The 119276-nt window shown below is 40.2% G+C and overlaps 3 protein-coding genes across 3 annotated transcripts; 2 read left to right on the top strand and 1 right to left on the bottom strand.

Annotated features, from left to right (window-relative positions):
* The first annotated feature begins 1074 nt into the window (after positions 1 to 1074).
* Positions 1075 to 8593, top strand: LOC137278180 (cornifelin homolog A-like). Its single transcript, XM_067810372.1, has 5 exons — positions 1075 to 1146; positions 5548 to 5607; positions 6183 to 6330; positions 6760 to 6899; positions 7044 to 8593. Exons 2-5 carry the CDS (start codon positions 5557 to 5559, stop codon positions 7143 to 7145), a joined length of 441 nt encoding a protein of 146 aa, XP_067666473.1. The 5' UTR covers positions 1075 to 1146; positions 5548 to 5556; the 3' UTR covers positions 7146 to 8593.
* Positions 8594 to 12111: 3518 nt separating this feature from the next.
* On the top strand, positions 12112 to 102648 carry LOC137278177 (DNA mismatch repair protein Msh6-like). Its single transcript, XM_067810370.1, has 35 exons — positions 12112 to 12381; positions 19997 to 20165; positions 29832 to 30046; positions 30930 to 31018; positions 40534 to 40639; positions 43604 to 43722; positions 55254 to 55433; positions 63838 to 63914; positions 64079 to 64166; positions 64370 to 64429; positions 64572 to 64646; positions 65191 to 65326; positions 68197 to 68342; positions 68437 to 68505; positions 69024 to 69095; positions 69210 to 69417; positions 69621 to 69690; positions 74898 to 75021; positions 75154 to 75262; positions 75925 to 76087; positions 76258 to 76338; positions 81425 to 81520; positions 85149 to 85242; positions 85661 to 85715; positions 86202 to 86302; positions 86888 to 87117; positions 87602 to 87734; positions 89802 to 89900; positions 91910 to 92029; positions 97027 to 97114; positions 98108 to 98197; positions 98487 to 98641; positions 99506 to 99640; positions 101099 to 101166; positions 101482 to 102648. The coding sequence occupies exons 1-35, from the start codon at positions 12213 to 12215 to the stop codon at positions 101540 to 101542; spliced, it is 4050 nt and encodes a 1349-aa protein (XP_067666471.1). The 5' UTR covers positions 12112 to 12212; the 3' UTR covers positions 101543 to 102648.
* On the bottom strand, positions 102609 to 116375 carry LOC137278178 (uncharacterized). The gene is made up of 3 exons (XM_067810371.1): positions 116127 to 116375; positions 109582 to 109681; positions 102609 to 108286 (listed from the first exon to the last, which is right to left on the bottom strand). The coding sequence occupies exons 1-3, from the start codon at positions 116267 to 116269 to the stop codon at positions 108155 to 108157; spliced, it is 375 nt and encodes a 124-aa protein (XP_067666472.1). The 5' UTR covers positions 116270 to 116375; the 3' UTR covers positions 102609 to 108154.
* Positions 116376 to 119276: the final 2901 nt, after the last annotated feature.

Below are 119276 nucleotides of genomic sequence, written 5' to 3'. Positions count from 1 at the left end.
TACATTATGTTTTGGATACTTTTACTGTATTTGCTTAGATTCCATTACAATATGCTCTTATTCATGAATCGATCTTAAAGGTTTTAGAACGACGACCTCTCCGAAAATACCTCGATTTGGAATCCTTACTCAAAGATCAGGTAGTAGTAGTAGTAGTAGTAGTAGTAGTAGTAGTAGTAGTAGTAGTAGTAGAAGATGCTATTTAACTATTCATAGATAGGAGAATATAGTGAAAACAAAGTTTACGGATGTAGAAGTACATTGTTCACCCCTCTATAATCTAATGTATTTTCTTCTGGATATGAGGGGTAGCCCCCGTCTGAGGCTATACGAACTGCAGTTGCAATTGGCTGGGTATACCAGTTGTCACTCTTGAGTCCTTCACCACGTTCTCAACCACTGGTATTTCTCTACTGGGATGCACCTATATGTTGAAAAGACACCGTATTACTGAAATAATAACGTGTATGAACACTTTTAATCTTGGGACTTGCGTGTATTTTGCTCAAAGCGAATTTTTCAACATCATCAACCAGAAAGTATTTTTTCACTGACCGCCTAATATATCGGACAGGATACGTGAATTTGCTATTAGTCGAATACATTTCTGGGGTTTTAATAGTTCTTTCGCCACGGCAGGTTTCATTTCACTTCACTGGATTATAAAGCTGATTTCCTGTGGGCATAGACTTATAATTTGTTTGCTTTACCGATCATATGACCAAAACAGAATAACGACAGTCAAAACAAGCCTGTATTAATGACTTTGATGGTATGATTTGTCGAGTATGATTAAGCGTCCTCGTCCAGAACGTTGGCCACGTACAGAAATAATGAAATTATTGTCACATGGTGCAGCCTCTGCCTTGTTCTCTAACACGTGGTTTTGCTGCAGTACAGATATGAATCCAATAGTTAGACTGTCTTTGTAAAACTAGACTCTTAGTAGATGACAGTGTGAGGTATTCATTAAGAATCATGACGAACGATTTAAGTGAGCAACAGCTTTAGCTTGTGATACCTACATGACACATGCAATCAAACCGGTTTGGGATATTCCGGATTCAGTGGTGCAATATACCGCTTTCAGAAATAACACAGATCACGTGACCTAGCATAATAAAGACTTGCACGGCAGCAAGAAAGGTGGGTATTTTTACCTGATAGTTTGATTAGTAAAAGCGTGGATGATTGTCATAGTAGGTTTACATTGTGATGAGGACCCTGTTACTTATAAGAGTTTCTGAATTTACGCCTGACAAAATGGTATTCAGCAGCTTTCCCGCGAAATGACCACAAGAGTGCTCCAATGTTTCTGACGAGAAGACGACGGGCATGGCTTGCGCGCTCTATATACTGCAAGCCTACTCGTCGACCGGGTCTTCTCGACTTGTTGTGTATAGTTGTAGACGTGCGCCCTGCGACGAACAGCAATTCCTCGCTACGGCCGATTGCACTTCAATGGAAGTTAAGCTTCCTCCATCCAACAGTCTGCAGTACTGTGTTGTGACTGTCAGGTGAAGATGGTGGCAATAGACAGACAGGTTATAAGCAGACATACATGTTTACAGGAAATAAATCAATAGCTTGTTTGTCTGTCATCGAAGTGGAAGGCTATGCAAGCTCCGTGGCAGACTTGCTCACGACACTCTCACCCTCGTGTGCGAGACTGATTAAAACCACATTTATCACCGTGTTTAGTAGAAGTAATAACACTTCAAATGAAAACTAACCACACGCAGGTATCCAGACATAACAGAATGTTTCATTTTGGGGGATATTGCTCTGAAAATTAACCCCATGAGGCTTAGCTTTCAACATTATTATGAATGTTTTTCATTAGTTCGTTTTTTTTGTAACGCCGCAATCAGCATTTTGCTTTTAGAAATTGTAATAAAAGGCGGCATTGGAACATGAAACAAAAGTTAATAAGTAGATCACTTCATTGCAATACATTCCAGATTATTAGAGGTGCTTGACACAGATGTCCATTAGTAGGGGCATTACTAGGATACAAAACGGAGTTGACTTGTTTTCGGTGCTTACAATGTCAGCCAGGGGAATTGTTTTCTAAAGTAATGTCCAGCATCGAGTAGCCTGATATATTAAACCTGCTCGCGCTTGGAAACTCGTTATCAATAAATGTAACATGTTTCCAATTTTCTCGACGAAGAAAGAAAAACGTAATCTGACGCCCAAGCCCGGTGGACAGAAGAATGAAGGAATGTGACGAGTAGCATCCTACATTTCATTCAATATGATGGTATAGTTAGACACCACTGACTACAGGGATATGTATATGTACTTAGTTTCGAACAATTGAATAGGACAGTTGAGAAAAGAAGACGCAAATTTGTAAGTAGGCAAGGTACATGGCACTACCTTGTGTGTGAATTCATTCTGATATATAGTGAACAACTAAACTAACCGTATTTTACTGTTACGGAATACTTTTCAGTCTGAGTCGGGTATTTTTATCGCCGATACGTAGCAGGTGAACATTACCATTATATACCTCCTGGTAAGTCAACTGCTTGCGTGCAACAGCTTGTTGATCACCAGATAAAGACTCCTCTTACATAGAGGCAACCTTGCAACCAGTATATTATATTGTGTTCACATAGCTGTCTTCCTGAAATGTGAAGTTGAATGTGTCGATTCTATGCAACACGTATTTTGTTAGTGACACTCAACGAAACCTATCAGTGTTTACATGCACGTTGTCGTGACTGAAAGTCAACACTGACGTCTGTATATGTCTTCATGCAGTTTTGGCTGGTGTTGGGTGTGCTGTGAGTATATATCTTCCTGTAGTTTTGACTGATTTGAAGCTATGCCGTCAGGACCTGCTTATGTGTGATATGATACTGATATGTTATTGAGTTGTAAATCAACACTACGAGAAAGAGCCCATGTCGCGGAGATATATTCTGGTATAGGTGGAAATATATACCATGCAAATGTGTCCTTACTTAAAGACGTTCAGTTATGTGTCAGATTAAATGGAATCAGCACAGGATACTTTAGCGTAAAGTGTGGGATTTTTGCTATCTACAATTTTATTTGATGATAAACGAATAAGTGTTTAGCGTATGCTGAAGACAGTGAGCTTCTGGCAGAAGAGTACAGTGGCTTGAATATGCCTTCAGATAGACTGAACGGGTGGTGTACATTTAACAAGAAGACTGTCAATCCTACGAAATCCAAAACAGTTCACTTTAGACGTCCTTCGGTCGGAAAACGCAAGTTAGTTTCAAGTGCGGGGGCATAAATCTAAAGCTTGTTGAGTGCTCTAGCTACCTGTGACTTTTATGAACTGAACACTTTGAGTGTTATTGCGTATGGGTAAAGCTGTGGCTAGTTCGGCGGATAGAGAGCTGGGTCAGCAAACCTCTAAATGGAAGAGTCTTGGGTGAATGCTGCATGGGACTTATACAATGTACGATGCCATGGTGTGGTCCACTACTGACTATTGTGCGACAATATGGGGAACATTTAACATTCCACCAGTAAACAAAGTGCCTAGCCGTGCAATGAAGTTCTTTTTAGGTGTGTACCAGGCGATATGGTCTGGATATTCCAGGCTGTACGTCAATGGAAAAGTGTGATTTTACAGGAAGATGAGCGAAATATATTAAGGTAGACTGCGTTTATAGGTTTTTAATTGGGCAGAAGAGATGGTTCGACGTACTTGGAATCTCCCGATACATAACAGGATACACAGTATGGACTTAAAACACTTCATGCCAATTGGAAATCCGTTTCATATCATCCATATCTAATCAGAGGTCACTAACTAACTAGTAAGAGGTTACTAACTGACTGAAATGAACATATTTTACTGCAAAAACGTTCATAGTGAGAAAAAAATAATTTAATGAAATGGAGCCCTGAGACTTTCTTCATTTTCAGAAGCTATGGAAATCTAGACTTGCCACATTTTCTAGACTTGCGTGGGCTTTCTTAGATAAATATACTTCAGGGTCTGTACGACAGACTACCTCCCTGGGACACTTCGTCGTGCGCTAGCCCTCTTCAGATATGGAGTTGCCCCTCAACACGTGTGGAGACTGGGCGTTACAACTACCTCTGGCTGAGCGAGTGTGTTTTAATTGTGTGAATTGTGTTGAAGATGGTTGTCATGTTTTATTATATTGCCCTATTTACGCTTATGTTAGGGAAGTTCTCTTTACTAAATGTAGTAGTAGTATTTGTGATGATTTTTATCTCTGGAGCGCCTGCGATACGGTCAGCTTTGTAGTGTCTAATTCAGATATTGTATTTTAGTCCGCCAAAACCTGCAAGTTTATTTTAGAAAGAAGCAGGGTATTTTATACAGTAATGTGTGAAACACTTTGTGTATACGGTTTTGTGTAACTCTTTTTGTGTCTGTGGTAATCCTATATGGGTTGCTCGTCAACGAATTTGTGTAATCTATATTTTTGTTGCACTGTACGAGGTACCTGATAACTATCTGGCATCTGCCATGATAAGCCACACCTCTTGTATGTTGTAGGTATCATATTTCTTTGAAAGTAGTGTAAAGTGGCGGAAAGGCTTACCAACATGCTTGAGGGATCCGTGTTCTGCCCTGTCATGATAACTGAACAGCAAGCCATGTTTACACAGTAATGAAAGCCCATTCTTTCAGTTTGTTTTACAATCAATAAGTAAGGGTAATGCAGGAGAATAATAAGAACTGTTTACTCAGTGTCACGCTGACGAGGTTTTGAACATGAAAACAAAACACCGTTTAAGAGCGAAAGGAAAAAAACCAAAACATATCGTGCTGTGACGCTCACTGACACAATTGTGAGATAAAAAAGGAAAACGTATACATTTATTTCATTTATCTGTTCCCGTTTCGTCTATACCGGAATGATGGAGACTATTGTTTCCAGCGCGCTTTGCCATAAAGAAGTTTGTCATTTATAGTTTAAACTGGTGACACATGCGTCTCTTCTCCTGACTGTCACAACCGTCCTTAGGTAAAACAATGCATCTGACGTACAGCCTCAGGCTGTGTTTATAAGGGGTACATGTGTGCGTCTATCCTTTGAACCAGGGAGCCTATATAGAGATTGTTGATTATCCCTGCTTGAACACACTATTTTTTCACTACCTATCAAAACAAAGGGGAAAAGCTATTTTCTGACTTTGAAAGACAATAGGCTTGATTAAAGCGCGTTTGTTGCTACGCCGAGGTTGGTCAGCTGTGATTGGTCAGTGAAGTCGAGATTTAGTACTAAAATCGGCAGCTTGTGGGGTCAACACCAGAATCTAATATTCATAATCTACATCGTGGTCAACAAAATTACGTGTCGCTGACGGTCTCTGTTTGGACTGATACACGGTAAGCTGTGTAAGGTATATTAAGGTCCCTGATTCACTGTCTGCTAGGATCCATGTCATTGAAGGTAGGTTCGTTTAAAGTGGGTATCTGTAAACGGTGACAGTTGTCCTCAGTACCCTTACGACTGGACCGCTTCTAACAGTTCTTCATTTGGATTGTAGGAAATTGTAATTGTTTCATTATATTTTATTCAGAAAACAACAATGGAGCAGCCAGTTGCCTCCCCTGGGCAAGTGACCGTCACTACATCTCAGGTGAACGTCGCACATAAGACACTTCTCGCATAAACTCATTCCTTATATACGAGATGGTTTTGGGAAGAATGGTTGCACATAATGAATTAATTTGTATACAAATTGATATAATCGTATTTTCTCTTGATACTTCCTCAGAGAAGTTCTACAAAGGAATGGAAATACTGAACCACTCATAAAGATGAGGGGCACGCGATGTCTGACAAGGAAATTTTACATGCTAGTTCAACAATCCAGATCTACGTATTATGTTCTCTTCCAGGCTCAGTTAAACATGTATTCGGATTCAGTCACAAATATACCCCTGCACCCTCACGTCCCTAGCACGAACACGGTAGAATTCAGTGGACTAAGTTGTTTATTGGCGGCTTCACTCGGCATTAGTGTATTTAAACAAACCTCTCACTGGCCTTTCCATACACACCTTCTGCCAATAGGAGTAATATGCATTTATGCATGTCCTTACTCGCCTGTCTCCGTATTGTCTTATAAATAATACGGCTTGTAACTATGATTTGTTCTGTATATGTGTAATATGTTTTTTACTGTTTGATTGTACTGTCCGCTACATCCAGCCTGTTCAAGGCGGGTACCCAATTGGGCCCCCTCCCCCCGTCAACCAGACCACGGTGATAGTCCAGCAGCCCGGCGCAATGATGAGAGACATTGGACCGCGAGTCTGGAGCTCCGACCTGTGCTCATGTTTTGATGACATCGGCTCATGTGAGTCACACCTGTGATGTGTGTTGTGTTGTGTGGTGACATAAATTTTACCATTTGAAGCCACAGAAGACAGTCGTATTTGCTTAATAATTCGATCGCTACCGCGTAATCATATTAATCCATGTTCAGTGACGTAAGATCCACCTAAGATCACGCTGGTTTATGCTGACACTTACTAGATTTTTAATAAATCCTAAATCTGCTTTGGTTCGTTAGTCTGTCTAGCAGTCCCTGAAACACATTATTTTGCCTTATGCCAAGGCTTCTCTGCAAAGCTAAAGCCTGAAATGAAGCAAGTCTAGATTTCCGCGGGTTCATGATCTCTGGTCTCCCGGGGCTCCTTTTCGATTAAAATGGGTTTGTTTGTTACTATCAATATTATATATATTGAGAGACTAAGCCTTAGTCCAATGGGTCGTCTGCTTACAGGTCTGCTTGGGGCTGTGTGTCCTTTAGCCTTGGCCTGTCAGGTCTCCGGGCAGTTGGGAGAGTCTGCCTGTGTCCCATGCTGTGTACCCGGGGCACTCATCGTCTTGAGAACCAAGCTTCGGATCGAGCAGAACATACAGGTTTGTTATTGTGACCATGCATTTGATTTGTTTGTTCATCAGATTTTGCGAAATATCATCTCCTCTTAAAAACAAAGTTCGTGTAGCAATTCGTGTAAAGGCACTTGTGTAGTCTCGTTGAAGCAAGCTAATCTCTTTCTACAGGGAACTGTGATGGACGATTGTTGCATGACAACCTTCTGCGGCCCATGTGCGTTGTGTCAGATGTCACGTGAGATTGACTACATCCGGAACATGCAACAGTGAGGTCAAGATCAAGTTTCCAAGATAGAACACATCCCACACATGGGCATGTGGCAAAATGGCTACCCAAGGTTTTAATGAACAAGATATATTTTAAATAATGTTTTACTTATCAGTCGCATGTCACCCTTTCAACTCTGACCTGAGTTGCCAGTGAAAGAACGGGTGTGAATGGAAGCAGTTAATAGTGTGGGGAAGAAATGGTGTCAGAAAGTCATGTCAGTACTTTATTGTCATGATTATTAAGGTGACGTGGACTCGAAATTTTGTGCGACAGATCTGATTAATAACGTGGCAATTTCTAACTTTAATATTAGATGAGGCAGATTTTGTGATGTTTCCTTACTGTAAATAGATATTTCTCAATGGGGGAACTGAAGCATTACATTTCATCCAAGAATGTTGACGCAAATGTTATACCAAGACGATAAGGCAAATTTGACAAAAACATTTATCACTTTCTATTACTCATACATATTTTATGTTGTACAACATGTTGGGACATATTTGGAGATCCATTAGCAATTCTCGACTCCCTAACCAGTTGCGTACTTTGCACGGTGTCTTGGACTGATGCCTTAGTCATGTTGATTGTGTAATCTTGTATATACAATGAGTTGTGTCTGTACCATGCATTGAGTAGATTTTTCAATGTCATCAACCTGAAATTATTTTTTCACTGACCGCCCGTCTCACATATCTAACAGGATACGAAAATTCCCTATTAGTCAAATACATTTCTGGGGTTTCAATAGTTCTTTCGTCACGTCAGGATTAATTTTACTTCTTTTGATTACAAAGCTGATTTTTTCTGTGGACTCGTAATTGTTTGTGACAGATCTGATAAATAACGTGGCCATGGGCCATTTTAAAGTTTAATATTAGATGAGGTAGATTTTGTGATGTTTTATTTCTATAGATAGATATTTCTCATAAGGGGGAACATAGATATTGAAGAATTACATTTTATCCAAGAATGTTGACACAAATATCAAATCAAGACATAAAAGCTATTTTCACTAAAACATTAATCACTTTCTATCATTCATATACATTTTATGTTGTGCAACATGTTTGCAGATCCATGAGCAGTTCTCTGTCCCACCGAAACCAGTTCTCATGTCTTTTATAAAACGCTTTCCTTGGTGTCTTGGACTGACGCCTTAGCCATTTTGGTTGTGTTGTCTTGTACATTGAGTTGTGTCTGTACCTTGCATTGTTGAGCAAATGTGTTTCGCAACTGCATGCCACAAAGCAGTAAGTAACGTGACCTTTCGGAGATGCCTTTGTGTAGATCTGTTTCTGGAATACAAGAACTGCGCACGAATTATTACACGTTGACATGTGGGCCCAGGTGACTGGAACACTGTTGTTTCTTCAGGGATGCAGAAGGTATCCTTATACATGTGTTTTATGGCTATTTTTTATTAATAAAATTTATATTAACGACACGTCTGGTATTGTGTTTTGAAACATATGCAGGTGCGATGGACATCGCTGTGACCTGCTCAGAATGTCCACAAACGGTATGATGGCTCACCCATCTGTGGTGGCTTCGTGATTGTGACCCATCCACATGTTGAAAAACTATTTTCTGTGCCAGTGTACTAATTATGATCTTTTGTTTGCGAGTACGAATACACACATATATACAATTCAACACACACACACACACACACGTATGTATGAAAAGTCCATGTTATTATTAACATGGCAATGAGGCCGATCAAGGATGGTAGTACCTGGACTCACTGTCATGGTTTGTTCGTGAGAATAAGATATTTTATGAGCAAGCAAATAATTACTGTATTACTCCGAGCAGCGTCGTATTGATGAATCCATAAGCGTTACCAAGCAAGTGATGCCCCGAGTATGTGTATATACTCTGTAGGGAGACATATATATATATATAGAGAGAGAGAGAGACACGAAGTGGTGTTTCAATGGCAGCTTTCAGAAGGTATTTAAGTCCAGTTGTCCATTTATCAAGCACTACGTCAACTTTACGTGACACATGTCCATGTTCCAGCGTCTCTGTGATTACTTCACCGAAACCTTCACCCGTATAGATGGCTCAGGACAATAGAGAGTGATCAGATATCACACTTGGATCAATCACCACCACCCGTGTAGGATATATTGACAAATTCACATGCACGCTCTACCCCGAACTCCTGATAAGTGGAAATGTTCATAGGTAACGAGGCTGTCGTCATTCACATAGCGACCCAGTTTCGGCAAAACAAAATACACCTCTCACACTTAATGAGGACATCACATAAACATTCGCCATATTGACTTTTGGCAGGGCCAGCGATAGTTCTCTGTGGAATACTATCCAGAACTTCAATAACACATGCCTTGTCTTTTTAACCGCACCTACTGTTCAAATGTTCAACCGCTTACTTACACTGCTTGAACATACAAACAAAAGGAAATGGGTTCGCAAATGAGAAACTAAATGTTGCTGAATATGTAATCAGTGTTTCAGGAAATGCACACAGCCGATACAGCGATTCTATTGTAAGTTCCAACTTCATAGTTCACTTCAGGCGGTTCCATTGTACGTTTTAAATACATACTAGTAGTTCACTTCAGGCGATTCAAATGTAAGTTCCAAATACATTGTTCACTTCGGGCGATTCCATTTTAAGTTGAAAATATATAGTTCACTTCATTCGGTTCCACTGCATGTTCCAAATACATAGTTCACTTCAGGCGACTCCATTGTTAAGTTCCAAATACGTCCGTACATAGTTGTCTTCAGGCTCTATTCACGTGTGAGAACGGGGCACCGTGTGTTTTATTAACGTGTTAAAATAATGCCAGGTGAGTATACTTTATTAAACATGTTACAAGATCAAACCATGGCGCTTATCCTGTTCCAAGACCTCACCATGACGCTCACCTGGATCCAAGATCTCATCATGACGATCAGTTTGTGCCAAGATCTCACCTAGGCGCTTAGCGGGCCCTAAGAACGCACCATGGGTCTCAGCTGGATCCAAGATCACATCATGCAACTCAGCGTGTTCTTAGACCAACCATGGTGCTCAGCGTGTTCCAAGATCTCACCATGACACTAAGTGTGATCCAAGGTCTCATCATGGCGCTCAGCTAGATCCAAGAACTCACCCTGGTGCTCAACTGGATCCAAGATCTCACGTTCCAAGATCTCATCATGATGCTCAGATGGATCCAAGATCTCACCCTTTCATTGGGATCCAAGATCATGGCCCACAGCGGGATCCAAGATCTCACCATGGCAGTCAGCGGGATCGAAGACCTCATCGTGGCGCTCAGCGGAACCCAAGAACTCACCATGATGCTCAGCTGGATCCAAGAGGTCACCATGCCGCTGAACCTGTTTCAAGATCTCTCCACGGCTTTCAGCTAGACCCATGATCTCACCATACCGCTCAGATTAGCTCGCGAATACAGAGTTTGACTGTGTTTCTAAATATTTCATAAGCTTGCTGGCTTTATACACAAGAATGGATGTCTTGCAAAAGTGATCCTCAGTGGCAAACTACTGCTTTTCAACAGTTCAAAATCTTCACGTTGTGTCTTTCAGGAAAAAAATCATGTTGGAGGTGTTCTTGGTTGTTGTGCAGTACTGTACTTGTGGTTGGTGTTCCTAGGTTTTTTGTTGTACTCTCAATTGTTATTTGGTTGGTATTCTGTACACTCTTGTTGGTGGTGTTCTTGGTTGCTCTATAGTTTTCTCAGAAGGGTGGTGCTCTTGGTTGCTCTATGTTTCTCTCAGAGGGGTGGTGTTCTTGGTTGTTGTATGGTACTCTCTGATACGTTCTTGGTTGTTCTATGTTGTGGGCGTTGTTCTTGTTTGTCCCATGGTATTCTCAGATGAGCGATGTTCTTGGTTGCTCTATGGTAATCTTGGATGGGTGGTGGTCTTGGTTGCTGTATGGTACTGTCAGACGTGTGGTGTTCTTGGTTGTATGGTGCTCTCAGATGTGTGATGGTCTTGGTTGCTCTATGGTAATCTCAGATGCGTGATGTTCTTGGCATCCTCGATATCTCCACTATAGTGGAGACTTATCGGAACGTATACCCTGGAGATATCGAGGATGTGGTCTTGGTTGCTCTATGGTAATGTCAGATGGGTGATGTTATTTGTTGATCTATGGTACTCTCAAATGGTGATATTCTTGGTTGCTCCATTGTACTATCAGATGAGTGATATTCTTGGTTGCTCTATTGTACTCTCGGATGGGTGGTGTTCTTGGTTGCTCTATGTGGTACTCTTAGACGGGTTATGTTCTTGATTGCTGTGTGGTACTCTCAGATAGGTGATATTCATGACTGCTCTATTCCTCTCTCAGATGGGTGATATTCTTGTGGTATTTTTAGATGGGTGGTGTTCTTCGCTGTGTTATTGTACTCATAATGAAGGTTTTTGGTTGTTACGAATCTTTCGATAGGTTTTACCATAGGTGTGACTGCGGAGACGTTTTGCATTTCCAGGAGCGAACATTCACAAGGCCTTCGCTTTGCTTTGTCAACACAAACAGACAAACAGTGCTGTGCATAAGGGGTTGGACACAGGAACGACAAAAAAATAGACTGACTGAATCACGTTGTCTTTTTAATTGACAGCGATATCATTTACATCATATATAATTTCTAATTTGTATTTCATTATATTCCATACACATGGACCCCATGTGTTATTTGAGGGTTTAATGACCGTCCCTACTCCTTTTAATATTTAAGCATAAGTTTTAAATATTTTATGTACAAAACTGCTGACACCACCATTTTTCTGGCTGTACTGTATTCATATTTTTATGTTATTCTTATGATAGTATCATAATTAGTAAATTAGGCAGTGTGATTTATTTTGCCTTCATGAATTTTAGGTGGGTATTAGCGTTTGAAACTCATAGCTGGAGTAACGAAGATCGCGATCAACACTATGAGAATAATCTAGTTTCGTTTTTGTTATGATACCTTCATCTTTTAGACATTCCACCGGAAGCGTGTTCTCAAAAACGCGGGAGACGATGTGCGTGGAGTGTTGACATTATATTTTGACGGAAACCTGTTAAAATGTCCATAAAACAATCAAATCTGTTCTCTTTCTTCACAAAAACGCCAAACAAAGCTCCAAATAACGAGACATCAAAGAAAGCTGTGTTGTCACCCCGTCGATCACCGAATTCGTGTAAAGGGAAAACACCTGCAACCAACGGCAAGAAGACTTGTGACACCAACACAGGTATTAGATAAATTAAAAAAATTAAGTGAAAACATTGGTGATGATGTTATGACATAGGTGAAGAAATCAGATGTTTTTGCCTAAGGTTTCAGTCTTAGTTTCAATTAGAAATGACCTTTTCACCACTGTTCACAACAAAACCATGAGGACACAAACAACTAAGCACCATGCCGTCATATGATTCCGTGGTACTTAAGTTTCCGTTATATTTTCTAATGATTTTCTAATTTTCTCACGATCCACGCACTAAATCACCTATCGACTGATTACGTTCAGCAGTAGGTCATCACGGCTGTGAGCGAAATATGTTGAGACATTCATTCATTTTGCATACGTACAGTTATCAACTAAAAAAAAATACCTTTATGTCTAGCTATTTCTTCAAACTGTGGAAGTCTCATAGGGCCATCTTTGCAGTTGTTTTTTTAGTTCCATTTCAAACATTCTGTTGATCAACTCTACATATTTTGTGTACTTGAAATTTACACTGAAGAAATATGACTATTTTGTTACTTCTAAAATTATTGACAGTATAACAACTTATCCACTTTGTTATTACTGTAAACCTACTTTGACACTTCAGGATTGGCTGTTCATAACATGTCAGATTGTGACGTGCTGTGCACCCGTAAGTTGGTATGTAGGGAATACCATGGAAACATGACATCAACAGAGTTTGTGCACAATGGCCGCCTGTGGTCCAATACCGACAACGTTGAACTTCAGAATGACAAAAGTGTTTTATTGACATATATGACATAAAAAGGTAACCTCGCGTAATCAATATTCGCGCACATAACACGTTTCGACATGGTATGCAGGATTAACAAGGCACATGAAATTAAACAATTATACAAACCTCCATCAGCGTAAAATGTTTCTAAAAACACAAGTTCCAGCCTTTGACACTTGGCTTTCGTAGCGGGAAGAAGCCATTATCCGGACGACAGTATGTGGGTCATTTGTGAGCTACGTCATCAATATTCATGATAGCTGATGACAGGACAATCAGTACGGCGCACAGTTTATGCCAACAGCTGATAATGATGTAATGTCTGAAGTTCATGTCTTGCAGTACCGATAACAAGGTTTTAGCAAGGTAATGTTCAGAATCTGTCTACTTTAGGCTATATTCGTAGAAAAATGCTGTAAAACGTTCCAGTAATCTCAGAGAAAATGCAATGAAAGTAGTAAACGTTCCATTAATCCTGAATGAAAAGTTCATAACATGAAAAGTTCACAACATGAGAAACTGATGTGAAAGTTGAATGTTGCCAGTATTTACTAGTGAACATTGACAGTTTCATTGTCTGCAAGGATGGCAAATCATGGCATGGACAGTAAAAAATATCCTTTCTTGAAAGTCTTGTACCTGCACAACAGTACTTGAGGTGAGTCCGGTGGTCACATCCTCTATACATACATTCTCCCCATGAAGTGAAATAGATGGCATCAGAATGTACTTTTTCCGAAGGCACAAATCTGTGACAAACGCAGCATTTATCATCCTCTGTGATCTTGTCAGATGAACTATCAGAAACTGTTGTATGTTTCACCGGATGAGCAGCTTTTGTCTTTTTGATGCTGGAAGGTCCAGGCTGTTGGAGGCCAGATGAAGAAGCTGTTGCTTTTTTCTTTGGTTTAGATGAAGCTGTACTTGTGACGAGGATGTTATGTTGTACAATTTTCTCCCTTGTGGAGTCTTCATTGATAGTCTTTCCTGACACAACTATGCTGATTGTCCTCCTCTTGGTAACCTTGTTAACTTGGCCAACAGCTTCCTCCCAGAACTTGAAGAATGTTGGCGTTGATGTTGATGGAGATGGAGTAATTTCTTGAAGATCTGGAACATCAGAGGTCAGCTGAGTTCCAAGTGCCGCTCTCTTCAAAACCTTTGCCGGAATGAACGCTGATTGGTCAACAACGAGTGGGTCAAATGGATGGATTCCAGATTTCCAGAGAGAACTTCTCAAGTTGTCAGGAGAAAGTACCTTGTCATATGCTTTACATGTGAGATCGCAAACAGAATATCAATCAATACCAGGGCAAGCATTAGCTCGCATAAATTTGTGACACTCGTTGTTGTAGTTCCTTTCAAATGGGCCAAAGCATCCTACATCAAGTGGCTGCAGAACATGTCTTGTGTGTGCAGGGAGGATGAACAGAATAATATTGTGTTCTTTGGCCAAGTCAATGTGTTGAAGGGAAATATGGGACTTGTGACCATCATACAGGATCAGTATCTTGTTTGAATCTCGGCCTTGTACAAACTTGGCAAAATGATGTTCAAGATAGTACCTGAAAACCTGAGTATTGGACCAGCTAGACTCTGTTACAGTTCCATCAGCTCCCTTTTATTGACACACTGACCATTAGTATCCGAATGTCCATCCGCCTAATCATGTAGAATTATAAAGTCCTAGTTTATGTTACTTCAGAGAAATTGCCATTTCCTCGAGAAAAGTGAATCCATAAAATTTGATTACTTGGTCAATGCATTTTCCCAGTACATTGACCCTTCCTAACTTAACTTCAATTGTTCCTTATATTTCTATCAAATATTTTATAAACTTTTTAACTCAAAATGTCTTGGTTATAGCAGTCTTTGAGTAGTTCTGGCCTCATCCTCTTGCCTGGAAATACAAAGTATGGTGGAATTTGGTTGCCAAGAGCGTTGCCACATCCAATAACAGTAACAGTAGTACCCTTGCCAGATACTACGGCTGGTGTTGTTGCAGCAGCTTCTAAAGAAGTTACAGTGGATGGAGACGAATGGTTTTGTTTCAGTCCCTTTTCATCAACATTGTCAGTTCTCTCTGGTGAGTTAAGTAGGTCATATTTACTGAGAAGTTTTTGAAGCTCTTCGACACATTCTGTGACACATTCTTGTGATGTAGCCTTTGCCCACTGTAGCTCCAAATTCCTTGGCTTGCACATCTTCAGTTCAGGCCATCTCTTCATGAAGTTGTAGAACCCCATCAAAGTGAGAAAACGTTCTTCATTACGCTTACCAAGTGCTACAGCATAAGTACTTGCCATGTCCACCACTTCTGCTCTGCTATAGCCATAACCTGAAGCAGCCATAACCTTCAGATGTTCAACAAGGTGCAGTTCCTCTTCTTGGTTGAGCAGCAACAGTATACCAGGCTTGACAACTTCAGGGTTCACATAACCTCTGACTCTGTCACGCAACGTTGCCTCAGGAATACCATCTTTTCCTGCTGCTCCACGGATAGAAGCACCACCTTCAACAACTGAAACATAGGCATTTGTCACTGCTGTTGGTGAGTAAGGCCTGTATCGGCCTCCAAGCCTTGAATGCAAGTCAGGACATGTGCAAATATAACAAAAAGCTTATTTATTTGTAACAAAATTTACTCACACACACACCCCAAAAAAAATCACCATCATTGTTTTGTCTTTTTTAATGTAATCAGTATCTTTTTGGAGAATTTTTCTGAATAAATACGAGCATATTTCCTCAATTAATTACTTAAAACAATTTCCTTTGATCCTACAAAGTCGTTATAGTTGCTATTCATTGGTAACCTTTGATGAAATTTTGCTCTTAAGATGTAAGGAATATGTCTGAATTGGGCTTCCATAATTTTTTTTTCCTGGGCAAGACCCCCACCTACTTGGGTCATGACCTTTTAGCGTCAGTAGTTACTTATACAGACGACCAGTAGATAACTGCTGTCATGAGTGAAAACTATTTTCTGGATCTCATTTTCATCCCGATGTTTTTGGAATTAGTGCAGAAGCATGAAAAGACATATGCTAGATAACTTTTGATAAGAAACTCACCTTAGACACATTTGATTTCCACATTGTGATGGCAGAGACGAGTCAACGACTTCTTGTTTATAAACAAGAAATCTGATGTCACGGTTTTATGTGTACCTACCGCGTGAATCTGGGAATGATAGGTGCGCGAAAATAGATGTCCACGAATTTACATTACGGCAGGATATGTCATGTAACTCTACATTATGTTTACATGACTTGACAACATCAGCGATCATATTCATAGTTGTGAATTACCTATGCCCCATGACGCGAGGATATATTCTTCTGTTGTTCATGGACCTGTTTGTTCAAGCGGTAGCAATGTTGTGGTAGAAATATAAAACAAAACACAAAATTGCTGATAATCCATTAAATTCCATTCAGTACTTAAATGTACTCTTGAGTGTTTCCAGTACTCCTGTATTGAAGTAATGAGTACATACTCCTGATCTTGATAACGTATCTGGAGCCTTGTATTACCCCTCGTAATATACTGAACATCATTGAAAACGCACCACCCCTAAAATTGTGGATTTCTAAGAGCAGAAGTGAGCAATCTATGTAAATTTTACATATTTGTGTAGACCAATGTTTGATAAAGAAAAGAAGCAAAAAACAATCAAGCAAAACAGTGAAGATTTAATGCAGCTGACAATGAAATAAAGATGGGGTCAAAATGGAAAGTCAGTAGCGTGTATGACCCCCGTTAGCAGCAACACAAGCTGTGCAACGTCTCCTCATTGAACGGATAAGTCTCTGAATAAAGTCCTGAGGCACTGCATTCCACTCTTGCTGCAAGGCATTGTCGAGTTCCCCAAGGTTGTTGATCTGCGGACGACGTGCGAGGCGTTGGCCGATGTAATCCCACAAGTGTTCGATGGGTGACAAATCTGGTGACAATGCAGGCCAATGAAGTAGAGGAATGTTGTTGTTAGCCAGATACTGTATCGAAACACGTGCAGTGTGGGCTCGTGCATTGTCATGTTGAAATGTGTGCAGATCTTGATGCTGGTGAAAGAAGGGAACGACGTTGTTCTGAAGAATGTTGTCACGGTAGTAAACGGCATTCACTCTGCCACGACAAACAATCAGAGCGGTTCTGTGGTGATAACTTATCCCTCCCCACACCATAATGCTGCCTCCACCCCACCAATCGGTTTGCACAACACAATCCTGATGATAACGTTCACCCCGTCGACGTCATACCCGTAGACGCCCGTCAGCATTTCGCAAGTGAAAACGCGACTCGTCGGAGAACACCACACCATGCCAACGTCGTAACAACCACACACGATGCTGTTCAGCCCATTGTCGGCGTTCACGGCGATGCCTGTCAGTCAGGATGGGTCCAACGTAAGGGCGTCGACAACGTAACCCTGCCGCACGGAGACGGCGTCGGACGGTGGAAGCGCTGATCAAACCACGTCGACCCTGGACAGCGTTGGCGGTTCTGGCAGCGGGCAAGGTTCGATCCCGAATATGGCGCCGTACAATGTCTCGATCTTGGCGAGGGGTGGTAACACGTGCCTGACCTGGGCGTTGCCGGTCCCTGCTGGTTCCTGTTTGTTGGTATCTGTTAGCAAGCCTCAGAATGGTCGAATGATGACACCCAAATCGTCGTGCAATGTTTCTGCTTGAAGCGCCGACCTGCAACATACCCAAGGCCTGTTCTCGTTCCTCTGGTGACAATCTTGGCATGGCGAAAAAACTTTACTTATGAAAGTACTGCAAAAATGAGAACGGTTTTGTGCCGAAGGTCATTTATACCCCTGAACAGCATGCTTTCTGCATGCAATTTGTGCCCTTCGTGTGTGATGTGCATGAATTTTGTTGTTTTCATGTGATGTGTTCGACCGATCCGTTTTTTACTGTAGAGCGTTATTTACGATCTAGTGTGTTATTCTCAAAATTCCCACCATTAATTTTCCATTTCCAAAAGATTCTATTGCCTTATTTCAAAATTTACAGGTGGTGCGTTTTCAATGATGTTCAGTATATTTTGATATTTATATAGTATATCCAGGGGTACAACTGAAAAGTTGATATTGAGAAATAAGGGTGGAACAGAGTGCTCTTACTATGGTACAGTACATAATGCAGTACAAGGTAGATGGCATATCACTGATAAATAAATTAAACAAATTAACACAACACAGTTTTCATAAGACAGTTATAGTCTGTGTGACTGATCATTGTTCTAAATCATTGTCTGTCTCATGTTTCAGTCAGTTAAACATTTAGAGACTTTCCACATTCCTTGCAGGATTCGAACTTAACACTTTGAGGTACCAAATTTGCCATTCAAGCTACTATTTTGCTACCTGAAACGAAACTCAGTAGCAAAACCTTGCTACCTGGTATTTTTTTTCTTGAAAGTGCCTACATTCATCAATTAGCAGACATTTTCAAAGGACAGATCTACACTTGTGCACTTGCACTCACAGACTTACCCATACTGGTGTTTTTGATTTTCAAAAATGCTCATCATAGCTTTTCTTGGTCCTTATACATTGCAATACTCACATAATTGCGACAGAGAACCAGTCGGCCCAGTGTGCATGTGCTGATATAATGTGTGATTTGGGGTCCATGGATGAACCCTCAAGTTATGAGACCCATACTTTATAGTCAGTTATATGCAACATGGAACAAATGCCAAGTAAATGGTATATTCCTTAGACACAGCAGAACTGGTTTTTTTTGTGTAGTGTGCCAAGTAAAAACTACACACCTTCAGAAGTGCACTAACAAATTTTGTATTTGTAAATAGGTATGTGTATAGGTAACTTGCAATCAATCATCACAAGACATGATAAATCAGTTGTCCTTCCAGTTATTCAGCTATGGCAAAGTAGCTATTAGTACACACATTTTGATCCTAGCTCATGGCGATTCAGTTAGCAAGTCTGAAAAAAGAATTTCTGTTCCATTACCAGAATAATTCATATCTCAGGTAGTTAATTTGATAGAGATAAATATGTTTTGGTATAGGTATTATGCATGTTTTCTATGAAGATATGTAACATACTAGGCGATATGTACAAAAAGCGGACCATTATGAAGATGTAAGAGGAAGTGGTACCATGATGTTACTGTAAAGAATTTTAATGAATGAAGACGGGATTAAATTTAATGAAATGAAATTGAGGAAGATTGTTTTATTATTAATTTTCTGACATATATATGTTTTAGGATGGCAGTGTTTACTGGCGCTATAACTCTGTATGTTGATAATGGTTGATAGGCTTCATTTCCATAGCACAAGTCGCAAACAATTTGATATCTTTCATCAAAACTTGGCAAATACTGGTATGTGAGGCAGATCTTGAAGTAGTGCCTTTTGGTGTTTACAGATATGTAGCATTTATATTTTTCATGATTTCCATGGAAATGATTCGAACGTAGTCTAAGAATACATCAAGTAACTCTCAGATGATATGCTGTTTCAAGTGTGTGGGTCCCAGGGGGATATGTCATCTTCTGGTGACTCTTGACTTATTAGTATCACTACACAAGTTTTTCAGTGAAGAAGATGCTAAGTAATTCATCATTGAATGAATGTCAGTGACAGGCACAACCATTTCAGCAGTGTTTATTCCACTTCAGCATGACAAATAAACTCACGCTGGGAAGAACTTTTCCCCAACGTTCATGAGCCAGGAGGGCTTCTTAACAAAACTGTGGTTGGGTTTGTTTTGTTTTTTTTCAAATTTTGAAACACTTGATCAGTTATCATGACTTTCAGCCACTGGTGATTCTTGATTGGAATGTTGTACCATGTATTCTTACCCGTGGTAATGTATGCTTATCAAATTGTGTTGTGTAGAGTTCCAGCCTGGTGCTGTTGTATGGGCCAAATTGGAGGGGTACCCATGGTGGCCAAGTCTGGTGTGTAATCATCCGACTGAGAAGAAACATACCAAAGGAGGAAAACAAGTCCAGCTGCATGTCCAGTTCTTTGATGACCCTTCGTCTCGGGCCTGGGTCCGTGCAAAGTAAGATGATACTCTTTTATGTCATTCAAATGTTTTGGTGAAAGTATTTATTGTGCAAAGCCATCATTATCCAGTCCATCATCTACCATATGTTACTGTAGATCAGCTGATCTCACAGGTAAGCTGAGGTCCTAACTTAAACCTTAAAATGAGTATAAAACAGTTTGTTCCAGAGGTAAGTTGACCCCCTAAGTTTGCTCATCTTTTCATCTTGATGAGTCATCCGAAGTAGAGGCAAGAATCCCTATTGAATTATGCAAGTTTATCCTCTGATACATATTACTCCAGTCCTGATTGTTTACAGCAATCACTATCATGTTGCGTTTACACATGCCTCAGAATGAAGTGAAGTTGACAGAAAATGGATATGTATACATACTTTGTTATTAGTGACAGGTCAGTTTGTTCTATGCACAAAAACTATCCAAGAATACATCAAAGTGCTGTCACATAACCTTTGTTATCCCCCCAGCATGTAGTGTGAGAGTATATAGTTGACACTCTGTCTGTCTGTCCGTCTGTGCGTCCATCCATCCATAATCATTATCCCCCGCAACGCATTTTTAGGTGGTGGTGAGAGGTCCATGTATATTCACATTTTCTGGACCAGAACTTCAAAACCATTCACTATTTGAAGACACGATTCGATTTAGAAATGCAACATGTCTTAATTGGGTGAAAGTGAAATCCCAAATATGACATACGTTGCATTCACTATTTATTCACCAAATTTGGCACAGAGATGGATCTGGTGGTGTACTGGTGCCTTTTGGTAGTTTTGGATTTCTGATTAGAATATTTTTTGTGTTTCCAAGGCAACAACTTTGACTAAACTGTAAAACCTTTCAATAAAATTTCACCAAACGTGGCACATAGATTAGTCTGGTGGTGTACTGCTGCATTTTGGTAGTTTGGGAATTCTGAATAAAATATTTTCAATCCTCTCATTCCACTTTGCCAAACATTTGACGTCATCATAAGTACTGTGTATACCCGCATATAATGCGACAGCCTCCTTCCCCACCCCCCCTCTACACCCCTTCAAAATCGAGCATAAATGATATGTGTATAATGCGACCACGGATGAAGCACACCAGCGGCACCAATAAAAAAAGTGTTTTGTTTATGCGAAGCCTTGTGGAGCGTATTACTCCAAAATGACCTAGAATGAAGCACATTACCAGCACATCCAATAATTATATGTTTGTCTTCCGTTGTTGTTTTGTCTACGAAGCTTTGTCGAGTGTATATCTCCAAAACAAGTCACTAGGTCACTTGTGCTGTAGGGACCATCTCCAGCAAACAAAATGTAATTTTGTTACTGGTTATGTTTGTCTATTTTGCCGTGTATTTCAGTATAGGCATGTAACATATACTTTTCTGAAGGACCAAAATGACTGCAGTGATAATTTAAGTTAAATATATAATAATATGGAAATTATATGCTAAATAGATAAAAGAAATATGAGATGATCCCGCTTGTGAAACACTGAAGTGTTTGCTAACTGTGAAGGAGTTAATATTTTTAACACGAAGCAGGGAAAACGATGTGTCAAGTTTCTGAACTGCAGCTCTTAGTATATGGCACAATCAGTAACCTATTCTAGTGACTATGTATAAGGAGTGAATTGCCACACCTTTGTGTCCGTGGTAAACAGGATTTCGCGGGAAATTGGTTACAATTAAAGGACCACTAAACTCAATTTTTTGGTACTCTTTTTATCACTGCATATGAAAGACTTCTTGTTAGTCATAAATGAAACACCATTTTTTTAAACAAAAACTTGTGGTTAATTAATACCAAGCGCTCAAAAGGTGCTAAGAAGCCGTCTTCTTCTCTCTCTCTCGCCCGCAAACGAAACCGCAGACAGGTTACGTAACTCTGTCGTCAGAGCCCTATAGTGACGTCATAGAAGGAACGACTTCCAAGTAAATGTATAGAAAATGTGTAGGAAGTTCGTCATTTTTACTGATTTCTCGACGTCACCAAAGACATGCCGAATTGTTGTGTTGCCATCAATTGCTCCTTGGCGTCAGGTGATGGTGTCACTATGCACAGATTTCCACCAGACTCTGTAGTTTGTGCTTAAATTGGTTGTTAGTGTGGGCGTTGTAGAAACCTGTGGTATATACTAAATCGGATGGTTCGCCCCCTACTACGCTTCCATGATAGAAAATGGAGTTCAAGTTTCATCAAGTTATAAAATCAAGACTGCTTACTACACATTGCTGACCAAAAGGATTTTGCATGGGTATAACGCTTTCTTCCTCGGAAACGAGGTTGTGGTCGAAGAGACAATAATATTGTAAGTAATGTTATATTGACCCCTTATATTGACCGATTCCAAGAGTGAAATTGTTATGTTATAAGCAATGTCATGTAAAATCCTAATGTCCATCAATAAAATACATATTTTACTACCAGTGAAAAGTAATTTCGATTTTGTAAGTCGGTGAAAACAAACTTAAATAGCATTCATCCTCAGACAGGGTGCCGCCATTTTTGAAAATCGTGAAGTCAAATCCATTTGAATTAATGAGATTATGTATGGTTTGTTCTCATCAAGTTAGAAAATCAAAACAAAAAATTTGAATCATTACCGAAAGGAGTTTACATGACACAACCTGTAACATACCCTAAGCGAGATTGTGGTTGAAGTGAAAATACTGCGCGATAAGTTTCTTCACTTGCTAAATTTACTTGGTTTGTAACGTTCACTCATCAGTACAGTATGTGGACACTTGTCAATATATGTCTTTATACTTGGTCTCATAATCCTAATTACTTTATAATCATACTTGTATGCATTTTGAAACTTAATAAAAAGAAGCGATCTGCAAATGTATAACAGGAATGTAATATGTAGACATTTCATAGTTTGCCTATATGAATTATAATTTGCATGCATGCCCTAGTGTGTGTCGTCTGCATCATTACACTTAACGACGAAAACAATGATTCTGTTGAAAGCTACAACAACTTATTAAAAACAAAAATGCAAATATTAAAATGAAAGTTAAAGGAGCAATGTCAGGCTATTACCTTGTTCGAGGAATGTATCCATCAATATCCACACAAACAAGTGATACATAATTCATCTGCAGATTTCCCAAGTGATGTGTCTTTTAACTGTTTAATATACGAAAAGGTGATGTATCGTTTCAGGTTTTTCACATTGCTGTATAGTTTCATTGTTTACCCAAGATAGCACACCTGGCAACTCATTGCATAATGTGCGTCATTCTTTTTAAAATGTTATTTAGTTAGCCAATAATGAGCAATCAATCAATGTATTGGCGGTTAATCTTTTGAAAGAAGGGTGTTGTTTTACATAGACACAGACATGACAGAGCATATTCAGTATAGATTCGTAAATGTACATACATAAACCTTTTGACAAATCCCCCATTTAAATCCCCATAAAACTAATTAATCAATCAGCGTGTTATCGTTTAATCCTTTGATCGATCCAGACAAAAGAAATGCCAAATGGGGCCTTTGTTTGGTAATCTAAGTGGCGTTACCACTAATTATACCTGTTATAAATGAGCACCAAGTGAATGATGTCAAATAACGTGTAGGTTTATACCACCTAGCACGGATTACAACCTAGCGACACCAAGTGATTTTGACAGAATTGTCTATGAAAACAAAGGTTGTAACTCAAAAACTGCAAAGCAGGAGACAGAACTAAGTGATAGTCGATTGTGAGAACATATAGCTTTCATTTCAGGTTTCGCGATTTTAGGTTTGTACAAACCTGTAAACGAAATAGTTTAACCCCAGAAATGTAGATGAATACTGCACAGACCCTCATTTCTATACCCACTATTACTTCATGGAGACGCTCCGCTCTGATTGGTTGAAATTTCGTTTGCGGCTGGGAATTGTGCACTGTTGACAAAAAGGTCGATTTAAGGTAATTAAAGATCGAAATGAGCAGTTTTAATGACGGGGTTTCATTTATAACGATGTCAGCAAGTGATTTTGCATTTGTACCCTATTAGAGTATATGCGTCCTTTAAGAAGTGAGGAGAAAACACCTTGACGTGTCTGTAAAGAACAAATTTCGTAGGGAATGGCTGTAAAGAGCGTCCCCCTTGACCCAGACTTGATTTTTCAGTGCTTTTTCACAATTTGTCATTCTTGTCTGTCAGCTGGCTTATAAATCTGGATCGATGGTCATTTCAACTTCATTTGCAGAGAATATACGTAAAAAACAAGGAAACGAGATACAAATGGTCTTTATTTCGGATATTAACTGTTATTTCGGACTAAATGCGAAGTTTTCTGGTGAAGTGCCGCGATGGCTATCAAACGTTGGTTGACTTCGTCACTGGAAACTGAAAGTGAAACAGCTGGAAAAAAGCGTAAATGTTTTACTTACCTTACCATAGGTCTATAGCTTATTACCTCAGGCATCGCTTAGCAGGAGATCTGACAGAGTTGAATTGCTATTCAATCTTGAATGGCTACCACACAAACGATGACTGTCATACGTATCTGGATCTCCCCACTGCACATGCGTGAAGACTCCACAAGAACTTCACTTTTACTTCAAGCATCATCTTGTCTAGACGTGTTTGGGTTGCTATCTATTTTTATCAGCTAATAAAGTTTGACTTACTACACTTTTGCACTGATTCCTTTTACGGGTTCTTGGTGTTGTGGTATGTAATATTTTTCAATCTTTGTGTCGGTTATAGCCTATAAATTCGTTATTTGTACACTTATCGGCTACTTCGTACGAGACACGGTCGTGTGTCTCTTAGTTTCGGTGTTGCCTCTGTAATTTTTACTGGATTGGTTTTATTTATCGGCAGATTGGTGTCTGTTGATATTTCTTCCGCCGTATCTAAGCTTTGTGTTTTATTTTTTTAGTCACTTGGCGCTGTATTCTCGTGTAATATTGCTGCCCTTTTTGGAGAGGCAGCCATTTCACTTGTCAGTTGCAAGCATGCTGCTGCACGTGTGAGTGGAGCAGTCCATTACGTGGTAAGGGATATTTTTTCATTTATCCTTATTGTCATGTTTACATCTTTGTTTAATTACAGTAGTTGTGCATGACACGTCACTTGTGCGTGGTGTGTAAAGGCCTAAAGTCTGGCAAGGATCCCCGCTCTTGGTGTCCGGATTGTGCTAAGGTGTCGTGCACTCTTGATCAGTGTTGCGCAGCGTGTACGGGGTTATCAAGTGCGGAATTTAAGGTTTTTCTGGCGGTGGTCAGGAAGAGGAAGACTCAGAAGTTACGTCACGTTCCCCTGCGCACTTTTCAGGATCCAGATTATCTGTACCTTGTACGCCGGAGTTGATGACTGCACTGGAGATGCCTGGGGTGGTGTCTGATACTTCTGCAAGGGTGAGCCGAAGCTGATGCAGACTTTGCTGTCGTTACTGACGCCAATGCAACCACCCGGATGGGAGGTTGGGTGGACTTGTCAAGGCCAGATGCCCTAGCGCACCCGGAGGTTCAACGGATACTTTGACCTTTACATGTACCTATCCCTTCGATGACATCAGGTTCATCTCGGGAGCAGACGACGCCTCTGACTAGGACTCCTCCGTTGGTCTCGGACTTTACAGAAGCGCCGCTGAGAGAGGAGCGCATCCGGTTACCAACACCGGCACCTGTAGGTGCATCTCAAGCAACAGATACACCGGGATTTGTGAGATCAGTGTCAGGGTTGGGCGCATTGGTGTATGGAGCGCTGAATGGCGCCACTACTGTCACCAGCGGAAGAGAGAGAGCAGGATGAGCAGGTGTGAGAAGATCAAGATCTAGAAGCCCCAGGAGCAGTTCTTCCAGCGGGTCGGTGCCAATCGTTGTCCAGATCTTCGGATCGTCGGGCCAGATCTCTCCACTCCACTCTCTCCGACGCGGTATCCTCCCTGAATGAAGACTTTGCCAAGTTCTCGTTAAATTCTACGATTAGGGCGCCCCGGTCGAAGAAGCAAGACTATAAGGTTCACAGTCTCGACTTTGGGACTCTGGGACAGTGTTAGATGAGGCCATTCAGCGACTATCTTCCACCTCCACTTAAAAGTAAAGGACTCCAGAATGCAAGTGATTGACACGGAACTGCGGCACATCCAGAAGCCAGTCTCGGAGCTAGGTCAGCAACATCAGCGGCGACTGTGGATTTGAAGGAAGCTAACGAGTCCTGGTAGGAGCATTTGTTGTCGTTATTCCTGTGACAGGGCAAGGTGCTTCATGAACTGTTGGGGCATGTCCATACAGCATTAGAGATGACAATGGTGATGCGTAGGAAGGGCTTTTTAGGCGCATGTTCGTGGCAGGAAAAGTTGAAGCGGCGTCTCATAAGAACTCCTTTTTCCTCAGAGGCCCTCTTCGGATATGCTATCCCAGAGGTTTTCAAGGAGCATGCAGAGTTAACTAACACTGAGGTGGTCGTCAGCATTTGAGGCCCTATGGGGAAGCGCACCTATTCAAGACGTTGAGGGTGTTACCTGTCATGACTTTGACCTTCTGTCCCCAGCTGGCGGGAGACTGGGCATCTTTTGGAGGAACTAGTCCATCCTCGAAGATCCTTACGTTACCAGAATTCTGAAGAAGGGCTACAAACTACCGGTCATACAACCTCCACCGTTGACATCCCAGCCGGCATCGACATAAAGGATGCATATCTGCACGGCCCCATCTACCCGGTTCACAGGAAGTTTCTGAGGTTTGTATACGAGGGTCTACATTACCAGTGGCGGGTCTTGCTGTTTGGCATTTCCATGGCCCCGTGGCTATTTACCAGTATCACAACGCCTATCAGTCGATTTCTTCATATCAGGCAGATAGAGTTCGACCCATACATAGACGATTGCCTACTCATCCAGTTCAAACCTCAGTTGCTTCGCAGACAGCTAGACTTTGCCATCCATCTCCAGGAGCAGTTAGGGTGGATAATCAACCGGGAAAAGTCGCAGTTGCATCCCACACAGGAATTGGTGTTTATCGGGAGCCTGCTCCAGACACAGTATGACCATGTTCGGATTCTTCTCGACTGGTGGTAGTAGATTTCCCTGTTTGTAATGAAGGGACTATCGGAGCCGTTGCTTCTCAGGGAGTGGCAGTCTCTGTTGGGCCTACTGACATCGGTGCAGGACTTAGCACGCAGAGGGCGCCTGATGCTATGACCGTTACAGAGGTACCTCCTCCCATACATACAGGCAGACGATGTTACGGTGCTGATATTGCTTCTGGTACATCTGCACCAATACCTGTGTTGGTGGACGAACAATGGTAAGACAACCTCGGGGCTCTGGTCCTACGTAGAAGCAGGTTGGCACATCAACAATCTCGAGCTGGAAGCAGTGATTCTAGTTGTAAGCCACTGGGCGCCGTTACTACGCCACTCCAACCTATTGATTGTTTCAGACAATGCGACTGTCGTATGGCTGATTTTGAGACAGGGGACAACCAGGCCCAAGTCCCTGCTGGATCAGATGTTCCGCTTAGCCAGTTTTCTAGATGCAAACGACATCTAGGCCACAGCTCGTCATATCCCAGGTTGCAGAAACGTCCTAGCTGATGCGCTTTACTGACAAGGGAAGCTGTCCCTGACCGAGTAGATGCTTCACCCGGAGATACTTCGACTCTTATGTCAGGATCTCTTGCGCCCTCTGATAGACCTACTTGCCACGAAGTTCAATGCTCAGCTTCCATTGTACGTGTCACCGACAATAGACCCGGCAGCTTTGGCGGTCAATGCTCTGTCGATTTCTTGTTCAAGATCATTGGCGGGGTGCACAGTTTCCACTCAGTCACTCTATGATGACAAGTGGGCTACATTTGAGAAGTTCTGTGCCCAGAAGTCGCAGGACCCATTGTTAGCGTCACCCTAGAGTTTTTTATGTTATTTGCGGTGTTTCGAGGAAACTCGGGCAGTACCAATGGGACTTACCTGTCAGCAGTAAATTCAGTGTTAGCTGTCAGAGGTAATAGGAAGGTCTCAAAGATCCCATAACTGGTTGCTATGTTGAGGGCGTTCAAGCTGGAGGATCACAAGGTTAAGTTATGGCCGCCTGCGTGGGACCTGAACGTTGTGCTACAGCACTTGAGAGGTCGCCCCAAGGAGCCTCTGAACAGGACATTGTTTGACAACTTAACGAGGAAGATGGTGTGTCTGTTGGCACTAGTTACATCGGCGAGAGTTAGTGAAATTCACATGCTGGGACTGGGGCTGTACACAGGGGCCTTCTCTGGGATTTCTTGGTGAAGAACCAGCTGCCAGGTCAGCCAGACAGGTTATTCACCATCACCCCTCTTACTGCCATCATCGGACCAGATGTTCGCGAAGAACAGTTATCAGAATATATATCAAGAAGTCCTCTCCTTGTTGGGGAACTAGGAAGAGATTGTTCCTGCCTTATTTGATGACTACTAGAGGGGAAGTCACTAGGAACACAGTAGCCTCATGGTTGAGGCAGACCCTCCTGGTGGCTTACGACGCACAGAATCTTCCACACCCGTCATCTAACAATCTGCACGAAATTCGAGCGTTAGCCTCTACAGTGGCCCTGCACAGAAACTGTATAGTTCCTGATGTTATGGCTGGATGCTTATGGCGGTCCTTTACAGTATTTGCTAGCCATTACTTGCGGGACTTGGCAGTCTATGGAGGGGCTGCAGTCTTTCTGACCATTAGTGGTTGCACAGCAACTCGCGCGTCCTTCCACCCTATAAGGTATGATCTTACTTACCTTGGTCTATGGGGATCTTGTATGTAAAAAAAATGAGATTATGTACCATGCCCCTCCAGTGGTTAGTATGTGACTTACTACTAATTTAGATATTTAAATACTTACATTACCATAGGGCGGTTAGTCCCTCCCAATGCTGGAAGCTCCTTCCCACTACAGACTGTTCTGACTGAGAAGTAAAAGTGAAGTTCTCGTGGAGTCTGCGTGCGAGTGCAGTGGGGAGATCCAGATACTTCTGTATCTGGATTGCAAGGTAGCCATTCAAGATTGAATAGCAATTCCACTCTGTCAGATCTACTACTAAGCGAAGCTTGAGGTGATATGCTATAGACCTATGGTAAGGTAAGTATTTAAATACCTGAAATATTTAGATTTTAACAAGATCATGTACCCCAGGTATAATGCAACCCCCCTTCCTGACACACACACACCCCCCCCCCCCCCTAATCAAGGTACGAAAAACTCGCATTATACGCGGGTATATAGACAAACTCAAGACGAGTATTTTACCATTGCCAAACATGCACGCAGAATTTGACAATTTTTTTGCATGAAAAACACAGGTTTTTGCATTACAGCAAAAACTGCAGATGTTATATTTCCTGATCACTGCATCAGAATTCATCTAAGTTCCGTTTTGAAACCTGTAAATAAGCTGATCCACTTCAACAGACTGCTGTTTTAGTGCCTCAAAATCTGGATTATCTATGTTTATATACATTACATATCACTTCAACTACATGCATTGGTGCTTTCCTGAGTACAGGTCAGTGCTTGTAGTGGTTCTGGATCTGGGAGAGATACTTGGCAGATCAATATGTGTAGTTATGTCAACGATGGTTGGAAATCATCAGGCCAAAATAAATGTTAATATGGCCATCATTCTTCTAACTGTACATTCATTGTAAAATGATATGTTATTGTACCTGTAGATGTGAATATATTCTGTTAAGATATGTCAAGGCCTTCAAAGGTTCAGACGACAAGGAGTTCCAGCGAGGAGGTCAGTTCCACTGCCACGATACAGAATGTTATGAGGGAGCACTGAAGGCTGATGCGGCTATGAAGATGGGTGTGGAGGAGCGACTGTCCACTCTGATTGTAGAGCTGCAACCTTCCGACAGTGAGGAAAGTACAGAGGAGGTAGCAGAACCCACTGAGTTTGACCGTAAGTAGTACAGTTTTAAAGGTCACATGCAACCAAAAAATCAAACATAATTAAAACACAGTTATCACTTATTCGTGATATATACAATGCATTGCTGATTAAGAAAAAAAACAAATAGACAAAATTATGAGCTTATAATCGCAAATCAAAAGTGCAATATTTTGTACTTGGGTTTACCTCCCTTGAAATGAAGCAGACGCGATACCGAACCCAGTGCCAGTGGGTGTAACAAAGCCTTTTCATTGGCCACTGGGTCATTTGCTGATATGCATAGCTTTGTATGTGGCTTATAAGCCTGATTGGTGTTAACTGCATGTGGTCAGTGATTGAAGTTGTGCATTGCATATTGTCATTAGCAGGCAGACAGTGCCAGTAAACCATACATTTAGTTTTCTCTGTGACAGAGATTGCTTATCACAATCAATATGTTTTTTTTTTTGTTTATTTATTATGTAACGAGAAGATTGTTTACTTGTTTGTACACTCAACCAAGATTAGACAACTGTTCATGACCTCATACTCTGGTCAGGTATACTGTTTCAAGCTCTGCGAAACTATTCACTTCTCATGTGTTTTGAGCGCAGCGCAGCACAGCTGTTGAAACCACTTTTTCCCCCAGTGCTGGGGGAAGCTTAGTGAATCGTTTGAACTCTGATTTCGCAGGCTTTATTTCAACACATTTTTTTCAACTTTATAGGTTGAATTGGCATTTATGATGATTTGTTTCAGGAAGTGCATACCGAATAGTATCAGAGTCTGCAAAGTTGTGTTTTACGGTGCATGTGACCTGTAAGTGGAATGACTGCCAATAGCAGTGTAAGACAAGTAAGAACTTTGTGGTTAGGTGGATGCTGGAAGTCTAAAGTAAAATAATATATTTCAGCTGATATTTTTGATGCGGAGATGGAGGACAATGAAGCTGACAACAGCAAGGAAAACCATAATGACAGCATGAAGACTGATGACAGCAAGGTAACTGGCATGATATAACTTTACAATATATAACTGAGTTGCCACAACTTTCTGTGGCAAGTTGAGTCCCATGCATGAACCTTGTGATCAAGGGATCAAATCACCTGCCCTACAATTGTTTTCCTGTAAAGAATTTTTGAAACAATCAACCATTTAAGTGTTCTTATCATGACAAGTATCCTCAAGATAGGAATGCTGTGTGTTGCAACACCCACCAAGCATGAAACATGCTAACAAATTCACATTTTGGTGGAAACCCACATTAATCTAACCATGTTGAAGTGGTGATGTATAGGTACTAATTACTGTTGTCCATTACACTGGTAGCTGTCTAAATAGGCACTTGTTGATACTGAAGAAATAATCTGGTTTAGACATTGTGCCAGATTGCATAGCTGAACTACCTGTGACTAGAACTGCACCAGTTTTGTCACTCTCATCAACATTGTTGTATCACATTGTTCTCTCAATTACAGCACACTTACAATAAAAGACAAAGATTTAAGCTCATTTTGATATATTTCATAACATAAACATGATAAATCACGACATCTGAAAAAGAAATAAGACATTTTGGTTTCGTGTCCGCCACACAGCTCAGAATGGGGGAGTTTACTCAGCAATGTTTGTATGTCTGTACGTATGTCCAGTTTCTTGTTAGCGCAACTTTTGTACCTAATTATGAATTCTTTTTCATAGAGATCGTCCTTGGGGTACATATATGTATTTTCTGCTGCCGGAAAATGTCACGTGACAGTTGTATCAATGTTTTAATAAAATATTGTACAATAAACAAAAAGTCTTTTTTTGTTCATTATAGTCCCCTCACCATGTGGAGTCACCCCTCTGCCATGCAGGAGCAGGCAAAGGTAAGCATCCATCATTCCTTCTGCTGTCACCCTTCAGATATGTGTGTGCTGGAAAGTTAAAAAGTTCAACTCTTCTCCTACTCTATGCGTACTGTGAAGATGACTGAGTCTTCTTCAACTGTATGTATGGTTTATTTTTTCATTAATGGAGAAACAGAACAATTATTTAAACCAGGAGTTGACTTTTCTTCTGTGACTATTGTATTTGTGCTGGTTTTCCATTGGGTTGCACACGTGTTGCTTCCCCATGGCAGGAAGTCAGCACCCCAGCGTATTGAAATATTGCGTCTAGTACCAACAAGTTCATGTCGTGGGTATTCACGTAATTTTCAGTGTTTTGTATGTGATACACCCAAAGAAAAAACATGAAAAAAACTTATGTGCTTCTGTGTAGGCCATTATCTTATGCTTGGCATATTAGCTTTTAGGCTTTTACAGCGTGTTCTACTTGTGGGACAAACATCCCTCCACAGGACAAGCACGACAAATGCCTGTGCTGTCTGGAGAACGCGGGCCATGAGGCCGAGGTGTGCGGGTTATGTTTGGGCTTCTTCCCTGGGGCCTGTAAATGGACAGCAGTGGACTTCCGCTTCTATAAGGGGTGGCGGGAGGGGAGCTGACGGAACTTCCTCCGTCTAAGACTAAGAGAGCTAAGCATGATAAGGCTAAAGAATCCAAGTCTACAGCTAGCTGCAAAACTAAGTCTGCCCCTACGCCGCAGTCCTCCTCCTCTCAGTCTGGTTTTTATATGTCACTTGTCCGTTGACGATTCCTGAGGTTCTGGTCTCTGTGCCACCCCTCCCCATGAGAGCGGAGCACTTGGTTTCGTCCAAGCTTCCTCCTGCGTCTCGGGACCGGTGTTCGGATGGTACTGTTTCGGAGACTGGAGTGGAGGGTGCTTTGGGCTCTTCCCTCCCTCCCCGCTGTGGTTCGATCGTCCACTGGGTGGGATGTGGGTCCTCTTTTTGTGAGGATTCCGCCTCTGGCTCGGAGATTGAGGCTATGGACGTCAGGGTGGTTGAGGAGTCCGAGGGAGCTTTCCGCTTTTCCTCGGCCTTGCGGGAGGTGCATCCACGTATCACACAGGCAATGCCCCAGGCCGCAGTCCCAACTAGTCGCCCGACTCTTCTGCGTTCTGCCTGCCGGGTGAGACGTTTGCCCGTAGGCAACTCTGGCAGATGCAGCTCCGCATTCTCCCTTCCTTGGTGATGGATCTCCCCCTTGCTGGTACCCGCCTATGCTTTGATTTAGCAGAGCCTGTTCGGCCCTACCAGCTGGGGGACGCTTTTCTGTTTCTCGTACCGGTTCTGGATGAGTGTGTGTTCTTTTCGGTCGCCCTTGAGGGAGACTCAGCTTCCTCGGGTGCAGCTCTGGCTGCCAAGCAAGGGCATTTAGTTCCACCTTTTGCCAAGTCAGGCGCCCCCCTGCGGCAGGCATACCGGACCTATGAGGAGGTCTATCGGAATGCCATGCAGCAGGTTAGGGTGGTGGTCCATGAAACTTACCTCTCCTCATTAGCGAGGTCAGCCCTGGAGACATGAGATGTTTCCCCGAATGTAGTTCTCTTGCGTCAGCTGTCTGAAGTGGAGGCCACCTGATACATGACTCGTTCAGATCGGCGGCTTCTACAGCTGTGGTTGTCGACGTCTCTTTACTCGATGCTCTCTCTTGACGGGTTCTGGCCCCGCACAAATGGATGCTCGATCGGCGGATATTCAGAGTTATCTCCCCGTTGTACGGATCATGCCAGGTGGATCTGTTTGCGTCTGGTGGGACGAATCAGATACACGTGTTCTGCTCTCGAATACCGGACCAAACTGCATTGGAGTCCGACGCCTTCCTGCTGGATTGGGACAGACGGGACAGGTTCTGTGGGTGCTTCCGCCACTTCCCCTGATTCCCCGGGTCCTCTCCCAGCTGTCCACCCAGCCAGCTCGGCTACTTGTGCTTCTGGCACCGCTTTGGCTGTCACAGAGTTGGTTTTGGTTTCCTGTATTTCTCAGGTTTCTGGCTCAGCCTCCTGTTCTATTACCTTTGCGACCGGACATTCTCACTCAGAACAGTCCGCCACACCCCAATCCAAGGATTCAGTGGGTGGCTTGGCCTCAGTCACTTCTAGCCTCGAGGCACGCAAAATTCCTGCAGCAGTTGCTGACACAATTCTGGCTTCGAGGCGGGATTCAACAAACGTTCAGTATGAGGATAGGTGGTCCTGCTATGCGTGCTGGTGTTCAGATAGGGGTATTGCAGATCCATTTTCTGTGGATTTAGTCCAAGTATTGGTGTTTATGCAAGCTTGTTTGAAAGAAGACCTGGCGGCTTCGCCCATTCGTGGCTACTCTGTACGGTTGGGTTTTTTCCTCTTACGGTGCTCTCTATAGAAATCACAATGTGGGCGGGGTTATGTTTGCACTTTTACAGTGCTCGTGCATCATGCTTAGCTCTGAGGTTGGTATCGGTACGGTTGCTCCCTGTCGGTTCTCTCCATTAATGCCTCTTGCGGAAGGTCATCAGGAGTACACAGGTGAGAATTTTTGCATGAGTTAATTTTAATAATTACTATCGCTATAATTACGTACTGTACCAGAATTCCCTCCTCCCTAGCCTCCGGTCTTTGGGATTCTGAGTTTATGCATATATGTACGTACCCCAAGGACGATTTCTTTAAAAAAGAATTAGACAAACCTGTAGAGGTTTCCAATTCTTTGAAGAGAATTGTCCTTGGGGTAGGCCACCCACCTCCCCACAATTCTGTTCACTGATTTATTCAGCAGAAGGAATGATGATACGGGCTTGGATGCTTACCTGGTTGCCTGTGCATGCACGTCAGAGGGGTGACTCCACATGGTGAGGGGCCATATAATGAACAAAAAACTTTCTGTTTATTGTACAATATTTTATTAAAACATTAATACAACTGTCATGTGACATTTTCCGGCAACAGAAAATGCATATATGTACCCCAAAGACGATTCTTTTCAAAGAATTGGAAACATCTACAGGTTTGTCTAAATTTTTAACTTAGCTTACCGTAGGTCTTATGCATATTACCTCAAGCTTCGCTTAGAAGAGATCAGACAGTGATTTGCTATTCTCTAGAAAGACTACCTCATGTAGGAACAGAAGTGACGAGAGCTCCCTTTCCACGCAAACGTGGACTATCCAAAAAATTCACTTTTACTTCAAGCATCTTAAGAGAATGAGGTCTGATTTTCGCTAAGTTTCACTCCTTACTGATACTTTTTCTCTGTTTAAGTTGTGTTTGGTTTCTGGTAGTTATGTTTTCATAACCTTTTCTCTGTTTTGTGTGGGTGAAGAAGAGAATGCGTAAACTCCACTTACCTGGCTACCTCGTGTTTCTCACTTCGGTGTGGGGTGTCCCCCACATTGCTGGTTGTCTTCGTGCTTTGGTGTCCGGACTGTGCCATGGTATCCATTACTGTTTCTAAGAGGTGCCATCATTGTACTTCTTAATCCATCCCAGACTTTCCTCGTGGCAAAAAGGAAGCGCTTTGGACACGGCGGAAGATATCATCTGGGCTTCATCTCTTGAAACTTGGTCATCGTTGCCACAGACTCCAGATAATCATTCATTTCATTTCCAGTGACGATACAGGTGCCTGTCCTGGGTTCTGTCAAGGGTTCTGTCTCTACGCCTAGCGGTCCGACACCTGAACCTCAACGCTCATTGGATGCCTTTGTGGATCTTTCACAGCCTGATACCCTCTCTCACCCCCAAGTACACTTGAAGAAGAAGGATTCTTTTGCTGACTGCTTTGTCTACACAGCCAGGCACTGTTCCTATGCCAACGCCAGTGCAGATTTCTACATAGTCTGTGAATCCAATGCTGAGGCGTATGGCTCCTCCCATGGATGCAGGTGACTTACTGCATACCTCAGCTCCGATGACGTTGCAAGTGCCATTACCTCGTCGACGTAGACGCTGACACTGATTGCTGGCTACAGGATTCCTAGAATGGTTACTGCTTCTACTGTATGCAGGGAAGAGGATCTACAGCAGCAGCTTCTTGAAGAGCGTGCCCGGCACCTGAATGCTGAACATTCCAGTCGAAGGAGATCTCACTATTTCTCACAGATCTCGATGGCGTTAGAGGAGCTCACGCCGTAGTTGCCGTCGCTGTTCCAGAATGTAGTGTTTGTTGGATAGAGAGAAATGCTCCAGATTTCGCTGATAATGGAGGGGCACAAGTAGAATTTGTGAAGTGTCGTATCCCTTCGCTTCAGTCCTCTTATCGGGTGCAGGATTCAAGGATGGCGATAGATGCAGAGCTTAAGCGGATGTTCAAACCCATCTCAGCTTTAGCATCTGCAACCTCAGCGGCAGCCTGGGATCTAACTTGACCATTTATCTACTTTGTTTCATTGGCAAGGGAAAGTTCTTCATGACTTGTTGGCTTACCTCAGTGCGGCAATGGCTATGTTAATCACTATACAACACTCAGGGTTTCTTTAACTACTGTACAGAGCAGGAGGAATTTAAATGGAAGCTTTCGAGAGCCCCTTTCACATCACACTTTCTCTTTGATGACAAGATTACGGAGGTGTACAGACAACATGCGCACTCACCAACACAGAGATCTGACTATCTGCTTTTGAGGCTTTGGCTACTGCCTTTCATGGCTGGTCGTCATCTAAGGGCAGAGGTAAAAGCTACTACATCATACAGACAGAATCGTTCCAGAGTGCCTTTGGCAGGGAACGTGGTCGTGGCAGGGCTGATGCCGATTGACAACACTGTTTATAGGAGCCTCCTCGTCTGGCAGGGATAGGGGGAAGTGCCACTACTCAGGTTGATGAAGAGGTGAGCCTCTATGCCTGGGACCTCCCGCCCTCAGTCGTACTGGGTCGACCTACTCCTGTAGGCAGGAGGTTGATGATCTTCCGACCGAACTGGACAATCTTGGAAGATCTGTTTATCACCAACATTCTCAAGACATTGAGCTGCCCATTGCCGTGTTGCTACCTCTGACTACAATGCCCCAGTCACACGTGTATACACCAGACCAGCAGTCTCTGCTAGCAGACAGCATCTAAACACTGTTAGACAAGCAGGCTATAGAGACAGTGCTAAGTCCCCGGCAGTCCCCAGGGCTCCAGTCACCCATCTTCCTGGTGCCCAAGAAAGATTCAGGCAAAATGTGCATGATCCACGACATGGCAGCCTTCAACAAACTACATCTTCTTGAGCAGCCTCACTTCCGGATGGTATTCCTGGAACAACCTTAGGCCAAGCTTGCACCCAAGGTCTGGTTGGCCAGCCAGAACCTCCTGGATGCCTGTCTACATGTGCCCATTTATCACTGTCGTAGGAAGTTCCTGAGGTTTGTGTTCAATGGGTCCCACTACCAGTGGAAGGTGCTCGCGTGTGGCATTTAAAATGTGCTGTGAATCTTTAGGTGGTCATGCCACCTACATATTTGGAAACGTTTAATATGATGGTTGATTTAGTCTTTTCTATGGGAGTCATACTTTTACATATCTCAGCATAAGATGTTTATCAATAGATGAGACAGTCAACACACATAAGAAAGCACAGCATCTTTGATGATGGTCATTTGTCATCTGGCTGCACAACCTCATTGCCATCTATAGTCTCATATGTTCTTTTTTTTCAGCATCAGTTTTTCTGCCTGATTTTATAAGTAAATATGCTTTTCTGAATATACTATTACACATCCCACTGAGCCTCCAGTTAGGCTGATGTGGCTTATTTCAACATATGCTATTGACAGTTGTGTAATTTTTAGGATAGAGAGTAATAGACTAAAAACATTTTTTTTCCTATTTCCCACAGGACTAAAGTCACAAAGGGGACTGAGATTTTATGCTGGTGATGACAGATCTCATGATTGGACAGCTGCAGGTCTTGTCAGCTTTCACTATATTCCACTGTCAACAAGCAGTTTAACAGTTTACAAAGTTTAGATAAATGGAATCCTTATAAAGACAGATAGATGGAAAATATGTACACAGGGATCAGTTATTTAGAGGATAAGACCTCCAGATATTGTATGTCATCTCTTGCACCATTAAGTGCAACTTTGAAGTCATTTCATGTGACACTTTTACCATGTTATGTCATTTATATTTGAATAACATGCAGAAAGTGTGATAATCAAGACATTCACTGGTGTTTCAAGTAGAGTCTATGTACAGCCTGATTGTCATTGTCTCCTGCTGTCAGTGACCAATGGACGCAGGACCAATGACTGGTTCTTTGCATTATCTCAGCTTCCCCAACAGGCCCCTTGCTGCTGCTACTTATATCACCCAGAATGGGGCTTTATGCTCTTGCTGCATACTGCCTCATGCACAGGTTGGACTAGACCCTTCTTTAGCTGCCAAATAAGGGTGAGGACTTGTCCTACAGGACTTCTTACCAACAGCATGGTCATATGTATTGCCCAGGATTGCTTTTGGTAATTGTCAGTACCCTGGCCAAGTTCTTTGAAACTGATCTGTTCCAATTTCTTTGAGTCAAATGGCAGATGATTTCTGTCTTCTCCACAACTTGCCATGCAGCTTGGAGCTAATTGCTTGCTGTTGTGGATGGATAAATTACAGGTATTGGGAATATAGATAAGAGTTTTTATTACCCACGTGGTACTTCGTAAAGGTGTTTCATAACAAAGTGTTATGACACATATGTGTCATAACACCTTCGAGTGATTTGATTGGCTAATGCGTGAACTTTGACATTACTGGTACTACTTTCATCACTCATTCCATTCATGATTTTAATTCAAGTTTTCACACCTGAGAGAATGTAAAACGAAAAACACTTCTATGGAATTAGATAAAATTTATTTCATTTATCGTTGTTACTTGCATTATGTTCAATTCTATGATAACTCAAGTTTCTGTAATAAAAACGGAAATAAAACAATCTATAAAAATACGTAAACAAATACGTCTGGTAGACCTCTCATGAGTGTAAACAAATATGGCGTCGCCTGTAAAAGTTTTTGATTTCGTCAAAATTGACGGACAATTGGTAGGAAGAGTTGTGAATGTTATCAAGAGATTGAATGCCTTCTGCGTGTTATGTTGTCGGGACAACACACACAGCATCAAAAGACAAGCGGCGCTCTTGTATGTTTATCACTGCCACTGTCAGTCACATCCATTCGCGTCCTCACGCACAAACATACTGTCACTGGTATGCCTCCCGTGGTTTCTTATGTAGAGGTCAAAAGCACTTCCCAGAATCTGAACACAATAGGCTTGAAATCGTCTTTGTTCGGGGTTGAAGGCTGTGTTTTCAGACCCAATTTTCAGTGGAGTCTTCAACATAAACGTCAAATCTCGACAAGTGGGAATTCCAAGCCGAGATGAGAAGGCGTCACTGGCATCCTGCTCAAAGCGTTGCCAAATTATTTACATTAACTCGTGCTCTGATGAAGAACATTAAGCTCAACTATTTGAGACATACAGTTCCCTGTTATTCACATTCACCTTTGCTGTTGAGTTTGCCGCTCCTAATTAAATGCTTCCTATAATCCTCTTCTTTGTGAACACTTCTCAACATGACGAGTAGCCCGGCAGTGATGGCCGACTGACTGACGTTCAGGCAAGATTTAGGTCACGTAGTCAAGTTCAAAATATTTACACTTCACAAGTGTTTTGATGAATTACATGATTGCTTTTGAAAACAAATCCTCAACTGAAAAGAATTAAATTTTGATTACGACTTGAATCTGTCTTAATTTGTTTATTTTGTTGTGATTAGGCGCCGTATAGGAAACATATTGCCTCTACGCAGCGTACGTTTTCCTGGAGTGAAGAGGTTGACATTCCAATCACCAATATGGTGTATTAATCCGCGTTACATGGTTCTATATAGGAAAGCAAAATATTGCTTTATTTTAACGTTATTTTCACTTTTTAGAACGTGGGTAATAAATAGGATACAAAACTTGATATGAAAGGGGAAACTCGTTTAATATTGTATAAGTATGAGGACACTAATACATATGGTTGGACAGTAGTGTATACGCCACACTTTGTAATATTCAAGCTATGTAGTGTAACCGACTATCCATGATCCTTACAACCCCATCTACACATGGGGATAAGGTGACATGTATCAACCAAGTCAGTGAGCCTGACATCTTCATCCCGTTTGTCACCTCTTTCAACAAGCATGGGTTGCTTAGACCTTACTGGTATGCACAAATAAAACAACAGATTCTCCCTTATGCATTTTGAGAATGTGAAGTCTGTCATACCTTGACTTGTTGCACCATGAAATCAGAAATGTGGGAATAACTATTGTTCTTTTACATTTACCACCAACTCATTTGCTGGGCTTTACAACAACAGTCAGAGTTACACTTTCTGAAGCTCAATGCTTAATGGTTGTTTTACATAATGTTTCCATTGAAGGATACGAAGAAGTCATGAACACAGGAGTTAAATGAAGCAGGAGTTAAAATGAACACTGAAACCAGTTTTTCCTTGTGTTGAATTAAAAAAGAATTAAAGATGACCAAAGAAAACCAAAACATCAACAATTGTAATAAGACATGTGTTCTTAATCAGTTTGACTTTCCGTATGAAGAGAAATCTAAGTTGTCTTAAGATGTTGCCAACCACTGATGAAGCAGACCTGTACATATGTTACAGACAAGTCCAGGGAAGACATCGAGTAAGAAGAGTCGTCCTTCGCGATCAAGTGGAAAGCACAAGAGAAGGCGGCTTATGTTGTCCACAAGTGGAGAAGAGGAGTCAGGTATGTCGTCACATCAGATGGCCACTTGAAGCTGCCTGCATGATGCTTGTAGCATTGGCAGATCTAAATGCGTCAAACATCAAGCAATGTAGCTGGTGTCTTGCCTATACTTGTACAAGCTGATTAGCATAGGAGGTGAGAGATTGTTGTGTAAATCTTGTGAATCCTATGTGTCAGTACAACCTTTGTGAATATGTATTAAGCCTACAGGGGAGACAATTGATCGGTTTGTACAACCTGTCTGAATATGTTTCAAGCCCACAGGGTAGATAATTGATTGCAGAGTACAAGCTGTATTTACCCATTCAACAACATAGCCTGAAAAATTTGCCAAAACGTCCCCAGACACCGTAGGCCGAAAAATCAGCTAGGGAATAGTTGAATCAAAATGATATGTAATTTCAGGAAGCTAGCATATGATTCATTTATCAATCTATCACTCTTCATAATGCCTGTCAACACTTGTTACATTTCAAATGGCTATATATGTTATTGGAAAAAACTATTCTCGCACACATGCGGGTCCACATCAGTGAGTTCTCAGTGAGCAAATGAACAGTGTTTAGAGGGTATAATTACACAAATCAGATAAACTGAAGAATAGAATCAACTACAGTACCCATAAAACGAACATTATAACTTACTATTTCCATCTTTATTGTGCGATCGTGCAATGTAATTCAAGTGACATCTCGGCTTTCGTCTCTTTGAACTTCACACTCGGACATGATGTTTAATGCTGAAATGTATGCATAAAACTTTCTTGCCACGGGTCTTAACCTAGTATGAAGTGTACTCTAAGTTCCAGACCCATGAAGGTCCCGGAGTAGAAGAGGCCTTCAGCAAGACATGCTTGCCATAAAAGGCCACTATGCTTATTGTAAAATGGGACTAGGCACATGTCATCGGTTCCCAGTTGCGCAGATCGATGGCTCATGTTGTTGGTCACAGGATTGTCTGGTCCAGACTCGATTACTTACAGACTGCCGCCATAAGGCTGGAATTGCTTAACTAACCTCACTCACTCACTTTAAGTTCCATAACATACTTATACGTGTTGATTTTTTGTGTAACACGTTCAGAATAGCGTGATTTTATCCAAAACTTTCGTCTGAATCGAAAGGTTTTCGTTTGTGAGGACAGTATCCATTGCTGTTACCTGATTGACTGACTTAGGTCACATGTCTGATTTTGACCAATCACGATCCTTGTTGTAGATTTGCGACGTTGAAGTGTCATTAGAAACCAATCTTTATCCAATAAAATGCAATATTATCCAATATTACAAGTATGAAAATACTTTTGGCATGGGTACAGGGATATTGTTGATGTTCAGAGCTTTTGAACGATACCTGCCATAAAAGGAAACACCTCACGTTATTCATACAAAGCTTTGGTGTTTCTCTCTGTTGTATGGCATTACCAAGTGGAATACCACGTATATCGGGAAATATATACAACCAAACATGTTATTTCAGAGATCTTTTCATAAGAATTATCTGATTGTGTAAAATGAAAATATGAAAGAAAAAGGGATGGGGATATCATGCCATCAGTCCCAGTTTTTGCTTCCTTCGTGGTTTATCTGGATGTGTAGGCCAGCATTTTCATTAAAAGTTAACTTGCTTAAGTTGTAGTCGTATTACATGAGTAATATGGTAAAGAAAAACTTTCAAATTTATAAACAGTAGGGCTAGACCCTTCAAATGATATGTAGTAGTAATAGTGATTTGTGAGCTGATATATTCCTTGATAAACATAAGCTTCATCTATGACCTTAGCGTCATGGCGGTATATGCCTCTGGTTGACTGGTGTTGAAAGGATTAATATGTATCATGCATACAGTGAAAATAATTGATTGCAGTCTAATGACCAAACTTGGCATGTAGATCTGGTGGTTTTCCCATGCCTTATGGTAGTTTTGGAATTCTGAATTAGATATGGCAACAAGTTTGACTTAACTTGGTGGCCATGTTCTTTTCTGGAGCAGAACTCTAAAACCGCTTGTTGTTGCTTCACCAAACATGGCTCATAGATAAGTCATAGTCACAGCGGTAGCGTTTCAACCATATCGTGACTTAAAATGATTATTAATTTGTGATAAATGCGCAAATTCCGGAAACCTGTCAACAAAGGACAGTAAAAGCAGCTAGTATATCACAGTAATAGAAAATAAAACTAGCATATGTCTCTATTATTGGATTTCAGATTAGGACAATACATTATAAAAAATGCTGAGGATCACCAACTACTGACGGTAGACAACCATTCTAGGGACCATGGTGACTTACAGTACTTTGGATACCTGCATGAACCCGAGATAGATTTATACCATCACTTCAGCCATTTGCGATTGTACTGCTATGTAGCCATAATTAAACAACAAATATTCTACGATGAAAAATGTGTGTAGAGCTAAACTGACTTTCAGAGTTTGGGGAATACAGATGGGTAAACCTGCATTAGCAATAATTTGGCATTGTTGGATTGATTTTGTCTAATTTTATTATTAAATTTAAAATCTTGCATCTTTTCTACTAATTTGAAATGAATACCCAGATTGTTAAAAGATGGTGGGTGTCAATAGTTTGGCATGAAATACATGTGGACCCATTTTTTTTTAAACAACTCTTCTTCTAATGATTCAGTCAATCTCAACCTCTGCAAGTGGATGTTTTGTCAGACAACCTAAGCACATTGTAAATCTCCAACTTTTTGCATTTGTATGAAAGAACCTGTATTAGTAACTGTCAACAAAATAAACAGCAGCATGCTTACAGCTTGCAGAGGAAGGGAGCCACTGACCTGTAACAGCAACAAACAAGCAAGACTTTACTCATCTTTGTATGTCTGACATTGTAACCTGCTAGATATGTAATTTTCAACACTAGCACTATTCTGCAGCAAAAATAAGTCAAAATCAAAGTACTGTTGTTTCTTAAGCGATGTCCAACATGTTGCAGGTGATGAGTTCAAACCAGATTCCGGCAGCAGTGATGAAGATGACAGTGGCAGTAGTGGTGAAGATGAGGACAACGTGTCTGAACCAGAAACAGAATCTGATGCTGAATCTCCTGTTAAGGTGAGACATTTATCGGAATCTGCCTATTTTTGGTTGCTGATGGTTTCTTGATCGTAATACAGTAACAATATTGTTTGCAATTTGCTCTGAAACCGCAACATCCTGTGTAACTTCAGGGTTTATGAACCACAGTTTGGGCCATACATGTAGCAGTATTGTGGTCCTTTACTCTGGGTCAAGCATCTCTATCAGTGTTACCAGGTCACGCCAAGAAGTCATGTCAGATGTGGTAGCATGGTCATTAGTTTGTTTGATTGTGTAGAAATGTTCACTTTATTCCTGCAGTTTTTGAGGAGGGGCTTTAGTAGGGGTGAAATGGTATCCCACATTATTAGTAGAAATATGGTATTTTGTCTTCGTTTTGGTATTAAAAAATTTGGTATTTATCCCAACGTCATTTTGTTATTCTTTTTTAACCTTTTCCATTTTTTAAAATGCCTGAAGTCGAATCATTTTGTCAAAATCTATCTAGGTTTATCTCATTGTCTATTTCCTGCTTTATGATCAGATCACATATATCAAACCAAAACTGACTGAAATGAAAGCCAGGTACGGCAATACATACTGTAGGAGCATACTGTTTCACCCCAGGGCTTAAGCAGTGTTTATGAAGGACTGTTAGGAGCAGAACAGATTAATGGTGAAACTGTTAGGAGCAGAACAGATTAATGGTGAAGAATTTCTTTGTAGACCCCTGTCAGACAGGTCACTCCAGTGAACTGGTACTTATTGATTCTTTTTGAGTGTATTTTTTAAAAGAGAACACTAGAGAATTGTAATAATTTGCTGGGTGAAAGATAAAGTCATCAGCAATTTATACCCAAATTTTCAATTCATAAATATCATGTGTATTTGTGTTTAAATCTTGAAAACAAACTCCTGTGACCGTTCAGCCCTTTACATCAAATGTGCCTTGAATCGGCCATATTGCCATAGACAAAGGGCTACAGTAGTACAACACTTACTTTCAAGACCAGTTGACTTTGGGATGCACTCACCACAGTCACACCAAAGAAATCTATTAAAGTATTTTGAAAATGTCTAAATTGATTTGGCACATTATCACTATGACTGAAATGATAAAAATGATTATTCAAACAGTAACTTCTTATCCCTCATAACGTGTTTTGTTAGGAAGTATTGAAATGCGCTCTGTGTGTCCGTGCACGTTTATCTTTTCCAGAGAAGAACTTTAAAAACCATTTAATATTTCTTCAACAACTCACATAGATAGCTCTGCTGGTGTACTGGTGCCTTTTGGTAGTTTGGGAATTGTGAATGCAATATTTTTGGCATTTCCATGGCAGCAAGTTTGGCTTCAACTAAAATCCGTTGTAGTGCTCTTTTCTGGAACGGAACACTGAAAATGTTTCACTTTTCCCTCACCAAATTTGACACAGGGATTGGCCTAGTGGTGTACTGGTGCCTTTTGGTAGTTTGGGTATTCTGAATAAAACATTTTTAGCATTTCCATGGCAACAACTTTGACTTAGACTGAAATTGGTAGTAGTGCTCTTTTCCGGAGCAGAATACTAACCTGTTAACTATTTCTTCAGCAAACATTGCACATAGCTTGATCCAGTGGTGTACTGGTGCCTTTTGGTAATTTTTGAATTCCGATTGAAATATTTTGGCGTTTCCATGACAAAAGTTTGACATCGCCTGAAATTGGTGATTGTGTCCTTTCAGGAGCAGAACTTTTAAAACCTTTCATTGCTCTCCTTCCACTTTTCTATCTACACACCAAAACATTTGGCATAATCATAACATGTAGACATATTAATGAAGGATATTTTGCAGTTGTGGAGGATATGGATGATTTTGTCTTCAGTTTTATGTTACAATCTCACTAGTCTGTTCCCGAGGCTTTCCATGTTGACAAGTGGTCAAGATGGTATACCTGTATAGCCTATTAGAGCTACCTTTGTGTTATGTTCTCAGCATCACTCAAGTGGTCAAGCATGTGTCAAACTATCTCCCTCAAAGATGGTAAAGTAATTTTATTCATGTATAGATTATTTCGTATTAATAGGCATATTACCTTGACACTTGCTTGTAAAGCGTTTGCCAATGAAATATTACTATATGGTTCAGAAATTTTGGGGGGTAGGTATTATGAATGCATAGAAAAGGTACAATCTACAAACTTCAAATCATTTCTAAATGTGGGCAAGTATGCATCAAATAAAGTAATATTGGGTGAATGTGGTAGGTACGCAGTGCAGGTGTTTACTCAAATATGTGTTATAAAGTTTTGGTTAAAATTTTTAAGAATTGAGTCACACCGCCATCCTCAACAGTGTTATTTATTCCTCCAAGAACATTATGAATGTAAACATGCATGGGTTTCATGTATTCTCCACATACGAATATATGTGTTTCCATATGTTTAGATAGTGCAACATGCAGGAAACTTGTGTTTACTTTTACACAAAGAGTCTGTGATACATATTCCAAGGTCTTGCATGACTCACTTTGTCCATGCACATTTTTATCTCCTGTGCTGCTTTGAGAGGGTATTAAATTGGACTCTGTTAGTGTGTCTGTGGACATTTGTCTTCTCCAGAGCATAACTTTCAAATTGTTCAATATTTTTTTAACAAAACTTTGCACACAGTTAGATTTATTGGCCTATTACAGGCAAATAAGTATGGCCCAGTACACAACTGTAACGCTTGCAGGTTGACCCTTTATGGTTTGGCCAGCACTGGCCTGGTTAAGTGTAATACAGTTTTATACTGCAAGTTACAAAATTCAATTTACTGTGTAGAGTCTTTTTTAAAAGCATTTTAAAAGTTTTATTTAGTACTCAATATTTTGACATTTTGTCCAGTATGACATGTTTATCAAACAATGCTAAAAGTGAGGCCATGTCTTGTCACACTTTACCTTTTGGCCTATCTCTCTTGAGCAGATGACACAGTACTGAGATAACCCCCACAATGCTCCAGACAGGAAGTTCATTGTTTGTACTGGGCGACTACTGGTACAGTAATGCCGTGGATTATTTAAGATAACCGCCCGTACATGGCCAAGTAGAGTTTTGAATTTTTTTAGTGTAAGTCTACTGAGACTGAAGTGTTCAGTTAACAGGTTAATATTGTTAATTATGTAAATCGGTATGAATGTATAGTGTTTGCATTTAGGTAGCAAGTGTGAGTGTATGAGTATTAAGTGCATAAAATATTTGTATCAAGGTTGAATGCAAAGTGTGCACGTTTTCAAGTATTTAATGTCAAATTGTGAATGTATTTAAGAAAATATGTAAGAAAGTGTGCATGTACAGTATGGTTCAAAATTATTGAGAATAGCTAAAGCATTTCATATTATTAAACGAGAACAAATCAGATAAAATTGAATGTATTGTGAAAGTGAACTGACCTTTTCATGTTGTGTAGGTAACAATTTAATATTTTATCAAGTCTCCTTGAGCTTCACGGCACAGTCTAAGACGGGTAGGCATACTTCCTATCAGAGAGGTTAGTGTCTCGTGAGTTATGCTGTCCCAGTATCGGACCACTTCTCTCTTCATGTCTTCAATTTTTGTCAACCCCTTTTGATTCACACATTCCTTCAACATCCCCCAAATGTTCTCAATGGGATTTAAGTCAGGACTATATGCAGGAAATGGTAATGCAGTCACATTTTTCTCCTGAAACCACTGCTTGGCATGTTTTGCGGTGTGTTTAGGATCATTATCTTGCTGCAAAATCCAGTCATTTCCTTAAAACACATGTGCACTTGGAAGAAGAAAATTATCTAATATGTTAGTGTAGCGTTGACTTGTCAGATTTCCCTCAAACACACACAGCAGGGTCGTTCCTAATAAGAATATCCCTCCCCATACATGAAACTTTGGGCTGTATTTAGGTCGTCGATACAACGGTGCTGACGCAGACTTTGTCCATATTTTCACATTATTGGGATATACCCATATTGAGCTTTCATCAGTAAAACTCACATTTTCCCAGTCAAAGTTTTCATGTGCCAAACACCACTCAACACGCCTGTCTTTATGTTCTTGTTTCATGAGAGGAGAAGGAATTCCAGTCTTTTTCTCCCATCCAAGATCAATCAAATTTCTTCTAACTGTAGATTTTGATACAACTGTTGATCCCCTTTCTATCATTTCATACCTGATGTTGGAGATGCTTGCCCTTTGCTTTTTAGACGCTAAAATTTTCAGCCGGACGCGATCTGAGAAGTCCAATTTTCTGGGTCTCCCTGCTCCTTTCTGGTGCCCAAAACCCTTTCCCTCTTTAAAATTCTTCCTAATCCTATACACAGTAGAAAGAGGAGTTCCTGTTCTCTCTGCCAATGTATTTACATAATCAATTCCTTGATTACACAACTCAAAAATCAACCTTCTTTTATCTTCAGCAGACATTGTTGACAGTGCTGAGGAAAATGACGTCTGCTACAAATTCAGGGGAGGTAACTCTAATTGTATTATACTCAGTAGGCCAAGATGAGTTACCTCCCTTATACCATTACTTAGTGTTAAGTATCAGTGAATCAGTTGGGGTGTTAGGATAGCTCAAAGTAAGAAGAAAAATTCTCAATAATTATGAACCAGACTATATGTATGAGTTTAAAAGTAAGAATGAGAATTTTGGTTGTGACAGTGTGAAATTATCAGTAATAGATTTATGATTGTTTTACCTGGGCTAAGGCAAGTCATGTAACCCTGGATAGGTGACTGGGAAGCGCATTGGTAACTGAGAAGTACTGGTTGAGACAGATGTGTTGTGAGAGTGTCTCACTCAGTAGATTGAATGAATTTAGAAGGTCAAACAAAGTGGTATGTACTCTAACCTATTCTTATATCTATTTCTTTGGGTAGCAATATGTTAATTTGGTAATTTTAAGTTTCTATGTTTCGCTCTTGAAGGTAACTGGCATTGAATGAATGACAGCCATTTTCTGTATGTTCACTGTGGACTGAAACTTATGATCCTTATCTCAGGCAATCTTTGATCTTTGAACTTCAAACTTTACTTAGAACATATAATTATGGGGAATAAAATCTGGGGAACTGACATTTGTTTTCACAAGGATTTTGGGAAATGAAAACTTGAATCCTGCAGAGACAAAAATGTGCTAATGAAAACATTCCTGTATGCATTATGTATGTAGGAGTTCTCAGAGACGATTACCATGTATTATATGTAAGTGAAATGTGTGCAGATCTCAGAACAAAATACTTACAGTCTCAATACACAAAAATATCCAAACCATAACTTCTGTCGCAATTTTCATGAAACGTGTTTTCCTTATCATGAAGATGTACATATGTTCTTCCTGTCACATGGTATGGTAATGTCGTTACAATCATTTGTACTTTGGGTCTCATGGCCAAAATACTGAAAAGGTGAATTGAATTGAATCAAGTGGTGCCTGTGTTTCCATGAATTCTTTTTCATATTCACTGGAAGTTTCTCTTGCATGATGTAAAATCGGCTCGCATTTGTGTGGTTCAACATCCAGGTATAAAATGACATCAGGAACATCTTTTATTGATTCATAATCCATGTTCACAATCAAGTTGTCAACTATAACCAGAGAAGAAGCCATTAGCAATGGGCACATTTGGTGTTTTGTCATGTGATACCCGCCTCTGCTCGTGATTGTTGGGTGTTTCTGTAATAGGCAGATAATCGTGGGGGCTTTGATTGCGATTTCACAAATGTTTTGTGAAATTTTGATAATAGAAGGTGACTTTTAGGATGCTTTGTTTCATATATCAAAAAACAAAGTTTTTAATTTTAGTTTGTTTAGTTAGTTTTCTCCTTTAAAACTTTGCTGTATGCTGACAAGATAGACTCGACTGATAATAGAAATGGGTTGTTTTTTTCCCCAAGGCAGCAGTCCCAAATTGTTGATAGTTTCCCCATGCAACTTGACAATCAGGTGAGTGGTGAACTGGTGCTCTGCCTTGATTTGGGATACAGAAATAATCAATTTTTCCTTATCCTGAGTCATGCTTATTGCTTATCTCCTCTTCCCTGGCGAAGGTAGTGGAATACCTGAAACCCCTTTAAGTTCCCATCCCAAAGAAGCAGCCGTAAAATACACTCACCCATGTATTTGTAGCCTCCCTTTTTCCCGCTTAAATGGTCAGCTGAGCGACCATGCTTGTCACTCTCTCCTATTGCCCGATGAGGGCGGCTGGAGTTACCTGGAGTCTCCACTATGGCGATAAGTTTTCAACTATTTCAGTCCTTTGACTATATTTACAGTGTTCCCAGAAATTATTGAGAAAATCTTTGTTTTTTCTCTAATGATGCTAAGATTGGAAAAAGGGCTTTCACTATGCACTAAGCATACTAAATAAGGGAGAAAACTCATGAAGGCTTAGAAGGCAGCTCATTACGTCAAGAGTTATCTCCCTTGTCTGAGCAGACAGCTTCCTGTGTTGACATGGCAGAATTTACAGCAAGAGAGAAAAGAAAGCTCATTCTAGATGATTTTGAAAGGGGTGAGGCTGATGCTACAGTGTTAGCTTGTAGACATGGTATTCCTCTGTCTACAGTATACAGAACTTTGAAGAATATTTAAACAGGAACTGGGATAGAGCACAAAGCAGGCGCAGGTCGGCCTAGGAAATTCAGTGTTGTGGATCGCCGAAGACTTGGGCAGATTGTGAGTAGGGGCAAATTGAAAAGTGTTGAGAACATCAGAAATGAAATGATTAGCAGAGGAAGTCCTCAGGTATGCAATGAAACAGTTAGGCAGGAATTACAGAGACTTAATTGGGTGAAAAAACGTTGAATTCCCTTGCCGTTGATGAAAGATGCACAAAAGGAAAAACGTTTAAACTGGTGTCGGGCTCATGAAAATCAAGATTGGGATAATGTTTTCTTTTCGGATGAAAGTTCTGTTTGGCTTTTCCCTAATTGTGTGAAAATTTGGACCAAAGATACTGTCAAACCTATCTACCAGCGATCAAAACATAGCCCAAAGTTTCACATGTGGGGTGGCATATCGGCTCGCGGAGTGACGCCATTGTATGTTTTCACGGGAAACTTGACAAAAGAAAGATACATTGACATTCTAAATGGTCACCTTCTTCCAACAGCACAAACATTGTATGAAGATGATTGGATTTTCCAGCATGATAATGACCCAAAACACACTGCGCGCTACACAAAACAGTGGTTGTCGGGCGAAAATGTTCAAGTTTTAGACTGGCCCAGTTACAGCCCAGACCTAAACCCAATTGAGAATGTGTGGGGAGTCATGAAGGACAGAATAAACCAAAAGTGACTGAGAAATATTGAAGATATGAAGGCCGAGGTGGTCCAATATTGGGATACCCTGTCACACGATTACCTACAAACTTTGATGGGTAGTGTGCCTAGGCGTATTCAGGCATGCATTGCTGAGCGAGGAGGTCTAAAAAAGTACTAAAACAAGACTGAGACTGTAAAAGGATGATGTTTTAACATGTTTATGTAAGTAAAACGCCAGAAGTTAATAAACGTAATGAGTTACATGACGCAACATGATTCTCAATAATTTCTGGGAATACTATATGTTGTATGCGGTATTTGGTTTATGTATATGTATCACAATTTGTTTATTTATGATTATTGTGTGTTGATATAGCACGTATTTCGTCAACCTAGACTTAGTCTCATTGAATGAAATTGTGTAAATTACGCTGTCAGCGGTTGACTCGCTTTTAGTTTCTCTGGTGTGTAAGCCCTTATTTTCCTCCACTTCTTCTTCTATTTGCTGTGAATTTTACAGAAATTTATCTGTTTCAGAATTTATTGTATAAATGTGTTCTTTTCACAGGGGTGCGAGGGACAGGCAGCGTCGACTTTCAGTAGTCATGTCTAATCAGATGATTTAGATTTGGGTAACCGTTTTTACATTAACTGCTGAATTTCATTCCAGTTACCAGTCAGGCGTGTCCCTGGGATTATACCTTGGGACCAGAAAGTTGTCCCCTAGAGCACGGAAGAGTACTTCATCGGGAACGAGGCCGTCACAGCCTAAGAAGTCTAGATCACCAACGTCTCAGAAGACGAAGTCGTCTGCAACAAAGTCGACAACAGAATCAACATTCTTCAATGAAGGAGTTCTGTGGTGATGAGATCGTCCCTCTACAGGAATGACATATCTACGATGAGCCGCTGTTGATGCTACTACACTTCGAGCAATGCAGACTTCATCTGCAGCCTTGGTCATCACAGTAGACTTCTCAACGAGTCAGCCGTCACTGAACTCAGACGCCTTCATGGAACATGAGTCTGGAAAGGTTGCTCCTAGATCAGCCACGACTAAATCATCACCGCTCTGGATCGTCAGACAACGTAGACTTCATCAGCAGCCTCGTTCATCGCAGCAGACATCTCTATGAGGCAGCCGTCACTGCACTCAATGCAGCTTTTCGACGCAGACTCCCTCATCCAACATGAGCTTGAAAAGGTCATGTTAAAGAAGAACGAAGACTACAATCTTCAACTACGTTGACTGCTGCTCCTAGATCAGCCACCAAACTGCATCGTCACTGCGCTGGTTCATTAGCAGCCTCGGTCATCACAGCAGATATCTCTACGAGACAGCCGTGACTCTACTCAAAGCAGCCGTTCGATGCAGAGGCCTTCATGAGCTTGGAGGTCATGTTGAAGGAGAATGAAGACTACAACCTTCAACGACATCGACTGCTGCGCTCTGTGAGCACTCAACTAGATGTGCTCTCACTCCAGAGGATAGAGGAGGAGGATCGTCACCGTCGTCCTTATCATCCCGTCGCAGTCCGTAGGGATTAACGAGGGTGAGTACACTCACAGGTCTACACGTCAATAAAGATCTTCATCAGTCTCCCCAGCTCGTCGAGGTCGCCGTCAGCATCCGTCGTCCCCTTCAGACCTGGACTCACGTAAGAAGGATCATCACCATCCATCGAATGCGTCACACTCATGGAAGGATGAAGACAGATACTACCGATTGTCATCTCCGGAGGAAGCCCTCTTTTCGAACTTGGAAGTCACATCGTTGATCATGAATTGTCTGGACTTAGTCTCACCATCCAAGGACTCCAACTAACCCAACACTTACAGGATGAAGAAGGAACACATGCATCGACGTTTCCGGTGATAGCTCCGATATCTACGATTTTTGAGAAGTTATCTACCGCATGCATGTCAGCATCCAAGTTTCAACAACAACATTCGCCACCTTTCAGCGCTCGTTGCTTCCCTTTTCACCATGTGGAGCCCTCCATCAGAGTACCAGATGTAGACAAGGCATACAAGATCATCAGCAGTCCCCGCAACAATCTTACAAGACAGACGACATTTGGACGGGCTCGATTTAGAGCCGTCAACGAGACTCTCATCTCAAGTTCAGCAATTCTGTGAATTAGGAAGAGTGAGTGATCCTGTCAACTTTCGTCAGTCAGAAGAAGAATCAGCTCAACACCTCATCTCAACTACTGCAGGACTGAATCTGCTTCCTCGACAAGATTGAAGAGGTAGCAAGGATGATCCCCCAAGACTTCAGAGAAGTCATGATGATCAAGTCCATCGACACCTTGACTACGGTACTCAAGCAGACAAGTCAGCGTTACCCTAACAAGTCCAAGTTCTCCAGAGTCCAGAGAACGAGAGATAAGAAGTTTAATACCGGAGCGTCCAGGAGGTAAACAATAGAGATCAGGGTCGGAACGAAGTTCGAAGTTCAAGCCGATGATTAGAACAAGTTATACTCTCTCCTTTATCACTATGTCAGTGATAATGTCTAATCAATCCTACTACTACATCTATGACATCGGTTCCGGAGTTCCGGTTACATGTCCTGACTGGTTTACAACGCTGGGCATCTTGAGACCATACCTGTTGTGGAAGACTCGCCAGTGAATGTTTACGCAGGAACTTCCATATTAGAGCCGGTATTCAACAACCATCTTTAGGTAGACATGTCTCTCCAAGGATGGAGTGCCCATCTAAACAACGAGATTGCAGCAGGATTCTGGAGGAACGAAGGTAGTGCTCTTCACATCAACCATTTGGAGATGAAATTGGTGGTGCATGTTATCCATCATTGATTGACAACACTGAGAGACAAGCTACTGATGAACCAGACGGACAACTCAACAGTAGCCTTCTACATAAACAAGCGTCAACAAGACCTCCATCTCTACTATGCCTGATGTTTCTGCTCTTCGACGTGGTCGACAGTCTGAATCTCAAAATGAAAGTATCTCACATACCAGGAGCCTGCAACATCATAGCAGACGCCTTATCTCGCCCTCTTCGTCATGGGAATTGCTTGCTATCATTTATAATGGAGTGCTGCTTTTGGAAGTCAAACACGGTGTTTGCCAACCATTATCTACGAGACATAGCCACGGAGGACGTCTCTGGCATTCATCAGTTTGGGCCTTTTGTCGTTGCTCAGCATCTAACAGTTCCCCAAAGGCGCTAAGTTCACTTACCCGTTTAATCATGGACTTGTGGAACCCAGAAGCTCTGCGGAGTATAATGGTGGAACGTCCATGCGCACGTCTTAAACAGACTAGCATGAGTGATTATGACCCTGTACTCGTAATGAAGATACTTGTACATGAAGAGGGGTCGCAACTAGTCTTGATTTCAATATCTTGACATTTAGTTGCATCAGAAACTAGCAGGATGCTAGTTACTTTCTTTGTCACCACATTCCAGTCAACGAAGCCTTTTGCTGAAGACAAGTTCAACTGGATGTGATGCCCCCAGAATCTACAATGAATATTAGAAGAGCATAACCGAATTATTGCCCTTACAAGTTCCCGTTTGGGGGGGAATTTATTGGATGTAATTTTGACAGCCAGCAGAATCCAGTGTGGCCTGACCAGTCTAAGTAAACTTAGTCTCAGTGTATTTCGTTATACTCCACCACTCAGTAATGAAAAATACTGAGGATAAGTTTACTTAGACTGTGGCCTGATCCACGACCGTTTCAGTCGGATTCTGTAAGCATGAGTCATGATAAGGAAAAATATGTAATTTTCTGCATAAAACTGATATTTTATACTTATCCTGACTCATGACGAAAGCCCTAACAGCTGCCCCTCACAGGCACGCTGAATTCCTATAATTCTCGTGTCAGCCGATTTACAAGGAGAGGGTAACTAGCATGGTCGATCAGCTGACCGTTTGAGCGGGAAAAGGGGAGGCTACACGCGGGTGAGTGTATTTTATGGCTGCTTCTTTTAGAAGGGAACTTCAAGGGATTTCAGGTATTCCACTACCTTTGCCAGGGAAGAGAAGATAAGCAATAAGCATGACTCAGGATAAGTATAAAATATCAATTTTATTCAGAAAATTACATATTTGTTTTTAATCAGCTGAAAGCATGAAGTGGCACTGAACTGTAAGTTGAGTGTAAGTAGCCAAACTCCATTTTCCTCATGACTGTTGTTTACTATGCGTGTGGAATGTCAGTTATGACCAAATATTCTTCCCTCTTTCTACATGTTCTTTTTGACTAATGATGGCTGGATGCTTTTGATAGATGCAGTGTTAATGTAAATGTTTCAGTGTAGGAAGAGGAAGCGGCCAAGTTCAACTTCAAACCCTAAGCCCAAGTCCTCCAGTCAGCCCAGCATAGGGAACAGGTTTGCAGGGTCCATGTTGTCGGCAGAGAGACGGCACAGCTTCAAACCTGCAGTGTCGGATAAAACCAAGTCAAAACTTGCATCTTTCAATGCACCAGAACAAGTAGGTTGATGTTGTCACGACTCCCGTCAACACAGAACTGAGACTGGCATGTACACATGTCCTTTCTCTATTACCTCTGCTGGTTGTTCAGCACAGACAGAAACCTGTAACAGTTTCTCCTTGACATTGCTTGATTGAAATGTTAGCTCTTATAAACATGATAAAGGGTTGAATGTTCAAAGTCAAACTTTTCAGCGCATCTCTAATTAGAAGAAAACTCTAGCATTTTCAAAAAAATTTGACAAGCTTGTAGTTTAGACTATAGGTTAGATGCGTTGTCTATTACCAAAGTTTATGTCTAAGCCTCTTTGATTGGTATATTGGAAATTAAGCTATCAACAATCTAAGTAACCACTTGAAGTTGAGGCTGAAGCATGTTTTTACACACCACGGATGACACTAAGTGTATTTACACAGTTCATTATGCTGACTCACTCTTTCCTTCTGTCTGCGTCAAGTAAAATGTGGTTAAAACATTGTCTTCCACAAGAGCAGTAAGCACTTCTCACCTGAAACATGCCACCATTTGTACTGACCTCCCATGTGACTAGCTAGTGACTCATTTTTCTCCATCTATGCCCAACTTGGTGGTTGGTGAAGAGATTTCTGTATTTCTAATCCAGACATCCTATCAAAGTTATTAAGAAAATCCCTCATTCTCTCTTTTGACCTCTTCTTCCTTGTCAATTTTCCCCAACCTTCCTCTTGACACGAAAATGGCTGAGTGACAAGTTCAGTTTGGCCTTTTTAGGAGCGATTCCAGTTGGGAAGGAACCAGCCTTAACTGTAGATCCTCTAAGGCTAGATGGCCAGAGATTCTCCTACCAAAGGTGTCAGAAGCTATATGCTCAATTCTAGTCAAGGAAGCAGTAGAGATCATTCATCCAGAAACTGGAATGTTCTTTTCCTATCTTCCTGGTACCAGAAGGATTTGAGCAAAACATTTCGACTAATTTTCAGCATGAAAGGGTTCATCAAGAAGTGTCATCAACCACCAGCGAAGTTGAGATAGCTGAGAAAACGTGAAGTCCATCTTGCAAGCATAAATCTTCAAGATCTGCACATGTCATGATAAGTGAAAATAAGTGGAGGAAAGTTATTATTTGTAACTAATCCTGCACTTCTTACTTCCTGCACTTATTGCTTATGATTCAAAATGTGGTTGTGCCAGATGATTGATGTTGAAAAGCATGGAACTGTGAACACCTTCTGGTATCAGGTAAACATACGTCTGCGGACTTGTCACCTGAAGGTGATTTGAGCCACCTCAGAAAATTGCTTTTCACACCCCTTGCAAGACATGTAGTTTACCAGCTCAACTGTTTTGTATCCTATGAATTTGTGTTTATTGATGATAAACTGGCTTGGGCGTATTTTCCTTCATCCTTTAGAAGATGTAGTTATTACCGTTTTGTTTTGTTTTTTGAAGTACTGTTGCAGTAATGGTGTTTGTGATAGATAGTTTCCTCACTGTTATTGGTCATTTAGCCCTTCAGAACACACGGCTCCGATGTATTCATAGTGACTTGTTCTTGGCTTCGGCTTATATGTTGTACTATAATTGTACTAATTATTAAGCCTTAATTGTGGTCTCCAGTTTTTGTCAGTATTTGATGAGACGTTCTCATTTATGCTGTTGTTCTCCATTACAATTTTACTGTTTCACCATGTGTTCCCCATTACTATTATGATGTTTTTTCACCGTGTGTTCCCCATTACTATTGTGATATTTTTCACCGTGTGTTCCCATTACTATTGTGATGTTTTTCACTGTGTGTTCCCCATTACTATTGTGATGTTTTTCACCGTGTGTTCCCCATTACTATTGTGATGTTTTTTCACCATGTGTTCCCCATTACTATTGTGATGTTTTTCACCGTGTGTTCCTCATTACTATTGTGATGTTTTTTCCTGTGTGTTTGCTGGAATTTTCTGCCCTGTTGCAGATCTATACGGCACACACTGTATTTTTTGTAAGGCAGGGTATCTCATAAGTGCCTTCATTCATACTGTTTGAATTGCACTTTTCTGTTTTTTCCTTGTTTTCACATGAAGTTATGTGCTAGTTGTGCGTGCTTACTTTATCTATCATCTTAGCACCTTTTTTTCCTGTCTATGAAGCACCAGGTCAGACACTGATATTGCTTGTGTCAAGCGTCCAGATACTTGCCACAGCATTGGTGTCCACAAGCTCTAGGGTCTGGCGCTCCATCTCCATTCTCCAGGTTGCTGTGTCCAGCGTTCCCTTGACAGCCTTCTTGCGTCTGACTCCTTGGATGCATGCCTTGCTCAGCAGTGACTGGATGTGTGGACACCCATTCCACACTTGACCTAGTGAGGAGGTCAGCCTGGTACAACACCATCTCTGTAGTTCATCACTACAATACCTATATGTCACCTCTTCCACATTTACTACGATCTTGCCTTTCAAGTGCCAGTGCCCCTGTCGCAACACTTGCATGGTGCACCTACCTTATCCAGCGCCTGTATGGAGTCTGTAATATAAGTTATCACATGGTGTCGAGGGAAATGATAAAACCCTGTATTTCCCGAGACACAATGTGATAACGCATTTATCTAGCTGAATGTTTTCACTAAATCAAAACAAAACAACACGCATCGAATCGACTTGCTGCCATGTTGACACCACCTGATCATTTGACCTCCGTGCACTGCACATTACTAAAGGCTTGTTGATGTTGTCAACGAGGCGTAGCAGGAGGATATGACTTTCGCAGCGTGAGTATGAAAGTCGTATAATCCCACTTGCGGATCGTGATGAATATACATGGTATTTTATCAGAGTCACGTGGACCAATCAAAACTCGACATTCTTACATGAGGCTAGATAAGCATACTTATTCCCTCCATCACCTGTCATGCTTTTCTACCAGATCCTGAGTCTACAGCGGCTCTACTGGATCTAGCGCCTATTGCATCATAGTGAGTTGCCTGTAACACCATACTCACTCCTGAGTCTGTATGAGATTCATCACCTATATGATGCCTCCACTATATCCAGTGCCACTGGTATTAAATGTACTATGTTAGCTCCTCCCACGTCTTCAAGAGTTTGGCAGCTGTTGGATGTTTCACTGTCTCCAGTGGCCTCTACATCTGCAGATGGACACTTCTTGCCCTTGAAGACTTCAACTTCTGACTGGCGTGGCCTTTACACAATCCCTTGTCTTGAATTTATCAGTAGGGATGAGAAAATTAAGTGCGTGACAGTGTTTCTTCATCCAGTGCATCTTAAAAGGCGTTAGACTCAAGGGATGACAGCCCTTGATTTAGGACTCTCATGGATGCTTCATTATATCTGAAACTCACTGTCTCTCAAGACCTGACAGAGTTGAATCCATCCTGGATCGTCACTTCTCTTCTGTGATGGCTTGGTAGCAGATGGTCCTCAGTGTCCTTGACGAACACTTACAGTCAGATCACCCCAACACACGTTTTATTTGAGGTCAGGTATTGTTCTCCCCTTTTCCGATTGGGATTAAGTGTTTCAGAGGAATCTATGTCACCACTCCTAGTCCTTGACTAGATAATGAGATCAAGGACATCTATTGACCTGTGTATCTCACAGGGAGATAGCTTGACAGCCTCCCAGCAAGTCAAATATCCCTCATCACATGAAGCCAGTACCTACTAAAGCCTGCAAGTCACTCAACAACAAGAGTTGATATGACCATAATTGCATCCCCTTCAAGGGATCCACACAACTGGACATTCGTCTGCCTTTGTCTCATCCAAACACCCATACATTGGTTACGAGTGCATTCTAACATACTTGGTTATTTCTTTGGGGTCAGTATGTCATAACGTTTAGGTTTACCTTTGACCGGGAGTACCTGCTTAGCGCAGCAACAATGATAAATTGGTGAATTCACGTGTGCAGTCCACCATACTACATAATCTGCAGTAGCCTATTTTCATCTTTATACTAGCTGGGTTGATTAGCTGAGTTTATTTGTCAACGGGGACACTTTGTAGCTTGTATCATCACACACTCTGACGTACACGTGAAGCCTTTTTCAAGCAGACTAGATCCTCATTAGGAATCCTCGCCACCGCTGCATGGTACACTCATCCCATGTGTGCTGTCTGCACAGATATTCATCCGGGAATGACAGTTAGACATTCGTCAACATGTTGGTCTCCTACCTCACTTAAAGGTCACATGCAACCAAAAAATCAAACATAATTAAAACACATTTATCACTTATTCATGACATATAATATACATTGCTGCTGTAAAAAAAACACAAATAAACACAATTATAAGCATACGATCGCAATTCAAAAGTGTAATATTTTGTACTTTTGTACCCCCGAAACGAAGTCCTCGGGAGACCGAACCCAGTCATAGCGGGTGGATATGCACTCAAGTGTAACGACGACTTCCGATTGGCTGTTTCATTTGCTGATATGCTGAGGGTTCATTGTGTGTACAGTAAGATGATCTGTTTAATGGGCATTTTAGAAGTATAGCCAGTCACAAGAAAGTAAGATTCTTTATGGATAACAACTTCTTTTTGTGTACTTGATGCGTCATTTCAGTATGGATTCATGTACTGTTGTCAAACAGAATCATATACACGAAAAGAAGTCGTTATCCATGAAGAATGTATATAGAGATGTTGGGTTTGGAAAAAAGATGTTCTCTGAATTTGCGCTCGATCCAATAAAAAATCACGTCAGTAGAGATGGTAAACTACTGCGTGGCTGGAATCTGTCATTCGTCCAAGTACAAAGCAGGACTTGAAACTGACAAGAGTTGGCACCAGTTTCCGTCAGATCCACTCATCCGAAAAAAATGAATGTAGTTTGTTTGCAACCCACAGTCATAAAAACATGTCATGTGTATCACACGTGCCTAATTACATAATGTGGCAGACACGGGATTCAGCATCCTCGATATCTCCAGGGTATACGTTCCGAAAAGTCTCCACTATACCCTAGACGCATCTACGAGTCAGCCCGATAATTTTATTACCTCCCTTTACTGGCTCCGCTTTCTCACAGTAGCCAATCAGAATGGTCGCCGTTATAACCGAACTTGCCAGTGTCAACAAAGGTAGCAGTTGCAACTGCGAAGGTTTGCTCGCCGTGCGACTCACAATTGGGGAAATCATACAGGCAACTTTATAGGTCCGAAACCTTTTTAAAAACATATGCAAGAAATCCATCTACCTCTTTCAGAGAATCTACGCATGGTTTGTTTGCCAGGTTTAATCGGTTAGAGAATTTAAAAAGCGAAAGTGAGTTGTGATTGGTTCGTTCAACTTCCCGGCGTAGACGCCTGACTGGATAAAAAGCCAGCCAAGGGAGGTAATAAATTTATCAGGCTGAGCCGTAGATGCATCCAGGGTATAGTGGAGACTTTTCGGAACGTATACCCTGGAGATATCGAGGATGGGGATTCAGGTGCACAAGTCATAAATCAACTTATTTTCTTTATGTTGTATAGTCTGATAGGTGTTAAGTTCAAATTGCACGTGGTCAATGATTGAAGCTGTGTATTGCATGTTGTCTTTTGCAGACAGGCAGACAGACATAGGTGTGAATAAACCAGATGCTGAGCTTTCTGTGTAACAGAGGCTGCTTACCATAATCAACAAGTTGTTTTACGTAACGAGTAGATTATTTACTTGTTTGTGTACACAACCAAGATTAGACTAGTGCTCACGACCTCAGACGCTGGGCATGCATACTGTTTCAAGCTCCTCGAACCTATTCACTGCGCATGCGTTATGGACGCAGCACAGCACAGCTGTTGAAACCAGTTTTCCCTCCAGCACTGGGGGGAATTTAGTGAAACGTTTGAACTCCGATTTCGCAGGCTTTTTTTTCATCGCGTTTTTTTTTTTTCAACTTTGTAGGTTGAATTGGCATTTTTTATGATTTGTTTTGGTAAGTGCATACCGAAATACCATAATTTCTCTAAGTGGTCCCACCCATGGATGTCATAGGTGGGGTCACCTTCCAAACAACCTACGTTTTACTCGTCACCTCCATGCAGAAGTTCTGTATGTTTCCCTGTGTCTGCTCTGGCTTAAATTTTCTTGGGATCAGTTGGACCCCTTCACTTTAAAATTAGGGGTCCAAAAAAAAAATTAACAACACAGTGGTTGTAAAGATTGTCATTCAGCACTTAGGAGACAACTGTAGACATGTTCTGTCTCAGAGATGTAGCTTGAATAGCAGAATTGTGGTCATCAGCCTTCATGTGCCTGACCAGAGTGGAATGCCTATAATTATGGCAGCCAACAGTAAATGCATTGGTCTTGCTTTCAGAAATACAAACATGGCAAGTCATGCCAATTGATCTCTCAAATCTTGACCAGTTGTACGCTATAAGCCAGCCACTTTGAAATCGCTTTTCAACTTTTTGTTACTTTTGCAAAGGCTCATTTTCTGTGTCATTTTTTTCACCAGTTTTCTCAGCTGGTAATGATTTTTGAGCGGTAGCATTGCCAAACCAACTGACCGAACTTGCCTGAATACGATAGCTTGTCATCAAATTTACGCAAATCTAGTAAACGACTTCCTTATAAGGATGTGTTTCACTGAACAAGGTAAATAACAAACTTTCGTGGCCAATGATTTTATATTCACTCACTCTGACGGATTCTAAGAAAAAAAACACAACAAGTCTGTTGTAGAATATCAAAATATTTAGAGTCCATAAAAGAAAAACAACGCCCATATTCAAGTTTTTGCATTTATTCTGCATTATATTTGTTCGCGCCGTTACCCCGTTCTGACGAATACCTTAGCGTGCCTGGCTATTTTTAGATTGACACAAGGTTGTGATGTTTTCGACCAATCCCCATTCTAACCAAATTATGGACGTTGCCGAGCCCTTCAAAAGGTATCATCTGATTGGCTGAAGAAACCTACGGACCACACTGTACGTTAATTTATGCCAAACCGAAAATAGAAGTAAATGAAGTAACTGGTTTCGTTATTGGTCATGAAAAATGCGAGACAAATAAAACTGGTTTTGTTTAACAAAGAGAAGAGTTTATGAACCGGAAACGTTTATAAACATTTCACAGTCGTCTTTGACATGAAGTAACCCAATACGCTAGGACATGTACACACAGATGTACGTTTTTATTTGTGGTAGGAAATTACTACTGCTCGAATCAATGCGTCCACAAGACCCACACGTTTTACGTTCAAACTCCTATTTGTACGTTCAAGAGGCAAAAGCGCACTCTGCAGCCAACACTGGTTTCCAGTATTTACATGACCCCCATATCCATCTGAGAACTCCGCATAGTCCTTGGTGTTGGTACATCCTAGTGAATGCTATATTGGTATCAGACAGAGTCGTTTTCACAGATTGAATGCTACATATTGGTTTGTTGTATCCAGATGGTCAGCTTGGACACTGGATGGCTTACACCTTTCCTGGGGGCGCTGCATGCAAAATACATCTCCTGCGGTCTTTGAATCCAGTGAGACATAGTCATGGTCTGTTGACTGTTCTTCCATGCTGCGATGAAGATACCCACCACCATAATTTTTTCTTCCTATGAAGCATGACAATGCCATGTTGGAAAAGAGATGTTCTGGAAAAACAACTTGGTCTATCAGTTAAGGAGTAACACTTGGGTTAACTGATGTTGCTGCTTTTTACTGCATTTCCCTTAAGTGTGTGGTATGATCCATTTGAGACTACTGGTCACTGGTGTCATATATGTTGTACCACTGGCTTATGGTCACTCGCTGTCCGCATTGAGGACATTGACCAAGCTGTCTTTGTTTACCTTACGAATCAATCCCTACAGATGACACAACCTGCATCCTGCCTGTTTGATAAATGTGCAGGAATCGTTAAAAATTAGTAAAATCTAAATATTTTGTTTTATTTGTACACTTATCCTGATCTACATGTAAGGGCCCACCCTGCGCTTTCAGCTACACCCGCTTTTCATCTTCATCTGTGGGATTTATGGCAATAATCAGAGGTGGCCGACATGATGTTCACCAGAGACAAGGTAGTGATCACAGCTCTACAATTTTCAACATCAGTCATCTGCTACAGCCACATTTCCAGTCATACTGCAATAAGTGCAGGAAGTAAGTGGCGCAGGATAAGTGTACAAACATAAAACATATTTAGATTTGACTAAATTTTATACTCATATGCTAAACTACATGTCACTAGCTGGTCACATGGAATGCATATATGCAGTTTAGAGGTGTGTTTGGGTGAGATACCAAATACCAAATATTGCCAGTTGCCCTTGTTTACGTATCATCTACTCACTGTTACTTGAAGTAGATTGTTTTGCACTATTATGAAGTGGCTGTCAGCTTCCACATTTTTACATTTCCGTTAAGATGAAGTGACCTAAATATGCTTTTATCAGTTGAATTTGGTTTGCAGGTTGTTTCAGACACCCCTGATGTTCATGGAGATTTCCCTCATGTGAAGCTGGACTTCCTACAACCAGACAAAATTAGGTGAGAGACTGCTGGATGTCCTTAAGACAAGACTGTAAATGTCTGTCAGTTAAACATCATTAGGCAATAGAATGTTGAATGTCAGTCAGACTTAAATAAGCAAGAGACTGTCAAATGTTTTGTGAGGAGTACTGTATGACTGATCAAGTGTTGCTGATTCACAGAGATATAAAGGGGAGAAGAAAGGATGCTGATGACTATGACTCAAGGACAGTAATGGTGCCAGAAACTTTCCTTAAGAAACAGACTCCAGTAAGTATAAATCATCTAGCTGATGTGACTTTAATTAAGATGTTCCTTGGGAATTGCCAATGTTGCTGTATCCTGTGAGCAGGTTGGTCTCGCTCTGTGATCATGACAGATAATCCCATGTGCTTTCCTGTGTGTTATAGGCTTGTAAGTGTGGGATGAGGTTTGTCTAACTTAGCTAATCCCGTGTCTCGTTCCTTTCACAGGCAATGCGGCAGTGGTGGGAGCTGAAAATGCATCATTACGACACAGTTTTGTTTTTCAAGGTAGGCTGACATCATTCCCCACAGTAAGATTCTGCTATTTTTTTGTTTTGATACATACCCAACTAAATGTTGATATTTCCTGGTATTGCCAAAGATAAAGATTTTGTGAAGGTATGGTACATTGCAGCATCTTCTGTTACAGATGGGTAAATTCTATGAGCTGTTCCATATGGATGCTGTGATTGGTGTTTCTGAGCTTGGTCTTATTTACATGAAGGTAATTGTTATCCCAAATGTGTTCTGATAAATATTCCATTATTGTTGCTTGATTTTGTGGTATAGGATGTAATCCTGCGGTAGGAACCAAACAAGTTGTGTGTGGCACAAGTTACAACCTGACCATCTCAACATCAAAGTAAAACACCTCAAGTTATGTTTCAGAATAATAGCAGTGTGTGTAGAAATACAACTATGATGAATCAGTATGTGCAGCTGACAGTATGCAATCCTGTATCCCATATTTAACAGGATGTCCATCCCTGTATCCCATGTTTGACTTTTTGTCTATCCCTTTAACCCTTGTTAGACTTCTTCTCTGTATCCCATGTTTGACTTTTTGTCTATCCCTTTAACCCTTGTTAGACTTCTTCTCTGTATCCCATGTTTGACTTTTTGTCTATCCCTTTAACCCTTGTTAGACTTCTTCTGTGTATCCCATGTTTGACTTGGTGTCCATCCCTGTAACCTGTTTGACTGGGTGTATGTTAGCTGGGTTTATCTAATGATATTCCCCACTTTAGCATGTGTTATCCTACTTCCAGGGAGAGCATGCCCATTCAGGATTCCCTGAGATTGCATACTCAAGGTATGCAGACTCCCTGATACAGAAGGGCTACAAGGTGGCCAGAGTTGAACAGACTGAGACCCCAGACATGATGGCAGACAGATGTAAACAAAGTAAGGAGGGTGGATGTCATTTGGACAGTTGAAATGATTTAGCAGTCTAAGTAAACTTATCCTGAGTGCTTTTCATTACACTCCACTACTGAGTCTAACGAAACCTTATGGGAGGTCGCGTCAGGTAACCTTTGAGATGAGCAATCAGAACACAGCTTACCAAATCACAAAAGTGGACATTCGCACATACCTTTTGAACTTTTTATCTTGAAAACATTTGTACCCGAACGATTCCGCTGAAAATAGTGTTTTGGCAATATTCAAGGATGTCTCTTGCGGAAATATTGACTAATGGTAACCATGTCAACAGAACCCCAAAGCGTATATACTGCAGGTCAAACTGTGTTATATACGGATTTTTGTTTGTGGAGAGATCTGTGTCGGTAACCTGAATATTTTGAAAGTCCCTCTAATCCCTAAATAGTAGCCATTGTTTGATTGGTTAAATCTATTTAATCGTCCCGCATTTGATTGGACGGCTATAAGTTGCTCAAAGGTTACCTGATGCGACCTGCTACTAGGTGTTGTTACACTCAGTGGTGGAGTGTAACGAAATACACTGAGACTAAGTTTACTTAGACTGAATGATTTAGCAGAAACTTCAGGCTTCAAGGAAAATCCTTCACCATTGGTAAATAGTTAACATGAGAAATATCCTTCATTGCCTTAGCTCACCTACTCGGCCATATTGGGTTGTTCATTATTTTCCAAAGTCAGCGCTTACAAAAAAAAAAAAACCCAAAACTTGAAGGGAGTTTTGGTAGTAAAGGTGATAGCGTATTTCACCTTATGCTGGCTCATCTATTTGCCTCTCTCTCATAGTAGAAACCCATCTGTTCATACTCCCAAGAACAGGCAAAGACACCTTTCAAAAATTCCCACAGGACCAGCGAGTCTACATTCATTAGTTGTCCCGTCTTTATTTTATTTCTCCAAAATATAATTCGTGAATTTACTCAGCTATCAATATAAATTTCCTTGGCCAACAGGTCTACTACAAATCTAGAGCAGCTGATAATTTTTACTGGCCAGCGACCACAAGACCAGCTTAAATTTTGCACATGGAGGAACAGTGAAACATTTGATCTAAACATGCCTCCAACAGCACATACGCACCAGCTACCCATGTGGTGATCTCGTCACTCCCAGCAGCATTTTTGGGTGGAAAATTCTCTGCTGTTCAGTCCTCTTTCATAATGAGTCATGTATCAATATAATTGCTTGGATAGCCTTCATTAACCTACATCATAACCAAGACCTGTATGTCAGAATCTGTAATCAGTTAGCAACATTTGGGTCCCTTGGACCAGTCCATTTCAGTCCAATTCTCCCCAATGAATTGCACTCTTAACTCAAAAACAAGTAATCATAAATGACTCAAACTAGCGTCAAAGTAAGTAGGGAAAAAACACCAACTCTGCAGAATTTTGTTATAATTTTTGGCAACGAAATATAAAAGTTGTTTAACAGACCATCATTATTTTCTGCAAGATTTGTGACGAGTGTAGCGACAGCGCAGGTAATAGCCAGGTAAGCTGCATCTTGGTACTACTGTCCTGCTATTACTATTTGTTTAGATATGTAAATAGAAGCGTTGCTTCCCAAGGGAAACGCACAAGAAGTGACTGTGCTCACTTTATCTCACAGATCGATTTTTACGTAGTCAAACACACAAGACATTTGAAGAAAGGTCATACCATATATTACATCATTCTCGATATCACCAGGGTATATGTTCCGATATGTCTCTACTTTGCCCTGGACGCTGCCTGATTATATTACCTCCCTTGTTTGACTTTTTATCCAGTCAGGTCCAATTAGCAAACGTGAGGTAATAAAATTATCAGGCCGAACTGTAGATGCATCCAGGGTATAGTGGAGATGTGTTGTAACATATACCCTGGAGATATGGAGGTAATATTTCCTTAGATAACCCAAACTTCCGTCAGACTATTTTTCCTGGACATTGTATCAGAATTATTGTATTAAAAAAAAGGTTGTGTACGATACTATCATCCAGCTTAGCGAACGGATGATTGATTGCAGAGTCACTTTTTGGGAAAGGTAATACTGACATTCCATCACCCTCAACATAGACTTCACTCTGATAAATCTATTTGAACAGAAGCAGTCAATAACACTGTATCGCCTCAAGACTGAAGAAAGTTGTAGCCGTTGGTCAACTAGTGCTGGTAGAAGTTATTGCAGGATCTTTGGATTGATTCCCAGCTCTTCTTCCTAGCTCATGATGGCCAATTCATGACATCAACACCAGTTCTATCTGAAATGCATATCATGTGTATCATGTCAAGTCAAAACTGCATGGCTGTAAAATTCCCTAGACTGCAATCATTGAAGATGAACAGTTGGCACAAATGTTCCCCAAACTGTCCTTGACGTTTCTCCATGCTGTGCCACACCGTATCCTGCTGTCAGCATGGAGCAGTGTAATAAACTATGACTAATCACTGGAGACAATCTCATTCTGTTTAAATCTGGCATGTCAGTGGATCATGTGTAAACAACGAGATTGGTGAAACTGTGTAAGGGAAGGTCCTGTCTATGGTCATTTAGCTGAGATACCTGTGGTGTGCAGTCAGTTCTTGATGGACTGTGTGGACACTCAAGGCTTACTTAGCTGATTTTGTGAGTCAAGGCAGACTCACTATTTCATTCAACTTGCATGTTTGAGGCATTTTCCGGTTAGGCAATGTCTGTGAGATCACTAGTCATATCACACAACGTCTTAAACTTGATGTTTGTTGCTTTTTTCAGACTTTATGACCCAATTTTTCACATTTGTTGACCATGTTCCATTGATCAATGAAGTGCTGGTGAGTGAAATAAGATTTCTTCTCCTCCTCCCACAGTGTCACGGACTGCAACCAAGTTTGATAAAGTTGTGAAGAGAGAGGTGTGTCAGGTGACCTCCAGGGGCACCAAGACGTATCGTCACATAGAGGGAGGAAACTGCAGCGAGGTTGACAGCAACTACCTCTTAGCCATTTGTGAGAAGGTGAGCGTGCACCCATGAATTAAAGTAATAATATGTCAGCAGGTATCAATCATGTTTTCAAGTGGCTGTTTGCTGACAGTTGTTTGTGTTGCAGGAGGCGGGGTCTGATGGAGGCAGCGTGTACGGTGTTTGTTTCATAGACACTTCCGTTGGAATATTCCATGTAAGTTGTCCTCACGTTGCCAGGATACATCATTTTGCAATATTGAATGTGTGTGAATATTTTTGGGTTTAGAGTGCAAATGCTGAATGTGAAAGTTGTTTAATATGTGAATTTATGTAAAATTGGTAGGCATATCTTGCCTATCCATTGGCACACAACACAAGTTATGTTGAAGATCTGGTAAGACCAGGTGGTTCTTCTTTCAAGCAGTTCAAACTTCAAGGTGTAATATTTCTGTTTGGTTAGTACTATCCATTGGTACAGTGCTGATATATCTGAGAAGCAGTATGCAATGGAGTTTGTGTATTGATTGGGTTGACTGTTCTCTAAGTGTTGACCATTTGGAAAGTTTATTGTGTTGTTAACTGTTTGAATGATGTTCATTTTGTGTTATCTGTTAGAACTATATTTACCTTGTTTTGACCATGTTTATTGTGTGTTGACTAAGACACTGTTTTTTTATTGTTGACGGTGGGTATAGTGTGCCACATGTACTGCCATGTTGCTTCTTGTTGTAGCTGGGGCAGTTCACAGATGACCGTTACTGTTCCCGCCTTCGCACTCTCATCGCCCACCATACTCCATCGCTGGTGAGTAAGACCTACCTGTCAACTGCATCATACGGCTAATATTTTGCAGCGAAACAAACCAACATATGGAAGTTGTGAACCAAACATACACCTCTAATGGGCATTGACTTATAGGTGCTGTATGAGAGAGGGAAGATGTCAGCCAAGACAGTGCAGTTAATCAAGACCAACATGTCGTCTGCCCTGAAGGAATCGCTTGCATCGGGGACAGAGTTCTGGGACAGCTCTAAGACTCTGAAGACACTAGCAGAGGAAGATTACTTCAAGGAGGAGGGCAAAGACTTTGAGTGGCCAGGAGGCTTGAAAGAGATGATGTCTGATAGTAAGTGCTTGCACATCATAACACCTGCAGTGTAACACTGGTTGCTAGTTTCATGAGGATAACATAATAACTGAATGCTTTTGTTGGTCATGTTTAATGTGGGAAAACTCAGATATACCTCCGTTCAAAAAGTCAAAGACTGTTGACTCCAGTAATCATGTGTTCTGTCAGCCTGTTTTATGTGACATATGTATCATTTTCAGGTGACTCTCTTGGATTGACTGCCAGTGATGAGTTTGACCTGGCAGTGCATTCTTTGGGTGCTGTCACATGGTAGGTTGTATGTGTTGTAATTGTTTCCTTTATTCACTTGTTTACTTGGAAGGCCATATACAATGGTTGCCATTACCGTATATTATCCCATTTGGAAATCATATTTCTTATCAAATATGTATGATGACTTCGTGTTGTTTTGAAGCTTCCTTGCAGGACAGTAAGGAAGAGAGTATTTTAATATTTATAAATTCTTTCCTGTTATGACAATAATTGTTTGTTAGGTTTCTTGTAATGCAAATAAGCAGAAAATGAAATCCATCTACAGTAATGTTACAAAATGTGAAGAATCTCTCTTGGCTGATTACTAGAAAGTTGATGCCAAATCTAAATTGAACGAAGACAGTGCAAACATTCCTGAGCGTTTCTGGTTAAACTGTTTAAACTGATGGAGAAGTCATGTGGAACTTTCATGAATACGTGAATGGCTATAGGTAAAGATGTTGTGTTGCATAAATGTGTTGCATAAATGTTCATCTTTTCATGTCATGCAAATACACTGAAAGTATATGAAGTTTGTTTTGAAGTTTGGTTACAGTATTCAACATCCAAAAAGTAGTGTTGACAAGTTGTAAACAACAGCCAAATGTTGAATGTCATGTTTACTAGATTTCTGAACATCGAAACATAACTTGTTTTTAGAGACTAAAGAATCCTTGATGCAGCTCTAATATCCAGTAAAAAATGTAACAATATCACCTCAACAAGTACATGATTTTACATTTGAATACATAGATAACTTTCATTTTCCTTTTCACACCGCTGTTTCTACAACATTTCAACAAAATCAAATGTCTTTAGGAAATCTACTAAAAACATTTGTTTGCTGATGGAAAAATACACCCTGATAAAAGTGGGTAAGTGACAGGGTTTAGTTTTACAAAGCACTCAGCAATATTCCAGCTTCATGGCGGTAGTCTGTAAAAGATGGTGTCTTGACCAGACTGTCCAGTGATGCGATGATACGATGACCTGAGTCAACCAAGTCAGTGAGTCTGAGCACCCAATGACCTCTTAAAACAAGCATGAGTTACATACCCTCCACAGGTTTGCATCCAGATAAAAAGGAATAGAACTGTATGAAATAATTGAATTAAGCTTTTATCCAACAAAGAGCATGATATCAGGTGATGAGTATTTAAGTATTAACTAATGTCTGCAGACAGCATGGAATTAAGCTCTTTACTAGCATAGTCCTTATCCAGTCTAAAATCTCATTATGAAAATCTTCCTTTAAGAAAAATGGATTCTTGAAATGACATAACCATTCTTTGTGAACAATATAGTTTTCCAAAATAATGTCAGACTGTGTAGAGAACACTTGAGTGAAGCAAACTGTGAGAACAGAATACCAGACTTAGGCATGCTGCATGAAGCTGTTGAAATGTTACTCCATTAAGAGAAACCTGTACAGTTATGTTCACTGTGACAACACCTAAACCATCACAGGGACTTTCTGGGTTCTGACCTAGCTAATCTGCAATCTATATTTACATATGGTTTACATGTTCGGCTGTGCAATATTACTGATACATTATCTTGCTATACGAATATGGTGATGTGGTTCTGATTCTACTACTGTAAATAATGAAACTAATGCGTCATGAATTTAATGCGAGTGCAAAAGTCTTGTCTAAAATGCGTCATGAAATTAATGCGAGCTCAGGAAGCTGTGTCGATTAGAAAATGCGACACCCTGATTCTTTGGTGTTCATTTTCTTTTCATTTCTTATTACCACACACTAGTTACCTGAATTGAACTTGTTAAGCATTGAATGGAATGGAGCTGACAATGTTTTGATTACGCTGCCATGTTTGATCACGTGATTGCTTGCTACTACTTGTCTAATGACAACAATTAATGGTGAATTCAAGGTGGCCATGAAGAACCAATTTATTAATTGGTATGCCAACAAAGTGTCAGACAATTTGACAGGTTCCAAAAAGGACACACTTGTGGATTTACAAATAAGTGTGATGAAGCCTCTACATGCCAAATGGACGGAGGCAAAGGTGAGCAAAGATCGCTAAACGATCCTGCGTGGCTGGAGAATGTCCGGTCTGGCTGATGTGCTTCAATGACTTTGAACAATTGACAGTGATTATTGTAACCAGTGATAACTGACTTGCGATACCCGTAATGAGGAAGTGACCTGTATTGACTGGAGAAGTGTGTAGTGTCAACACTTCTGCTTGGTGACAAAATTTGCTGATGAATAATTTCAATAGGTATTAAGTAGTGTCAATGAAAGGAAGAGATTTCCGTTTTCTGACATTTATTCAAAAGTACACCCCCAGACTGAAATGCGTCATTTTAATAATGCGACACATGTACAGACGCATTTTTCACATTAATAAAATGTTCGCATTAATTTCATGATTAACAGTATATGTTGGATCATACAGAGGTACCTCCCCTTGAATTTTCTGCCCATGAATAACTCAACAACTAATTGTGCTCCTGAAGTGCGAAATACACTTCTATTCTGTTGGTTCCGTGGAACATTTTACAAGTGTGAGAATCTTTATAAGTGTCTCAAAAAGTGCTAAATATTCTACCAAATGCTTTGTGTGTTGTTGGTTTGAATGATTTCATGGGTGATATTTTGGAAGAATTAAGTGGCTTCAAATGGATCATTTGTTTTACACCATTTCACCATTCACATTATTTTTGTTTTATTATGGGATATGTGTTATGAATTTATCATAAAGATCAAAGTCTTATTGATTTTGTAGGACTGTACAGTGATATTCTTGTCAAGGATCTTAGTTATTAGAGGTCACATGAGATTGAAAGCCAAAGTAGTTCACTTAAATCAAGTTTTTGTTTCATTTTACATTGGTTCATGTTAACACATGTTTATATTAGAGTTGAATCTGAATGAATCACTAGCATACAGTAACAGTAATTACTGCATTCTGAAGTGCATTCTGTAGGAGCAAATCTTTGTTGCAATACTGCAATTAAAGGGGCACTAATGCAGAGCAATTTCCGTGGACTGGTGTAAACTTTTGTTATTGTTTTTCTCCCGTGAGTACCCGGATGATATCCCAGAATTCGTGACTGGTTCGTGAGTTAGCAGTCCTTATGCGCAATTGATAGTTTAATTATAGACAGATCAACTAAGGTGAAGTCATTTTTACTTCATTACAAATGTATTGTGAAAACAAATTAAACACTTTGAAGGTTAATCATCTGCCAGTGGTAGAAATAGTAAAAAAATATTAGGACGGAGAAATAGTGAAGCCAATGTATGTCACTATATTTTGTCTCATAACCCTAAGTAGTTTATTGTATATTTGTATGATTTTGAAAATTACTAAAAGAACACATGGTCTGCTTATGCTTACAGTACATTTCTAACATGACAGCAACATTTATACATTGTATCAGGAATACCCTACCTGTATATAGGCTCCCTGATTGTATAGATTGCCAATGTGGATCCTATTTCACACACATACGCGATCTAGTGTGTGCTTTCTGTCATATAGATTCTGCTGAATGCTACAACAAATAAATTAAAACAAAATGCAAATGATGAATGTAAACCACACTAATTTTATAGCAACAATGTCAGGATACTACCTTGTTCAGGAATGTATTCATCAATATCCACATAAAAGAAATTGTATTCCATTCATCTGCAGCTGGTATATAATCCTGCTGTGTGTCGTGTGTCTTACAACTGTCTAATTTGCGAAAAAGTAACACATCGTTTCACGTCTTTTACATTGGTGAAAAACTGATAAACCTCTCATTGGTCACCCAAGATATCACACCTGGCAACTAATTGTATGATGTCCGCCATTCTAAGAAATTTAGTTAACCAATAATGAGCAATCAATCAATCAACGCAAAGGTGGTTAATTCTTTGAAGGGAGGATGTTGTTTTTACACTCGCACTTTACGACATGGTGTAGTCAGTATATATTAGTACATCTACACACACTGCCTTTTGACAAATCCGCTAGAAGATAAAAGTAATTAATTAATCAGTGTTATCGGAAAATCCTTTGATCGATGTTTGTTTTTGTAACTCAGCTGATAAATCCTCTTGCATCACATACATGCTCATATTACATAACATACAATACATTTGCCATTACAGACCTTAATTTATAATGTTGAGTATTTACACCAGACAGGTGAAGTGCCAAATGGGAACCTTTGTTGAGTAACCGAAGTGATGGTACTACTAATTATACCTGTTATAAATTCAGTAACTGACCATCCAGAGAATGATGACAAATAACACGTGCAGGTTTACACCATCAAAAGCGAGTTACAGCAAGGAAGATGTAATCTCTGTGTCGCATGCAGCCTCAAAACACTAATGGGCCGAAACTGTTTTGAGGATACCAACGGAACTTCGTTACATAAGGAATACATACAGGCATTTGCTGTGTACTTGGGTAAATAGGTGTAGACATCATATTTTCACGTAACATGATTAAATATCGAGGATAGAAATAGGATCAAATTGGATCAATCACTACACCATCCAAGCATCAGAAAAAATCTACACTGCTGGGATATTTTGTTACACTCAGACAAGAAATACCGTGGATATTTTTAAATAATGGCATATGATGGGCATCCGGCCTCTTGACTGATTAGGTGACGAAATTCTGCTAATATGGACAGGAGCCTAGTCCCGTTGTCCGTCACGGTCGAGGGAGCGGACGCTGACCAATTTGCAGTTTGGTTTCGTAATTAGATGGTTGGCGAGAAACATTATTCGCTCCGCATCAGTGCCCCTTTAAGCATTCCACACTAAGGCTGGACAGAAGGATTTGCAAAAAAAAAACCCGGTCATGGACACTAAGTAACATTGAACATTTGAACATTTGAAACTGACACTTTTCTGCTGAAACACATGCAGATTAGCATGTGGTTGTTTTCACTTTGGTGTTCTACTTGAATGAGAGCAGTCACACTTTGAGTGGCTTTGGAGAGTGTTTGGGTCTAGTTTGTAGATGTATGGTTGCACATTTGCACATGTATGGTGTTTGAACACACTCTGATCCAGTGGGGTGCGGGAGCTTGAAAGCATGGTAAAACTTTTGCCAGTGTGTCATAGCTTGTATTGCAGTATCTCTGAGATTATTGCCACATATTGCCATATGAGAATCAGGGCAATATCCATCCTTATTTACAAGATTTTAAGTTTAAAACTGGTGTGATATGTTTGTCTTGTGTACAGGTACCTCCAGTACTCACTGTTAGACCAGGAGCTGTTGACCATGAGGAAGTTTGTACAGTACCGGCCTGTAGACTCTACTCCCATTGTTGAAAAGACAGCTCGGCAGTTCTCACAGAAACACATGGTACCTATATATCGTAATGTCAGCTCTTACATGAAACATCTGTATTGTGATGATTTTGAGTAATTTAGGTGTGAATATCCGATGTTTTGTGTACAGAACTGATGCTTGTGATGAAGGGGTCTGTTGCTGTAGGTGCTGGATGGGGTGACTCTGATGAACCTGGACCTCGTGGAGAACTGCTTGACAGGAGGAACGGAGGGCACTCTGCTGGAGAGGCTGGACCAGTGCTGTACTCCGTTTGGTAAGGACAGGTTTTTTGTACGCTAGGTATGTAGTGTAATGTTGTGTTGGTTAAATATGTCATTGACTGTTGTGTTCACTAGATATGTCATGTACTGTTGTGTTCGCTAGCTATGTAGTGTAGCATTATGTTGGCTAGATATCATCTACTGTTGTGTTCGCTAGCTATGTCATGTACAATTGGTTGGCTAGGTATGTTGTGTACTGTTGTGTTGGCTAGATATGTCATGTATGGTTGTGTTCGCTAACTATGTAGTGGACTGTTGTGTTGGCTAGGTATGTCATGTACTATTGTGTTGGCTAGATATGTCGTGTACTGTTGTGTTGGCTAGGTATGTTGTGTACTGTTGTGTTGGCTAGGTATGTAGTGCACTGTTGTGTTGGCTAGGTATGGTGCCTTGGCTAGTTGTGTGCTGTGCAGTGCATGAAGATTTGGTGTTAAAGGTCACCCAGCGCTGGGTGAAATTTATTGAATTGTCTAAGCTCAGATTTCGCTGCCTTTTTTTTTTTTTTCATCACGTTTTTTTTTTTCAACTTCATAGGTCGAAATGGCATTTTGGATGATTTGTTTTGGTAAGTGCATACCAAAAGGTATCAGAATTTGCAAAGTTGTGTTTTACGTTGCATATGACGTTTAAGTGTTTCCCAAACCTCTTTGTACAGGCAAGAGGTTGTTCCGGCAATGGTTGTGTGCTCCTCTGTGTAGCACAGCAGCTATCAACGATCGTTTAGATGCTGTAGAAGACCTCATCACCTCCCAGGATCTGCTGGTTGACATGATTGAGGTCATGAAGAAATTGCCTGACCTAGAGAGACTCCTCAGCAGGTATGTGCTGTCTGACTAGAAATGTAGTATTGACTGAAAAAAAACATGATTCTGGCTGCTTCGTGACTGGTACAGTAAAGTCTTGCATGTAGAGGACGTAGATCTTTTTCCCTGAAATTGCTCAGACTGACAGTTTCTTCCTTTTATAAAAGTATCTCCATTTTTCACAGAATCCACACCTTAGGGTCAGCAAGCAGAAGCAAGAAGCACCCTGACAGCAGAGCTATCCTGTATGAAGAAGTCACCTACAGGTACGCCTGCAGACACACCTGCAACAAACAAGGTTACACCTATAAAAACAACTCGCTAAAAATTACTTTGTCTCTTGTTTTTATCGCCCCAGAATGTAATGTGGGGGGATATAGTTGATGCCTTGTCTGCCTGTCCGTCAACATTTTGTTTCCGGAGCATAACTCAGAAACTGTTCATTATTTTTAGACCAAACTTGATGCATATAATAATCTCAACCTATAGTTGTGCCTTTTGCTATTTACAGAGTTTTGTTATTTTAATTTTTTGTGTGTTTTTCCATGGAACATTTTGGTGTTAGTCTAATGGTGGGGCGGGGTTCGTTTCCAGAGAAGAATTAAAAAAATGTTCAAAACTTTTCTACAAAACTTGGTAGATATGTATGGCAGACCCCAAAGTAGTGCCTTTTGCTATTTACAGGTTTTTGTGATGTATTATTTTCTCAGTTTCCGGAGCACAACTAGAAAAACATTTCATATCTTTCAAAAGATCTTGGCAGATACATGAGACAGATCTTGAAATGGTGACTGTTCTTATTACAGATATATGGCATTTATATTTTTCATGAATTACATGGAAACAATTTAGACATGATCTAAAAACACATTAAGTAACTGTGAGATGATTTGTCCTTTCAAAAATGTGGGGGCCGGGGGATATGTCATCTTCTGATGACTTTGTTCTTCAAAACTTCGTAGATATATCAGTCAGAAAATGAAGTAGTGCCTTTTGCTATTTACAGGTTTTTGTGATTTCTTATTTTCTTGGTTTCCTTGGAAACGTTTCAGACTGTCTCAAAATGGAGAGATGGGCTTCGTTTCCGGAGCAGAACTCTAAAACTTCTAAATATCTGTCAGTAAAACTTGGTAGATATGTGTGGCAGACCCCAGAATGGTGCCTTTTGCTATTTACAGGTTTTTGTGAGATTTTCTTGGTTTCCATGGAAACGTTTCGGACTTTGTCTCAAAATGGAGAGATGGGCTTCGTTTCCGGAGCAGAACTCTAAAACTTCTAAATATCTGTCAGTAAAACTTGGTAGATATGTGTGGCAGACCCCAGAATGGTGCCTTTTGCTATTTACAGGTTTTTGTGAGATTTTCTTGGTTTCCATGGAAAAGTCAGACTTAGTCTCAAAATGGAGGGATGGGCTTCGTTTCCAGAGCACAACTCGAAAAGCATTTCATATCTTTCAACAGATCTTCGCAGATGTGTGAGACAGATCTTGAAATTGTGACTTTGCTGATTACAGATATATGGCATTTATAATTTTCATGAGTTCCATGGAAACAATTCAAACTTTTGATTTGTCCTTTCAAACATGTGGGAGCCGGGGGGATATGTCGTCTTCTGATGACTCTTGTCAGGGTTCATAAACATGTTGGTAATGGAATGGAGAACATTTTGGTGAAAGTGTGAAAGTCAACACAATTACGACACAAAAGGGAAGGACATTGGATTTTCACACTTTGTCATTGAGATAACTGAAGGAAACGCCAGTGAAATCTGTCAACAGTGCAACTTCCTGAGTTCCAGTGGCCAAGGAAATAGTAGATCATTTAACAGGCCAAAGCTTCATTGTTCTTAGGTCTACAGTCAAAACAGTCAGCATTCTATAATTGTCAGGATGTAATCTTTTCAATAGTTTGTATATTTGACTGTGCCTTCCAGTTTTTCTGCTGTTTGTGAATTTTGTTGTATCAGCAGCACCGTATCAGTGCCCAATTAATCTCCAAAACACTGTAATGGATGGTCCAGCTGGCATCCAAAGAAACTGTCCAAGTAAAGGTAGTCACGGAGGATGTGGGATGAAGTCCAAATACCATCAGTATTTTCCAGAAGGCAATCGTAGTTTATCATTTTTATTATTGTGATGTGAAATTGTTGATAAAATTTATGTATTTTTCTTGTTGTTGGACATATATTTCTTTTGATGAAATCATGCTCATGGTGTAAGTACCTGCTGTCGGTGGTGCAAGTACCTGCTGTCGGTGGTGCAAGTGCCTGCTGTCGGTGGTGCAAATACCTGCAAATATGTCCTTTTTCAATGGTTGTTTGTTCTTCCAGTGTTCGCTGTCAACTCTGTAATAATTTGTCTGATACTGAGTTTTGTCTATATTTGTTTACTGTTTAGGGTCGTACAAAGACACTCTCATGTCATATCTGGTAAATTCGCTTGTGTCAACTACTGCTGGTGTACATGTTAGTAGTAAATCACCTGATGTACCCCAGGGGCAGGGATAAGACACAGAAGAGACATCTTCAGACATCTTCAGACATCTGTTGATCTCAGCCTAAAAAGCTGAAGTTGTCTACATCATCCAGGATGAAGTCTTCTGCATCTAAGTATTTGTTGAAACCACGGACCAGCATTTTGTAAAGTCCTTCGACAAAGACTTCCTTCTTCTTGATTATCATTTATGATGAGCATCTTCTACCACTTCCCGAGGTACCGATAGTCAGCAAGACATTTCAGCATTCAACTACTTCTGGACCTTCAGCGACTTGTTGCAGTCTTGTGGAAGCACCCTTTGCTGATTCAGCAAGTGAATGCACACACAGATCTTGTTCCAGCCAGAAAGATATACAGCATGGGATAACCAAGCCCATCATAACCTACCTACAGTGTAGTGGGCTGTGCAGTGCTTTCTACCTGGTTGACAGCGTTCAAGGTCTTCATGTGATAAGTCGACTCAGACTGCAGCTGGACTTCACCATCAGAGTGCTCACTCAACTCGAATGGCTTGTAAACTTACTAAAATTGGAGCTGGAGCCTCAACACGATCTTCATTTCCTTGGGTTTCAATTAATTAATTCAGTGTCTTGCACTGTCTTCTTGGTCTACTCACCTCTGTGCTAGACTATACATGAAGGGGAAGACGACAACTGCGCCCATTAAAATGGTTCCTGAACACTCACCTAAGCAATTTGAATCGGATAGCTCTACTGGACATACTGAGACCATACCTACTCTGGTGGACTCACAGGTCGCACCTATTTGACAGAGCCAGAGCATCGCTACAAGGTTGGTAAGCCCACCTAGACAACAAGTTGCAGATCCATACCGACAACTCCACAGTAGTATTCTACATTAACAAGCAAGGGTCGACTAGAATCATGCACTCCTACAGCTAACCTTTCAACTTTTCAACATCGTCTTCAAGCTGAACTTGTACATAAAGGCATGCGGCTTTCCAAGAGCACGGAACATCATGGTCGATGTTCTGTCGCGTCTCCTGCTACCATCTCCAACAGAGTGGATGTTGCATCAGGAAATGTTTTGGCTAGTCAGTCAAACATTCGGATCACTGCAAATAGATCTATTTGCGACCAGGTTCAACAAACAGATACCAACGTTTGTATCTCGAGTAATGGATCCACTTGCATGGGCAACAGACAGTCTGAGCATCTCGTGGGAAGGACTGAACGCTTACGGGCTCCGCCTCCAGTTACTACACGTCCATCCGCACACCAAACAAGCTCACAGGAATCAGTTGTCATTCCAAATACACATATGGAGTGTATAAGAGCTTGCTTGAAGAAATGAGGATATTCCGAAGAGCAGGAAGGCAGTAACCTTGGCTTTATGCTGATTGACTTCTACATTATATGATACCAAATGAATGCGATTTGCGACAAAAGACTTTAAAGCATCGAAAGCCTCACATCCTCAAGTGGCTCAAGATTACTTATGTCACGACAAACTCGAGGACTCAGAGGTTCCACATTATTGACTTACTTGGCGGCAATCAGCTCCATTATCACTATGACAGCAGGGAATCAAGCCGACAAAAGTGCCAGAATTACTCGCCCTACTGTGCTCGTTCATGCTGGAATACCAACAATGAAGGGTCAAAGCACCAGCCTTGGATCTGAATGTTGTATTACAACCTCTCATCAGAGATACATACGAGCCACTAGACCTGACATCCTTTGAACTGATAACGCAGAAAACGTGTTTCGTGCTTGCCCTAGCAACCGCAGCTTGGATGTTGGAAATAGACGCTTTTGATTTTAGTTAAACACAATTTGACTTTGAACATCTTGGTGTTGTACACTTAGGACTGAGATTTGATTTTAAAAAATCAACTGCCAGGACAACCAGATAAACAATTCCACATACTAGCATTATCTTTAGTCCTTGCATCAGAGGATTCAGAGGATTTGTCTTTGTCACAGAGCTTTGAAAATGCATGTCCAAACAATGGAAATACGGAGACAAGCCTCAAATCCACATGAACATGGTGTTTGACAAACACTACCTCAGAGACAAAGCCATGGAGAATGTCTCTGGCATTCACCAGTTTGTGCCATTTGTTGCAGCACAACAACATACGCTTCCACAAAGGTGCTGAGTTACACTCACCCTTACATCATGTGATTTGTAGAGACCAAGAAGCTCTGCAGAGTAAAATGGTTGAGATTCCAAGTGTACATCTTGAACAGACTGACACAAGTGATTTTGACCCTGTACTTTGTCAAAATGAAAATACTTGTACATGTGAATAGTCATAAATTATTTTGAAATCTGAATGGAAAACTGCATTAGACACTAACCGGATGCTAGCTGATCTGTATATCCACACAGACATGTCAGAAGTCACTTCACTAGAAGAGATAAATCTTACATGGTGTAGACCTCCGGAGTAAGGGATAAATATTGGAAGAGCAGGACCGAAAAAACACCATTATAGTTTCCGTAGAGGGGAAATATTGGACATACTTCTAAGACAGCCAAAAGAATCCAATCATTGCCTGACTCACCACCAGTTTGGTTGGATTCTGTGAGCATAATAAGCATGAGGAAAAATGTGTAATTTTCTGAATAAAATTGACATTATATACTTATTGTGACTTCTGACGTCAAGCCCTCCCAAACTCCCCGCTTGTGGCATGTTGGATCTCACTGTAGTTTTTCGTGTCGGACTTATCCGCAGATAGTGACAAGCATAGCAGGTCATGTGACTGATATTTGCAAGAAATGCAAAGGGAAGCTACTTGTGGGTATGTGTGATTGTACATCCGCTTCAAAGAAGAGAAGTTCAAAGGGATTTCCAGTATAATATTTAATATTATGGTTTTCTTTTACAGTAAAAGAAAGATAGAAGATTTTCTTGCAACACTAGGAGGATTTAAATCAGCATTTCAAATGGCACAGAAAGTCCAGACTGACATATCTAAGTTCAAGTAAGTATGCCCGCAGCTTGTTTGCTTGGCTTTGTGTCAGCCATGGGTGTGGCCTTGGATGTCTGAAGTTGGGTAGTTCCTAGTGCAGGAAGCCAGTGGTACATCACAATGATAGGTCTAGGTGATACATGCACATATTTCATGTAACGTTTGCTTGTTTCAGGCAATGTGTCATAGGAGATATCAGTACAAGACAGTAGGCAATTATTTTGTAATATCATCTGGAAGTAATATCAAGTGATCTTAGTACATAGAAACACACACCACAAGAAAACTGAGACAATAGGAAGGTTTGAGTGACCTCATTAAATGTGCAAAGTCTCTCTCTCTCTCTCTCTCTCTCTCTCTCTCTCTCTCTCTCTCTCTCTCTCACACGCGCGCGCTCGCACGCACACACGCACACACACACACACACAGATTTTACAGGAATACATGTGACTAAACATATTGTACAATACTGAAGCTAAGACAAATCTTGGAGACCAAAGAAAGCTAGCTGTAGAAAGGGGTCACACTTTCATCCAAGCTTTTTTTTTGGTGACCAGTAGGAAAACAATATATTATCATTTTTCTTTACTGAACACGAGAAGACAACTTTGTTATTGGGGATGTCAAATTTGCAGTTAAACGTCACTAGTCAAGACTATTTATCTTTCAGTTGTAATTATTTTTTGCTTGGCATTGTGTTATAAACAGGGATTAAGATAACTCTTTGTATTTGTCTTGAAAATACAGCTGGAAATAGCAGTCAGCTGTACAAACATTTCCCAGTTATCTACCTGTGATTTTGTTAAAACATGCACAAATTTTCACTGATGTTACACTAGTAATGTAACTAAAGGTCCTCTATAACAAGGCAGTAATTAGTTTGTGATTGTTGATGATATGGTTTAAACATATTTATTCGTGGAAATGAGTGGATTGGCAAACACGCTAGAAACTCATGTTAGTGCCTCTTCAATGCACTTTACAAAGTACATAAACCAAAGTTCTAATACAGAATAGTCACATGACAAAACACAAGGTAAATGCACATGAAACTAGTTAATGGTTAATGTTTCAAAAGCAACCAATATGTTTCTTAGAGCTGATAATTCTGAACCATATTTAGTATCAAATCTACAAGAAGCAGTGACAAAGAGGTAGACAGATTTTAAGATGGCTAGATTATCAGGATCAGATAATTCACTATTTCCATATATGATTGTCTTTAAGCTGTATCCATGTTTGTAATATTCTGCATTATTTCTTAGTACAGTGTAATTAGGACAGACAGGTCGATAGTGTTGGGTATCTTCATGAAGAGTGCCACAAGAACAGGAAGGATTTTTTGAAAGATGTCTTTCAAATTTTTGATAGTTCAAATCACTACAGCCTAGACGAAGCCTGCAGTGAATAATTTGACCAAATCAACTTTCATAATTCAGATCAAATTTAAATTTATATCCAGGCTGTGTTGTTATTTTTTCAATAAATGTTTCTTTGGATTGTATCATTTCAGCGTCATTTGGTATAGCATTGCAAAGATCTACTGTACTTGGTAAAAAGGATCTTGAATGAAGAATTGTTTTTACGCCAATGTTTTGTAAGTTTGGTAATCTCTTAAGTTGTATGAATTACTGGCCGAAATGCTGTCTGGGACAAGAGTACATAAGTAGTCTGGTGCTTTGTCGTTAATCATTTTATGGAAGAGGGTTAATTTTTGTATACTTCTTCTCTCAATAAGAAGAATGAACTTAGTTTCTGCATATAGCTTGTTATGGCTTGTTCCTCTTGTTGCCCCACAAATTGTCCTTAATGCATCTAACTGTAATTTTTCTAAAGCGGTATTCTGAGCAGAGGTGCAGTTGTCCCAAAGGTGACTGCAATAATCAAATAACAGCAGAATGAAAGACTGGTACATAATCTGAAGTGACCTATGTGATAAACGAGATTTCAAATTTCTCAAGCAGTTTATCATAGGAGTAACTCTTATCTACAATACTATTAATTTGAACAGCCAAATTAGCATCCAATATTCCAGCTATATGGCAGCGGTCTGTAAATAATCGAGTCTGGACCAGACAATCCAGTGATCAACAACATGAGTATTGATCTGCGTAATTGGGAACCGATGACATGTGCCAACCAAGTCAGCGAGCCTGACCACCCAATCCTGTTAGTCACCTCTTACGATAAGCATAGTCGTCTTTTGGGAAGCATGGGTTGCTAAAGGCCTATTCTACCCCAGGACCTTCATGGGTTGCATCCTTTTGAAATATAAGACCTAAGTGTTTATGTTCATCAACTTCATTTATAGAATCCCTTGCAAAAATAATGGGTGCTTGGGGCTGGCAATCAGCTTTCTGCTAGATTGAATTCTTTCCATTTTTTCGGGGTTAAATTTCACTTGCCATTTATTCGCCCAAATTGATATTCTTTGTAAGTCATCATTAAGACTGTTTGCTATTAAAACAGGATCTTCTATCATTACATACAAAGATGTATTATCAGCAAAAAGACGTATGTTACAATCAATATTATCTACAGGGTCATTAATGTTAATATATAATAGAGGCCCTAAAACTAAACCCTGAGGAACTCCTGTCAACACCGGAATATATCGTTTTGTAAAGGAAACTCCTTTCCATTACTGATTCTTTTTCACAAGAGATCCTTTTTGGCATACTTATGACCTTTTTTGTGTCCCTTAAAAATTTCTAACTTTATTTTGAATATTTACCAAAACAAAAAACTTGTTCGACCACACCTGTGTGGCCGCACAGCCAAGAGGAGGTAACTTTAAGATTCCACCTCGTTACTCATTTCCATGCTGTCATTCTATTGAGAAGATATATGTGCCAGTTCCACTGACTTTTACAACTTGTTATTCATAAAGATGTGTGGGAAAGAGGCAAATACTGCTTGTGTGATTCCTTTATTGCATAATAGTTGCTATCGCACACGTCATTCAACCTCAAAAATGCATACCTTCATGTTCTATTGCACCCTGATTTCAAGAAGTTCCTTCAGTTCTCAGTTGAATATTGCTACAACTCTTGTTGTATCTGTAGAGCATAGCTAAGGACATTTCATTGCCGGTGTATGTTCTGATAAGATGGGCGGAGGGAGAGATTTCAAGAAGTTTCTTCGGTTCTCAGTTAAAGAATATTGGTATCAGATTCGTGTGCAACCCTTTGGCATCTCTTTATGCCGGGAACCCCTGCTGGAGACCCTGATGCCAACAGATGCATCCCTCACAGGTTGGGGTTGTGTTATGTGCAACCTGAACAAGGTCTTTCGTCTCTTCCATACACAAGGGTTTGAAAGCTCATTTGGTAAGGGGGGCAGTAGCCACCTCTAAGGCTCCTTGGAAGTATGGAGCAGTCAGCGCAAATTAAATAAAAAAGGGTTGATTTTTACAAAATCACAATAATTTAAAGTACAATCTTGACACTGTTAGGATATTTTTTTTAAAAAAGAAAAGACCCATGCACTTGACCTTGACCATTGCGTCATTGTGTCTCATTGTGCACATGCTAATACAGATTTGGTAAGGCCTGTGGAAATGTATTAATGTTGGCCTTGAGGAGGACCAGCTTGCATTGTGTCCTGGGAGTGTTTTCATGCTGAGGTGTATTTTGTACAGGTCCTCACTACTGAAGAAGACTCTCTCCATTCGCTGCACTGATACAGACCAGGGACACTTTCCTGACATCAGTGAGGACTTAGCATTCTTTGATGTAAGTCATACAGTACATACCTGGAACATTAGGTTCTACTGGAAAGATAGTTGCTTGAAAGATCTTTACTTGTATTGTGGATACATCAGGTGCACCCAGCCTTTTTCAGCAATCAAGTGAATTAGACGTCTTCATAATTTTTAGATTCATGTCAACCTGCATGTTTAGAAGTAAGTTTCAGGGCAATAGAGGTTGCATTGTAGAGATAGTATACGAGTGTATTTCAGGGATTTGTATCTGGAGTGCTTTAATGTGAATAACAGGAATATTCTGTTCACCCCAGGAGTAATTCGCCAGATATCTTGTGAATATCTCATTCATGCTTGTAAGCTGAGCACTTCATTCATTTGAAGGATTATGTAACTGCAATTAGATGGGACATGTGTAATTGATTTAGTGCTGATTATCATTTTGACAGGCTGCTTTTGATCACAGTAAAGCTCGTAAGGATGGAACTATATTACCAAGTAAAGGTAGGAAAAACTTTGTAAACACATGTAGCACATTCCTTGTTAGCCAGCTGCTACAGAGTCAACTATATTATCAATGGTATTGCATTATTAAGGTCGTATTGCATTATTAAGGTGGTATTGCATTATTAAGGTCGTATTGTAAAATTCTGCATCCTGGAAACAGGCTGATGTAGGTTGTAGTTCATGATGCCTGGAAGTCTCAAAATTTGTGTTGAACAGCTCTGAAACATATCTCTTGTTGTATCTGTAAAGCATGGCTAAGGACATTTCATTGCCAGTGTATGCTCTGATAAGATGGGAGGGGTAAGAGATGTTGATGACGAGGCAGTTGTATGGTATGTTGTAAGGTCAAGATGTGAAGTATGTTTGTCATGCTGTTAGGTATGTCAAGCTATGAGATATGTTTCTCAACCTGTAAAGTATGTTGTAAGGTATGTTTGTCACATTGCATGGTATGTTTGTCACGTTGTGAGGTATGTTTGACAGGGGTCAACCCAGACTATGACCAGGCCACTCAGGACATCAAAGCCGTTGAGAAGAGACTTGTGCAGTATCTGGACAAACAGCGAGATCGCCTCAGTTGTATGGTCAGTGTTTATGTCAAAAGATAATTCTAATGTTATTATTAATCAGTATTAATTCCTGATTGGACTCGTTCATTAACTGACAAACCAGTTGATAGAGGTCACATCAGATTAATTCAGGGTGAACTTAGTGCAACCAAAACCAAAATACGGACACATTTTTTATCAGTGTAATATCCGATTTCTTAAACTATCTAACTATTTCTTCACAACCTGAAAACAGAATTTCTTTTTGAACAAAACCTCTTCCAAACAAAACACAACTATTGAGTAAACTATTTTAGGTGTGGAAGTGACTGAGAAACAAGTAAATTTGTGATATATGCATATTATCTATATTGCTGGAATACAATATGTAAGGCTTCAACCTCTTAGTCTTTATTCTAATGTCCTTGTTTCCGAGACTCACAGTTTGGGAGCTCCATGATTAGTCTGATTGGAATGAACACACTGCATCACCTTCAATGTTTAATGCACTGAATCAGGGTAATAGTACAGGATTTTGAAATTGATGATAAATCCCATGTAACATCCAGGTATATATTTTTTAGAATATTTCCTATGCATAAACTGACATTGATGTTACAGGCGATGGTGTATTGGGGAACTGCCAAGAACCGTTACCAAATGGAGATACCAGAGGTTGCTTGGAAACGGGTGCCCATGGAGTATGAGGTGATGTCATCTAAGAAAGGATGGAAACGGTACCGAACACCGGACATTGAGGACATGTTGGCAGACTTGACAGAAGCTGAAGATAGAAAGGATACAGCCCTGAAGGACACAATGAGAAGAGTATTCTACAGCTTTGATGAAAGGTAAGGCTGATGTTAAGCTATATTAGACATTCACAGGCTGACATTCACAGATGAGTTTTCAAGGGGAAAGCAACTCAAGCCATATCCTTTTACTCTGTTCTTGTTCCCATGACGGTGATGAAAACCCTGTATATTTCAGCAATTTGTAGTGCTTCATGTTATCACATGTGATGATTTTATTATGAACTGTTGACATGTTGTACATGTACATTTGTGACTGACGCCTGAGACTTACTAGGACTTTAGTCCTATACCACAATGAAGCACATGTGATACATGTGGTCTTACCTTAGGCTAGAGAGTTGTTCAAAATTGCCTCTGTTCATCCAGCAGAAAATGCGTACCTGGTGGGGTAAGTCATGTGACCTGGGTTTTCCAGGGTAAAAATATACCTTCTTTGACTGTTAAGCGCTATGAGCATTCACCTTGCGAATGATGTGTTGCACAATATAAATGCACATATTATTATGATTATTGTCTGCAGACACAAGAAATGGCGTGATGTTTTGGACTGCCTCTCAGTGTTAGATGTGATTATCTCCCTTGCTCAGTACTCCCGGTGTGGAGATGGTGTCATTTGCCGTCCAGAGCTTGTGGACCTGGGGGAGAATGTTGAGGTAGATCATGACAATATTGAAGTGTTCACACATTGTTGACCAGGGAGAGAATGTTGAGGTAGATCACAACAATATCCAAGTGTTCACTCTTTGAGGACTTGAGGGAGAATGTTGAGGTAGATCACAACAATATCCAAGTGTTCACTCTTTGAGGACTTGAGGGAGAATGTTGAGGTAGATCACAACAATATCCAAGTGTTCACTCTTTGAGGACTTAAGGGAGAATGTTGAGGTAGATCACAACAATACCCAAGTGTTCACACATTGTGAACATGATCAATAATTAAACTGAACAGTCCGGTTTAAACTGTATACTTTGTGTAGTAGTGTTGTGTATACCTCATGTAACAGAGGGGAGTATACCTCATGTGACAGTTGGATGTATACCTCATGTAATAGTGGGGTGTATACCTCATGTAACAGGGGAGTATACCTCATGTAGCAGTTGAATGTATACCTCATGTAACTGTGTTGTATACACCTCATGTAACAGAGGGGAGTATACCTCATGTAGCAGTTGAATGTATACCTCATGTAATAATGGGGTGTATACCTCATGTAACAGAGGGGAGTATACCTCATGTAGCAGTTGAATGTATACCTCATGTAATAATGGGGTGTATACCTCATGTAACAGGGGAGTATACCTCATGTAGCAGTTGAATGTATACCTCATGTAATAGTGGGGTGTATACCTCATGTAACAGGGGAGTATACCTCATGTAGCAGTTGAATGTATACCTCATGTAATAATGGGGTGTATACCTCATGTAACAGAGGGGAGTATACCTCATGTAGCAGTTGAATGTATACCTCATGTAATAATGGGGTGTATACCTCATGTAACAGGGGAGTATACCTCATGTAGCAGTTGAATGTATACCTCATGTAATAATGGGGTGTATACCTCATGTAACAGGGGAGTATACCTCATGTAGCAGTTGAATGTATACCTCATGTAATAATGGGGTGTATACCTCATGTAACAGAGGGGAGTATACCTCATGTAGCATTTGAATGTATACCTCATGTAATAATGGGGTGTATACCTCATGTAACAGAGGGGAGTATACCTCATGTAGCATTTGAATGTATACCTCATGTAATAATGGGGTGTATACCTCATGTAACAGGGGAGTATACCTCATGTAGCAGTTGAATGTATACCTCATGTAATAGTGGGGTGTATACCTCATGTAACAGGGGAGTATACCTCATGTAATAATGGGGTGTATACCTCATGTAACAGGGGAGTATACCTCATGTAGCATTTGAATGTATACCTCATGTAATAATGGGGTGTATACCTCATGTAACAGGGGAGTATACCTCATGTAGCAGTTGAATGTATACCTCATGTAATAATGGGGTGTATACCTCATGTAACAGGGGAGTATACCTCATGTAGCATTTGAATGTATACCTCATGTAATAATGGGGTGTATACCTCATGTAACAGGGGAGTATACCTCATGTAGCAGTTGAATGTATACCTCATGTAATAATGGGGTGTATACCTCATGTAACAGGGGAGTATACCTCATGTAGCATTTGAATGTATACCTCATGTAATAATGGGGTGTATACCTCATGTAACAGGGGAGTATACCTCATGTAGCAGTTGAATGTATACCTCATGTGACAGTTGAATGTATACCTCATGTAATGGCGTTGTATATACCCCATGTAACAGAGGGATGTATCCTTCATATAACGGCGTTGTATATACCCCATGTAACAGAAGGATGTATCCTTCATGTAACAGTGTTGTGTATACCTCATGTAAAAGTGTTGTGTATACTTCATGTAACTGTCGAGTGTATGGTCATGTTATGGTGTTGTGTATACCTCGTGTAAAAGTGTGGTGCACACCTCATGTAACAGAGGGATGCAAACTTCATATAACTGTGGAGTGTATGTATTATGTAACAATAGCATGTGTGACGTCAAATATACAACTGTTTAACATTGTGTAACAGTTTTTATGAAGGATGCACTTATTTAATATTATGCAAGAATAGTGTGTATGGGCTCATTCATATTGCCATTGTTCAACGTCTTTTCCAGCCATTCCTGGAGTTGCGCAATGCTCGTCACCCATGCGTGGCCCGGACATTTTCTGGTGGAGACTTCATACCAAATGACACCGTTATAGGTGTAGCTGATGTAAGTGTTTCTATGAGCTGCTGTGTTCTGCATGAGGTACCTGGGAGGGGTTCAAAATAATTTGAAAAGCCACTTGGCACAGGGCAAGAGACTTCAAGAAAGTAACTTGTCCTAACTAATGTTCAACTTGCCCTGATTTTATGACTAAATGTTTATTGTTAATGTTTACTGGACTCTTTATCTAAAAGTGATAATTTCACTCTCTACTACGCTCTATGTTATTATAATTGCAAATTTTAATAGCTTCATTATGAGCAGATATGAAATGAAATCCAAGATTATTTGCAGTTCGAAACCATAAGTGAAAATTATCTAGTAGTCCATAGACCATAAGTGGAAATTATCTAGTAGTCCATGGACAAGTAAGATACCATTATCTGATAGCCCGAAATGAAAACTGTCTTGTCTCAGGTGTCGGGCAATGAGATTTTTGAACCCCTGCCTGGTGAGAGATACAGCATCTTTATATGCTAGCCACATAAAGAAACTGTGCGTTGTCAAAGTACTATCCCAGTTGATAAGTATGATAACTATGTCAAAGGTACATATAAACTTTAATGGAGGGATCATGAGACCATAACAAGTTGGCAGGATTTCAGATCAGAAAAGAAATTCAGAAAAGTCAATCACAATGACGTCATGAGTCCACAAGTGGCATGGGTCAAACGACCATGTCACAAGGTCAATAACAAGTCCAGCATCGGCATTGAGAACAGCACATTAACGATGACACATAAAGCCTATCAAATGTGCAAGGAAGGCTTGTGGGATGTCACGCCAGATTCTCTCAAGTTCTGTTGCAAGGTCAAGGACGTTATCTGACAGGTGAGGAAGGTGGAGTAGACAATCGATCCATCTCATCCCAAACGTGCTTTGTCAGGGAGAGATCTGTTTGAATTTGCAGGCCAAACAGTAAGAAAAAGGTGGTGTTGCAAGAAATCCACAGCAACCTTCGCATATGACAATGAGGGCAGCCATTGTCCTGATGTAATGTCAACCACAGGGCCATGACATTGCAGAAAAGGAATTGCCACAGATTGAAGAATCTGATCCCTGTAGCCCTGAATAATCACCAAAGGAGTTCTTTGGCATGCTGTTATTTCACCCCACATCATTACGGAACCACCACCAAAGCGATTCCTCTTCAAGACAAAGGTCTGTGTCTCTCACATGCCTATAGGCACCTTGATGTCCATCACTATGGGAAATGTAAAAACCTGGACATATCTGTTAAAAATAACATTTCTCCACCAAAACAAGGATCAGCAGACATGATTTTGGCGAGCTTAGGTCAGAATAGGTCATGTGGCAGCACATTGTGGTCTGATCCTGTGATGACGTACTGTGTTGATATGGTTAATATGGCAAAGTCCTGAGATGATGCGGGCAGTCATAATTGCAGTCTGAAACCCATAGTGAAGATGGGTCACCTTATCCATCTGTCCTGTCTTGGCATTGTTACATGTGGACATACAGAAAGTGGCCGATTGTTGACATTTGTTTTCTGGTAGCTTGTCAGCAGTGCAGACATGGTGTTCAGGTGGCAGTGGAAATGTCCATCCACTTATCGTTGAGACATTCCCCCATGGACCATCCCAATGGCCTCATGATGTTGTGGAGACGTTAGCCTTGGCATGCTATGCATTTCAATAGCCATTTAATTTTTTGAACCATCACAAGGGCAGGGGTTTAGCTTTCCAAAGTGTCAGTATTGTGTATTTGCTCTGTTTCTCTTTCCCGGAATGCATGTGCAACAACGTATTGCATGTCTCAGGGACAAAACCAATGATGTCACAGGACATGGCACGTGCATGCATGTTGGATACATGTCACTTATCTCTGAGTTTAAATCCTAATGTGTCTACACAGGTTTGATAAGTTTAGATTTTACATTTTTGTATGCACAGTTTCTTTATGTTCCTAGTATAGGTTTAAACATATTGCATGTAGAAAGAAAATATTACCATGTTGATATTAAGTGGTGTTAATGGTGATTCCTCGGTGTGCAGGAGGCAGACGAGGATGGTGACTATTCTCGCAGTCGCATTGTGTTGGTGACGGGGCCCAACATGGGTGGTAAATCTACACTCATGAGACAAGTGGGATTGATAGCTATCATGGCTCAGTTGGTGAGTAAACAAGTCTTATAAAACAACATTCATTAATTGCAGTTTTTGGTGACATCAGTTTGATTAAAAAAGATTCCTTTTGTGGTTATTTCCTGAAAAAAAAGATCAAGTCATCCTGAAGAGCATGACTATGACATTTCGACATGAGGCAGAAGCTATAAGAACACAAAATATAATGTGTCTACCAGTAAACATAAATTTTTAAACTTATCCTATCGCATGTTGTGCATCTCGCTTCCTCTCTTCGACCCAGTGTGGAAACGTGCTGCCGGTTCAGTTGAATCAACTCTTCTTAGCCTCTGACCACCTGACCTCTGCCCCTGCAATACACGCCTGTCAGTCATCCTGTACGTGCAGCTGATCACGTGACGTCCTCCTTGTCCTGCTCTTTCTCGTCGCACCACAGGCTGGACGTGTTGTTTTGCGAGAGAGTTGATAACTTGATTTAGTGATTGACAATGGATGTTTCTAAAGAGAATACTGCTAAAACGCAAACATTGTGGTGAATGTAATTGCAACTTTTCATCGGCAGATCCGCACAGTTCTTGTGTTGACTGTATTGGCTTGTGTGAGAGGTTATCTAGATGTAGTTTGTGTATGTTATTAGGTGACGATGAATTTGATCTGTACTGGTGGGTGAATAAGAGGTGGACATCAGATAGAGATAGGCGCAGGGAAGAAGATGGTTCTTCAGTGCCTAAGAAGGCAAAAAAAGCCCGCCCTAAGTTGGTGGCACAGCGTTCTGCATCTAGGTTGGCAGATGACGACTTTTTACAGGAGGCATTGGATTCTTATGTTAGTGAGAATCTCTGGCAGTTATTTCGTCCGTCGACTTAGGGGAGTTTAAGGGACACGAGTGTAGTTTGAACATGTCATATTTGGGAAATGGCATCATGTAATCATAGTGTAGTTTTGTCACCATCACGCATAGTAATGCTTTCTCAACCACCACTTGTTTCCCGCCCGATGCTGGTCGTTACGAGTCTGGATCACTCGTCAGTTCAGCAGATGGATCGACATTCTTTCACTTCTTCGAATGTGCTTCGATCGTCTACATGAGATCGAGACATCCCAGTGTCACACAAGGGGAATCCTTCGAGAGAGTTATCCCATCCTCTGAGTGGTACTGATTTGATTCATGGGGAAGCGTTTCAACAACATGATGTGGCATTCGCTCAACCTCTTGGAATCGATGCAGCTATTCGCAATGCGACAGCGTTCACCTTACCTCAGGCGGGTGAATTGACAACCTGCTTTGGTGTACCGCATTCGAGCTGCGCCTAGCTTACCAGTTTCATGGGTTCGGGGATCGGAAGCAGTTACGACACAGGCCATGGACTTTGATGATTTTGTTTTGCGAGTGGCTGTGGCGCTTTGGTGTCAGGATCCGGAGACTCCCATCTCCTTGCCTGTAACCACGTCACAGACTACAGCGTCTCATGAGTTGGCTAGACTTTGGTGATCGGCTACAACGTCTCCATCGTCAGATGGTTCTTTGAGTTCTGATGGAAGTTTTGATGTGGTTGATATGTCCTCACTGCTTGTGTGAATCGCTGACAAACTACAATTACAACGTAGCACGTCTTCGGATGATACATTGTCTACTTTTATCATGAAGTCTGGTGATTTTGGTTCAGTTACGTTAACTCTTAGGTTATGCATTTCTCAGTTAGTTACTTTGTTGGATGCAGCATTCACCAATTTGAGGAAGATTAAGGATGGTTTTACCTCGCCTCGTTTCAACTTGAGTACGGTGCGTGTCCATGGGTTCTCGTCGTTGATCACATCCCTGCCAGTTGATGATGATATTTCACTTCTGGGTTCGAAGCAGAGGTACAATTCTTCCTTTATGGTAGAAGACCGAGAGCTAAGTCACTTGGATGGGACGATTAGGAAGATTTTGGCACCCTTGAACATGGTACTCAAGACTTCTGAGGGAGTAGCCATGGCACTGCAACATGCTTTTACGCACCAACAAGCTTTTATCAGGGCAGCGGTGGGTTTAATACAGGAACAATTCAACTGCATTTTGGAGTTGATAGCAGATTTCCTTTCGTACTTGACAGCCATGCGCAGGAGGGGTCCGTTGCAGTTGTCTTTATGGGAGGACAGATTCTGTACAGACCTATTCCGTCGACCATGGTCAGACAGGATACTCTTCAATGGCGCTTTTAGGGAAGTGGCTACCAAGGTGAGCCAAGATGCGCACCTGCAGGTGTCTGTCAAGCTTTTGAAGTACCAGAGACTGCAGATGGAGGAGTTTGCAAATCAGCGTCGACCCGCCCATTATCAGTGTTCACGAATGGTGTTTCAAAGTAACAGGACATTGTGTCCTGTAAGTTTCAGATGTCTCTCTGACCCACTGAAAATTCACAGGACCCACAGAATAATATTAAACACACATTTCAGATTTAACATTTGTCCTATTTGGCATTGAAATTAATAACATTATATAATGACAAACATTATAAACATAAATTTATAAACAGTGAACAAGTGTCACATGCCACAAATAACAACTTCAGGCAAAGTCATTGTGATACATTCCGTCAGACACTGAGGCCAGCAGGTTGAGGACTTCTGTCCAACTGTTGGCAAATCTGCCAGATTTGTTAGAGGGTCAGACACTATTCGTGAACACTGCAGTATGAGCCCTCCAATCCGGATTTGCGTGCAAGTGTCAGTTCATCCTTTCGAGGCAGAGGTAACGGGCTGTACAAATTGACAGAGGCGATCGGGTGATACGTCTAGACCCAATGGGGGATCTGGCCAGGCTGACCCCAGGAAGACAGCCAAGCAGTGACTCAAGGACATCAGAACCAAACTGGGTTCTTCCGCCTCCAGTTGTACCCATTCAGCCTTCTCACGTGGGAGGAAGATTGGGGATTTATGAGGCGATTTGGACGTTTTTAGAAGATCCATTCATGATGTCCATTCTGTCGGGTATCAGTTGCTGATTGTGGGGAAGCCTCCCTTGACCAGGTCACCGGTGCAAAGGTTTTAGCCGACTCAACAGTTACAAGTGTCACCCTACTGGAGAAGCGGGCGATAGAGTCCTTAGGGGCAATGCTGGTGGATCCTGGGTTTTATTCCCCTATTTTTCTGGTTCTGAGGAAAGACTCAGACAAGCTGAGACTAATATTCAACAGGAAGGTGTTCAACAAGAAGTACTTACAGACCTTTCTTGCACATTCCGTTTTGCCTGACACATCGGAAGTTTTTGCGATTTGTGTTCCAGGGCATTCACTGCCAATGGCTTGTGCTCCTGTTTGGAATTTCTTCAGCCCCGGGCAATGAGGCTGATCACCAAATTTTTGCATCGCAGGGGGATTGTGTGCGAGGCTTACATAGACGATTGCATCCAGGCTCGGAACAACGCTCACATTCTACTACTTCACATGGAGTTTGTGATGCGGCTTCATCACCAAATAGGCTGGTTGGTGAATCTAAAGAAGTCGGAACTGATCCCTACACGCTGTCTGCAGTTCATTGGGGTGGTATTTGACACTCAGACCAGCAAACTTTTTGTGCAGAGGGAGAGGTTCGACAAGATGTTACATCTGATTCCCCTTGCCTTGTTTCAGCCCAGGATGCTCCAGCAATGGCAGGAACTTTTGGGGTTACTGTCGTCTGCTCAGGCTCTCACTTTCAGGGGTCAACTTCAGCTTCGACCCTTGCAAATGTTTCTTGCTCCTCATATCAGGAAGGGCAACCTGTCCGCATTGATCATGTTACCCAGGGAGCTTCATTCTCACCTACTATGTTAGATGCCAGAATCAAATGTTTGCTGCGGAGTTTGTTTAGAGCTGTTGGTGCTGTTTCACCACCTGTATTTGGATGCGTCACTACATGGGTGGGGAGCTCACCTTCTTAATCAGAAAGTGGCAGGACAGTGGTCTCCCTCAGATCGCGCATGCCACATCAATGTCTTGGAACTCAGGGCAGTAATTGTGGCGATCACTCATTGGCAAGAGCAACTAGGAGGTATGCCTCTCATGATAAGGTCGGACAATGCAGCGCCTGTTTGCCTCCAGATTCAGTCATCAACTGCTGCTGTTTGTGTCTGTGATTCTGGATCCGTTAGCCTCGGGACTAGATACCCTTGCCATTCTGTGGGACGATCTCAACGTTTACGCAAATCGACTTGGCAAATGACACTGCTTTTGGTCATGCCCTTTTGGCAGACAAGGAGTTGGTTCGTAGACCTTTGAGAGCTAGCTGATCCAGATCCAGTGCCACTTCCCGTTCAGTCAGATCTATTGGTGCACCAGTGGGGTCTCCTGATAAATCGTGGAGCGGCGGCGTTGATTCCTTGCCAAACTGTGTCCTTTTGCTCAGCAAAAGTTGCGACTGAAAACCACACTTACTTGGGAGCGCCCACTCCCTAGAGTCTTTGTGCCGTGTAAGCCAAGGGGTTTCCGAAGCAACCCATCACAATTACAAAGTAGCTTATCGGGAGTTGGTGCTACTCTTGGCCCTCTTGTGGAATGCATCCTCGCCTGTGCAGTGTGTCAGAGGGTAATCTGCGGCCCTCCAGCCAACTGTGGGATAATGCATAACGTGAGATAGGATAAGTTTAAAAGTTCCGAAATTTTAACTATAAATTGTATATTTATATACTTATCCTATCTCATGTGATGGATGCCCACCCTTCCTTCCCCGCATCACAGATTACTTGGAGCTCCAAGAAGAGAATGACAAGTAAAGGACATCATGTGATTGGGTGCGCGTGCAGGATGATTGACATTCGTCTATTGCAGGGGCAGAGGTTGGGTGGTCAGAAACTGGGTCGAAGAGAGGAAGAGAGATGCTTAACGTGAGATAGGATAAGTATATAAATATACAATTTATAGTTAAAATTTCGAATTCTGGGAATAAAAAGATAAAAAGCCAAAAACAATGTGTCTATGCCCTTATTTTGCAGGAGATGTCTGTGGTTTTGCATAGAAGTATTGTGGCAGGCATAAGTTTCTATAGTTCCCCTCTCATTGTTCCAGGGCTGTTATGTGCCAGCAGAGAAATGTCGACTGACTCCTGTGGACCGTGTCTTTACTCGTCTTGGTGCCAGTGATAGAATAATGGCGGGTAAGTGGACCACATCTAGACCCATCTTAGTGCCAGTGATAGAATAAATATTTCCCTTTCCTGACTCATGCTTGTTATGCTTGTCTCTTTCTATCCAAACATAGTGGAACACATGAATCCCTTGAAGTTCCCTTCTCTAAAGTGGACATAAAAGCAGTTCTCACCCAAAGAGTAAAGAATGATGCAAGCATAATGAGCACGAGTCACGATAAGTATAAAATAACAAATTTAATGAGAAAATTACATTTTTAGGTATTAAGTGATATAATATCTGGTAGGTAGTCCAAATCTGGAGCCAACTTAGTAACAGTGATATTTTCACACTGTGAACTCCATGCTGCTGCAGTTATTAGACAGCCTCTGTGTATCCTGAGAAAGCATGCAGCACACATCACTACCTGCATCACTACCTGCATCACTACCTGCTCACACGATCAGTCTGGATGTTGGAGCAAAGACATAACCTGAGTGGTTGGAAATGAGAGTTGGCATTCACATGAGATACACTAGGATATAAATTTTGGGAAATAGATATGAAAAGCTTATTTCTGTCTCTTGCTTGTAGTTTTTTTTCTGTAGTATCTCTTATTGTTGAGACCAGAAGCATGCAACACTCAGACATCAAGGCAAAAGAAGTTGGTGAACTGTCATAGAGACATTTTTTTTTAACCAATTCATATTCTGAAGAAATTACATTATTCACTTTAGTATCCTGTTCACCTTTTCAAATATGTATTTACATATATTCCAGTCTCTTACCCACCTTCAGTTTTAAGTAAGAAATTGATAGGGTTATTTAAGCTGTGCAACTTAATAACAGTCAGATCAGGAAACTGCCCAGGATCCTGTACTGGTCAGAAGAAGACTAATTGTAGTGTGTCATCATACCTGAAAAAATGTCAAAAGATGCATCTTTTCAAATAAATAAATAAATAAATAAATAATCATTAATAGTTTATATTTATGTTTATATCGGTTTCTCTACCTGTTTAGGGGAGAGCACATTCTTTGTTGAACTGAGTGAGACATCAGCAATCTTACAACATGCCAGCAAGCACTCTCTTGTTCTTATGGATGAACTAGGTGAGATGAAAGTGTATTGAGATGTTTCTGTCTATTTCATAATAGAGGAGGGCATATTAGTGGTAGAATGTGAAATTATATTAACATTTGACCGTCATTTTTCACATTGTTTCCCTAGTTTCATAACAGCCACGATGAATGTAATTTTGGCCTACATATCCAGTTAAGCATGGTATAGTTTTATGAACATATTCTGAAGATAACTGATGTGATGAGAACTCTTTCATGAATATTATCATTATGTCCTTTTCGATATTTGTGTCCACAACATAAATATATCTTTACACAGGTCGTGGCACAGCGACATATGATGGCACAGCCATTGCCTGCTCCGTTGTGCAGGAGTTATCCAGTGGTGTCAACTGTCGCACTCTCTTCTCAACTCATTATCACTCACTGGTGGAGGAGTTCAGTCATGATGCTAACATCAGGCTGGGACATATGGTATGTAGTGTAGCTAATGTCAGGCTGGGACACATGGTATGTAGAGTAGCTAATGTCAGGCTGGGACACATGGTATGTAGAGTAGCTAATGTCAGACTGGGACACATGGTATGTGGAGAAGTCAATGTCAGACTGGGATACATGGTATGTACAGATGCTAATGTCAGGCGGGGACACATGGTATGTAGAGAAGTTAATGACAGGCTTGGACACATGGTATGTACAGATGCTAATGTCATGCTTGGACACATATTTAATGCAGAGAAGCTAATGACAGACTGTGATACATGGTACGTGGAGAAGCTAATGTCAGGCTGGGACACATGGTATGTAGATATGCTAATGTCAGGCTGGGACTCATGGCATGTAGATATGCTAATGTCAGGCGGGGACACATGGTATGTAGAGAAGCTAATGTCAAGCAGGGACACATGGCATGTACATATGCTAATGTCAGGCTGGAGGGGGGACACAGGGTATGTAGATATGCTAATGTCAGACTGGGACACATGGTATGTAGATATGCTAATGCCAGTTTGGGGCACATGGCATGTACATATGCTAATGACAGGCTGGGACACATGGTATGTAGATATGCTAATGTCAAGCAGGGACACATGGCATGTACATATGCTAATGTCAGGCTGGGACACATGGTATGTAGATATGTTGATGTCAGACTGACACATGGTATGTACATGTTCTAAAGTAAAGCTGGGACATGTGTGCAGAGATACAAGAGATAATAGGGTTGTTCTCAGTTACGTTGTTGGTGTTTAAGTTGTGTGAGAACGATTTCCTGTGAGTGTACAAATTGGCTTAACTGCCCTCAGCTTGCCACCATGGTGACTTTGTTGACTTCAGGCATGTATGGTGGAGAATGAGAATGAGGAAGACCCATCCCAGGAAACTATCACCTTCTTGTACAAGTTTATCAAGGGTGCATGCCCCAAGAGTTATGGGTTCAACGCTGCTCGTCTCGCCGACATTCCAGAGGAGGTAAAGACTGCCATTTCATTGTTTCTCTTCAGGATCATTCCATCGTGCAAGTCAATATAAATCAAATGTTTTAGTGAATGCTCAATGTTAAGAGAGGGTTGGGGGATTGGCAAAATCTGAAGAAACTTCACCAACAGCTACTTCATAAGCAGGAGATAAGGCCTGTACTTCATGATTAGGGGTGTTGATTGAGGCCAAGCAACTATTGCATTATCAATAGTCTGTGGCAACAAACTATTGCAATAGTTTTTTCTCCTTGAATTGTCTCATTTGAAGTCGTTTCCCAAATGATTGTATGGTTTATATAAGATAAAAAATGACAAGTTGAAGTAGTTCCAGTCTCTTTTAATGACTGAAAAGAAATATGAAACCTAGATCATGTAAACAGGTAAAACATAAACTTATTGTTATGCACAATTTCTAAGTTGCATGCCATGTTTGCTATGATGCTTGTTTAAAACGTAACGGATAACTACTAATGCTAAATCAAAGTGAATGAATCTGCCACTTCCACTGTTTTACATTGCACATTTATCAATGGAAGTCAGTTACTAAACTATCGATAATAACACATACTATCAATGTGTCAACAGTTCTTCATTGCTACAATCAATGAGTTGCTATCGGATTAATTGCGATCCATTGATAGTTTGAGGCATCATTTCATCACTATTTATGATGAATAGTTTTCAAATGTATTTTTCAAATCTTTTGGTGTGTAATAAATATGAATTAAGACTTCTATCTGTTGAATGCTGACAATGTGTTGTGAAGGGAGTAATGAAATGGACACTGACCATCCATCTATTCGTTTGTGCCAGATGTCATTTCATGAGCAGATCTTGAATACAGTTCTTTATGAACAATGACATCGGGATAACCCTAGTGGTGAATTGATGCTTTCTGATTAATAAGTTTGGCTTCGAGTTATTCATGTGTGGAGATGTTTTGGGCATGTCAGTGTAGGATATGTATTTTTCCTGTCTTGAATTTTAGTTGATGGTTTGATGAATAGTGACGGTAATGGTCTGTATGGGTTGGCTTATGGTATTGGCCTGCAGTTTGTTGTCTTTTTTAAGTGGTCAGTTTCTTCCTCTAGGGTGAAATTCATATATGTGTGTTTGGAATTGGGTTTGGTGAAGAGGGGATTGGTGAAGAGTCATCATGGTTGAGGATAAATGCTCAACACCCCCATATGTCATCTCCATACACCATGCAGCTGCTCACAAATGCTTACACATTGCAGCTATGTTCTGTCAGTTCATTGAAACTGCTTGATTCAAGTAGATTCATGTTGGTGCCAGGTATTGGTCATAAACAACATGTCACTTCTTTGTAGATGCTGTTCTGACATGTCCTGATAATTGATACTGCATGAAAGGATTGTTACCATGGCAGCAAATAGTAGACTTTAGTGGAACTACCAAGCCATTAATCCCAATGTCCTTTGTGTTTCAGGTGATCAAGGCAGCAGTTGGGAAGGCAAAAGAGTTTGAAGAAAGTTTTAACCGATTAAAACTTCTTAAGTAAGTGTAATGTGTGGTGTTTAGCCAATCCTGGTTGGTTTAAGTGTTGAAGTACATGTCAAACAATATTCATTTGAACTTGTTTCAAAGTGTGAGCTTGGTTGATACATGTTCTTTTATTTATTCATCGTATAAACCTTAAATTACTCAAGTTATTTATGCTGGTCCCTTCAATTTGCCTCAACATTGTTTGACTGTATGTCAAATAATCAGGATAATGACCTCAGTTACTATGAAATCAGAAATCAGTATGGAAATGTAACATTTGTCTATTTTTTGGCTCTAAACACTCTGCCATGACTTATGTTGCTTCAGGTCCCTGTGGTGGGAGTGCACTGCGGACAGAGTGCGTGCCATACAGCAGGTTTACTCGTAACATTTCTTCCATGTCCTGCATGGGAAGAGAAGTGTGATGTGTATGGTAAGCCCAATAGTTAGCAGTGGAACAGTCTATGATGCTGATGACAAGTATGACAGTTCTACAACACATGAAGACACAGAACAGACAGAGGGCAGTGACAGATCATCTGCAGTCATCCTCCAGTCTCTCTCCTGGGGCTCAATTATAGCCATTCATCATTGAAGGGCACACATCTATCACCACTGTAGTTGGATACTTAAAATGACATATTTAGGACATGTAGTGTTCATGTTAAGGAATCAAATGTGGTGATTGATTACCTCTGTCAGACTGAGACTTTTTTATATCAGAACTTGGTTACCAAACCATCAAATTTGTGTAAAGAGTGTGAATAGTGAAAGAGAACATTTATGTTCACTAGCATATTAGTGTTTTGCAGTTCTTTAGAACAAAGAAATGTTATGACATGCCTGTAGTTTGGGAGTACTGGATTTAACCAATGGAATTATATACCACGTGGACAGAGCTGAAGATAGGGCAACTGACAGAGAATCAGTATATGTGAATATGCTGTGTGAAGTGTGATGGCTGGTGGAGGGTCAACTGTTTACCACATTCAACATGTCCTGTTGTTAGAATATTGAGATCTGGATGATTCACATGATCTGAATATCCTCCCAGCAAGGAAACTAAATTTCTTAGGAGTCTAATAACATCTTCCACGAAAAACACAGGCAACATGTTGAGTGGGCACAACAAATCTCCAAGCATCTGTCTGCAAAGTAATGAAGGACAATCTTTCAAAGTGAAAATAAATTAATTCACTGTTTCCAGATTATTGTCTTCGTTCTTTTAGTAGACTAAAACATGTTGGCAAGATAAATTTGTTTTAATTAAAATTACTCCTGGTGTATGTGGTAATATGTGTCCCTTGTTCAGCTTTGTAACACTTATCTGCATCTTGTGATATTCTCCTTATGTGTGACACAAAAACAGGTACATGATACTGCCACAGCAGAAAGTAGTGTGGATGGGAATCACTTCCTGTTGAGTTCATATTCTGATCATAAAGAACAACCAGTTCATCATTATTTCTTTTATTTGTCAAGTGAGTGAATCACAATATAATTGCCATTTATAGCACCACAATACAGAAATTGTATACATATGTAATCATATCAAGTATTGCAGCTTGTTTGTACATACAAACATTACATGAATTCAGGAACCATATATACCTTCTTACCCATATACCTCAAGTATAACAACTTGTTTCTAGATAGAAAAACACACTTGACAACACACCAAAACTGTCAGTCTGGAAAGTCTTGCAAACAGGAAAGCACAGAGAAAATTACAGATAAGTCACTCAATGTCTGTTACTAACCTGCTGCATGTATCAAGTTGTTTATATAATGCTCTTCAGTCCAGACATAAACCAACCAGTCTGTATTGTTAGATATATCTGTTACTCCCACAGCAACACAAACATCCCTTGTTTAAAATATAAAATGGAAAAAAATTACACTAGTTACGTTTCATTATAGTGCTTCCTGTACATAACAGAAATGCTAGAGACTTTCATCTTTGGTATCTGGGCAGAACATCACAAAACTTTTCAGAACCACAAAGCAAAATGAAAGAACACAAACATTAAAATGCTGAGTATCTACCATGCCTTGGACAGACAAAATTCAGTCTTGACAAATTCCAACCATACAAGCAGCATGTCTTCCTTTCACACTTCTTACGTTTAAAAATGTCCATCCATGCGCTTCGTTGTATATTTCAACAGCTTCTTGACTCATTTCAAGAAGTATTTCAGCAGAACCAGACAAGGAGTCCCAAATCACATTCATCAAATCACTGGCAGATTGCCCACCTTGGCAAATGATTCTCTACGTATCACAGGAAAACAGATGGTGTTGTACACCTTGACTAATGCCGGGCAGTTGCAGAATTAGTAGAACTAAGCTTTCATACACTTCATTCTGTATTTGTATACGTTATTTTACAAATATTTTAATGTTAGGATATATGAATTCCTTCTTTCAGTTCCATTCTAGTAGTACGGTTTCTGTGTAATGAGGAAGCACTGCTGGAACACACTGCTTCACATCCATCCTATCTACAACCATCATACATTACATGCAGTATCTCCATTACAGCACATGTCTAGTTGAAACAGTTCAATACGTACACGATACTAGATTGGCAAGGCATAATTCAGCAGTCCTCAGTTTGCAAATACTGTTTGGTTACATTCATGTTAAACTACAAATTAACCCTGAAACGTTACACCAGCTTTAGAAATTTTGGACTGGGTAATAAAGAAGGCACATAAAGATTCAAAGGAGGCCTCGTCCCAAACTTGTTGAGAAATGTGCATTTCAGGCATCCACAAACAGTGTTTGCTGATGGGTTACAAATGCGGGCAAACTGCTCAAATATCAAATGTGATTCGTGCATATTTTAGGTAAATAACAGTAATATAGTACAATTTATCCAAGAACTGAAAAGAATGTGAGTATTGTGTCCTCTGACGTGACATACAAGGTTATGGAACATATTCAGGCTGTATGTGGCAATATGATGTGGAATGTCAAGACTAGCATGTACACCATCATACAACCGTCTTGCTTTAATGCACAGGATCACCACAGTCCACAAATGACTACAGAATCACAATCTCAAATATTACATACAAATCCCTTTTGATTTGCGCATAACTGGTTTTGCAGATCTGCTAGTGGATTTAGTTACATTCTTTATGGTATCGCTACTATCTGCAAGCATAGTTTGTTCTGGAATACCAGTAAGGCATTAAATCCAAATTTATGCATGATCCACACTAGACCTTCTAAACAATCTGGCATCTGATATAGTTTCAACCCTCTACACCACTAGTCATGTACGTGTGTAAGTTACTGAATGTGTGGATGTACGGAGAACTTCCTCTTGTACTTTCCACAGAGTAGGCCTTCTGATCCAAAACGATCTACCAGACATTCAGATGACCTACCTACCTAAGGGAGATGTTTCCCTGAAATTATGATAATGCACAAGCAGTGCACAAACTTGTTCATTACTTGCTTCAAGGGAGAGAGTTTAGTTTTATGCCACGTCTAGCAACATCATGGTGGGGGACACCAGAAATGGGCTCCACACGTACTCATGTGTGAAATCGAACCCAGACCTAAGGTGTGTCAAGTGAATGATTAACCACTTGGCTATCCCACTACTCCGCTTACCTCAAGACAAGTAAGAGCAAAAAAATAGAATTGTTAAGGAAGGACCATCACCAAATCCCTTGCCCAGTGCCTTTCCCCTAATATACTTGGCTGTGGAATGAAAAGCCAAAGATCAAGTCTAAAAGATCAAGATCCAGTAGGATATTTGGTGTGGTAACTGTTAACAAGGTATTGAAAGCAGGTGTTATCAGCACAGCTGACCATGCTTGCAAAGCATGTATAAAATCAACTACATCCTTAAACAGTTCACTTTAATGTTGCAGATTCTACACAGTTAACATTATATAGGACATAAACTTCAAAGTAAGGAAGTTGCAAACAAAATATGAAAATGTCAAGAGATTTCAACATTTGGTGGCATTTTGTAGAAAAATGTGTCCCAAATCTAATTATGTAATAAATTAGCAAGTGACCACAGCATTTGTTTGACAAGTGGTGCCCCCTTGCGGTACCGTCTGTCAAAATAATGTTAATAAACCTTCTCTTAAAAGTAAATTGCTTCCTTTTATTATTCAGTATGTGGGGTTTTTTTGTAAAGATATTTCAGTGTTGATATCAAATGAACAGGAAAATCAATTTTCAAGGCAGTATGTGGGATTTGACACATCAACTTCTAAACAAATATTGATCCATTAATGAAAAAAAAAAGATTTTCATAGTAAGATTTTTCATAAAATGAATTTTTATACAGTAAATTCATATTAATATTCCAAATATGAAAAGACATACAATGTCTCCAATTATAACTACATACACAAATTAAATTTGATAAGGGGAGGTAACTCCTGTCCAGGTTTACCTCAAGAAAACGCTTGTGGTCAAAATATCAATATTAAGTAATACGCGCTCGTACTGTCATATCCTGTTGTATATGGTATGAACACTAACCACTGTATCCAACCTCTTTAATCAATATCATTCTGTCCCTTGAACTAATAGGAATGATGATACTGTGACTGACCAATAACTGCTTCTCTAAACCCCTCTATAACTAAAACCTTCTAATCTATTCTACAGCTCTTCCAACACAGAGCAGTGACTGTTGAGATCATTCTCACCATATGATGGAGATTTTATCTGCACTTTCCATAATAATTTGTATTTTGTATTACCAGTTCATAAAATCATGTGTCAAAGACCATGTCCGATGCTTGACAAAGGCTAACTGATTAATATAATGTAAACAACAAACATTTCACGGCTCAACCAATCTAAATCTTTGATTACTACATGTATGCATGACCACTTGAACAAGACACTACTATATAAATGTACAACAGTCATTCTACACATGCCCCACGTGTTTAAGAAGAAATCGTAACTGGTATCTATACACTGTTTTGCAGTGACTGCAAGGAATTAATGTCCAGTAAATCTGCAGATCATACCCTGCATAATTGTATGATATATTGTTTCAAGCTGAAGGGCAACCATCCACCCAAGTATGAGCCACTATTACTGCTGTTCTAACAACACTGCCCACATTTGGGATACATGTACATACTTACAGCTATAAATGTTGGAACTGCAGGCCTTTACAAACTCAAAATGTGTAATGCATCTAAACATTACAATGACTGATAACACCTACTTCCCTTTGGTCATGGATATTTGTAGACAGAAACATTTCATCTTCACATTTGATATTTTCTCATATATGTTACATGCACCACATGGCCACATGGACCAATTCTTAAATTTCTGCCTTATTGGTATATTGGTATTACCCTTTCACTCACTGTTGTGGTATAATATGGGGTATTTAAATTAAGAATTGCTTTTCTGTATCAAAATAAAATAGAGGCAGAATTGAAAATCATGGCGTCCATCTTGAAGAGCAACCATCAACTGCCTGATGTTGAAATGTACAGTGTTTGAATTTATCACTGGTTCTTTGGCCAGAAGCATTGGTATGTGTGACAGGACTGTAAAACACATTACTGTAAGTACATAAACACTGAGGTAAATACATCATTCAGTCTGTGTTTTCCAAGTAAGATCAAATAGTACACACACTCATTCTCCCTCATAGACAGGCATCCTGACATCTGTCTCCCCTCATACTCCTACTGTGTCAGACTATCATGATCATTCTTCCTTAGCCAAGCTTACTTCCAAAAAAACCCAGAAAATCTATTCATCATTTTACAATAGATAAAACTTTCTCCAGAACGCTTACAAGATGGATCTACCTTTACAAAATGTTTAGTCTACAGAGCTCCAAAGGCTCCTAAAACTAATCAAAACATGCATAACATTAAGCTGTCACAAAAATGCCTACATTAAAATGTCAGTTTGCCTAAAATTTTGAAAGAACTTGTTGGGGCACAGTACAGAACTTGGTTGTATCAATAACACTGAGCTGACCCTTTAAGTACATAGGGCATATATACTGGACAAAAGTAGTTAGGGATATATATATGAATGTTGAAATTTTGAATAATGATGTATTTATTCACTGACATACTGACAAAATATCAGTCATAAAAATACCAATATCCCTAACTTATTTTGTCTATGTGATAGTGAAACAAATACCAATGAATTATTATGACCAGGGTGCTTTCTATACCAATCTCATTGTAACGTACGTCTTCAAACATAACTGCAAGTTTGTTAAGGATCACCATATTAACCAAATGAATCCAACACATAAAGATTGAAGTAACTCAGTGATTGGGCAACTGATACAGGACCTCAGTTTCACGATGAATGGACAGAGGCAAGCAGTTATCGGCACAGCTGCCTGAAAATCTGAAAGTGGATGTATTATGACAGAATTGTTGCATAACTGGGTGAAAACAAAGTCATAGTGAAATGTCTTTGGTGTAAGTCAAAGTGTGTTCAGCAAGGCAGAGACTGGAGACTGGTTCTTAGTCTCTGAGGGACTAAATTCACACCCAAATGACTCAACTTTTAATTTAGGCTGAAGATCAAGTGAGCTGGGCACACCAGGATTGGTCTCCAGTATGTTTCACTAATAACAGGGATATTCTGTCTACTTCACAGATAGCTCTGCCAGACAGGCGTACATAAGGAGAAAGATATCAGGATTCTAACGATGCCAAACTATGCCAAATTCCTATGGAGAGGGCTTAACCATGATTTTGGATTGGGATAAGAAGAACAGACTAATGTAATACAGTGAGGCACAATGACAGGTGTTCAACTGGGATGTGTACATGGGGTAGTTTGGTCATGGAGCTAAGTTATGATATGCTTATAACAGTGCTCGAGGCCAACAGATGTACACAATATCGTCAAAACAATGAGTAGACTGTCAACAACAGTGCAAATTTAAGTGAAAGAAATTCTAATGCACAACAAAACATGATGAGCCTAGTGATTGTCTGTGTTCCCCCCTGATGATGTGATGTTAGTGTACAAATATGCTGGTGTTGACTTTCAGGTCCACCTTGCTGGGGTCAATCTCCCACTCCAGATAGTCAAAGTAGAGTTGGTACACCATGTCTGGGACTGGTCGATTCCGTGACAGTCGCTGAAGCATCTGTAATCAACCGCAACATAAGCAATATCACACTTCAAATGAATCCCATTACAATGTGTAATCATACATCCTGTAGAAGAAAAAGTAAATGAATTTTCACATACACCTTTGCTCCGGTGATGGTAAAAATCTGGCAACAATGAATTGCTCATGTCTTTGACGCTTGTGGTGTCTGTGACAGGAAACAGAATCATAGTAGTTTGTGTTTACCTGTATACATGACAAGTGCACAAATTGTTTCAGGCTAGTCCCATCATTGTTTACCTGTATACACAACATGTGCACTAACTGTTTCAGGTTAATCCCTTCATTGTGTTCACCTGTATACATGTCATGTGCACTAATTGTTTCAGGCTAGTCCTTTCATTGTTTAGTGTATACACTACATGTGCACTAACTGTATCAGGTTAATCCCTTCATTGTGTTCACCTGTATACATGTCGTGCACTAACTGTTTCAGGCTAGTACCTTCATTGTCTACTGTATACACAACATGTGCACTAACTGTATCAGGTTAATCCCTTCATTGCGTTCACCTGTATACATGTCATGAGCACTAATTGTTTCAGGCTAGTCCCTTCATTGTCTACTGTATACACTACATGTGCACTAACTGTATCAGGATAATCCCTTCATTGTGTTCACCTGTATACATGTCATGTGCACTAACTGTTTCAGGCTAGTCCCATCATTGTTTACTGTATACACAACATGTGCACCAATTGTTTAAGGGTAATCTCCTTATTGTGTTCACCTGTATACATCACATGTGCACTAATTGTTTCAGGCTAGTCCCTTCACTATGTTCATTTGTATACATGTCAAGCTCACTTTCAGTTTGCTTCCTTCGTTGTATCTGTTGTATCTGTTGTATATGTTCATGACATAATGAGACAACTCACAGAAAGATTACACAGGAAATTTGCACAATTTTTACATCATGAGTGGGGGCACAATGGCTGAAGACCTTTTTGAATCATAAATATGATAACATGAATACTTAAAGAAGTGCAGGTTAATTTGCCCTGGGTTCATTTCACTGTTTCAGAATACTTCAGACCTGGTCCTCCATAATCAATCATGCTTTTACAGAAACCAATTCCTTCTACCCAAATGCATTCAAACTGAATGGCAAACTAATAATGTGAACTGCAAGTTTAGACAAGCTGTGTCCAACAAAGTGTCCCAACAGTCAGATTAGACCTGTTCTGATAATGAGTTCTTGTATAATCTCAATATATTCTGAGTAGGAGAGCATAAATGCAGATGAGATCAATAATATGACAGCATATTACCTGATAGGACTGCCATGCCATGTTAGCTTGTACTAAAAAGAGTCCTATGAAAAGGCTGAAGCTAAAGATGGCAAGAAATTGGAAAAGTCCATCATTAAACCTGGAAATAAAAATCGGAGATGAGTGTTACAAATGATATCGAAATACTGAGGTATGTGAAAATTGATTTGTCTCCAAACATTTGCAGTATGAAAGGTGCAAAATAGAAGTAGAGATAGACAACAAATAAATCATGCACTAAAGGCAAGAAGCTGATTGGCTATGTCTTTGCATTAGTACTTATCAAAGATTCATCATGGTTAGTGCACATACAACTGTTTTCACTTGAGCATGCTTCATGGAGAGATTTTAATGAGCTGAAGCTTTAATTCTCTCAGTGCTGGTGTCAAGCCCATTCAATAGAAGAGTAGCATATTGATATCCTAAAGCAAAACTTGCAATAACTACCAAGCAGGATTTACATGTCATTTGGGGGCAGTGGGGTAGCCTAGTGGTTAAATCGTTCGCTTATCACGCCAAAGACCCAGCATTGATTTCCCACATGGGTACAATGTGTGCCCATTTTCTGATATCTCCCGCCATGATATTACTGGAATATTGCTAAAAGTGGCGTAAAACTAAATTTACTCACTCACAACATGTCATTTGAATTACCTGTATGTATGGAATGCACAAATGCTGAGAGATCTATATATATATACTTTATGTAGTTTATGTCCCTTAAAACAAAAACTCTGTGAATAAAAATGTACTGGCCAAATTTCTCTGCACACTGCCACCTATCCTTTTTACGACGCAAAATGCTGAAATTAAATCAACAGGCTAAAGGATAAATAGTAACTTTTCACACTAAGAGTACATTTACCAGTTGTTATCATGGCAGCACAGGAAGATTCTAACAAGAGTCATCAGAAGATCACATATCCTCCCAGCCCCCACATATTTGAAAGGACAAATCATCTGACAGTTTCTTGATGTCTTTTTGGACTTAGTTTGAATTGTTTCCATGGAATTCATGAAAAATATTAATGCCATATATCTGTAAACAGCAAAAGGCACCACTTCAAGATCTGTCTCATATATATGCCAAGACCTGCTGAAAGATACCAAATGGTTTTCGAGTTGTGCTCTGGAAACGAAGTCAATCCCTCCCTTTTGAGAGGGTCCAAATCGTTTCCATGGAAACTGGAAAAAATACAAAAGCCAAACATTTGTAAATAGCAAAGGCACTACTCTGGGGTCTTAGCTCACATATTTGCCAAGCTTTGCAGAAAGATATTAAGAAGTTTTCAAGTTGTGCTTCAGAAATGGAGCCCATCCCTTCCTTTTGAGACTAGTTCTGAAACGTTTACATGGAAACCGAGATAACAATAAATCACAAAAACCTGTACATAGCAAAAGGCACCACTTTAGGTTCTGACTGATATATTTACCAAGTTCTGCAGAAAAATATTGAACGGTTTTGGAGTTATGCTCTGGAAACAAAGCCCATCCCACCAATAGACTAAGACCAAAATGTTCCATTGAAAAACAAACAAAATAAGAATGCCAAAAATCTGTAAACAGGCACAACCACAGGTTCAGATTATTATATCTATCAGTTTTTGGTCTAACTATATTGAACGTATTTTGAGTTATGCTCCAAAAACAAAATGATTACGGACGGACAGACAAGGTGTCGGCTATATCCCGTATTACATGCCAGGGGGGATAAAATTGACAAAAGTCTGTAAATAGCAAAAGGCACCACTTCAAGATCTGTCTCATATATCTAAGATCTGTGGAAAGATATCAAGAAGTTTTCGATTTGTGCTCTGGAAATGAAGTCCTTCCTTCCCTTTTGAGACAAGTCTGAATTTATTCCATGGAAATCGGGAAAAATAAAAATGACAAAATCTGCAAACAGCAAAAGGTCTGCCTCACTTATCTGCCTAGTTTGCTGAAAAATACTAGAAAGTTTCTGGAAACGAATCATACCTCTCACTTTTGAGACCAAGTCAGAGTGGATTCCATGGAAACCGAGAAAATAATACATCACAAAAACCTGAAAATAGCAAAAGCCACTACTTTAGGTTCTGATTGATTATCTACCACGTTTTGCAGAAAATACTGAACCTTTCTTTGAGGTATGCTCCATAATTGAAGCCCAGCCCTCCCATTAAACTATGACAAAATTGTTCCATGGAAAAACAAAAGAAACAAAAATGCCAAAAATCTGTAAATAGCAAAATTATATCTACCAATTTTGGTCTAAAAATATTGAAAAGATTTTGAGTTATGCTCCAGAAACAAAATGATTACAGGCGGACGAAACATTGACTATATCACCCAACATTACATGCCGGGGCTATAAAAAGACATTAAGAATTACATATGGTGACTGGTCTGATACCTTCAGCATTGGACCAGTGCTGAAGCATAAAATGGTGCTGAAGAAGCAGCAGCAATTCCATGCAGCTCATACCTGCTGAATGAATAAAACACAACTAATACACACATTTGAGTTTCAGCTATTTTACACCCACAATTCTCATTTTGTTTTTGCAGAGATTAGCTAGTAGTTGTCCCAGCATATATGAATTATCAGTTCAATAATTCTTACCATTAGAATTGTGATGATTAATCGATACACAAGTTATCACGATTCAAGAGCTGCACGATACGATACATCGATACGATTGTCGTGTATCGATTCAACACGATACTTACATACTTAGCAGTCTACGAAAACACCGTCTCCCCTTCTGTTTAGATTTTCATGGAAAATATTGCCATGGATATGCTCCGACTGAGATAATTTTCACAAATCTATTTTGTTACCTGTGCAAAAAAGCCAGTTGTGCCAATGTTGATTCCTGCAGTTCCATTATTTGGGAAAACACAACTTTAGAGACACTTTACCTAAACATTTTTAATAAAATGTCTTTCATGATGATGTGTTTTATTTTTCTTAGAAGAAGAATACCTTCCCTGAAATGATAACATAACAGCACATTATTTCCAGTACTTTCATTTTTCTGTATACAAGGACAAAATATCGTGATACGTATCATATCGTATGTATTGGACTACCAGTATTGTGATGCGTATCGTATCGTGGCATGGGCGTATCGTCACAACTCTACTTACCATATTCATGCTACATTCGGATTGGAAAGTCTGAACTTGTACTCAGTTCATGCTTGTGAGGAGAAGTAGTTAGAGATGTCTGAATGTGAATTCCAGACAGAAGCTAATCTTACTGTCCTTATGTGAGTATAATTTGTTTACAACCAAAAAGTGCTAAGTAAATGTGAAACTAAAGAGCATTTGATTAGGCCTACTGCTAAAATAATCTAATAACAAGATAAAAAAACACAAAAATAGCATACAGTCAAACCCCATTGTCCCGAACTCGGTTGAGACGAATTCTCAGATGTGTCGAACTGACATCTCTGTCCCTGTCGATTTCCTTATAGTTATCATTATTTTTACCCTGATGTGTCAAACTATATGTGTCGAATTCCCGGTTGTGTCAAACTCATTTTAGGGTCCCCAAAGGCTCTAACAAGTACAAATTTACCCTTTTGTCTCGAACTGTCAAAGCTGGTTGTTGCAACTGAAAACTTCAGTCGCGCAATCGGAAGTCATCCTCATAAACGTGTTACCTAAAGATCAAAAGTAACGATTAACGGACTCAACAATCAAGTGACATGTTTAACTACGCATCTATACACACATTGTCAGCACACTTACCAACTGAACTTTACTCAAACAATTAACCATAATTAAGTTGTTACCAGTGACACATTGATCATGGACCAACAGGATATCTCTAAACAAACAATGGCGCATGTTGTTGTCATGTGACAGTCTATGTTAGCGGTCATGTGATTTCCTTGAAAATACAAATGAGAAGTGAGGAAAACGGAGTTGGATTATCTAAATTAATGTTTTGTTTTTGGTTTAGTATTTAAGGTGTAGGATCATTTTGTTTTAACCAGTACGGTTAGTAACATGGCAGAGCAATTCAGTGAAGGACCCGGGGGGATGTGATGCCATGCCCGAACGCCAAACAGACTTTAATTTCGGAATTTTTTTAAGAGATAAATTCCCCACATGTACACGTATGTACATTATTATTTCGTTTCTTTGAACTATACAACTTTTATACCAACTGAAAATGAATTAGTGCTGTCAATTAAATGGGATCGCTTGTGAGTTTGTTAAATTATTCTTGTTCTTATCTTTTTGTATGCATATTTATTTGCCATGACGAATAAAGTGATTGAATTGATTTACATTTGTATATGTTGTAATTTAAAGATCAATACTGCCGTAAACGTTTATTGCAAAGATATATTGTTCGTATGTGTATCCTACTGCAAAATAACGATGTGTTAAGCACCGGGGTCGTGTTGGTTCTTGGTCTTTTCAGTGCTGACGGATGTGTCGAACACTCGGATAAGTCGAACTTTCCCCTTGGACCCGACGAGTTCGACACAACGGGGTTTGACTGTATTTTGCTCTATAAGGTACATCATGTGATCATTCATCACCCTTCCCTCTTCATCATCTGCATCACAGGAACAAACACATTTTGTAGGGAATCACTATTATTGCAAAAAAATATGATTTGGGAAAGGTGCTTTCAGCATTAGCTTGATGATGGATGATCATGCTGGAATGGATATATGTTTGACCATTATCATTCAGAATCCTATACAGTGCCTGCAACATGTCAGAACTGGAGGACAAGTTGATCATGTTTCCTGCTCACAATCCAAAACACCGAAGAATGGAGCTAGTACAGTGTATGTTAGTTGACATTTTAGCCCAATAATAAAAGGACAAGAGACTGACATATCTGTATGTTATTAACTGAATGGCAGTGTGATTCTACAATCACTAAATCCGATGTTGCATAACGCAGAAACACCAACCACTACAATTTTTGTTTATCATTTCCATGAAAGAAATGCAAATAAATGGAAACGTCACTTACAACAGTGAACATTTCGTAGCAAGTCCACAGTGAGTGAGTTGCCAAGGGATATACCTCTGTAGTAAACAATGATTGGTCCCTTCAGAGGATATTCCCACATTGCCGCCATTGGACAAAAAAGGTTGGTTTGCTCTGTTCTTTCATAGTTTTTCAACCCTATAAAATACTGCTGAACAATGAAATTTGTTTTAACAGTCAATGGCATGCATTAGATTATTTTTATCATATGCCCACAATCAATCCTCTCCATAATAAAACAAATTGTAATTTAGTACAACCACGGATGCAAATTTCAGATAGTTTTGTGCGAGGGTTGGGTGTACTGCCAAGGGCAGATAACTCCAGATGTGAATCCAGGTAACAATGATCGTGTCATTGATGCATTCATTGAGTAATTTACTAAACATGCTCAGTATCTTTTAAAGTGTTCAAATGTGTCTACATAATTAATTAAACAAGTAGGGAAGCATTATTTATGGTTCAAATACCTTGAGAAATTCATTCATATGTTATTTTCCAGACTAACAGCTTGTCTCTGAAATGAACACATTTTACTGAAAAACGTTCAAAGTGAAAAAAAATAATATAATGAAATGGAGCCCTGAGGCTTTCTTCATTTTCAGAAGCTAAGGAAATCTAGACTTGCCACATTTTCTAGACATGCGTGGGCTTTCTTGGATATATATACTTCAGTGACTGTACGACAGACTAGTTATTTTCATCAAAAACATTTTGTGATAGTTAACATGGTTAAGCAACTGAAAGTGGCAGCCATAGAACACAGAACAGTGGCTAATAGTTGAAACCTGACTACATTATATTGATTTTTTACTTTCAACAGAATTCAGCATTGATCATAGACATATGATGTAGATCTGAGTACAGAGTAAGTATTGTTTCACATTTTTCTCATTATAGCATCACAACATGTCTACTCTACTCACTGACTCAGGTTTAAATAAGAATATTGCTCTCCTACTAACAATGTTAAGATTTGTTCTGTTTTATGTATACAAACTCCTATTTCATTACTTTCACTGAAACAATTCATCATTTGCTCCAGGTTTGGAATATGGGATCTTTGGTTTTAAAGCATTGTCTCTATTGAATCTTCAACACTGGTGATACAGCTTGAAGATAAGAATATATGTAAACATGTTACAAGCTCATCTTAACTGATGGAAAACAAAGGTACTAGTTCATGATCTTGACTCTCCAACTTAAATGTACCTCAATAATTTAGTGTTAAGATGTTGATTTTGCCAACACTGACATTGTACATCATTCATGATGTTTAATGAATTGTTTCTTTCTTCTTATAGGTATGCAGACCTGATGGGCATACTCTGAATCGAAAATCTTAGATGTTCAAAGAAGAAGTATGATTCCAGGTAAAACATCCCCATATTTCCTCTGTAAAGCACTGTGCTGATAGAAAAGACAATGAATATATATGTGGTTCAACAACATTTGATTTAAAAATGGTGCGGACTTGTAAATCACAAAATAAACACACGAGCTGATTCTCTTTACAGCAGAAGCACAAAGAAAACAAACGTACGATGGAATACGGATGATTCCCAGCTTGTGGCCTTCACCAACTGAAGTGTGCAGTACCCAGTCTTTCAAATCGTCAACATCTGGGTCATCGCCAGAGGGCATCATTGTCAGGTGTACTGTTGAACCCACGATCACAGCTGACATGTATAGCCTCGATGACAATTATCATGCCAGTGAATATGAAATTAAGGGTGTAACTACTTCGCTGCTGAAAATGTCTTCGCTTCTTACCGGAAGTTACATTTTCAGCGTCTTCAGTGTCGGAGGTGAAAAAGTTCGTCATGATAAAAAAATGCGATCACAAAGATCGAAATCGGATTCGAATTAAACATATTTATTTCTGATATATGGTTCAGAAACTGGATCGGCAAACAAGCAAGAAGCTTATATTAATGCCTCTCCAGACCAAAAAAATAATATTTCTGCGACATGTCCTTCATTACATGATTACATAAATTCATGCTATCATAAATAACAATAAGCATACAATATACATGTAGAAGAGCAGCTTAAAGACGTTTAGTTCTGCAAAAAGGCCAAATGAAAACTTACGATTGATTAAATCTTCTTGAAGTGAAAATAAAGTTATGTACTGATTTGATAGTAACATTTATCATGGATTGGTTTAATTCTAGGTTTCGATACAGCGTGTCATTTATATCACATACATGCTTGAACTAAAATGAATAATTTCTTATAAGATCGTGGGTGGGACACATAAAAAAGAAAATGAAAGGTGTCCTCGAAGGCAGCACCACAAGTACATCTGCTATGAATCTACTAACTTCATGGGCATTTGAATCTGCAGTGGGCCGAAGGACAAAAGGGCCGACAAGTGTCAAGTCAACATAGCATAAAGATAGTGTCATCGTGACATTAATAATCCCGGAATTTTCAAACATTCATCTGATCTTTTACTTCCATATCTTGAGCTTATTTTCAATAGTATTCTCGACACTGGGACTTTTCCTGGTCCTGGATTCTTGTTCCAATCCATAAACAGGGTGACCCTAAAGATACTATTTACAACCGTGGAATAACTGTACATAGTATATTTAGCAAGTTATTTACTTATGTTATCAACAAAAGATTAGTTAAATGGACTGACACCATGGATCAGATTTACAAGGGTTCAGCGGGTTTTAGGGAGGGATATACAACAACAGATAATATATTATTCTGTATAGCCTAATACAAAGACACCGCAGGCCAATGGGTGGAAAGTTCTACGCACTATTCGTTGATTTTGCAAAGGCTTTTGATTCTGTTCAGTGGGATATGGGGGCTTCTATAGTCGCACTGTCTTGGTAGTAAAATGAATAAAATGTTGAGGAGTATATGCAAAAATGTTAAAATGTGTGTAAGGAATAAGCATGAATTACATGAACTTTTCATTAGCGAACTAGGGGTTAGACAAGGTTGTATTATAAACCCTTTCCTGTTTACGATTTTCATTAATGAACTAGCAGTACAAATATGTGCGAATGGGATCCAGCTACACCCAGATATAATACAACTATTTCTGCTACTCTTTGCCTATGATATTGTGTTATTCCCTAGTACTGTTAACGGTTTACAGAAACAAATAGACGAATTAGACAAATTTTCCGACCAGTATAAATTGTGTGTAAACAGAGACAAAGCCAAAATTATCGTCTTTAAGAAAGGTGGAAAACTCTGAGTTACAAAAATGGTATTATAAGTGTTTAGAAGTACCCTGGTCTGTATTTCTCTAACAGGTTTTTATGGTCTAAACACACAAAACAAGCCTCAGTACAAGTCTTGAAAATCTTAATCGGTCTTTGTAAAAATATGACATCTTTATGTGAAATATCCTTTAATACATTCTTTAGAATATTCGATATGAAGAGAAGTCAAATACTTCTATATGGCTCTGAAATATTTGGACTACAGCAATATGACAGTATTGAAAGAGTTCATGTATATGCATGCAAGGAATTTCTTGGGGTAATATGACGGTCTACGGAGAAATAGGTAGATTCCCTATCTTTATACACTCCTCCATTAAAGCCACAAATTATGGGGTAAGATTACTACATATGCCATGCAATAGGTTTCCGAAAAATGATATGATATGATGAAATTGTATGACAAGAATTACACAGAGAATGAAAGATCTATATTTTCAATCTTGGTCGGGATCACTACTTCTATCCACAAAATGCTTATACTATAATCAATGAAAATCAGACATACGTTTCGAAGACTATTTAGCAGAAATCGACGTAAAAGGTTTCTCATAGCTTTCTCTCTCGTTTCCGTTGCTCTTCCCATGAATTATTTATTGAAACTGGCAGGTATACAGTTATACAGAGAGATAAGCGAATATGTCAGCTATGCAATATGAATACTGTTGATGATGAACTGCATTCTCCTCTAATCTGTCCTGTTAATACGACTCTACGAAAAAAACTAGCATACTTTTATAAGCACCCAAGTGTAAGAACATTAATTTCACTATTAACAGATACTACCACATCACTATAACAGAATCTGGCAATGTACATCTACTTCCCTATGAGATTAAGAAAAAGTATTGTTACAGAAAAATTTCATAAAAATCTTCTATCTACTCATGTAAACTCTAAATGTCACACAGGCCTGCGGCCTTTTAAGTACTGAAATAAAGATTGATTGACTGAACACTAATAAAATTGTAATGACATAGTAATCGGCAAGCAGGTAGCCAAGATTTCATGTAATGGCACTACATATATTTCATAATTTACTTCATTAGCGCAAGTTCGCAAAATTAACAAAAATAATGTACGCAAGTTCATTCGTTCAAAATTTGCACTAGCTCATTCGTTCATATTGTATCGGACTTGAGGTGGACGGGGCAGGACAGGAAGCATCTTTCGGATGACTTTGACATTTTGAATGTCCCATCCACAAACCATTGTTGTGCCATGGATAATTGGGCTAGTTGTCGGTCAGTAGCAAACAAGAAATATTATCATTTATTTATGACTTGTTCCCTTGTAGCCCCACATATTGTACTAAGTGCATCAAGCTGCGATTTTCAAGCATTGATGCCTGGGGAACTGTACAATTATCTCACATACAACTACAATAGTCAAATACTGGCAGAAAAAAATTTTGTTTTAGATTTAATTAATTAATTTTTTTA

This window comes from Haliotis asinina, chromosome 3 (assembly GCF_037392515.1).
Source record: "Haliotis asinina isolate JCU_RB_2024 chromosome 3, JCU_Hal_asi_v2, whole genome shotgun sequence".
Lineage (NCBI taxonomy): Eukaryota > Metazoa > Mollusca > Gastropoda > Lepetellida > Haliotidae > Haliotis > Haliotis asinina.
The sequence above is the reverse complement of the archived record's forward strand: the minus strand, read 5'-3'. Positions and strand labels throughout refer to the sequence as shown.

Bases quoted from the DNA above. Each gene is read 5' to 3' on its own strand.
- LOC137278180 (XM_067810372.1), top strand. From the start codon at position 5,557: ATGGAGCAGCCAGTTGCCTCCCCTGGGCAAGTGACCGTCACTACATCT. The intron at 5,608-6,182 runs GTGAACGTCGCA...CGCTACATCCAG, and splicing joins TGACCGTCACTACATCTCAG to CCTGTTCAAGGCGGGTACCC. The intron at 6,331-6,759 runs GTGAGTCACACC...GTCTGCTTACAG, and splicing joins TTTTGATGACATCGGCTCAT to GTCTGCTTGGGGCTGTGTGT.
- LOC137278178 (XM_067810371.1), bottom strand. From the start codon at position 116,269: ATGTCAGCTGTGATCGTGGGTTCAACAGTACACCTGACAATGATGCCC. The intron at 109,682-116,126 runs GTACGTTTGTTT...TTTTATTTCCAG, and splicing joins GGAATCATCCGTATTCCATC to GTTTAATGATGGACTTTTCC. The intron at 108,287-109,581 runs GTAATATGCTGT...GGTTGATTACAG, and splicing joins TGGCATGGCAGTCCTATCAG to ATGCTTCAGCGACTGTCACG.
- LOC137278177 (XM_067810370.1), top strand. From the start codon at position 12,213: ATGTCCATAAAACAATCAAATCTGTTCTCTTTCTTCACAAAAACGCCA. The intron at 20,166-29,831 runs GTAAGATGATAC...TATTCTGTTAAG, and splicing joins CGGGCCTGGGTCCGTGCAAA to ATATGTCAAGGCCTTCAAAG. The intron at 63,915-64,078 runs GTGAGAGACTGC...GCTGATTCACAG, and splicing joins CTACAACCAGACAAAATTAG to AGATATAAAGGGGAGAAGAA.